Below are 144,179 nucleotides of genomic sequence, written 5' to 3'. Positions count from 1 at the left end.
TACACTTCTCTCCCTTACATATACATATATATCTATATATATCTGCGGGAGGTCCGAGAATTGAAAATCCACCTCCAGCACGCGTATGAAGTCATGGTAGTCCTTGTTGCGACAGCGTTTATTCGACAGAAGACCTCGATAAACTAACGAGAAGAGCCAGTCCACAGACGATGACGATGATGATGGCACAGAGGGGCAATGAAGAAGAGGCAAGCAGTTGATGGTGATTATAAACATGCAGGGATGAGAACGCTGTAACAAACGCCCACAATATATATATATATATATATATATATATATATATATATATATATATATATATATATATATATATATATATATATATATATATATATATATATATATATATATATATTTATTTATATATATAGGGCGTTTATTGCTTACATCGTTCTCCTCCCTACATCATCATAATCACCATCATCTGCTTGCCTCTTCCTCATGGCCACTCTGTGCCATCATCATCGTCATCGTTTGTGGACTGGCTCTGCTCGTTAGTTTTTCGAAGTCTTCTCTCGAAAAAACGCTGTCGCAACAAGGACTACCCAGACTTCATACGTGGTGGAGGGAGATTTTCAGTCCTCTGACCTCCCGCAGCCCGCTATACCCCCTGTAGCTTCGTTCAGGCCGCCGATTGTGCCCACTGTAAGGCAGCATGTCCCAGACCGAGCCTGCTGGTGCTGATGTCATCAACTACGCACCGCCGTGAGCCTCTCCTCTTATTTACAGACACGGACATCAGCGGGAACCCCCACTCTTCGCTGGTCTTCGTGTAGAAGACGTAGAAGACTGGCTCGATGACTACGACCGTGTAAGTGTCGCTAATCGATCGGATGAGGCCGCCAAACTGCGTTACGTTCATTTTTATCCGACGAGAGTCGCAAAGACATGGTATTTTAACCATATCATTGACTTACCCGACTGGGCTACCTACCAGCAGCAGCTGCGACACGTTTTTGGGACACCTGACATTCGATCCGCTGTCGCGAAGAGGATCCTCGATACTCGCGGACAACAGCCCGGTGAATCGTACACTTCATACATCGAGGATGTCCTCACACTATGCCGGCGTATCAACCGATCCATGACGGAATCGGACAAACTGCGCCACATATTGAAAGGCATTGGGCCTGTTGTCTTTAATGCCCTCGCTGTGCAAAACCCAGCTACCATCACTGACGTCGTGACGACATGCCAGCCCCTTGATGCGCTGGACTCCGTTTCTCTGAAACCGGACATCGAGACCACCACTCCATGTCTCATGGCCACTTGCGTGCCCTCATCAGGGACACTATACGCGAATTGCTGTATATGGGCTTCACACCTCCTAAACCACGTCCTACACAGTCTTCGGGAGTGGCCTTGCGTGACATCGCCAGGGACGAAATTACATCCCTCACCAGCTCTGCGCCTGTACAGCCAACCTGCTTCATGTCCCATATCCATCTATCCTCAAGTTGCTGCCGTGTCTCCCAGTGATGTACACGCGACATTGCCGCTGCCAACCTACGCGTTGGTTGCTTGCGCTCCCCCGGTGAACTACCGTTCGATGCCCTTTGACCCTTCTTCGACCCACTTGACCGCGCTATCTCCAGGGGCCCTGAACGCCTTCTACTTCCCACCCTGGCGCTCGTCCCGCCCTGTCTGCTACTACTGCGGTTATCACGGCCACATATCTCATTTCTGCCAAAAGCGCCAGCAAGATGAGCGTCCGAACGACATCCGTGATCAGAATTTGTACACTGGGGCCTCTTATCAAGGTCGGCGTTATTCGTCTCCCCCGCACCGGTCTCCACCTTCTCCGGCATCGACTGCACCACGTAACAGCCGAAACACGAGACGCCGCTCGCCTTCACCCTTCCGCCGCTCCACTCCTCTACTTCGGCCCGCCTCATTCTCCTCTGATATTCATTCGAAAAACTGAATGATGCAGTTTGTGGAGGAAAAACTGCATTCAAAATTAGAACTAAAATTTCTTTATCAGGCCCGTGCAACATGGTTTCTGTGGAAGTAGAAGGAGTGCGAGTCGATGCTTTGGTGCACACAGGTGCCACAATGTCTGCTATGCGTGCTGATTTGTGAGAACTTTTAAAGAAAGTAATTACGCCTTACGATGTTCCCACGTTAGTTGCTGCCCAGGGGAACGCCATTCGTCCTTCCGCGTTTCGTATTGTGCGTGTTTTTATTGACGGCATCCGCCATCATGTCCACTTTGCTGTCCTGTTCCGCTGCTCTCACTGACTAAATTTGGGGTGGGATTTTTTTATCATCTGCTTCCGCGGCTATTGTGGACAACACGTCGTTCACCTTACAGACACCGACTACATGCTTGACGACAACAATCAAAAGCCACTTCTTTTGGTCACTGCGAAAGACATCGAAGTGTTGAAAGACTAGAACAAATTGCCAGAATTACGTCCAACGACACGGTGATGTATTGGTCCCCCCGTCAACACTTTGTGTAGGTAAAGGCATAGTTCTTCCATCCGGTCTTGTTTGTTTTTGCAATGGCTCTACACTTGTCACCGCTTTAAACTCTACACCGGAGAAGATCTTACTGCCACAGGGCACTACTATGGCCCGTGTTGCCGACTTCGAGCCTGTATTTGCCATGCCACTTCAGGCCATCGCATCCAAAGACCCTTACCTCAGTGAGCATGTTTCTTCCCCCGCCTTTACCACCGCTATCAGCAGCGACTTGACAAAATCACAGGGGCATCAGCTGCTCACATTGTTACAGAAACATGCAAATTCTTTCGATACTTGCTCGTCTAAGCTAGGCCACACTTATAGTACAACACATCGAATTCAATCCGTTGGGACATCTATCCTGTACCGCCGACCCTACCGCGTGTCTCTAGTTGAATGAAAATTATAGAAGAAAACGTTGCGGACATGCTTAAACGAGAAGTCATTGATCTCTAATCTAGCTCTTGGTCGTCTCCTATTGTTTCGGTTCGTAAAAAGGATGGCACTGTGCGTTTTTGCGTGGACTACCGGGCGCTCAATAAGATCACCCGCAAGGACTTGTAACTTATGCCACGCATTGACGACTCCCTTCATTCCCTATCAGGCGCGGAATTTTCTTCAAGCATCCACTTACGTTCTGCGTACTGGTAGATTCCCATGCATGAAGACAATAAACACTACACGACGTTCGCAACCCCGATTGGCCTATATGAATTCAACGTGATGTCTTTCGGGATCTGCAACACACCCGCGACTTTTGAGCGCATGATAGACACCGTGCTGCACGGCCTGAAATTGAAGAGTTGTATTTGCTACTTGGACGACATTATTATCTTTTCGTCAAAATTTCCTGAGCACGTAGAACGATTGTATCAAGTTCTGACGTGCCTTGCCGGCGCCGGGCTCCAAATAAACACCAAGGAATGATCTTTTGCTAGCCAATCTATCAAGGTCTTAGGACAAGTTGTTAGCAAAGATGGCATTCGACCCGACCCTGACAAGATTTCTGCAGTCCTTCACTTTCCGCGCCCCGAAAGACCAAACGAGCTTAGCAGTTTTCTTGGCCTCGCCTCCTATTTTCGCCGGTTTATCCAGAACTTCGCCTCTATTGCTGCTCTATTACACCAGCTACTTAATTCCAACGTCCCCTTTTGGTGGTCTCAATAATGTGAAACGGCATTCAACCTGTTGAAGCGGGCCCTCACATTTGAACCTCTGCTCTGCCACTTTGACGAAGCCACACCGACTATCCTCCATACCGAAGCTAGCGGCCTTGTTAATGGAGCAGTTCTTCTACAACGCCACAAGTCCCCCCTAGAGAAAGTTGTCGCATATGCCCGTCGCTTACTCACTCCTGCCGCAAACAACTACACGATAACTGAGCAAGAGTTTTTGGTTGTGGTTTGGTCGGTGCAGAAGTTCCGTCCCTATTTCATGGCCGTCACTTTACAAACATTAAGGACCACCATGCCTTAAGCTGGCTTTCTACACTGAAGAACTTGTCCGGACACTTGCGTCGGTGGATACTACGCTTGCAGCAGTACGACTTTTACATAACCTACAAGTCAGGTAGAAAGCATCAAGATCTCGTTGCCCGATTCCAACTACCCAAATCAGCGTTGGTGAGAACTCAACCGCCACATCTACCAAAGTTCATACGCTCACATCGATAGGTAAACCCTTTTCGGACGATGAGCTAACATTTATTTCTCACCAGCGATCCGATCCATACTGCAGACGCATGATAGACAACCTTTCGAGAGTTTCACATCCACCAAACGCGCGACTTCATCGTCAACCCCTGCACTTTAAGCTGGACAATGGGGTTCTATGCCACCACATTTACCACCATGACGGTAAGCGCTGGCTTCCTGTACTGCCACGCTCTCTTCGACTTCAAGTGCTCGAAGCCTTTCACGATGACTTGACTGCTGGTCATCTTGGTTTAAAAAAAAAACTCTTAACCCCATTGGATGTCGCTATTACTGGCCTGGCCTTTCTTCTAGTGTAGCGCGTTACGTCGGTTCCTGCTACCCATGCCAGTGTCGTAAACTCCCGACGTCTGCACCTGCTGGACCTCTACAGCCACTTCCGTGTCTTTCAATGCCGTTAGATGTTGTAGGTTTCAACCTTTACGGGCCTCTTCCCGCAAAATCTGCTGGCAAACGATGGATAGTGACTGCCGTGAACCACCTGACACGATACGCTGAGACGTCCTCTGTTTTTACAGGATCAGCTGTAGAAGTTGCAGACTTTATTCTTCACGCCATAACCCTGCGTCACGGGGCTCCTCGTGTACTGCTTAGTGACCGCGGCAAAGTGTTCCTGTCACAAATGGTAAATGAAGTACTGCGCGCTTCTGGAACTACTCACAAGACCACTTCAAGCTACCACCCCCAGACAAACGGTCTCACAAAAAGATTTCATCACACCCTTGCTGACATGATAGCTGTTTACGTCCAACCCCACCACAAAAACTGGGATACTCTTTTACTATTCCTGACTTTCGCCTACAACAGCGCCGTTCAGCGAACAACTTCCTACTCACCGTTTTACATCGTGTACAGACGCACCCCGACTACCTTTCTCGACGTCTCCTTCTTTAACAGCCATGGCAATTCATGTCAGCCTTCTAGCGAAGAATACATTTGTCGCCTGGCTCAGTCTCGCCATCAGGCTTGCATCAATACTGAAGCGAGACAGCACGAGCGCAAGATCATCTATGACGCATCCCATCGCGTTGTGTCTTTCCAACCTTGTGACGAGGTGCTGCTTTTGACACCCATTAGCACTCCTGGTCTCTATGACAAATTGGAACCGCACTTCATCGGGCCATACATAGTTTTAGAACAGACTTCATCGGTCTCTTATCGTGTGACCCCACTTGTCGCCCCAACAGACCGCCGTTACCGCAGCACCGAGAGTGTCCACGTTTCTTGTTGAAACCTTTCACGCGACGTTCCCTGTCACTTTGACGTACGGCGGTCACTGTCTCCGCTACTAAGGGGGGGGGGGGAATTGTTGTGGGCGTTTGTTACTTACATCGTTATCATCCCTGCATGATCATAATCACCATCATGCACTTGCCTCTTTTTCATGGCCACTCTGTGCCCTCATCATTGTCATCGTCTGTCGACTGGCTCTGCCCATTAGTTTTGCGAGGTCTTCTCTCGAATAAACGCTGTCGCAAGCATGACTACCAAAACCTCATAATATATATATATATATATATATATATATATATATATATATATATATATATATTTATAGTCAAGTAGATGTTATGTTAGCGGTCACAACGTGGTTTATTTCGACGTTTCGGCCTAGAGTCTGGCCTTCATTAGGATATATATATATGTATATATATATATATAGATATATGTATATATATATATATATATATATATATATATATATGTATATATATATATATATATATATATATATATATATAGTCAAGAAAGCGAGATGATCAAACCTGGAAGAAAGAAGAACAAATGATGGCGCATGCGTCAGACCACCTTCTTACAATCTTGAAATGACAACCTAACTGAAAAGACACTTGTAGTCTTCATCCAACTGCTTAACAAACGGGCCACTTACACACTCAGTTCCTGTTTGCGAATCATAAAAGCTTCATATATTTCACGAGCGTAAGTTGCACCGTTAATGCAGCATGCGAAGCCAGGCTTTACGCCTTTTCAGTGAAAAAGTTCTACCTACCACCGGAAATTTCACGCCTTTTTGGTGTACTGGAACTTTCCTGGGGCCACAAGAAAAGGATGTGCAAGATGCTAAAGAGAGAGGCTTGGAGACAGGTAGGATTTTATACACATTATCTTCTTGCCATTAACCTGAAGCCGGGTCCCTTCAAGAAAGTGATTGAAGCGTTCTGGCGAGATCTTCGGAATGCCTCGCAAACTGCGGAGTTCCTTTGGCGTTCCATGGTGATTAGACTACCAAAAAAAATCCGAAAGGACCCGTTGGGATGCAGAAAGTGGTGGCTCATGGCAACAAAAGGATGCTCAATTACGTGGAGTTCCTTCAAGAACTCGTTCCTAAATACTGCGTCTATCCCAAGCTTGATAAGACTGAATTAGTCAGTCTCGTCAGACAAGCTTCGGGAAGAACAAAAGCTGATGAATTTAAAAGATGCATCCAACAGGGAGTAAAATGTGTTCCCAAGAAACCCATTGGAGAAGGAACTTGAAAATTCTGCATATCGTTTCCTCTCTTAAAAAAGCAAACATCAAGATGCTCCCGTCTCACCAGAAAGGAGGATTTATCCTGGTTTTCAAACCACTCTGTGAAGAAAAAGTTGCGGCAGAGTTATCCAGAAACATCGGGGAATCACTGAAAGTCACTCCGGCTAAATTGCTGAAAGCCACTTCAGCAAAAGAAAAGCGAGAAGCTGTGAAGCTGTGCCAAATATCGGGGCTCACTAGATTGGCCCAGTCGGTGAGGAAGTGCAAAGGTGCTACCCTCTCTGTCTTTTTCACGGCCAAGACCCACAAGAAACTGTGTCCGTTTTGGGTCATCGTATCGGAGCGTGATTCCTGGCGAAAACGTGTTGGAAGGTATCTACAAATGCATATTAGAGCCCTGATCATTGGGGATCAGTTCATCGAAGAAAACCACAGGACGTCTAAGACTTCCAACGCGATGGGTGCCCCCAAAAAGCTTGTGCTTCCGTGGACGTCAAGGACTTATTTTATTCCCTACTTCAGGACATTCTGTGCGAGGAGGTGAAACACTGCATTTAGCGCAATAGTGAGAACCGTTCTTGTAAACTTTGTTGCACTGACGTGGATAGCTTTCTTGAACTTCTGAATTTTGATTTGCAGCCGATGTTCAACTCGAGAAACGAACCAATGGTACATTGAAAAACAGGGCATATGTATTGGATTTTCTTTAGCTTCATTTCTCAGTGACATTTTATTAGCTCGTTACGCCAAACGCATACAAGTGAGGCTTGCTGAGACACATACCATTAGGGTATTCTGGTAGGTGGATGATTTTTAAATGCGAAGCATTCTTTTGCGAACTTCGGCGACTCTGAGAGTATCTATCTATCTATCTATCTATCTATCTATTTATATCTATCTATCTATCCATCTATCTATCTATCTATCTATCTATCCGCTTACGTTTGGGAGCTCTCGTGGCCACCCCCTTCAATTGGCGTGAACCGAAATTAGCCTGGGAGAGTACGATGGTTTGACGAATATGGACGCACTGCTCAAGACATGAGTAATGTCACAATCCCGTCAAGTACTATCAGGGTCAAATGAAACCCGAACAGCGGCAAGCCTTCACAATAGTATAGTGCGTGTCGTCTACTCATCACTACGAACAGGCATTCATATATGTGCAAAGCTGTCGAACAGAATGCGCGCGTCTGTCAGTGATGCTAACTGGATGGCACGCACTATACTATCGCAAAGGCCTGCCGCGGTTCGGGTTTTATTCGACACTGATACTACTTCCAGCCGGGCATTGGCACATACGCACGAGTGGGTATGTGCCGCTGGTATGCGGGTATGTGCCACAGATGATTGACACTTAGGTGATTGACACGAGGACAGACATGGGCAATTGTAACGCGTGAGCGTAAAGCAATACCCGACATCAGTAGCGTCGACCTAACGAAGGCGTAGAATAAATGTTAGTGTTAAGAACAACCTGAACTAGGTAGCGTTCACCTCCGACGATTGCAAAATTTAAATCTCAGGGTCCCGGCAGGAATCCAACTCAAGCATTCTGCGTTGCAGTTAAGTATTCAACCACAGAGCTACGACAAATCTCAGAATTACTTTTCAAATTGACGCTAGTCTTTGTGAAACAATAATAGTGGTGGCAGTGCTGCCTACCCAAAGGACTACATCTGTACTTCTTTGACACCGCCGACAAGTCGTGTTAACGTCAAGTGTTTAGGTGCCTTGCACTGAAGTTCATTTGTGTAGCAGAGTCAAGGGCCAGCTTCTTCATAAGCACAAGCGCTTCATATCTGCTTCTGGTGTTGTCAATACGCATGTTCCAGTTGACATCATTGTGCAAGTACAAAAAACTGGTTATATGAACATCTTCATCTCTCAAACATATACCTGTTCGTGCAACATTTGTCCATATATTTAGCGTCGTTTACTGACGTGTCACTCAATAAAAAAACTGCAACATGGTTCTCTTCCCTACGCATGCTTCGCATAACATCGATTCCCAGGTACGTGAAATCTGCCGAAATTTTTATTCCTTTATAATGCAGAACAGTGTGACACAATGCAGCATGCCAAGGCAATTTTCGGCGTTTTTTTTCTGAAAACTTGAGTTATCTGCAGCTGATGATAGAGCTCCCTGGCAGTAACAAACTTAGATGTTTTGACCGAGAGCTTATTTTCCTGTCAAAACACGTGTGCTAGAAATACGCTCCCCGCTCCAAAAAAGCCCTGTTACCCTTTAGTTCAGTGCACCTCAATTTTGTTAGGGGAAAAATTGCCAAAGCATTTACGATGACGTCATTGTCAAGGTCTTGTCATCACCAGGTTCAGAGCAGTTTTGTAAACCCAGTTAACATACTTGAAAAGTCTATAAGGGCAACGGTTTGTGCTTGTTGGTATGGTAACAATATAATATAAGGCAGCGCAGACAAGGAACATGGACAGTGCTGTGTTGCCTTGAATTAGCCTTCTCTTAACAATGTTCTTTGTCTTCGCTACTATGTATTATCATGCTACTATACCAACAAGCCGAATCGCCACTCTCTTGGACTTCGTTTCTCGTTGAACGAGGTCTTTCCTTCGTATACTTCGAGATCCATCGCTTGTGGTAGAACACATCGTCAACGCCGTGTGCAAGGCAGGAACGTTCAGCTTTTGCATAAGAAACAAGGTTCTACCAGGGTATGTTCGAGCGCTCTTCGCAGGTTGTACCCCTTGAGATGGGCATAGAATAAGGATCATGAAAATTCAGCGCTCAGAATGGCTTCGACAGGTATGCTTTTTCAGAGCCTCCCTAGGGGCGCAGTTGCATCAAACTTACGAGAAATGTGCAGCGGAGAGACAGTTTCGAAAGCATCTACGTCTGGCGGACCAGATAACAGAATTCCACTGAAATCTTAACCTATGACTGTTACGTGAAGGGGTGGACAAAGTGCGCGTGAGTGCGACTTCCAACGTACATGTGTGTACGTTGGAAGTCGTTGGAACGTGAGTGCGACTTCCAACGGTAGGCAGATACTTTTTGCCTACCAGACTTAGTATATATATTATTGGGACTTGGGCCAAAGTTTGCCGTGAAACACCAAAACAAAAGCCGGAACTCTTATCAAATGTACGCCAAGTTTCTAAGCGGGCTCCCGAGAATCAAGCCACCAAAATCATCAACTAAGTTGTGGACGCCTTGACATTGTGTAAGCCTCCTTGCCGTAGTTTGCCTATCAAACGCGTGGATGCGTACTTGGCACAGCATGCTCTGAGTGTACTTCCATTTGATAAAGACAGAGGTTATGCAGTTTTTTCGTTTTGTGATTTTAAAGAAAATAATAAAAGTGCTATTACGGAAGTTTTCAGCGAAAAAAATGACATTTCAATTGCAAAAGTGAGAGAAAAAACGATAGAACTGTGTAAGACAAAGGAGCTAGAACGTGTGCTTAGCGATAACATAAAAAGTGAAAATGGCACTCTGAATGCAATCTTTAGTGCTATAACGCACAAGTAAGGTATACTGTTTTAGTGATAGTGTCTGAGAAAGGCACATGGCAGAAAGCTGTAGCTGTGTACCTGCAAAGAACATTACACTTGCTTGACATGAATGACCACTTCTTGAGGAAAGTGAGGAGCAGCAGATAAGTTTTGTCAGGGAAAGAAAAAAAAAACTTAACGTTAAAAGCGTTTTCTGCTGGTTTACTATTCTCTGCCACAATCAGCAATATTAACATGTTTTCGCAAATGTATCGGAGGGTACGGTGTCGTTACACTTGGCACACAAGCGGGTACATCCATCGACAATTTTTTAGAATGGCGGAGGTATTACTTGTCGTCAACGTTTATAGAAAATAACGGTACCCTGTACCTGCGAAAACTGGGAGTATGCATTAGGTCTTGCTTACCACCTGTTTTGAGAGATTTGTTTTTGTCTAATTGCTAAGGTACTCGGCTGCTGACTCGCAGTTCACGGGATCGAATCCCGGCTGTGGTGGCTGCATTTCCAATGAAGGCGATAATATTGTAGGCCCGTGTGCTCAGATTTGGGTGCACGTTAAAGAACTTTAGGTGGTCAAAATCGCCAGAGCCCTCCACTATGGCATCTCTCATATTCATATGGTGGTTTGGAGACATTAAACCCCACATATCAATCAATGATTTATTTTTAGCCAAATTGAACAGTGAAGTATTGGAGCGCCTGAACGAATACGATGTTGTGAACGTATTTAGGTACGTCGATGATTTTTTACTGTTATTGATTACAAAACTGCCGACTGAACCACTCAATGTATTAGCGTGTGTAGCGATCTTTGTGACTGTCTTAACCCACTGGAAGTGACTTTTGAAATGACATGTGACCGAAGAATTAAATTTCTTGACGTTAACGTTCAACTCTCTGCTGAAAACACGTGCTGGCGTTACGAATCTATGAAAAATAAGCTATTGCTACAGTTTTACTCCGCGCATACAAAACTGGTAAAACGAGGCGTTGCGAAGATGGGCTTGAGTGAGGCGCAAAACAAGTCCTGCCAGTACCTCATGGATGAAATCTTCAGACAACAGCTCTCGAGGTTAAGCAATGCCGCGTTCTTCAAGAACCTTAGTGTGTCAGATGCAGAAGAATTGCACAGAAAAGCGCTAGAGAAAGGGTGCGAGGAGACGGATAGGGCAAGCTCAAGAAAGAACATTTACCGTCATTCCGTCCATGCATAAGATCTCTCACAGAATAATAAAGATTGTGGAAAACGTCGCGCAAACGTTGTTTTTTTCAGTACCCAATAATTTGCGGACTCTATGCAGAAGCAAAAGACCAGAAAACATTAAAGCGAATGTATGTCAAAAAAGCACAGAAACCTATTTGTTGAATGTATCATTTGTGTTGTCTACCTGATTTCACTTACTTGGGAAAAGTGCTATATCAAACATACCAGTAAATGCATAAAAGATATTTTGCGAGTGCACAATAACAAAGTAAGTAGTGTTGTTCCTGGCGGTTTTCTTTCGCTTCATTGCCATAGATGTAAGTGAAAGCCTAAGTTTAAGGCAACGGTTATTATGAGTAAAAGTAGGTGCGAGATGACGCGATTGATAATGGAGGCTGTGAGACTTTCAGCGCTTGGTGACGCATGTGTGAGCAGTACATCAGTGACGTTGACAAATAAGGAACTTGATTACATGTATTCGTGATAAACTTTTTGTAGTTACGCAATGAAAAAAAATCGTGATATATATAGTGTTGTAATGTGCTGATGCATGCGCATTGGTTACAATTTATGGTTGTGAGAGGTATGATCATATAACGTATGACGTTGTGAAGTACATATACTAGGAGGTTCTGAGTGTAATAAACTGTTGCTGAAAGTTAGCGCTGTGTTGTGTTCAATGTGCCTTCTCTTCTCTGTGTCCTTTGTCTGCACTACAATACATTATCAGACTTAACAAAGCAGGCTTTCCTGATCACTTGGCCTCGGGCATCGCAATATCACTTCTGAATACATTGAAGCAGGCCAAAAATGCACCGCAGCCACCTCAGGAAGAGCCAAAGTTGATAGTGTCTGCCATTCCTTCTGTGCACAACGTTTCGCACTGCTTAAGAAGAATCGTTAAAAAAACTGGGGTAAAGGTTATCTTCATGTCAAAAAATAAGCTGAGCTCTTTTTGTAAAACAGACATACGAAGAATCTTTAAGTTTCGGGTACAATAAGAAGTACGCAAATATGTTTGTGAAATGTATTATAGGCGTTGTGTATCTCATATTCTTGTCATGTGGTCATGCTACATCGGTCAGACGGGGCGCTGTCTGAACAATCGCCTTAGGGAGCACGCAAATCAGTTGCGCGGATCAGTGGTCAGCCACTTGGCAAGTCACTGTATGAATTGTCGGTGCATCCCGAAGTTCGATAAATACCAAGTACTGCCAAGATATAAGGTAAGAAGGCACGTGAAATATATGAAGCTTTTTTGTATTCGCAAAGCAGAAACAGAGTGTGCAAGTGCCCCGTCCGTCAGCCTGTTGGAAAATGAATACAAGTATCTTTCCAATTAAGTTATCATTTCAAGATTCTAAGAAGGTGGTCTGGCGTATGTGACATCATTTGTACTTTCTTCTGTGTAAAGTCTCCTCGCCATCTTGACTGTATAAAATTCCCGCCATCTCTGCAATATTATTGGTTGTATGTGTCTGCTCTGTCTCATCTCTCTGCTCTATCTTCATTCTGTAACGTTCCCTGCGCACTAAGAGTATATTTTTTTTCATAAGTGATATACCAACCAGCCCAAGTAGCCAGTTTTTTTCAGTATATCTCATTAAAAACGTAAAAGCATAGTACCCTCAAACAGAGCAAACGAAATGGCTCTGGCAGAGCTTTTTATGTTGACTATTAAGTGTAAGATATCAGTTGTATGAAATTATAACATGAAGAGAACTAAGCATGCTCTTAAACACGGACGAAGCATCAAAGCGGTGAAGAGCGAACTTAGGACAAACGAAAACTAGATGTATTCACGAAGAGACAAACAAAGCAATGCATACCAATTTGTATAGGATAGTTAAGGGAGCGGAGGAGCTTTGCCGGGATCTGCCGAGCAGCCGGGACAACTATGACGATAATGTAAGAACTAGCAGTACTCCAGATGACGCCCCCCCCTCCCCCCCGTAATGACAGAAGTGAAGAAAACCTTGAAGTGAATGCAAAGAGGCAAAGCTGTTGGTTAGTATCAGGTAACATTTGATCTGCTGAAAGACGGAGGACAGATTGTGTTAGAAAAACTGGTAACACTGTTTTTGAAGTTTCTCCTCACAGGGGGTATAGCAGGATCTTGGATGAAAGTTAGAACGGCCCTAGTTCACAAGACAGGGTAATGTAATTTTTAAGAATGTAATTCCTAACAGATGTAAGACAACATAACAATTCAATTGACAAATAGATATGCGAGAAACTGATTTCACAACACCAATTAGGTTGTGTTCCTCATTGGAAACTCTTAGCCATCTTCACCACTACTCTTCGATGGAGAAGGGAAGCCAAAAATTCTGGGGAGTGAAGTGGAGAGGCGGATAGTAGGATTGGACAGGACAATTCTTGATTTGCTTTATTCGGCACACCCAGATTCTCAGTATCTCGACGAGGAAAAGTGTGCTAGACTTTGACTACATTACACAGTGAGGGCTACGAGCTGTTTACTACTTCATCATTGCTCACGCCTTCATATATCTTATGTTCCCAATTTTGTGTCCATACATGGCTTCCAAAAAACAAATGCTTCCAGATAACCAGAACCGCCAAAACTTCTTACCTTCCCATAGAAGTTTTTGTTTACCCCAAGTTGAGGAGATGGTTAATCATTATTTTCAGCTCTATGCTCTTAGCGTTTTTGAAGTGTATGGAACTTTCACGTCATAAAACTCAATTGTACTAGAGTGACTCTTAAATAGCGGAGGTAAAGGATCGTGGTATTGATATTGTTAACATTTAGTATGCACGTCTGCGCATTGTCTAGCTTTGCCAGACCAAGGTATACATCTTCATCGTGTACAACGTGGTTTAGATATCATCAGCTCCGAAATGTAGCTTAAGAGACATGCACTTCTGGGCCAGTTGGTGCATTGTCTGAGAAAAAAAAAGGAGAGCGTGCAAGACGGGGCACAAGAGACAAGTAGATGGAACAGGTGCTCACTACCAGCTCAACTTATTGTGAAAGTGATTTTTATTTTCAGGCTGTGAAACAATTTAGTTGTTATGGTAAGTGAACTATAGGCCAAGCTAGGCAAGAAGAATTCATGGGGATTGTTTCCTGCGCAAATAAAAGCACTGCGACAAACCTACACCTGCCATGCACGGGCATCGCTGTCCCATGGACTCAATCGCTTCAGGCTTTCGGCTGCTTCTAGCATATCAAGGCAGGCAGACACTTTCTGTGGAAGCGGGAGTGGGCAACGATGCATTGTTATGTTGACTTTTGACGCCCCCTGTAGACGATCATCTGGTACACTAACATCTCCACATGACTGAGGTCATAACTAGAGAGCAGGTCGAGTTCAAAAAGTGTGTTGGATGAAACTGAAGCATCTTTCACATGGCTGCAGAAAAGAGCTTCCCAAAACATAATCAGTTGTAAGACTTCACTGATGGCCTAAGAAAATGAAGACGTGTCTCGTTCCGTTATGGACTGAGGATAAACGGTTTCTCGATAAAACCATACGAAGCTTCACCGCAATCATGTTTCACTCCGTGGATAGGCTGTAGTTTTTAATAACTATTTTTAATAAATTCACTTTCAAATTCGTACTGCAAAAGACTTTCAAAGTAAGTTCTAATTGATTTGATTTGTGGGGTTTAACGTCCCAAAACCACCATATGATTATGAGAGACGCCATAGTGGAGGGCTCCGGAAATTTTGACCACCTGGGGTTCTTTAACGTGCACCCAAATCTGAGCACACGGGCCTCGACATTTCCGCCTCCATCGGATCAAAGTAAGTTCTATGTTGGGTCTTTTGTTGCTCGCGTTTAACGATGCATAATCGTCTTTAGAGGGCTAAGCGTATCGCGCAGCACGTGCGCGGCTAACGGGGTTGGTGGACAAACGAGTGCAGCAGAGAGGCAGAGCCTAGGCGTAGTGGCACCTTTCTTAAAACAGCCCAAATAGACAAGGCGGTAATATGAAGCCCCCGAGACTTAAGCAACCATGCGTCCCATTTCCTGAATTTGGCTAGCTACAAACTGCTGGCGGGATTTATTGTGCAGCTCAAGCATTTCTGTTTTGATCTAAATGAGGTTATTGAAGAGCGCGTGAATAGTGCAGGTCTCTACATCGATCATACACTTCAGAATATCTGTCTTAGCTCAATGAACGAGTGCGTAACGAGGAAAAATGTATAAGTGGCTCGCGGAACCGTGAGGACGGGTCTGCAAAATTTTTAGGTTCCGCAAAAGCCATTTTGAGAGCCCCTGCAGTTGAGAAAGTAGGCCACATGAACACTGCAGCAATACCCGTCGCTGCTTATATACAACATGAGATATTTTATTGACAGCTAGAACGACAGTATCCCCGAAACATATCTGAGGTATTTATTGCTTTTTTACAGCTTGGCACACTTCGCTAGAATAAACAATGTTTTGCGCACTTCTCAAGCTACATGGCAAGTTAAGCAATACAGTACCAAAAGCGCTCGAAGCTGGATAGGTTGCTGAGCGATTGAAGGACACAGTAGACAGAACACATAGAAAGGACGTCTTTCCCTTCTCACTCTTTTTTTTTGTCCCATCAGTTCTTCAGTTTGCTCAAAAATTATCAGTCCTTGTTCAGTTTGCTGGAAAATTTGTCAGCGGCTGGCACGAACTTGAGGACGGGCCCATGCCCCAGAAACTAAGCGCTAGTTTCGATTTCAATGAACATGCACGCTCCAAGCGGTTGCCGGGCATCCTAAGAACCGGCTGAAAAGAGTGAGGTTTATGTAAATGTTCGCACTTATTGACTTTTTCAAGTTTTTACGAACGAAATTCCATACCCTTGTAAAAACTTCTATTTTCTTTATATGTCTTTTCTTATTCCTTATTTAAATTTCATATCAGGGGAAGCGCAGGAAGTGATTTACTTGCGTTAGCAGCGCTTGCCTCCACTCCTTTTTGCCGCTCTCTCAGCGATAATAGAAGTTGGATCACGCTCAGTGATCTCGCTTGGTTGGCATGTCAACTGTGGGAAAGATTAAGAGAGCAAGTTGTGGCGGGCCGAAAACAGAAACTGCAGTGAGCTATGCCTAACAAGCCAACCATGCATTCGTCGAAGATGGCTTAATCAGGTAACACATGTTTTCCGTGGCTCTGCGGTGGGCTAATCCGGGAATTTTAGGTTCGGCGAAAGCTCCCAGCATTTTTTATAGGCAACGGGTGAGCACAAGAATTTGAACCCTTATTTAGGCAGGATTAGATTTCGCATCAGTACATATGAGCAAATACAGTTCTCTGCAAGCCTGACTGGACTGAGAGAAGTGCAGTGTCGTTTGAGTAATTTGTGAAGGCGGCAGCCAAGCCCCTGTCGGGAAAATGCGTTTATTGAAAGACTTCAATTCGAGTTGCCTCGGCTACATAGTTTTAGTTTATTTTACTTTTGGCAGGTAGTTCTAACGATGTCAAGTAATAAAAGGCTGCTTCCTGCTCAAGAAATTCGTTTAGCCGTGGTTTCAAAATTTGTGAGTCATTACTTGTAATAGTGCCACCAAAATACACGTGATGAAGTAAATGATTCTGAAAACTTATTACAGGGAATGCCGGTGGGGCAGCGTTCTGACAAGTGAACTTTTCTTCTTCAAGGCAACGCTGTTGCCCTGACGGAGACAAGTAAACTTGCTGAAACACTGTTTTCGATGACGTTCTTTGTAGAAAAATTTCTGATCGCTTCAAGCTTCTTCATGCCTTTTAGCTTCAGTCTCGTTTTGTACTCAAGTTGAGTAAAAAAGCTATGAGCACCTTCATAACGAACGTGATTGAGTCAAATATGACTTGTCCTACTGGAGATTGTTTATAACTTTTGCATTGGTTTGTATCTTCAGGATTCAACGTTGGCTCATCATGTCCATATGTGAGTAGTTATTTAAAACTGCCCTTATAGATTGACGCTTTCAAACTGCGTGTTGGTATCCAATACTAGATTCGACGCAGCTCTTTGACTAGCCTGTGTAACTTTGTTCCTTCGCACCGGGGAGGTGCCAATTAGGCCACGCCTTCTCTCGCAGTGTGCGTGCGTGACGTCACTCTCTCCTTAGCCTGTCGCCGCTCGTGCGTGTAATTTCTCTGGCTTCATCCTCTTTACCCTTACAACGCTAGAGCCCACTCCTCACGTCAGCATCATCCCCTGACGCGTGCCGCCTCTCTCCATATATAGGTAAGAGAAGCCTTGGGTAGGCACGCTACGTGCCCTCGCGCGCCGTCTTCTAGCCCGCCTTGGTCCCGCGGGGCCGGCAATGTGGAAAGCGCACCGCTTCTTGCCGCGCGATCACGCCGATGGTCGGGACTCCACCGGGGCATGCTTCTCGCCAGTGTGCGCATACTTTTACCGGCCGTTGCCGGCGTTACGGTTAGCAAAGGCGATCGTGTTTGCAAATGGCGAGGTTGCGCTTGGAACCCCGACGAGGTGCGAGTCAAGAACGCAGATCACGTCCGAAAATAGAGACGGCGCGTGGGTAACGCCGCCGCTAAAACCAAGTTTCGCTTTAAACCATTCTTCCAGCACCCGCGTCGACGCCCGTTTCAACCACGTCGACACCATGCGTACCGCTGCTGCTTTGCCTCAGATTTGGGTGCACGTTAAAGAACCCCAGGTGGTCTAAATTTCCGGAGCCCTCCACTACGGCGTCTCTCATAATCATATAGTGGTTTTGGGACGTTAAACCCCACATATCAATCAGCTGCTGCTTTGCATCCCATCAGGGTTTCCTTCGGGGAGATTGTCCATAGTTTTTTTTATAAATACAAACATGCAAATATCAAGTGTCTTTATTTGGTGTCGAACGAGTTTTGTCTTACCGAGAAATCAGACAGGTTAACTTTCACCTCTTCAGAAAAGAATGAACAAAATCAAATACAAATGATTAACGAAATTTTATGAGAACATTGCCCAAGCGCCCAGCGGACCTGAAAAAATGCATGGTAAAATACATGAGTGCGAAACTTCGAACTAAATGTGTCGGAAACACTGCCCCAGGCATCAACGCCCGCCGATGATTGAAGCGGCTAGGTGAAGCGGCGATGAACAACGAAAAGTGAAAACTCAGTAATTTTTTCTTCAATGATTTGTAATTTTATATATGCCAAAATTAGGTGTAAACTTCGTTACGTTGTATCTCACAAATGGGTAAACGGTTGATTGCCTCAATTTTTTTGTCGTATGCCATAAATACGGGGGGGGGGGGGCGTAACCAGGCAATCTTCTATGAGAGCTTGTGTTTAGTTTTGGTGTCTCGTTCGGTTCGGCGCATCACCAGGTCAACAAGGCATCGCTCACTTTTCCGTGGTGGTTTTGGGCGTACCTTCAACACTTTACTTATTATTTATGCGCTGTTTACTGGTGTGACATTTCAGAGTTCAACTAGCTCACAGAAGGTGCAGATAGCCGCTCCTGTAACTGCCGACTGCTTTCGCTGGCACATGGCCGGCGTGCCCTTACATTTAGTGACAGTGAATGCGACCCGCTAAACAACGACACGTTTTGCTCTACGGCTGATAAAGCTATATCTTCAAAGCTGCTGCCTCACTGCAGTGGTTTTCGATGATTGCGCAACGTGAGTTTTCGAACTATTATGCTATTGTGCTCGTGAAAAGTTATCTTTCAATTGCGTCTGCGAACTTTCTTGTGCATATTGCAGATACTACCAGCGTCAAATGAAACTCAAACAGCGGCAAGTCTTCGTAATGCTATAGATTGCGCCGTTCACTTATCACTACGAACAGGCACGCATATATTCGGAAAGCTGCTGAACAAGATGCGCGCGCCTGCCAATAGTGATAACTGGACGGCACGCACTACACCATCGCAAAGGCTTGCTGCTACTCGGGTTTTTTTTTTGACGCTGATAGTACGTCATTTTGCTGATAAAACAATTTTGCTTCCTCAATTTTTGTTTGTTTTGTTTCTTTTCTCTCCCGCTTGCAATTAGTGAGGTACATTATGCAACAAAATTGTGTAATAATAACTGCACGTAAAAGGTCAGAAAGTAGGAAAAAGTTTAATTTTGAGCCATGTAGAGCAAGTCCACGATGTCTCTACCACTTCTCATTGTGACGCCATATATATATATATATATATATATATATATATATATATATATATATATATATATATATATATATATATATATATATAGGGAGTAATATTTCAATCGGCCAGTTAGTCTTCGTGAAAGTATAGGATATGGCACAACGGGAGCGTTGTCAACAAGGATAAATATATTTATTTCCCAACAGTTTTGGGAGGGGTCCTCCCTTGCCCCGACGCGGTGGTCTAGTGGCTAAGGTACTCGGCTGCTGACCCGCAGGTCACGGGTTCAAATCCCGGCTGCGGCGGCTGCATTTCCGATGGAGGCGGAAATGTCGTAGGCCCGTGTGCTCAGATTTGGGTGCACGTTAAAGAACCCCAGGTGGTCCAAATTTCCGGAGTCCTCCACTACGGCGTCTCTCATAATCATAAGGTGGTTTTGGGACGTTAAACTCCACAAATCAATCAATCAGGGGTCCTCCCTTCATCAGGGGATGAGTTATACTGACATGAGCTTCCAAACTTCGTTGCTGCCGCGTCCTTCTCGCCTTGAAAGACGTTTGCGAGAGTGAGAGGGAACTAGAAAAAGGAAAAAAAACAAAAAAGGGGGAGAAAAAAGAAAAAAAAGAAAGAAAAAAGTAAAAAAGAGGAAGAACCACTGTCAACACTTTACTTTCTTTCTTTTCTTTTTTCACGGAACCCACTTTTAAAACCCCTGCAGCCGATAAACGAGGCCACAGGGCCACTGCATTTTTGACCTATGCTGCCTATATGCAACATGACACATTTTAGTGACAGCTAGAGTAACAGTAATCCCGAAACATATATTCGAGGAGTTTGTTGCATTTTTCACATATTGGTACGCTTCGGTAAAAAAAAATATTTTCCACGCACTTTTTCAAGCTGCGTGGCGAGATAAGCAAAACATTACAAGAAGCATTGAAAGCTTAAACAGCTTTTGTGCAAAAGTGGGATGTGTGCATAGGGTCACGGGTTGCCTCCGTGTTTAGCAGCATATTTTTAAGCAAGGTTGATAGAGACTTGCATGAAGATTTACAGGAAATGACCTTTGGAGTGTTTCGTAATGGCGGAGATTTTGCGGTTTTGACGAGAAGTGCAGATATTGAGTACTTTTTAGATGAAGTATTACAGGAACTTCACTTTTGAGGTGCCATTTGACAAGTCCTCGCAATTCGTGGATATTTTCCTGCATTTTTCATTGCAGCGCGGCAGCTGCATGTTCGCACCCCGGTCGACGAAGCCACTACCGCTCCTTCCACTTTAAGCTGGTGAAAAATGGGACTTCTTAGTCTAGTCTTAAATGGGCTCCGAACAGATCTTGTACGCATTTCACTCGGTGTGGCTTTAAAAAGCACGTAAATTACCTAAAAAACGCAGCCTTATCTCTGTATCCGCATTACAAATCACCCGCCAGCGCCTCATCAAATAGATAAAAGGTATCGATTCACGCCATGAAGAGACATTGTGAGCGTGCTCTTTCAGCCCCTCATTTAAATAACTGCCTGTTTGGCCGATGATAAGTTGGCTTATAGTGCTTAGTGCTACAAAGTTACTCAGGCTATCAGAGGCGCCGTAGTCGAAGTTCTGGATAATTTCGAAGGCAGCCCAGTGGCTTGGCATCAAGATGTGTGTTCTGCAAGTAACAGACTAGGCAGACGTTCTAGGATGGTTGGCAAGAAGCTTGATAATGTCAGGTTTACCCAATGGTACAAAGTTAGGCTCGTGTAGTGCAGTGTCGACGTCGTCTATTGCATTCCTCTGCTGTGTAGTTGTGTGTACGGTAACCAGACTGACCGATGCTTAAACATACGCCTTAGAGAGCATCAGTCGTTTCTGCAGGGCAGACACCTAACGCATTGAACCCCACTGCTCGAGGTTAGTGCCAGTGCAATGTGGGATTCCCCACGACGAAGATCTTGTTTAAACACCGCGATCCCACCACATGAGAACTTGCTGAGGATTTCCATTTTAACAAGAGGGCGTCTATGTGCGTTAGTAGTCTTTCTTTGGGCTCATCGCAATAGGAAGCGATACTACTCAAGGTCTGTTGTCAAGGGGGTCCTGCAGGAGGTGTGTTCTTGTTTTGGTTCCGGCCTTTTGCCCCACCCACGATGCGCATGCGCGGGTTTAGCCGAAGGTAGCTTTTAGATGATATATGAATTCTGCTCAAGGAATAAAGCTTTCAGTTGCTAGCAAGCGCTTTTGGTGTTCACTTTGTTGTCTTCGTCTCGTGCTACTTTTACGCCACACCAAATATATTTTGTAGCACCTTGAGGTGATAGCTATTTGGAAATCCGCGAAAATCTCTCCTTTGACACGTGCCTTACGCGAACACTGGAGTGAACTAGAACTATAGCCAACGCCTTCATAATTAACCCTGAGAACAGCCCTGCCTCGGGCTTCTGCATTGACGCTCGTTCGTGACTTGCAAGGAAGGCCGAGTTGAGCGTTTTCCAAAGTGCTACTTTTTCGGACCGGCTTTCTGAAGTCAAATCGAAGAACGAGCCAAGCAACACACAAACGTATTGACGGAATAAAATTTGGCTTGATTTCAACATCTCTACATTCAGGGTTACTTTGTGGCAGCCACGCGCTTTGCCTATCTCAAGGCAGCGCAGCATTCATGTTGCGTGCTACAAAGGCAGCCTACTCCCCGCTTCTCTTACTTTGACATGTTTGCCAACGCCAGGGTGCGTTGGCCCTTCAAACGACCCACCTGCACTGACGCCCGCATGCCAGCTGTCACCATGGCCAACGTTTGTGGGTATTTTTCGCTAGAGATTGATGCTGTTTTTCGAATAAATTTGCATTTGTTGGTTCTGTTATGTATCTGCCTTCATTGTTTTTAGTAAGTCGATTAAACTTCAAGCGAATACGCAGAGCCAATAGTTTGCACATAAGCAAAAAAAACCATTACGCGATTTTTAGTCTTCAGAGCAACGTCCAAGTGGTATCTGTGCTAGAATGTTGACCCGAGCAACTTGATACCAGTATGAGTCGCGGCCATCTCATATCGATAGAGAAGAAAAGCCAAAAAACCGACTACTTCATGTTACTTCTACGAGTGTTAAACAAACACAATATTGAAAGAAATAATCTGCTCATATTGATTAACTGCTGCATCAAAGATTTAACAACGTTAATTTTACTAACATAAAAATACAAGTAAGAAATCTACGTGAAAAATTCATCTTTAAACCTCGAGCTGAAATCTACACGCGTGAAGTTTCTGTTTTGAAGGTGTATGTTTGGCGTTTTAGCGACAATGGCTCGAGGAATATTTCTTTTAAGAAACTTCCAGCCTTTCTTCATTATTTCTCTCTCTCTCTCTTTCTGAAAATAGGAATGCAAAGTATATCGTCCCTTAAGGGTCTAGCTCACTTTTACCGATTAGCAACTATCTGGGCCAAATAAGATACTAACAAAAGATACGTCCCTTCGGTGTTGTTTGTGAAGATTTAGCGTGGCCTGGCCACCTTCACTTTTCTTGCGCGCTTCCTCGCTTCCCAACGTGCTTTCTTGACAAGTATGGTATATTAGGTAGATTAATTTAGTACATCAAGAAAAATCAGTTTTCAATTACCATTTAACCTCTTCCCCGAATTGTTGAATCAATCCCTATTTTTTAAAGGCAAAAGGGTGTTAAAAGGGCGTGAGCTTCATCCTTTTGGGGACCCATGGGGCTGCCACAACTATTATTCTGTTTAGGGACTAGCGGCACCAGGTCTAACAGTTGGTCCCCACAGACCAGCTCAAGAGACCAACATTTAGTCCTCACATTTACACATTAGCGGGTGACCGTTATTCCCACAAATCACCTCAAAGCTTTATTATGAAAACCTCAAATATACACCTTATCGGGCAACCGTTAATACCCACATTTACACCTTCCCGGGAAACCAGCAGTCCTCACAGTTTCCACTCACCGGCGAATGGTTGGTCCATTCAGATACTCTAATTGGATGAACTTTCTATCCTCACTTCAAATATTGTGTTTATATTTACTCTCCGCCAGGCTTAATACATTTTCGCCTGCTTTTCTGCGCAGTGAGAAACAACTGGCGCGAAAAAGAACACGCGAAATTTTATTAAACCACCTATGTGTAACTGCTTTCGCACTCACTGCAACAGCAAATGACAAAAGTGAGACATTCAAATATTTTAGTTTTCTCTATGCAGACGTATTTTTTTTCATTCTTAAAGAGAATTCGTGGTCAAACGTACAAATCTAGCCTCGTTGTCACATCTTCTTCACTCCTTGTGGAGCTCCTCCGATGGAAGCGATAAATGACAGGCATTGCAGACGCCTGCGCGCACAGCCTTCCGCAAGTTGTGCGCCCAAGGCTGTACAATAAGATAGTAAAAATAGTTAGTCCCACGAGACGGAAGATGAGGATACACGCATATGATAAGTACGTACAAGTTCATATAAAAACATACTTGCAAAAATAAGACGTGCAAATAACTTCACCTTTATATCTCTTACTGTCTTTCTGAAGCTGCTCTGACGAAAGCGATAGATGGCAGGCATTGCAGACGCCAGCTCAAACGGCCACAACCTTCTGTACGGCGTGCGACGTGTGCTCACGGCTGCACAAGAGGATATTCAAAGTAGTTATTCACGCGTGAAAGACTATGAATATGCATGCATATGACAAATACGTGCAAAGTGAGATGAAAACATACGTGTAAAATAGGACAAGCAAATAACTTCACCGTAATGTCACACATCGTCAAATACGCATTTTGATCCCCGTAGCGGAACAGCTTAAGTGCGGTAGCCGCAGTCCTATCTCCGAGGCGCTGCAAACCACCGTGCCGCCAACGAGGCGTCGAGTTCTAAGCGGGTGCCGCCATTCAGTTCGGGCAAGAGAACGTGAGACCAAACACGGCGTTGCACGCAGAGCGTCTGCCGCCAGCGAACTTCCAACAGGAGAGTGAGCGTACGTTCGGCCACCGCCACGAACAGCACTGGGGTGGTTTGGAGCGTGCGCCTACAAAACCGACCGTAATGTGGCCCTTTTCCACAAACTCGAGCGAGTGCAGCGAGCGAAAGCGAGTCCGCCACCGTGCCAGCCGCCAACGACTGGCGCCGAACTGCTCACGACCGATTGACGGCAAAATCAACTGTAATGCCGAGGAATTTTCACGAACTCGGGAGATGCCACTTGGCGGAGAGCGTAGGCGCTCTCCGCCAAGTGGTTTTTTCGCTTCGTTCTTGTTTCATGAATGTCGGCAATTTATTGAGTCGCACTTTCATGAACAAGGATTGACCGGATTTATGAAATCGTGTGGACCACTGAGAACCTGAACTCCAAAGTAGGTGACCATTTTGACTGAATTTAGAAGACTTTTTTTGAGACCGCGAGGAGCGCCCTTCGCTAAGCCTAGCGTCGACTTCGGCTTCGGCCGGAGAAGCGGTAGGCCTAGCCCAAGCCTCGGCGAAGACTCCAGTCACAAGCGAACTTTCAGTGATTACTAGTCGCGTAGCCAGAAATTTTTTTCAGGAGGTGTTCACACCGACCCGACGGGGAGGAGGGGGGTGGGAAAGGCAAGCATCGGCTTTCCGCTGTGACACTACTATCAGCGCTAGTTTGAGCTGATTGCGTATATCTATATCAAATTTATAAGACTGCACCCGTTTTCCCATGCGTATGCTTGTAAAGTAAGTATTGCAATACCGGGCCAACCCGTGGCGGAGGTGAAGCAAGGTACAAGCACTCCGCCGCATCACAAAAATAAGTTTGTAAATAAGCTTGTAAAGAGTTCAGGTAAAAGTAATAGTAGTCGCTGCGAAATACAGTAAGCAACAGGGAGACTGACCGTCTGGAGCAGCAGCTTCTCGTTGCATCATTAAATGGACTTCCCCGCCGCCGTGGTCTAGTGGCTAAGACACTAGGATGCTGACCCGCACGTCGCGGGATCGAATCCCGGATGCAGCGGCTGCATTGCCGATGGAGACGGAAATGCTGTAGGCCCATTTGCTCAGACTTGGGTGCCGATATAGAAACCCTGGTGGCCAAAATTTTTGGAGCGCTCCACTATGGCGTCTCTCATAATCATATGGTGGTTTGGAAAATTAAACCCCACATATCAATCAATCATTGGATGGACAAGTCTTCAAAAACACATCATTGGGATGGCCCGCGCGATCGGAGAAGAAATCGGTAATGGTTAATCTCTCTTAAGCGTATATGTCGTGGTCCTCGTCATGGCGATCCTGTGTTTCACAAGTCAAGGATGGCTCCGCTTACGCAGCTTGTTTTTGTACATTCATAATTACATTCATGTATGGCTTACTTTGCTGAGCGAATGATTTCTTACTTTCGATGTTTGCAAGGTCTAACGCAGTGATAGCTTTTACTCAACATTTTATTGCTTTATTGCGCGCATCCAAGCTTGTTTGCGATACGCAATAAGATTTCTTTTAAAAGTTAGGCTACTTGTAAGAACACAACTTCACACACGTTGTTTTTCTGGAAGACTTTTTCGAAACCTTGGTTGACATTACAATGGCACGGTAACTTTTGATAGCACAGACGTGCTCAAATTGTAGAGGTTTTATCGTGCAATTTCTAAGGGCAAGTTATCACTGTTGAGATTGTTCAGTTGGTCTCAATCGAAAATGCAGCGGTGACCAGACTCTACCTACTCACATAGAAATAGCTTGTTCGCTGCGTATAAGCCCCAGAAAACTTAAATACGCGCAAAAACATGGATTGTCTTCGCTTTTATTTTTTCATTGATTTCATCGCTCCGCAGCCTGAAACGATAGCGCTGCGGCAATACGTTTTCCATTGTTTGCAAGCATGCAGCCGTCATTTCATTTCACGTCAGCAGACTCACAACTGCGTAGAATATTTCACCACGCAGCGTATATTTGCCATGTGTGAACTGTTCTAACTAGTACGTGCATTCTTGTTTGCAGCACTTACGCCGCCGTGAATATGAGCAGCCTCGTACCACGCGAAACCTCGAGTGATCGGTTCACTAGTGATGAAGGAATGAACTCTAGTCTTGTTCGGAGCCTAATGCACCATAATAAATTTCTAAGAACGCGTCAACTCCGAATAGAACTGACAACGCACGAAACACGAGTTTACTTACGCTGTGCTGTGCACCATTCGTGCCTGTCGGTGTCAGTTTCGGTCATTCTGAAGGAAGTCGCTGGAACTTCACTACGGGCATCAACACCTTCGCGTTAATTCAAGTTCGTGGTCTACATCACAACGTAACAGAACCTACCAGCATTATGTAGGGGCGTCTTAAAAACGCAAGTGGTTTCACGCGCAGAGTAATGTGGGCAAGCGCGACCTTGCAGCACCTGAAGGGAAGTGAAGGAAATGTATACCCGCAAACATTTCTGCCAGACGAGAAACGAGTGCTAGCGTTTAAGACGGAACATTATCAGCCGACATGTATTTTATCTGAAGTTCTCGTTTCCCGTTTTCAGTGTCACTGTCCAAACTTTGCTCAGCACATTGCATCTTAGCAATGCGAATTCACCTCCTTGAAATACAGTGCGTACACATGTTGGCGGGTAGTTCACGTTCTGTGTCAATCGACGCCCTTCTATGAGATTCGTTCGCCGTGCGGAAACACCACAAGTAATAATGTTCGATGATTATGTTACTAAAGGTGCACTTGCCCCGATGCACACCCGACAACCTGCAAAAAGGCTACAGCAGCCGAAGAAATGGTTCCCAGCTGTAGTTCTGCACTGCCCGAACACAACACAAGTGCGTCGAAAGAACTCCTGAAAACGAATCAGAGCATGATGCATCCACGGAAACCGCGATTTCTGAAAACGACATTGGTCTTCACGTGTTTACAGGGCCAAGATGTCCGGAACAGTAGGACGACGAGACTATAGTCGACGTTTTCTAATGACGCCATAGAAACCAGGCGATAGTATAAGCTTTCCGTCATTTAGTAAGCGCTAACTGTAGCTCCAACTTCTCTGGCTGGAAACTTTTGCCTGACTGGCATAATTCAAATATCAGGTGAGAGCTCTGTGTAATACATGAGCGCTTTTTGGAAAAGAAAATTGAGGCAAGGGGATTCCACCTTGTGTTTGGTGCCTCGGTCCTCTTTCCGATAACGCATTCAAAGAATGCGCTCGAGACTTTAGGAAGCCACAATGAGTGTGACTATATATATATATATATATATATATATATATATATATATATATATATATATATATATATATATATATATATATATTTATATATATATATATATATATATATATATATATATATATATATATATATATATATATATATATATATATATATATATTTATATATATATATATATATATATATATATATATATATATATATATATATATATATATATATATATATATATATATATATATATATATATATATATATAAGAGAGAGGTGTATATCTGGCCTCGTTTTTCCGTGTTTTGAAACAAAAATAATGAGATGTAACAGACAATGTTGCTAAGGAATGTATGGCGGAAGTTATTATTACCTATGTAATGTAATTAAGAAGAAAGAAAAGTGGGTAAAAATTACTTGCCGTGAGCAGGAATCGAACCTACAACCTTCGAATAATGCGTTCAATGCTCGAACATCGCACGCAGAGCATCGAACGCTTTTTTCGGAGGTCGTAGGGTCGATGCCTGCTCACGGCATGTTATTTTGTCACCCAATTTTCTTTCTTCTTATTCACATTACACTGGTAATAATAACTTCCTTATATATTCCTTGGCATTATTGTCCCTTAGATCTCATTATATATATATATATATATATATATATATATATATATATATATATATATATATATATATACGCGTGTGCGTGTTTTCAACTTTATGTTCCTTATTCTAGCGCTGTTTGCCACTCTACTGAACAATAAACTTGTGGTCACTACAAATGCCCCAACTGGATTTCTTCCTACGCTGCTTTATGTTAAATCCGGGATTAAATCCAAGCTTCGGCGGCAGCATTTTTGGTGCAGCCAAAAATGCTGTAGGTCCGTGTGTTCAAATTTGAGTACAGGTTAAAGAACTCCAGGTGGTCTAAATTACTGGGCATTTCAATACAGTCTCTTTCATAACAATATGGTGATATTATAAGCTAAGTCACACATATAAATAAATCAATCATGTTTATGACGATCATACTTTCATTTGTCTCCTCAAGTTTTATGATGAGTATTTTAGTAGGCCTTTTTAAGATTATGTTTGGCCTACAAGTTTGCCTGTATTGCGCCTTCATCATTAGAGACTTCGGAGTGCCTTTAGCCATTAGGGCAAAGTAATGATCTGTACCAGTGTATTGTACCCTCAATGTTTGGTAGATGACCGAAATAATATATCACGTGCGCAGGCAAGAGTGTGTGTGTGTGTGTGTGTGTGTGTGTGTGTGTGTATGTGTGTGTGTGTTTACAAGTTAGCAGGTTCAATGAAAATGTTATTCTCTGGCTTTAGTATGTCTTAGCACACCTACGATGAGTCACAATGTAATATGCTTGAACGTTGCCTATCAGACCGTGAAACTGTGCCTGGCTTTCGTCAGTAAAATGAATTTCTGCCTAGTGAAAATTATCGTAGTTATTGACTCCTGTGATATTTGTTCCGGTGGATGCACGTATTACCACCGCTACAGTATTATTCCTGTCGCCTAGCTAAATTGAAACGTGCGCGGCCGAGATTCCTACACGAAAATTCGCGGATTACCAAAGCCTCGACAAACACTGTGACACGTTTTCCCGTGTGCCTACATTATTCACTGTAAATAGCCCATGAATGGCATTTTGTTAGCTTGGTTTGTAGATCATGTCAGCGCGAAGCGACGAAAGACAAAGGTGAGTAATTGGCGTGGGTGGGGGAAGGTTTCACGTGAAAAATTTTCGGAAAAGGTTCGAACCCCCCACTCTTCCCCTTAGCTATGCCAATGGTGATTACGCCGGTGAACATTGCCCTAAAATGAATACCGCTATGCGTGTAGAAGTGGACGGTTGCGAAATTTCACCGGACGAGTGCACAGGATCACAAGGATAAAAATTTGCCGGCGAGAGTAAAGCTCAAAAGCGCGAACAAGCGAAGCCTACACCCTGCGCTTAGAGCAAGCCAAGAGGGTGCCGAAGTCACGGTTAATGTCAGCAGCCGGAAAATCCCCCTCGGCAATGGCACCGCAAGCAGCGGTACACGTACCTCACGAGCGAGTTGTATAAACAAAGGCTAATTGTAAGGTAAGCGCATGCCAGATTTGACGCGCGGCGACATAAAGATCGTGTTGCGACCGAGAGGCGGGCTCCATGTGAGCGATGTGACCCGCGTTGAACTAAGTCGTGCGATTGCGGCAGCGGCACAGGTCCCCGGAAATGATGCAAACGGAGACGTCGTATGCCTGAACCTCCAGCATATTCTCGTCGTGGGGAGCACCTTAAAGAGAGAGCAAGCCAGCCACTACGATGCATGCTGTGAAAACAATTCATATACGGAGCACGGCGCACGCAGCTAGTACTTATTACCAGCTCCCCCCCCCCCCTCCCCTCACCGCGCGGTGAACGGCGTCATAAGGGGCATCCCGCTCGAAGACACAGCCCAAGAGATGTAGGAAAACGTTTTGCACATGCGTAACCCAACGGCCTTACAGGAAAACCATAACGGTAAGACACAATCGGTCTTCATTGCTTTCGAAGGGTTCAAAGTACCCAACTATGTGAGATACGGCAACCTGCTTACAGAGTGCACGTTGCACAGAAAAGAAATCGACCTATGCTATGCGTGTGGAATGTAGTGGGGAATTCGCTAGGCACTGACTAGTGGGACTATCTCTGAGTGCGAAGCTCGAGCGTGTGCACGAGCTGTAGACGCTGGACTGCTCGAGTATCGGGGTCCGTACCGGCTGTCTGCCTACTACCTGGCGTCACTAATAAACTCCCTTGCAAAGCTGTATGGCAGAATTGTGTCGAGTGTGCTGCATGGGTCCTAACCACACAAAAGAAAGAATGGGAAAATCCTGTTGTTGATTGAATCACTGTGTTGTGGGCGTACGTCACGAAAGGAAGAACAGCTTCCCAATCGGAGTGGTCGGAATCAATATACATAGCGAGCATGTCTCCCAGGGTTCTATTGAAAAGTTCAGTTAGGCCGTTCGTCTGAGGGTGGCAGACTGTTGATGAGCGGAGTACCGTACGGTGTGAATGTAAGAGCTGCGGCAGAACTTCGGACAAAAATACGCGGTTCCTGTCACTCAGGTGCTTCCGTGTTGCACCATGACGAAGAACAAATCGATGCAAGATGAAGGTTGCAACGCCACAAGCACCAGGCGAAGGTCGCGCTGCCGTTTCGGCGTACTTTGTCAGATGGTCGGTAGCCACAATCACCCATCGATTACCACCAACAGAGCACGGTACCTGGCGGTATAGGTCAAACACAACACAGTCAAATGGGTGTCCAGGACATGGTAAAGGCTGCAGTTGACCGGGTGAATGAGGAAATGTCTTGCGCTGCTGACACAAGGAACATGAGCGAATGTGTTTGCGTACAAGCGTGTATATACCCCACCAGTAGTAACATTGGCGAATCCGCTCATCCGTCTTTAGCGCACCAGCGTGTGCGTGTTGCGGTTCAGCATGAAAATATTCGCAGATATCAGACCGCATATGGCTGGGTATGACTAGCAACCATTTACGACCCGCCACTTGATAGTTGCGACGGTATAACAGGCCATCTCGTGTGGCGATATGCGTTGATTGGCGGCGAAGAGAACGCGGGTAAGCGGTAGTCGACGCGTCAGAAAGCAAATTCAAGAGCGAGAAAATCCAAGTGTTCTTCCGCTGTTCGGATGGCATGTCTGTGATGCTGACGGCAGAGAGGGGAAGTTCAAGGGCTTATATTTACATATCATCAGATTTTACGGGTGATCGTGAAAGCGCATCTGCGTCAGAATGCTTTCGCCCCGATCGGTAGACGACGCGTATGTCGAATTTCTGAAGGCGTAGTGCCCAACGTCTGAGGCGACAAGAAGGATCTTTCATTAAAGCCAACCAACAGAGGGCGTGATGACCAGTTATCACATCAAAAGTTTGGCCGTACAAATAGGGGCGAAACTTGTTTACCGCCTGCATAATCGCCAGGCACTCTTTTCTGTAACCTAATTGTTGGCTTCCGCCTTAGTGAGGGCGCGGCTGGCATTGGCGACCACATGCTCCGTAAAACTTCGTTTGCGTTGCGCGAGTACTGCATCAAGGCCGACGCCACTTGCATCCCTGTGTACTTCAGTCGGCGCAGTAACGTCGTAATGGCGCAGTGTTGCGAAAGATTCGTCACAGGCTTCTGTCGAATTCGAAAAATCTGCAGGGCCAGCAAGGAGTCTGGTGAGCGTAGTAATGATGGAAGCAAAGTTCCGGACAAACCGACGAGAATAGGAGCACAGGCCCACAAAGCTCCGCAAATCTTTAACTGTAGTCGGCTTAGGGAATTCGCCAACAGCACGCAGTTTGTCAAGGTCGGAAAGGATGCCGGCTTTCGAGGCGACATGACCAAGTAAGGTGAGTTTTTAGCCCCGAAGTGACATTTCTTCAGATTAGGCTGAAGCCTGGCGTTTGAAAGGCACTGTAGAATCTTACGAAGACGATTTAGATACAATGTAAAATCGGGTGAAAAGACCACAACGTCATCAAGATAGCACAAGTATATGTCCCATTTGAGACCGCGTAAAATGCTGTATATCATTCGCTGGAATGTCGTGGGCACATTGCAGAGTCCGAATGGCGTTACGGTAAATTCATAGAGACCATCCGGTGTGACGAACGCCGTTTTTAGACGATCAGACTCATCCGTTAAGATCTGCTATTAACCTGAGCGAAGGTCAAGCGAGGAAAAGAATTCTGCACCTTGGAGACAATCGAGAGCGTCGTCTGTGCGGGGAAGGGGGTAAACATATTTCCTCGTAATGTTGTTTAGGCTCCTGTAGTCTACGCAGAACTGAATCAAAGCACCCTTTTTTTTGACGCGTACATCTGGTGAAGACCAAGGACGACAAGAAGGCTTGATGAGTCCACGTTATGGCATGTCGTCTACTTGTTCTGCAATTACCCGACGCTCCGCCGAAGACATACGATAGGGGCGCTGGCGCAAAGGAGTACTCTTCCCTGTGTCAATTGTGGGCACAACGGTGTTCGTTCTTCCTAGTACCGCTTAGGGAAAGTCAAACGAACGCCTGACTTCGTGCAACAGGGTAACAAGCTGCTCTCGTTGAGCCGGGGCGAGATGGCGGTCAATAGAACGGAGAAATGCATCGGACGACACGCTTTTCGAAGCGAAGTGAGCAGCCAATGCGTTCAGCTCTATATTTGGCTTGGTGTCGAAGAAATCGGCAGGCACTATGGTACCTTCATCGGTAAGCTGAATATAGCCGAGCGTCACATTGCGGTGAAAACTGGAAAACTGAGGGGGGACGAAATGTGATAGGAAATAAATATTTCGGTAGTGTCTTGACAAAGCGCAAGAACGGCGAATGGCAGCGATGTGTGGTGGCGGATACCGAAGATGTCAGATGGCAAGGATAGGATGGTAGCCTCAAAAAGTGAAGCGCAGAAGGCAAGGACAAACTGGGTGCTGAAAGGAGGAAGGTCTATGCCCGTCGTGACAAGTTTAGCCACACTAGATACGGCCGCATCAACAGAAGGCGCATCACGAAACGGTAACAGCTCCCCTTTGGCCCGAGTGCAGTCCACGACGTCGTGATGACACGTCATCCCATCCTAGTGTAGCGAAACGTCGGGGTTGTTCAAAGTTAGGCACATCGGACGACCAAGAAGACAAATAAGTGTGGGTGAAACTCCGCGAAGGCAATTGATGAGAAGTCAACACGATGATTTTGGGGAGCACTCATTGGGAGTTTATTTAGCTAACACAACTTCAATTTACAAAATGCACTAGGTCACACAGACAAAACATAGAAAATGGTGGCATACCCCTCGGCCTGCATGGCATGGTCTCCGGTGGTGAGATCCGCTGTTTACCCCGACTCCGCTCACCTCAAAAAGAGCCCCAGTCGCTGCTTAAATAGGGTTTTTTGTAGCATCCCCGATGGCGCGGACCAACCGGGCAAGCCGAGGATAATCTAATCAATATGTGGTTGCTTGCAGCCTGTCTGCGACAACACTGTGGCAGCTTCTGAAACGGGCGCGTTCTCTGAAACGGCCTTGACGCGCTAACGACTGCTCAAATTTAGGTGCTCTTTGTCCCCGTAGCACCGGAGCGGCGGTTCGTTCGTTTGAAGTGTGGGGGCTCAGTGGTTAGAAGAAGGAGAAAGGCACTCAATTTCTGCGGTCTGGTCCAAAGCACGGCGTGGCGCCTGCCTTGGCGCCAAGCGCACAGAGACCGACCAGACGCAGCCCTTTCTGTTCACTCCCTCTTCCTCAAGGCGCGCTCCCCGAGACAAGTTAAACGGCGCCGCTAACAAGGGCGTCCAGCAAGGAACAAGCTCCAGCTGTAGCCGAAAAAGAACAAGGTTTTCCGCGAAACATTGCGCTCGCGACACCTCCCCCCTACGAAAAAGAGTGTCCCACTCGTTTTATCTGCAAAGCACGACAAGAAATAGACTAAATATAAAAAAAGGGTTTGCATTCAGCAAGTGTGTGAGATGCTTATTTAAAGACACTTATGCATGTGTATAAAAGGTGAGAGGCTTTAAAAAAATTACATAAAAAGAACAGATGAAAAAACAAAACAAAATCATTGGGCACAGAAATATATAGGTTCACTCGTCAGTACTGCAATACAACTCAGTCTCCGTTTCGTAAGCACTGACATTCTGTTGTGCAGTGCTATTACTTGAAAATGTCTTCCAGTCAGAGTAAAGTTCAGTGTCCACGTCGTAGCTTTCGCACTGCTGTACTGGAACACTGGTCTGTGTCCCGCGCACACAATGTTGCAAACGCAGTTCTTGACCCACTCGCGAACCGCACTCGCGCACATCACCATTGGAGCTGCACTCGCGCATATCACTTTGATAGAATCCCTGTTCATAACTTGTTGCGCTGTTCCCGCGCACAACACTTCGATGCAATCCGCGGTCGTCTCTCCTTGCACTGCACTCACGCACATCACCACCTAGATTGCGCACCTCATGATTATCATCAAACTCATAGTCCGCGTCGTCGGCATCGGAGCCCAATCGAACGTGGCAGGGCTATAAACGCGCCACATTCACAACGTCACGTTTTTTCCCAGTTTGGTCTACCACCTCTCAGTTGTTCTCGGCTACCCGGCGCACAAGACGGAAAGGTCCGTGATATTTGTGAAGAAGCTTCGTCGTCTTCCCTTTCGCCCGGAAGGGAGTCCACAAGTACACCAAGTCGCCCTGATGATAAACAACACTTCGTCGCCTAGCATCATAGCTGCGCTTGTTCTTCTCCTCCTGACGCTTGTCCCCTTCATTTACTAATTTTCGAGCCTGCCGCAGCCTGCGGGCCACTTTCATTGCATCCTGAGTGTAGTCGAATCCGCGTTGCGCGCCCGACCCTACATCCACCGGTAGTGTCGGTTCATGTCCGTGAAGAAGAAAGAAGGGAGTGAATCCAGTCGTCTCGTGGGTGGAAGAATTGTATGCAAAAAAAACGTACGGTAGAAATTCATCCCAGTCGCAGTGGTGTGAGGAAACATACATGCTGAGCATGTCAGCCAACGTGCGGTTAAAACGCTCGCTCAAGCCGTTGGCCTGTGGGTGGTATGCTGTTGTGGTGGCATGCTTGCTACCCACGAGCCGGAATATTTCTTCGGTCAAGTTGGCGGCAAAGTGCTGCGCACGATCGCGTATTACTTTCTCCGGGGCACCACGACGTAGGACGATTTGTTCGACGAAAGCTCTTGCTGCTTCTGCGGCAGTGGCCGCTGAACACGCGACAGCCTCGACCCATTTCGTATGGTAGTCGGTAATCACGACGATGTAGCGGTTCCCTGCTTTGGATTTAGTGAAAAGCCCTATGAAGTTCATGCCCACCTGCTGAAAAGGTCGACCTGCAGGTGGGAAAGGTTGGAGGAAACCGACCGGCCTCCCCGGTGGTTGCTTTCGTGTCTGGCAGTCGGGGCAGGAGAGAACGTACTTGCTTACGTACGAGAACATCTTCGGCCAGAAATATTGGCAACGAACTTTCTCCCATGTGCGCTTGACACCTAAGTGGCCTGCCGTGGTGTCATCATGGCAGTACCTTCAAATCTCAGATCTCAAGCACTTGGGGACAACGAGCACCACACGATCCTCCTGAAACCCTTTCGCCTTTCGATACAGTACACCGTTGATCAACCGAAAGCTCCGTGCCGTTCTTTTAGTTTTCCTGACAACGGGCGCATCCGGGTGCTCGAGGTGCTGCATGATTTCTTTCATCCATGGGTCTGCCCTCTGCTTTTTTCCAACATCCACCTGATCCAGAACCAGCAACGGTAGGAGGTTTTCTTCGCTTACAGGCAGGGGATCATAAGGAAGGCGGGAAGGCGTGTCGACATTTCCATTCTTGAGGCCAGGGTGGTGTCGCAATGTTTCTGTATCGTTGGCTCGTGTGGAACTGTGAGAAGCTGACCTTCCCACAATGTGCCGATGGGGCGGCCGGGCTGGCCCCCTAGGCCCGGCCGCTCTCGTTTCCCTAAGGATTAGGCTGCACATTCTGATTTCCTTGGAGCTCAGCCTGATCGTTCCTGCCATCTCGGAACCGCTGCCAGCACTGTTGTGCCATGTGACCTATGCGGCGGCAAATCTGGCCTCGGGGACGCCCGTTGTTGGCACGGGAACTTCTCTGAGGCCAAGGCATTGGGGGGCGACGCACCTCGTCTTCGATACTTTTTTAGTCGGTCAGACAGCAAGGCGATCGAGTCTGCAATCGTTTTCAGGTCTCTCTCGTGGTCGGCAGCCTCCCGCGGGCAACGCAATTCAGCCGCGGCGCAAGTGGCGACACACGTAGGAGAGTGCCCTGTCGCTGCGGCGGGTGCAAACCCTACGGGATGCGCGATGTTTTGCATCCACGACTGCAATCCGGTAGAATACTGGATGCCAATCAGTTGTAGCCCCGACACACGGCTCATCAAAGCTACCAGATTTATGCGTTGCAAAATTTGGAGGAATGCAGTGCAGCTCTCCGGGTTAGCGATTATCATCTTCTCCAGAATATCCGGACGCAAACCGAGCATAAGGTTCCGCAACCGATCATTTTCCGTCATGGATGGTTTCACTCTTGCACACAGTTGTACGACATCATAGTAGTACTGCTCGGGGGTTTCGGACGGCAATTGGGTGCGGTTTTGTAGCCGCAAACGGGTGATCTCGACTGAGTGGCGACTCGTAAAGGACGTTTTTAGTAGCGTCGCCCATTCTTCCCATATATTAGGGGCACCGGTTAGAATTTGAGTAGTGTGCCACTTTTTCGCATCTCCGTCTAAAGCCAGATATAGAAATTTCACCTTCGTGGCTTGGTGCCAATTATTAGGCGACGCTACATGTTCGTAGCAAAGTAGTCACTCGGAAATAGATTCCTCCGGCGCGCCTCTGAAGACTGGTGGTCCGACGAATGGTTTAGCTTGGGGGGTAGACATAGCAGAGAAGAAGGTAGGGGGTTCCGTCATAGTAGGCAGTCAGAGGTGGGTTCCTGATATTTGTTGTTGACTCGGGGCATAATTTCAGAGCGGGACTATCGTAACCGAGCAACGTCCACCACTTTGTAGCGAAACGTCGGGGTTGTTCAAAGTTAGGCACATCGGACGACCAGCGAGACGAATAAGTGTGGGTGAAACTCCGCGAAGGCAATCGATGAGAAGTCAACACGATGATTTTGGGGAGCACTCATTGGGGGTTTATTTAGCTAACACAACTTCAATTTACAAAATGCACTAGGTCACACAGACAAAACATAGACAATGGTGGCATACTCCTCGGCCTGCATGGCATGGTCTCCGGGGGTGAGATCCGCTGTTTACCCCGACTCCACTCACCTCAAAAAGAGCCCCAGTCGCTGCTTAAATAGGGTTTTTTGTAGCGTCCCCGATGGCGCGGACCAACCGGGCAAGCCGAGGATAATCCAATCAACTTGTGGTTGCCTGCAGCCTGTCTGCGAAAACACTGTGGCAGCTTCTGAAACGGGCGCGTTCTCTGAAACGGCCTTGATGCGCTAACGACTGCTCAAATTTAGGTGCCCTTTGTCCCCGTAGGACCGAAGCGGCGGCTCTTTCTTTTGAAGCGTGGGGGTTCAGTGGTTAGAACAAGAAGAAAGGCACCCAATTTCTCCGGTCTAGTCCAAAGCACGGCGTGGCGCCTGCCTTGGCACCAAGCGCACAGAGACCAACCCGACGCAGCCCTTTCTGTTCACTCCCTCTTCCTCAAGGCGCGCTCCCCGAGACAAGTTAAACGGCGCCGCTAACAAGGGTGTCCAGCAAGGAACAAGCTCCAGCTGTAGCCGAAAAAGAACAAGGTTTTCCGCGAAACTTTGCTCTCGCGACACTAGGATGACATCGTGGGAACATGAAGCCAGCTCGGGATATTCAATGATGTACAACACGTCTCGAATAACCACTTTTGCTGTACACGACGCAACGGGCTCAATTTGTTGGGAACTCGCAGGGCTAAGAGAAACCATGGGAGAAAGCATTGTCACTTTACGGAGAGTGCGGCAGAATCTTTGACTAATCACAGATATCACGGCACCGGTATCGATGACTGCAAGTGTTCGTACACCTTCGACGATTACATCGATAAGATTTGCGGTAGACAGGCGAGGACCTAAACGATTAGACGATGACGCAGATCGTGCCTCCGGAGCAGCGGCAGTTAGTTTTCCGTCTCAACGGAGATGGTTCGTCGACGCATAGAGGGCACAGAATGGCGACTTGTTGAAGGGGAAGGCAAGCGGGAAATAGAAGGTCGAGAAGCGGATGTTCGGGTGCCAGAAGCAACTTGCGCATCGCGTTCGTGAACTTCAGGTTGCACGTGAGGCACGTGGTATGGTGGCCGGAACGAGTAGTCAGGGTATCTTGGTGCGTTAACTGCGAAGCGCCGACGACATAGACGTGCAACGTGACCTGGAATTCCGCAAAAGTAACATATGGGCCGCTTGTCAGCAGCGCGCTAAGGATTTCTGGCGTGCTGCTGTGTAGCTGGAAACGGCGCAGTGGAAGGTCGCACAGGTTGTGGCATATACAATGGCAGACGAGGAAGATGCATTGCCGCGACGGCCGCATTAGTCAGTGGCGCGGCAACAGGTGTTGGTGGAGAGGCAGACGTAGGTAATGGCAACGCCTCGTAGACCTGCTCCTGAATAGCCTGTCTGATTGTCGGCGTTAGGCGTTTCGTTGGGGCTTCGGTGGTCAGCAGATACGAGAGACACGGAAGATGTCATGCGACCTCTTCGCGTACATATTCTTTTATCTGCTACAGCAGGGTGTTGTCACCACCGACGGCCAGGGCAGCGAGAGAGTCGTCTGCTTTCGTCGATGTCCGAACTGATGCACGTTGCTTGCTAATCTCTTCCAAGCTCTGGCTCAAGGTCACAAGTTCTGATACGGTACTTGGGCCCTTTGCCAGCAACATTTGAAAGCCATCACCGCCTATTCCTTTCAAGGTATGCCTGTTCTTGTCTTGTTCGGCCATCTCAGGGATAATGCGCCGGCATAAATTGATAACATCTTCAATATAGCTAGTGAAGTTTTAGCCCTGCCTTTGTTCTCGTCGGCGTAGACGCTGTTCAGCACGCAGCTTGCGCCCTGTGGGGCGATTGAACACAGCTGCAAGGGTTGTCTTGAAAGTGGCCCGAGTGGTAAATTCAGTACGGTTGTTTGTGAACCACAGGCTGGTGACGTCTTTGATATAAAATGGGACGTACTCAAATTTCGAGGGGTCGTTCCACTTATTTGCGGCGCTCACCTTTTCAAACAGCTGCAACCAGTCTTCCACATCTTGTTCCTCAGTGCCGCTGAAGAAGGGTGGAATCCCGTTGGCGCAGGGTGGTAGGTACGATGACCAGTTGAGATTGGGCCGTGCTTGGCAGGGTGGTGCCTTGCTCGATCGTCTAATCAGGCATTGGTGATGCAGTAGGCAGCTTCCGGCTTCGAAGTTCTAGGTTTGCGTAGCCAGCACACTTCCACCACATTGCAAGCGAGTTTAATAGCGACGCCAGGTAGTAGGCAGGCAGCCGGTACGGACACCAATGCTCGAGTAGTTCAGCGTCTACAGCTCGTATACACGCTCGGGCTTCGCACTCAGAGATGGCCCCACTAGTTAGTGCCTCGCGAATTCCCTACTACAGAAAGAATGGGCCATACTATGAACGTGTGCCCGGATTCTTTGAACAGGCTCGGCCGGAGGTGGGGAATCTCCAACCCCAATGAAGACACCAAATGCATCACGATTGCCTGTGCGGAGGCAATCACCTGGCCGTGGACAGGGCCTGCGAGGCCCGCTTTAAGATGACTTGCATTGTCCGCTGGTAATGCTGGCAGCGGCACCGAGTGGAGGAGCAACACGACGCCGGGAGAACGAACTGAGACAAGGGATATCCTGTAGGTGGACCCCGCAGTTGTGCCTCCAATTAACGAGACTGGTCACAAACGCCGGACTGCAGCAGCAACAACAATGGCGGCGGAAACAGCCGCTGGAACCGCTCCCGATCGAAGCCACAATCTAGGGGCGGCAAAGGCGGTAGCAACCGCCGCTGCAAGACGACGAATAGGACCGCTTTGGTGTCCCAGGCCGGTTCGAAACCCCGAACCGGCTCATGCTGCTGAGCCAGTGCAACCAGCTGGGCCGGTTTGAAGCCCCGGAGCGAGTCAACCGAGCACCGAGGGATCGCCGAAAAAAAAAAAGGTGGGTTAGATCAACAGGTCTCCCGTAGCGTTAACCAGTGATACTGATTCCCCACCGCTCACTCTGTCCCAACCTCGTATTTTACAAAGCGAATAATTAAAGGTACAGTAATGAAGTGACAGACATTAGGAAAATCATTGAGCGCCGAAATGCTCAGATCAAGGAGCAGAACGCCCAAATACGAGCACTTATAGGCAAGATCAAAACGCTAGTGAGTAATGGCAGCTCGGCAAATACAAACCCCAAAACAATACCACAGCAGCAAACAACGCCGGAGGCTTGAGCACCCCCACCCCCACCTTCACATTGCCTAGGGTGAATGACGGAAGAAGCTGAGGCCTCGTAATGGGCATCGAATTACAGAGAGGCGATGGACGCCGAAGAGAGCCGTGCGACCACAAAAACTGCGACCGCGGCAACGACGCAGATCCCGCAAAAAGGATAGCTGGTGGCCATTATAGCGGCAATCACCTAAATTAACGTAAGGCTAGGCAATAGCGATGCCTGACTCGAAGCTGCCGAGAGTCAGCGTCACACGCTCTGGTGAAGCGAAACCACCTAGCGACGAAAATAGCCTCAACGTCAGTGTGGAACCTGTCCGCGTCCCTGAAAAAAAAGAAGCGGGCTGGAAGAATCAAAGATGCGATCGCGAAAAGGCGCGGTCAACTCTAGGAGTCCAAAAGGATTGTTCTGAAGCTGAGCAAAAAGCATTAGAAGGCCAGGGGGGGGGATACCACTGCAATTTACCAATAGAAGTGCCACAGCAATCGCAATAAAGAAGCGGAGCTACTGTTACATATTGACGAGCAAGTAAAGAAGCCCGATATAATAGCACTACAAGAAACCAATGGGAAACCAAGACTCCCGGGTTAGGTCACTTTCACTGACCCCACGGAAAATGGAATAGCGGTGCTCGTACGGAGCATTGTGGCGGCTACTCAGCACGTCACGGCGCAGTGTGGGTGCGAAGATACGCTGGTCAAAATTTATGCAAGAAAAATTGGCAGCTCGGGCTGTCTTCTCGTAATGAGCGTGTACTGCCGGCCGTCACAATGGCACAACAAAATTGACCTCATCGCGAGCCAGGTGAATGAGTTGGCGGGCGGCGACTCCTGATCCTCGGTGATTTTAACACCCCTCACACAACGTGGGGATGTAAGTTCCAGTCCAAGAGGGGAAAGCATTGGTCAAAGTGATGCAGGATCACGATTACGTCCTGAACAAGCCAGACGTAACCACTAGAAGAGGCAACAGTGCCGCGAGGGACACTACGCCAGACCTGACATGGTTGTCGAGCACACTAGACGTCACCTGGAGAAACGAAGACGTGAACTTGGGGTCTGACCACAGGGTGATCGGTATTACGATCAGAGGCTCGCGATTCCGGCTTGTACTGGGAATTGCGCGTATCATAGATTGGGACAAGATGAGAAAGTTTACATAAGAACAATAAAAGGCGTGCGAGGAAGAATCCAAGCCATCTGAAAGAAAACAGACAACTGAATCGACGATGGACCAAAAGAAGGCCTTCCAAAAATTCACTCAAGAATTCGCAACGACGTAGCAGACACCATACGTGTATGAGATACTAACCAACATGTGAATGGCCCGGCACTCTGTTAACGCGGTAGTGGAAGCGTCTGAAACACAACAGAAAATTGGCCAAGAGCAAAGCAGTCTTGAACAAACAAATCGCTGAGCAGGCGGCAAAGCTCTGCAGAGAAAATTGGCTGAAGACCTGCGACGGCCTGCAGGGCAAGCTCTTGGCGCGGCAGACGTGATGCCTCTTGAGGCATCTAGTCGACCCGCTGAGTAGCAAAACTGTGACCGATCGCAACCTTGCCAAAGTATTGAACACGTACAAGGTAGATGACCACAGACTTCTGGAAGAGCTGAAGGCGAAGTACCTAAAGACAGAAAAGGGCCAGTGTCTGGTGCCCTAGAGGTACGAAGGAACCGATAAAGAAAGCTGTATCGGCCATTTACCAAGACGGAATTGTGAACAGCGATAGACGAAAGCAACAAGAGAAGCGCACTCGGCAGGGACGCTATAACTTACAAACTCTAGCGGCCCGCGGCGTCCTCGAGCACATCAACAAAACCAGGCAGAGCTCGCGCTTACCGAAGGAATGAAAGGAAGCCGACGTTTGCTTTATCCGAAAGCCCGGCAAGGCCCTCACGATAGACAACTTGCGGCCCATCTCACTCAGGGCCTGTGTGGGAAAGATGATGGACTTAATGGTCCTTCGCCGGCTGTAGAGGCACCTTGAAGAAACAGATCAGATGCCGGAGACGATGTACCGCTCCAGGCGACATCTCAGCACCTAATACGGGATGATCCAACCCCACGAGCTAATTGCTAGGTTTTGTTTATTTCTTAAGCAGGGTATGTTTTGCTTTTAAAGGTAAGCTCTGTGCAGTTGCATAGCGATACGCCTATAGGAGCATTTGACGAGTCAGAGCAACGTTAGAAACAAATTATGAGTGAGCGAGGAGACGCAAGAATATTTCTTATGAGTTTTTAAGATTCAATGCAAAGTTTCTTGTTGTTATGTTTTGTTTCGTTCAAATGTGTCCGGCGTGGAAGCAAAGAAACTGACTTTGTTGGTTCGGAAGTTATTGTGTAGTTTTTATGAAAATTGTAACCACCAGGCATAATTATTAGTTAATCCATCCAAGAGCACTATGACGTGCGTTTGCAGACGTGTGATGTGAATAGTCCTGATGGATTTGCAGCATGACAGTTATCTCTTTGAGAGCTCAAAGGAAATTGACGAGTAGCTTTGGCGGTACAAAACTTTGGGGACTAAAAAATAACATGAAGCAAAAGGTTTTCTTTCAGTAGTATGACGCCTGGAAGGTTACAACGGATTACTAACGCTTGCACACCAGTATGCTACAGAGAGCGCATTGTTTTGGTGTTTATTTTCATAAAAGCAGTTCAGGGGAAGAATATGCTTGTGTTGGAATTAGAGCTTGAAGAAAATCTCAGAGAAACGGTTCGATTGCTGCTTTGTGTTTGATTATAATACTTAAGGAAGGTTGGTTTTAGAGTATTTTCGAACTCAATGTGTTTCAGGTGCGGACAGGATGCTCTCCCCTGTCTGTGGTTGTGTGTATGTCTTTGTAATCACAGGGAGGAAAGGCCCATGGATGATTGAAGATTGCCGTATTGCATCGTCGGCAGTGGCCTGGATGACGCCAACAAACAACGACGCTTCGAGCAACCTGTACGGCTGGTCACCCTCAGGCCAATTTTCCCGCCGGTGGACGAGCTGTTGCGTTTGTCGGGCCACCTTTTTGACGCAGCTGCCAGAACGAAAGAAAGGCAGCTGCCTCATTTTGTGGAGATAACGAGCAGTGCCTAGTTTTCTGCCGTTTCCATATGCTGGGCGCGGCGTCGCTGAAATTACTCTACGGAGCACTGCTGTCCTTCTGGTCCGTGCAGAGATGCGACACGTGGCGTCTTCGTGCCCCTGTAAAACCACAATGCCGAACTTCTGCCAATTTCGGACGTCGGGCCATTAAGCTTTGTGTCTCTGACTGATGAGCCACCGACTCTCAAATCACCACCAGATGTCAAGGCATGGCTCCTTGGAGCCATGCCTTGACATTTGGTGGTGATTTCTGGTTGCTACAACGGACAGAGGCCAGGAGCTGCTGAATACATACGGGTCCCGCAACTAGGGGACCACCCCGTCTAGTGTGTACGCGCACTACCAACAATGTTGGGCCCAAAAAATGTTGATTCATCTATCACGGACTCGGTTCCGACGTAGCAAAAGCCCCGCAAGCCCGAGCTGGTGCGCTTACAGCGCGCGACATACTACTACCAAGCTCCTTGAGAGTAACCGCTACGTGTTTTGGACGACTCGCAAAGTAGCGACGAGGTTTCGCACAATCTCGTCAACCCGGAGCTGATCACAGTGGCGAAGACAGGTGAGCACGCAATGAGTGAGCGTCCGGGAGGCTGAGGGCAATAGCGGCCTATTTCTGGGCGTCAAAAAGCACAGGCGAGCTACAGACGCCAAACCAACATTCGCGGTGCATGTCATGCGTGCGTTATACAAAATGACCGAGCCCATTGCCGGGAAGCTCGATCTGTAGCGCACACCCGAGAAGTACGGCGGAATAGAGAATGATCACCTACTTGTTAAAGAATCTAGTGCTGCTTTCTGCCATGCGTCAGACTGAAATAAAGTATCCGATAGGCCTGCTGTTTTCTTGGCCGTCATGTTGGCTTTCATTCACAACCAGTGGTGTCGCGAGTTGATGGTGACAATCTTGACTAAGCCAGAGATATACAGCGTGGTGCGGCGACGTGTCGCGACCTGCTCCAGAGTTCATGGGTGTGGCGAAACGTAAAAGCAGCAGCGCACGCTCATCAAAGCGTACACAGCAAACACCACGGCGTAATTCCGAGATTGTCGAAATCTTTGAGTGCGACGCAATGCCAACCATCACCAGCAAAATAAGAAGGAAGACTATGACAGGAGAGAGGAAGAATTCCGGTGCCCCTGACAACCCTTTGCGCGTTGCCCACATCTCCCGGGTGGTTCATCACTTCGGAAACTAAGTGGTTTGCACGCGGCGCACATTCCTCTGTGGTTACTCTGATGAACGGTCTATCCCTTCATCTCGTGCGTCTGTTGAGCTCCATAACTCCTTTTTCGGGTAATTTTGCATTAGAGTGCAGCTCTTCCCTTGACCGTCTCGTACATTCTGGGTCACTGAAGAATGATAAACTGTATAAACCAATCAAATAAATGTTCTCTTTTATCACTTCATTGAAAGCGCCAATTGATTCATAAATATCTGAATTGGGCAGCCCAGATTCCTTTTGAAGTCATTCACTTTCCAACGAGGATAGCTCTTCAACCTGCAGCGCCACCTCCGGGACCAGCAGCTTCATAAATCAGGACAGTTGTAAATAAACAACAAAATAAATGAACTTTGTGTTGACGTTTTATACCTTGTAATTTCAAAACTGCGTTTGTAGCAGAAATTGTGGCAGTGAAATGGCTCTTAGTGAAGTGCAGCGACACGCCTCATTTTCTGTCTCCGATTGTGTGTCCAAACGATAAAAGGATCCACTGGTTTCGACAGTATATCACTAAATTACAATGTAAATATCTGCATAAGCAAACGTAGATCATTGACGCCTGCTTGTTTATAAATCTTGCAGTAAAAAAAATGGCAGCTCCAACGTACAGTGGGATTCGATAATATGCGAAGCACGATTGCGGAAGGGTGATATGTCTCTTTAAAATCACCCCACGTTACGAGGTGAGGGTAAATTATGCCACACACGACTTTTCTGTCATGATTGTCAAGTTTGCATGTGTCGTTTACTTTCGTCATCTATCCGCTACCCGTGATGCCAAATTTAGTATATTTGAAGCTGGCGATACAGCCGCGAGCACGCTTAGTTAACATATTCTTACATGACACGAGTCTCATCATTATCGTGTTTGCACCAGTTTTTAAACCTTCGTCATTCAATGACATCACATAACAACAAATTTGGTATACGTGGAGCTAGCGAAATGGCCGTGAGTGCATCATGAAGGGCCCATTACACTCCAACGTAACGTTGACGTGCGCAGACACGGGGCACAGCGACGCTACACGTTAGCAAAACTTGAAAACTATAGACGGACGCCAGGTGTGACCGGCGTGACCTCCGTCCGTCGACGCGGCCCAACAGCAACTGGCACGAAATGCGACATGCTGCATTTCGCGCCAATACGTACCCAGACAGCCCTGCGTCTGCCTCCTTTCAAGATGGAGGAAAGCCAGGAGCCCTGAAACGCGCGTGCATCAAAGAAACACAGCGTGGCGCGCGCCTGCGAGTATATGGCAGGACCAGTGGCTGGCGTGGCTACGCCTTCGTGACGCGAAGAAATGAGCGCCGGCGCGCACGCGCGCTCTGTCACGTCGAAGTGTATTGGCGTCTTCACTGTGGCATGTAGTCATGTTCTCAAATGACACGCATCTCATGACTATCATGTTTGCTTCAGTCTCTTACCTTCGTCGTTCATCGACGTCACGTAATACCAAATTTGGCATATGTGGAGCCAGCAAAACAACCACGAGCGCGTCATGAGTGTGGCATGTAGTCACGTTGTTACACGACAAGCATGTCGTGATTATCATGTTTGGATGTGTCATTTACAAATCTCGTACGTTCACATCACGTAATGCCGAATTGGGTACATGAGAAGCTAGTGAAACGGCTGCGAGTGCATCGTGAGTATAGCATGTAGTCATGTGGTTACTTGACACGCATCTTATCTTTATCAAGTTTGCACTAGTCTCATACCATTGTCATCCATTTAGGTCTCGTAATACCAAATTTGGCATTCGTGAAGCTAGCAAAACGGCCACCTGTGCGTCCTGAGCGGGGCATGTAGTAACCAAGCGAAGCAACGCCAGTGAAATCAAATCATGCCGGAAGCAAGAAGCATAAACTTCACGTAACGAAAGCTTCTCACCAACATATCATGTTGTATGTACTTTATTCATCTTCGAAATGAGAAAAATTTGAAGTATTTGAGATTTCACAGAAACGCGAACATATCAGTTACCCATAGGTTCATAAGCATGACATCAACTTTTTTGAGTGTCCCCATTATATTGCCACAGGAAATTACCATTGCTCCACGCAACGCGGACGTTGGGAACCAGAGAAACGCTAACGGCACGACTACAAGTAACGAAGCCAGCCGCAATGCACGAGCTGGCCCTGCATGCGCCCGGTACTCCGCCAAACAGCCAACAGGCGTGAGGAAGAAGAGAACGAGGGTGGTCAAGGCAGAAGCTCACGAGGACTACCGCCCTTGGATCTTGATTGCTGTGCGTCGTATCTATTGTTGTTGCTTCCGACCGAATCTCAGCAACAGTGCGCGGCGGATTGCGAAAAATTCCCGCGAACAGCTCTTGTTTTACCCCATGCATGAGATGACGCACCTTCTCGTCTTCAGTCATGTGGCGATCAGCTCGCTTGAACAGGCGGGACATGTCTTCTATGTACATAGCGACAGTCTCATTTGTGTGTTGATTCCGTGCACGAAGAGCTGCTTCTGCCTTTTCCCGGCGATCATTGTCGCCAAACGTACATAGTAGCTGCCGCCGGAACTCTTCCCAGTGCGTCAAAAATGCGTCATGGTTTTCGTACCACACTCGCGCTGCGTCTTCCAAAGAGACGTATACGTTGCGCAACTTGCCTGCTTCGTTCCACTGGTTTATGTTCGCCACCCTCTCGAAATGATCCAGCCAGTCTTAGGCGTCCTCGAACGGGTCACCATGGAACACCTTCGGTATGACGGGCTGGCTGACAATGAGCTGTGATGGTGCAACTTGGCTAGTCATGGTGGTGGCGTTTCTTGTTTCCGTCGCTGATGGCCTTGGCACAGGGGGAAGTGGTCGAAATTCTGGTGAATCCCCTTGAATGCGGCGACTAATCCGTTGGTGCACCGGCGTAAGCTCCACGGCTTGCGGATGGTCAGGGCTTGCACTTCGCTCTCTCGTGGGGGTGGGAATCATCTACCCAGCACCTCCACCAGAAAATGTAACGAATGTAGCAGCCTCACAACAACGATGTTCTATTTACACGGTTTATTAAGGGCGAACTTGTGGCCAAAGTGAACGACGCACAGCAATCAAGATCCAAGGGCGGTAGTCCTCGTGAGACTCTGCCTTAAGCACCCTTGTTCTCTTCTTCTTCACGCGCATTGGCTGTTCGCCGGAGTACCGGGCGCATGCAGGGCCGGCTCGTGCATTGTGGCTGGCTTCGTCACTCGTAGTCGTGCCGTTAGCGTTTCTCTGGTTCCCAACGTCCGCGTTGCGTGAAGCAATGGTAATTTCCTGTGGCATAATGACCATGCCAAGAATTCTATCGCCAAATAAACAAGCCGGTGAGTGGGTGGGTGCAGTTGCTGTCCCAACGTAAAGTGCATGATAAGGGTTTCGTCCTTTAAAGGACACCAGCAATGCCGTAATTTTAAATAGACATCACAAGCTCACCGTGAAAACAAAAAAAAAACATTTGGGCGCGATATTCGCGACTACCTGGTGCGATGCTGACCCACACGAGGGCGTTGACGCCAACCAGACCGTTCATGATGACTTGGCTTGCAATATACATGAAATGCTGATTTCAGTAAAACACCGATGAAGTATGTTCTTGGGAACTTTCATTGGAACACTCAGTTGGTTCAGCTTTTCTTCTCCTAGTGATTGGCATTGGAGAAATGTTGTGGTTATTTCAAGTAAAATTTCATTTTGCTATATTTTGTTCGAGAATTCTGAATTGCGAGGAGCTTTACTGGATGGTGACGAAGATATTTTTGAGCGATACATTTACAAGTGTTTCGGCTTGTGTGCCTAGTACCAGCCTACATTCACAAAATACAGTGTATAGCTGGTGTCACGACTCTTTAGAGCGCTCAAGCAGCCTTGTTTCGCTCTCTGGCGTGTAACCTTGATGCAGTTTCGGTATTTGAAGTGGTCTATCGGAAGCATGAACCGCCTTGTTGTCAGGCTGACCACATCAGAGACCGATGCTGCATGAAGATATCGCCCCGCAGAGAAAAAACTAAAGGCTTCTCGCGTTCTTACAAAGACGTGGTCACGGGTGTAGTCCGCAAACCCATCTACTCAGTTGTGGTATCAATAGTCGCGGTATGATAGATCACGTTCAGTTTGGACTCAGTGCACACTTAAAACAAAAATGAAGATTTTATTTTGAGGAATTAGAACATCATAGGTTTCCAGCAAAAAAGAAGATGAGTTTTCTTATGCGTTTCTCAGGCTTGGTTGACTACGTTCACATGCTCTTTAAATAAATAAAACTCCTACAATATTATTTAGAGTGACTTGACATTGATGCCATGCTTACTCGTTGTGGTTGTGGTACGAAGCAGCTACATATTTGTTATAGATGGCATTTCCCAAAGAACGCATCTGTCAATGTGAACTAAAGTACTGTATCGTGTTTCATGGCGCACAAACAATATTTTTCAAACGAATTGCAATGACAAGTTGAGCACGATAACTGATTATTACCAAGACCTAACACAAGAACTTCACAACATTCATTGGAGAAGCTCTTTTCATAATTACGCTTGCTGTGGTCTGCAAATGTCGAAAACAGTCATCTGAGACCATCTGAGAACGAAGATATGTGCGTGGCAGTGAATTGGGGCTCGACAAAAAGTTCTCAAAAGCTCGTGGCCGAATTCAGTTTGAAATTCAAGCTACGGGTCACCTGTAAAAAATTGTTCACCTGTAAAGCCACCCGTAAAGAAGCAAAAAACGCCAGAGGCAAAATTTCAATCATCGTCATGCAGCAAAGAGCTTCCGGCTCTCTTTTCAAACACCCATGTGAAGGTGCGAGAGCACGTATTCGAGGGGTCGCTAAATAACAAGCAGATGCTCCCCGCTCCTACTAGGTCCAACACCGCGCCCACACGTGTGCCGCAACAGAAGGATGTTCATTACATTTCCGGCCTCACAAGAGAACGGGTATACTATGCCCTGCTGGATACACTTCGATTCCAATGACTAAGATTTCGAGCCATTGCCATTCACCGGATCGCAAGCTGCCCTATACAACGGAGCTTCGTCTCAATGAGGTGACTCGCTGCGAACCGACAGCAATCATTTTGTGCCCAAGACCGCCAGCAATGCTCCAGCTGAGACATCGAGGGTTTCAGCAACCACTCCTTGTTCAAGTCGCAGATCGTCTGTGCCTGACTGTTATTGGGTTGTCCTATAAGAGAAGGAAATGTGGCATGTGTCTTGCCTTCTGTAGCATGCTCGCGCCGCATAGTGAAAACGTCAGACAGCTCAGTCCGCCCTCCCGGTGCGCTGGGCTGTCCACTCACCAGTGCACCCTCCGAGTGCAGATGCACTGGGTGCCTGTACGTAAAGGCTTTTTGTTACCAAAAGGCCGCGTTGACAGTCGCTTCTTCACGCTCCTCGAACTCATGACAGTCTTCATCACTTTGATGAAGCATTCTTGTTGTTTATCACGGGTTGTAACAGTACGGTGTAGCAATAGGGTGAAAAGGCGAAATGAGTGTACTGGTAAGAGGGCGAGACAAAGGAGGAGGAAAAGGGGAAATCAGAAGGTGGCATTTCAGTATGAATAAAGGTTTGCCTTGCTGCCATAAAGGCTAAGCAGGTTGCGAGGTAGAATGCCAGGACGCGCATTCCCGCTAAATAAAACTTTATACATCTACTCCACTTATATTACTTATTAAAATGTGCGGTGTTTTGGGTGTTAACCACCAAGAGTTTACTTGTTTGAGTGCGTGTTTTTTTACTGCTGTCAACCCGTGGTGAAGGTTCACATACACTATACACACAAAATTTCGTACAAGAGCTTATACTTTTTTTCTTGGGGCAGGGATCATCATACGCCATGTTTTGTAATTATCCAGTGGTACAATTCATAACGACATAGGTGTCAAAAAGGCATGATTAAAAAGACTGTAAATTGTTAAGGATGCGTGGTGGGTTCAAAAAAGAATGCCATTGCAGACGCGAATGCAGAGGAGGCTGACGCCAAATGTAGGCAACGTGAGGTCGGGGAGAAAAAATGAAAAATGATGGCTGCTCGGAGTGAACTGCTCATGAGAATTGCCGAGCTGAAGACTGCGTTGGCTACTGAGCAATCATAAACGAGGACCATGGAAAGAATTCTTAACCGAAGAGGCACAGCGAAGGTGAAAAATGGAGTGGCCGATGGAGAGAATGGTAAGGCCCTGGCAACCAGAACGGTGGAAAAGAAAGGGAAGACAGGTTCGAAAAAGACAGATTCAGCCAGTCCTATAGCCAAAAACCCACCTTCAGCTAAGAAGTGGTGGGGGTAGGAGGAGGAAAGCAGTCAGTGCTACAGGTGCAAATAATTTCCAGGTGTGGGACACCAGCGGAAAAGTCACAGCACATGATAATTTCCGGGGGCTTGTATTTAAATCGATGAGCATAAGCAATCAAATAGAGGGTAAGAGGTGACAAGATTCTTTTAGTAGGAATGTTCAGTAAGCTGGAAGCAGTCATGAGGCAAGCGAACCCATAACTCTATGCTAAAGCTGATGGACGAAACCTCGTGATAGTCGCAGGCAGTTGAAACGATGTCCTAAACAAAAATTCTTCAGGACTAGCGACCACACTGGCGAAAGGGTTCGATGCCATGTGCGTCATTTCTCCGCAAATACAGGTGGTAATATACGCGATACCGGAAGCACCAGTTCGTGATGGCAACCTGCAAAGAGCGTTGGTCGACGCTAACAAAAGATGTGGAGATCAGTCTAGCAAAAGGCTTTGAGTTGTGTAAATAAGCAGAGAGGTGCACAGAGTGGGTGATGTTCAACGAGACAGAATTCACTTCGATAGAAGGCTAGGTCATGAGGTGGGTTCGTGACTTGACTTGACTTTTGGAGGGTATGTGGGCTCTTCTGGGTCCAGGATAGCTAGCGCCGAGGAAAAGATAGAGGCGGACTCCATAACAGGAGGTAAAGACAGATACGATTCTAAAGTGGCACAGATATCTACAGGCATGAAGTTCGGGGGAGAAATCGACAAAGGAACGAGGGCCAAGCCAATTCAGACGTAGGGTATATTACCTTGCAGGGTGGCAGGAATATAATGAAGTGGGTAGAGATAAAAGAACAGCTAAGGGAGGAGAAGCTGGTGGTATATGGGTTTGTTAAAACACAACTCAGGTACAACCACCTAGCAGTCCGGACTATGCATGCGAATATTGCAATAGATAGAACAGTAGGCAGCAGAAAGGGGAGTGGTATTGGGGCATTCATTCATAAAAGGACAGACTTGCAAAGGGCCAACAGGAGTGCGGGGAACATTCATGACTAAGAGGAAAAGTGTCAAGGCAGATGACACCCCTGGTTTTTGTATGCTTGTGAACCTAAAAAAAGCCAGAGTGGAAAACAAAAAAAAATGGTGGAAAGGAATCACCTTTACATACTAGAAGAAGACTGCGAAGTAATTAGGTGAGGAGATATGAATGCGCAAAAAGAAGATAAAGATGGATATACTGACCCATAGTTAGAATGCTAAGTGGTAGGTGTGAAAGGCATGATTTATTCATTTTCAATAGCATCGAGAAATGCGAAGGGTGGATAACATGGGAGGTGAGATGGCTGCAGTGGACGATAGATTATTTAATGATATCAAATCGGATGAACATAGATGAATATTTGTACAGAAGCTTACGTAGTGATCACAAACGTATTAAACTGAATTTTCGAAAAGAAATGAAAATGGAAAGGAGGCATTATCAGCGGCTCACGGTAATATTTACTCAGAAATGCAAATAGAAATAGCGACTAAAGAGATTGAGAAAATATTCACCGAAGATACTGAAACAGAAACAACGCACAAACACCTAACTCAATTTTTTGGGTTAGAGCTTGCTGATGTACGAGTCGAATCAACCAGTAAAAGCAAACACAAACCCAAGAGCTGGCGGAAAGAAGTTAAGAGAGCCATTGTATGACGTCAGGAAACCTCCAGTGAACACAGGTATGCTAAATAGAGGGGTATACCACAAGGTGATGTCGAAAATATCGGATAGCTTTTGAAGCTGCACAATGGAAGCTTTCGATCTGATCAGTGAAAATATTAGAGGGGGGCCCAATGAATGGCGCAAGTAAAAAAAAGATAGAAAGGCAGCTGCTAAGTTTTAGAACCATCTCAATTGTCTGAGTAAAATGACAAGCTTGAAACAGAGTTTATAACTACAGTTTAATGGGTTATACTAGAAGAAGATAAGGCAATGGAATATATAGTATTATTGATAACACAAAAAATAGACATTAAAAGTGCTGCATGCACCATACCAGATGAAGATGAACCATTTAGAGCAGTGGCTTCACAGGGACAATGAGAGTGGGAAAGGACATAAAAACGGGTTTCTAATTGCACAACAACAGACCCTGTCGGTTCCAGCTATGATAATAAAGAAACTAGGACAAAACTCTAAGGAAAAAATAAAAGAGGCAGCGAGCAAAACAATACTGGGTGGTGAGGCCCCAAATGGGTGGAAACTGAGCAGGATGAGCATGATCTATAAACGAAAGGGGGACAATGCCGATATAAACAACTACCGTCCTCTAACAGTGACATCAGTAGTATATAGGCTGGTGATTCAGATAGTGAAGAAAAGACTACGTACATGGATAGAGAATGAAGGAGTGCTGAGGAAACTACAAAATAGGTTGCGTAAACGAAACAGGTTCGAGGACAATCTGTTTTCTTTCATGAAGTATATTGCAATAGCAAAAAAAGCACAGGCCCCTATGGCTTGCATTTGTATATATTAAGGAAGCTTACGATAGTGTGATTCAAGAATACTTGAGGGGAATACCGCACACACATGAATTGGAAGATGAAATAACTTGTCTTCTGAAGGATATTTATAAATATAACAAGGTAGTTATCCAATGGGAAGAACAGGTATCTGAACCTATACAGATACAACGCAGGATTCGAAAAGGTGTCCCTTTTCACCTTGGTTAGTTATGCTGTATGTGCAGAGAATAGAAGCCAAATTAGAGTGGAGTCGACTCGGCTTCAGCCTCTATTTTATCAAGCAAGGAGAACGCATGGAACATTCATTAGCAGCATTGATGTATGCAAATGATATTGCATTATAGGCGACAATAAGGAAGATCTGCAGAGAATAATAGACATCTCTGGTAATGTGAAAGGTATGTTAAGTTTGAGGTTCTGCACAAAAATATCGGCAATCATAATTTTTAAGATAGAAGCAGTTAGCATATGGTACAGGAAGTCACGCTAGAAATAGTGGATAAATACCAACAGTTGGGCCTATAGATAAATAACGGGGTTGAGCACCTAAAAGAGCACGCAAGAAAAGTAATGACTAAAGGCAACAAGAATGCAGCTGTAATAAAAAAATAGGGCACTGTAGAACTACAATAGTAAACACGTAGTGAGAGGTGTTTAGAAATGTGCATTGGCTCCGAGTTTGACGTTTGGCAATGTGGTCATGTGCATCAAATCAGTGGTTCAAGGAAGATAGGAAATAAACAACATGGCGTAGCCAGACTTACCCCCGAATGCAGAGATGCTACTTGGCTTGTGCCTTCAAGTTGACTTGAGCAAAACGGCAAGAAGCAAGCAGCGGACTAGAAAAAACTCAAGGCGGCCTCCATGTTTCATACATGCTCATGCTGTCTTGCTTGGTCAAGCCAAGAACGAGCTTCGAAGCAGAAACACGTTGCTCGTGTGGTAACAAGGGTAATAATGAAGTTGTTCGCGTAATGCAAGAATCAAAGCAAAAAAAAAGTTCGTATCTTTCGAAATACATATCTGCTCAAAATGCTAAAAACATACTTTTGTCGTTTTACTGCTACCAAGTGCCACATAACGCCCACGTGGAGCCCGCCGCGCCGCGACGCGCAGTGTTGTTTGTGGAAAGCGTCCTTTTTCAGCCAGTTTGATGGTCGCCAAAAAGGGGCACGTTTCTCCAGTAGTTCACCGTATTTTGCTGTCGAACGCAGCGGCACTTTTCTGGGTCGCAAGTGTTAGGAAAGCATAGGTATTTCTCGTCGTACTTGCTTTTCTATTCACAAATCAACATGCCTGTAGCGGGCTACTTTGTAGATATACATCAATAAAAAAGCAACGCAGTGTACAAAAGAAATGCAATGTACAAAGCTCTGTGCACACTCGTATGGGTGTGCTGACCCCAAAAAAAAAGTAAATGGACTCGGAGGTGCTAAAAGTTTGTCTACATTCATTAATAAGATAAAAAGTGCAGATGAGGATCGCGGTTTTTTACGGTCCTTTTTTTTCTAGGGGGGAGGGGTCATAATAGTAATATTTATGTACTTTTTATTTGGTATACGCATTGTCATTAGAAGGCACTACAGCAGAAAACATATGCGTTATGAATCCAGGGTTTTACGTCCCAAAGACATGATGTTACCATGAGGAACGCCGTATGAGAAAGTCCCAGAAATTTCGACCACCTGGTGTTATTTATCGTGCACAGATATGGGCCAATATAAGGCCATGATATTTTGCCTCCACCAAAATGAAACTAAATTTGTTTTCCATGTTAGTTGAGTGCAGGGAGGAGGGAACGATCGCGGTCAGCCTCAGGATGCCTGCTGGAAGCTTTGTCAAGAACAATGAAAAGGGCACAGGCCTGTGAGGTGAACGAAGAGCTCATTTGCCCTTTAGCAATGCATTACTACGAGGACATCCGAAGAAAACTTTCGTGTTTCTACCCAAATACTCCTTCTATTCAGGGGAGAAACGCCAAGGAAAAGCAGCTTTTTTGTGAAGTTTTTGTAGCATTGTGCTGCAGATGGATGTCTGGCGTTTTTCGCAACCCCACAAGGCTGCACAAAACGAGAAAAAAATTTCTGAAACCAAGGCCCACCGCGTCACTTTTTTGAGCGACATTGACGATTCAAGGAGGAAAAACTACTCACTCCGAGATGCCGCAGCAAAGTATGCTATCGTCCCAAGAGACATCTCAACGCAAGGCGGCACCGCGCTTCACCGAAGACGAAAAGACTGCGGTTATCGCTTTCGTGGGAGAGTTCAGGCACATCATCGAGTGCAAGAAGACTGATGCTGCGTCGACAGCGAAAAAAACGAAACATGAAAAGAGATTGCCAAGTGCTTCAATTCCAACCACTGAATCACCCTGCGCGACCACGTGAAGCTCAAGAAATGCCCGAATAACCTCAAACAAAAATGGAAAGAGGAAACTGCTTGAGAGAAGTGAGAGCGCCACAAAACTGGTAAGCGAAACATAATATGCATGACTGGATCCTTTTTGATCTTCAACATGTTTTGTATCCGGTAGAAATGTAAGCACTGATTGCAAATAGTCATGACCATTACAATTCGCAGTGCCGGAAAAAAAGAAGTACGCAAAATCACATTTTCTTCAAAAAACTGCCTTGAAGCTGGCATATTATATGCATAATCAGTGCAAACAGTTTTCGAGAACTCTATTAGGATGAATTTGTAGACACCTGATGCATTCGGTTTTCTTTAGGGAAATGCGTATAAGCACCCCCATGTTTGTTCTTCGCAATGTTTTGCTATTTTTTTTCTTTGAGTCGAACCAGGCAAACTACATTACACTCAACTTAGGAGAGAGGAACATTGGAACCACAGTGTTTTTTGTACAAGATGTTTATGAAAACTTGCTTCATTCTGCGATAAAACTTTATTTCTCATTAGGAGGGGGATGTTCACCTTCGACCATGGCTCCTGTCTACGAATTGGTTGGATCCATAGCTTCCCACAGGACGACAAGGGTGAAAAACGCCTTTGATTGTGATGCCACAGGGTACCGGCCCCCCGTCGCAAGTCTGCCTGTGGTGAGGCTGCTGCAGCCTATGACTGATGGTCGAAATGAAGCGCACTTTGATTGCCAAGGTATGGTGTGTTGCATTTTAAAGCGTAATAATGATCTCAAAAGTTTAACGATTCGCATTTCTCAGAAATGCCTCTTCGCTGCGTGTTGTGGTGTACGGGTGTTTGCGCTATAAACAATGCTCCACTAGTACCATTATGCCATAGGATCTTTTCTTTATTTCAGACAATCTGTGGCAACGTGTGACCCCTGTAGAGCCATCACGGCTGCCAACAGGCACAGATGCTGACGAGGAGCAGGTGCACTTCTATAGCACGGCCTGATGCAGAAGCAAACATTTCTGTGGAAGGTTGTGCAAACAGTCACCAAGCCACCGGAGCTGCTGCTAGCAGCACTTTTGCAGCAACTGTTGCTGCTGAAACATACAAGACAACTACGGGCCGGATGGCTGGTTTGGAAAAAACACAGGCCGCGAAAAATGCAATGCGTGCAGAACTCAAGAAAGAAGGGCACGCAATGCGTATCCGGCTTTTGCAAGACGACCACGATTACAAGATGCGGGAACGGGAAGACAGAAGAAAGCTCGAAAATCAAGGGCGAGAGCTCGAGCTTTCAAAGCACGAAAATTAGCTTGAAAAGCGAAAGCTTGAAATGGACATAATGGAGATAGAAAAAGAAGAAAAGAAGGAACAGCTCCGCAGGCTGCAATGTAATGTGCCTCATTTTAAAATAAATGTTGGGATATCTCATAAAATGATGAAAGCATGTCAGTGTATATTTAGTTTTATGCATGGTTGATAAACATATGAGCGTGCACAGCAGCCATTAAAAGAGTTTGTATGACCGAATGATAAGATTTATGGAGTTTTTGACTATGTAAAGCTCTTGCGTATGAAGAGGTTCCGCACTTCAATTCCTAAACGGCTGTCGGTGAGGCGATCAACAGGTGGCAGGCGCAATGTTCTGGTTACCACTGTACTGATAGGGGAAGACTGCGGAACCCTTTGAGCGGGTGGCTCTGGTTCCCTTAATAAGCAGGTCAAGTTGTGGAGTGTAGCACAAGCTGTGATTATGTGCACAATGTTTTTGGCCTTGTGCTGCATTTCCATGTCCAGGCGAGGGAAATGCCTCTTCCACACGCCGAACGCCCTCTCAACGACGTTCCGAGCCTTTATTTGGGCTTTTTAGTACCTGTGCGAATAAAATAATATTGTGCATCACTTCACAAGCGACTGGATTCAATGGCACATCAAAAAAAACGGGCTCAGACTTTTTGTGACAATGCACTGACATGTGAAGTAACCTTCTCTTGGGTGTGTCCTTGGGGCCTGGTTCTGAAAATGGTGTAAATAAATATGGCTAGCATGCGTATCCAGCGTTGCTCAACAGCGCTCCGGGCACCCGGTTTTATTTGCACAGCACCCGATAGCGGGAGTTGTCGAAAATTCTGCTGTCATGAACAGGGCCGGGACAGCCGGCAACAATGTCGAAAAACAGGAGTTGTCGTCCAGCCACAGCCTGCAGCAGCATACAAATAATCATAAACAGGGCATTGTACACCGCCTTTCACTTTGCGGGTTCGGTATGAAGTACATGCAGAGCAGAAATGATTGTTGATGCACAGACGCATGGTCCGTCAGAGTGTATTCTGATAACAAGATACAAACAGTAGTGTTCCTTTGAAAATATTCACGAAACCTGCCTTCCGGAACGAAACCACGAGTCCAGCAAAACACAGCACGAAAGTGCGAGTGCCCGGACCTTTGAATAACTGCTGCATTATTTTTTCGCTTTATTTATTTCGCTAATGCATGGAAACAATGACTAAACACAAGCACTTTGTTTACGGTATGGAAAAAAGTTTATGACCAGAGCATTATTTAAAAAAACGAACTAAACTGTTCAGAGACTTTAAAATTTCATTGCTTACCTGCACATTGAAGGAGAAATAGCCTTGCGGTTGCGAAACACTTCGGCATTTTCACCGCCGGGGCTTTTATTCCGCATGTGCGTGCAGTCTATGCATCCCGTCACTCCAGGGATTTAGGCCAGAAGTCCCGCATAACTTGTTCAAATTCTACCGGCTGCGAAAAGCGCCCCAGTATGGAGTACAAGTCCTTTGCTATCTGCATGGTGACGTTTTCGACTGCGCGGCACACTATAGACTGCGGAATGCGGACGAGGTCCCCGGTGACCGTTTCAAACGTCCCAGCGCCGTAAAATTTCAGCTCCATCAACAGCTGCAGCATAGGAGGCAAAGGCTGACCTCGATTGTCCACGCTTTCTTGGAGCGTCAGCATAGACAGCAGCTGCCGCACGGCGTGCTTCGTGAACCGGTAGCGAGCGTGGAATAGTTCCTCAACATAGAGCTCCATAGGATTTCCTCGGTCACGAAGGGCGGGTCGTGGAATCTCTGGCAGGTAATGGGCCTCCGAGAACACAACACCCATGGCGTGGCATGCGAACTCAAAAGCGGCCAACCTCCGCGCGACGTCAATTCGAGAGGTGGCCATGTTGGAATAACGCATGAAGTCGCTTTCAAGCTAGCCCCGCAGCTGACTTGAAACTTGTCCTGCATCGACCGAGCTCAGTTGCCGTCAAGTCATCCGCAAGTTCGAGAACGGTTTATGGTGAGCGGCAAGACTGTCTTCAATTAAGAACAAGTCAAGTACGCGTGAAGTAACATCTCTGCATTCGGGGGTTACTTTGGGAGCACACGGGAACACCCCAAATCAAAGGGTACAGGGTGACATGGAATGGATATCGTTTGAGTGCAGGGAAGCTAGCAGCGAGATAAAATTTGAGAAGCGATTGAGGAAAATGAGAGCGGAGCGTTGGGCTATAAATGTGTTCAGCTACTTATACGTGAAGAATATTGATACTAAATAGAGTAAGCAAACTCGAAAATTGTCAAGGAAGTATTTAGAGAAGAGCCGAATACCAAGCCAAAAGGAAACATCGGCTAAGAACAAGATGAAGAAAACAGAGATGAACTTGTGCAAGGTTGGAATGCTTACGACATCATCACTGGATACCTGCGGAACTTTTCAGCAGAAAATAGCAAAAGAAATGATCTACGATAATTCTCGGGGTATATTCCAGGTGTTCGAGGCCAGAACAGGTGTATTGCGAACAACCATGTACCGACCTAAATACAAAGGCACAGACACTGTATGTAGTGCGTGTGGACAGGAGGAAGAAACGGCTGAACTTTTGATACTGTTCTGTAAAGGGCTCCACTTTATGGTCCAAGGTAATGGTGAGAAAATTTTCAAAGCATTGGGGTTTAAGGGCAGTGAAGGCAAAACAGACTTTAATTGATTGGTAATAACCAGGAGGCGGCTAACTGATTGGTGGCTACAATCAAGGTGCGAGTGAAATTCAATAGTTCAACATATAGTAATAGTACTTGACTTTACGGCTAGGTGGCGTGAGCCACCACCGGATCTGAAGGGCACAGCCGGATACATCTATCCATCCATTCATCCACCCAGAGCGTTGTTGAAGAATCTACGTTCTTTCAGTGACGCTCATAGGCTACGTTTGCTCAACCATATACTCTGGTATCTCGTCTCAACCGCATTTCATGCTGAATTCAGTGGAATAAACTTTATTTGCCAAGGCGTTGTGCCCGAGACCACGCTTCTGGAGATTCACTGTTCAAGGAACATCTTACGAGATACTTTGTGATGGCCCTAGCCCGCTGGCTGACCCACTCTTAGTCTTCAGGAGCCCAGATGAACATGAAAGCTTGTCATGACTCAGGAGACGACTGGCCATCACTCAGTAAGCCGCGCCGTTTGAGAGGATTCTTGGGTGCACTTAATAATCACTTACCAACTATCCCCCAACACATGCTCCTAGAATTCATCACTGAAGGATAGTATAACCACTGGTTCTAACTTAGAGCTTTCACATTGACTGCAAGTGCACACTTATATATTTGTTTATTTGTTTCTTCATTCAACAATACTGTCTACCCTATTGCCGAAATTGGGAGAGAGCTTGGAATAAAATGGAAATGAACAAGACTCACGGAAACAAAATACATCAAGATCAAGTGGCACACTTCTATAGGCACTCTTCAAAAGTTCATTCGAATTGAGAACGCAATCTCTTGCCCAACACACACTGGCAATCCATTGCACACTTCCATTAGGCCTTCACGCGGCTCCGGGTCCCGTATTGTGGTCCCTCCATTTTCGGGCAAACGCAAGCAACCAGGCCAGTCAGCCATGCGGTTTGGCACTCGTATAGTCTTTGCGATTTCGCACGAACGATGAACTTTTCGGTTTCGTACCGCGTACAAACGTTCCAGTCAAGGTCTAAACCTCAATAGATCGCAGTGTGGTGGCTGCTCCACTACTTACGACAACACGACAGGTACCTGTCGTCTTCAGACGATTTGACACTGCAGCGATTCAGGCCAGCCATAGCCCCGGAAAGAGACCAGTGGCCTCGCCAATACTCGGCCTCCGGTGTGGCGCTCTGTGGGTTCATTTGGCGTCAACGAGCCGGGAAGCGCGGTGGCCCGCCGCGCTCGACCCGTTGCTAATTTTACCCGCATTCGCCGCAAGTGCACACGATATCGTTGCAGTGCTTAGAAGGGATTCTGATTTAGAGGCGTTCAGTCGTAATCCCACGGATGGTACCTTTGCACCACTGGACTCTCGACCAAGCAGGTGAACCAAGTGTCCAAATCTGCAGTTCCTCTCGTACTGAGCAGAATTACTATCACAACGACCGGTCATCAGTAGGGTAAAACTAACCTGTCTCACGATGGTCTAAACCCTGCTCACGTTCTCTATTAGTGGGTGAACAATCCAACGCTTGGCGAATTCTACTTCGCAATGATACGAAGAGCCGACATCGAAGGATCAAAAAGCGACGTCGCTATGAACGCTTGGCCGCCACAAGCCAGCTATCCCTGTGGGAACTTTTCAGACACCTCTTGCTCAAAACTCTTAAAGCCAAAAGGATTAAGGGCCCCGCTTTCACGGTCTCGAATCGTACTAGGACGGAGAAAATGAAGTTCCTCGGCAAATTGTAGTGAGAGCTATAAGCTTGGATTTCCCGATCATAGAAAAAAATTGAAGTAATATGTGAAGTAATCTAGTAGAAACAAGTGAGCTAATCAAACGAATTAGGAGGTCCCTAAATATTCCGAAAACTAACGCAAATTAGCCATATTTTGAGTCATGTTCACTGTTATTGCAGTCGTATTGCCAAGTTACAATTAATTACTATATGTATTACGCAGGCTAAAATTGTTTATAGAAGAATGCAGGAACACAAAATGACATGCATTTTGCGAAAGTTATTTTCAGCTGGCCAGTAGCACGCTCTGCGTTTTCGAAGAACAAGAACAACAATACGGGTCAAATGGAAGCGAGATGCACGTTTTTGCTTTTATTGCATTATTCACTTATTAGGGTTATGAAAAAAGTCGCCTTTGTTCTTTCGCACAATATTCGAGATGCAATTGCAGATAAAAAAGCATATGTTCTTGTCGTTACTATACTTGAGAATGTTTGTGGTATTTTTAGGGCGCAACTATATTGTACCTTTTTGAGGTACTACTAAATTTAAATTAAAGAGATAACCCTGCGTCACACCATTTAGCAAGGCTGCATGCCCACTGCGTGAGACATGCCAGCAAGTGAATCAAGGCACACCACTTTCAAAAAGTCATGTTTCTCATTGTAGTTATTTTTGAATCTTCCGAACTCACACTATCGGACAAATCAAAAGCAGTCACTGTAGCCCAGTACAATATATGCGTTCGTGGTTCCATTTTGGTCAATAAAGTTTTATAATACGCAGCCGTCGTACCGGAGTTGGCGTGCACGTAAACGTCTTAACCCGAATGAACTTCTAAGACGAGAGTTTGGGCAAATATGATGCAGGGCACAATTAAGCAGTGGCTCGAGATTTAGAACTCTCGAGTCAAAATTTTACTTACTTTTTTTTCGCGCACAGCATCGTCTCCACTTTCTTTTGCCATCCAGCCTTCCAAATAAACGCTTCTTGTCGTGCAACATTGCGGTAGGTGTGTTTAATAACATGAACCTCAGAAGCTCTTCTGCCATGATTCCGTTGCAGTCACCACTGAGCAGGTTTTCCGCCTTAACAACCGGACATGTTTACTGATGTTGACTCTGCGACAACAACACCTGCTCCTTCTCTGACTTATGTGAATCCACACTCTTTCGAAGAAAAGTATCGGGAAGACGCCAATGAGTGGCTTTTACGCCACAAATTGGGGAGCAAGAGCAGTAAACGGGATTCAAACTATTCACTTACAAAGGTGGTGTGTTCATTGTGGCTGCACGAAGGGCTTCTTGGTATTTATAGTATTCAATGTATAGCGCATCCAGGACGGGACAGGGCATAGTACACTTAACATAGCGCTGTGTTTTTGGCACACCATTTTATTTGCATTACATGTTATCAAAGTTCTTGTTTCAAGCTTAGTAGTCACCGCAGGTTGCTTTGTCGTAGAGAGAAACACCGTTTGCACAGAGGGTGGCATGCTTTTTGAAGCATTTCTTCGACACAGTGTGTTTCATGGTGTTTCGAACCCACAAGGTGCATTCTGTAAGCAGGAAAAAAAATGAAACAGGTTCGTAAACGACGTTGCGTGGTCGACATTTGGAATGACCGAACAACAAGAAACGGCGTTGGAGGGGGACTTTGGGGTTAATAGAAATTCATATTATTGAACAGTGATGACGTGTGTGAGGTAACCAAGTGTATTATTGTTGCTATTGTTTTTCTCTGCACATGGCTCGAACCCTATGGAGGGAATTGGCTGATTATAAGGTTATTTGTAGAAATTGTATCAGGTTTATTATGTTATTATAGGGTGTATTGTATATCAGATGCTTGTGTAGTTTTTTCTTCTTTGTGCGTAGTGCATCGCTGTTTATATTTTCGAATCGAATGCCATTAAACTTCGTTGCTTGTAAGCGCCTGTTCTATTTTCATCCAAAACGTTCTATATCATTTTACATACTGAAAATCATAGATAAAGGGCTATAAAGTTCCACCCATAAGATATATTCAAGAAAGATCTGGTGTCTCCCTTTGTAGTAGCGACCACATGCCGAGAAAGCAGATTGAATAGATGCATAAATTTAATATTCTTGGTATTGAAAGCTTCACTGAATAAATAAATCAGAATTGCATGCCATGTTGACAAATTTGTACATAGAATAAAGGGTGACATTGTATGCGTCTACTTGGGCGGTTCATGCCAAATATATGACTCTGTCACTGCACTTGCAACGATACAGGCATGCGACCAGCCTGTTTTTGTCAAAAGGAAAGCGTAATATATTTTGTGAAACTGAATTGAGAACAGATACTGTATTACCACGTGCGAATGAAACAGAACGTTTCATCACATGAGCACTGAACGTCGAGCCGAACTTATCCCCAGACAGACGAGCTGGTTTGTTTGTTTGTTTCCCTAGACTGATGGCTCATACCGGCTCAGGGGGAGTGGCTAAGAAAGGGTAGTGCAGTTTTTCTGTGATCAATTTATTTATGTGTAATAAATTCGTATTATATTATGAATAATGTAAGAAAAATCACCTAAAAAGAGAGCAACGAGGAAAAAATAAAAAAAATTAAAGTTGAGAAATTTGGAGATTTCAGGTGTTGTGATTACCACTTAGCTGCGTTTTCTTCACTTTGCCATCTAGATTTTTTTTTGGGGGGGGGGAGTAATAAATAATAATTATTTGATTGAAGATCACGAAAATATACGTTTTGATGCCTGAATATAATCGCAAACGGCATTGAAAGCTTCCCTATGGCAATGTCCCAAAACTGAGGCACCAAGGCTTTGTGCAGTTTCCGCCGTCAATTTAACGCCTATTTTCAGAAATGAAATAACTAGTAACCTTTTTCGAAGTATAGCGTATCGGCGACAATAGAGAAAATAATGTTCTAGTGATTCCATTTCTCCGCAGAATGTGCAGAGGGGTAATATTGTCTGATCAGCTTCGTGCAGATACAGGTTTAGGGGGGGGGGACACGACATCAAAATTTAGTAATTAAAACTTCGAGTTTTCTGAACTGGCTTCAGTGCGGTCGCCATGGAAGCTTGAGGTGGTTATATTCTGTCCATGTAGTTACTTTTTTTATCGTATCAGTGGAGATTAGTGATTTTCGATATCTCATTGCTGTAATATATTCACCATCTGGTAGTATGTATAAACTCATCGGGTAGTTTTCTGCTTTGTCCTCTCTTAGGTACTCGTTACAAAAAGCAAGTGTTTCAGAAGTGTACACTGAAATAGCCTTTATAGTATATTTTGCATTTTTATTCGTGAATATTACCTAAAAACTCTTGTCTTAATTTTTGAACTATCAGAAATCACCGCATAATTAGGTGCGATAATAACAACCTAGCGTTAAACACCTTGGTTCACCGAAATGTAGGTGTTGGGTTAGCTGGCGTCGTAGTAGGTGGTGAGTCATAGATCGAAATTGATGCAAATATACGTACAAAAAGATGATCTAGCGCTTCTTTCACAAGCAGGTGTTTTACCACCACATAAATAGGTGCTTTAGCACAAGTTTTGTTGAAAAAAAAAACAAAAAAAACGCGAATGTTATGATTACCAAACAGTTTGATTGATGTAATATTGCAAGCCAAAAGCAAAAAATTTGATTAAGCATGAATTTTTATGAATTTAGCGAAGAATGTGTGATTTAGAGGCCTACATATGACAATGCAATCATGCATTTTAATCAAAAATATTGGTAACATAATCGGCAAAATGAGCAAATGCCCAGTTGGGTATGCTGCCTGACAGTTGCGTAGTGGCTATATTGCGAATGAGTAAAAACTGGAAAAAATGTTGCCATGCTAGTAAACTCTCAACATTTTTTTACACATTGTACTGCCACATGTTTCCTGACTGATGCCCGTGGTGGGTTGCGGCATTTCTCTGAGAATCATCTTAATCATGATCATCAACTGTACTTCAGTAAGCATTGCAGTACAGTTTGAAAAGGCCTGTGCTACCCGCAGGCATTCCTGTTTTTCGGCCTGGCTGAGGTGTCCATTTTGTAGGCAGTGTGAAGCTAATGATTCACAAGGCGATGCGAACTAGGCTTGAATACACTATCTGTTTCCACTCTCGAAGGTGAAGCTAGAGTCTCTCATATTTAGAGCGTTAACAGATAAATGTATGTTAAAAAAAACGAAACAAATTATCGTAATGACCGGCACTTTTGAACGAGCTGCTGAGAAAAAAAAACACAGCAGTTTTGATTAATAAAGAATTGTAAGCTGCAGAGAAAGCAATATAGAAGAGGGGATTGTACATTTTTGACAGATTGAATTCTCGCTACCAATGACGACCTCATGTGTCTGATCATAGTAGGTGCCACTGCGATTGTTAATTTACAGTGCACTACAAAAAGGGCACAACTTGCTTGACCGCGATAGCATGCCTCGATGCATCCCGCAAACAAGCATCAAGGCACCCTAGACGGCAGGAGTAGGGGCGCATGAAGTAAAAAGGCGCTATTCATATTTTTCTGAGAATTGCCGTAAAAATGTCAAGTTCGCTTTCGAAAGCGTATACTCAAAGAAAAAAGCTGCTAAAATTGCTTACTGTTCGACAAACTTCACAGGCATTCAATGGCACATATCATGTGATTTAAGAGCTGGTGTCGCGATCCTGCATAGTGGGAGCCAGGATGCACGTGAATGATTTATTTGGCTAGTGGTAACACCTGCATTATCACTAAATATTTGAACTTCAAGTTACGTTTGTCTGTTCAGGACTGCATGCCTAACACTTTAAGTTCATTTTGTTTTTTTTCCTCGCCAAATTTATTTATAATGTTCTTAATTACATTCTTTTTTGTACATTCAACGCATAATGTTTCTAACATATTTGGTGAACCAATTGCCTTTTTGTGTTTCCAATTACAAGTCATCGCCGATCCTGGGAATGTTCCAACTATGTAAAACTTAGTGTTTCAAAACATTTTCTGAGGTCTATACAAAGACTGAAGGATGCTTTGGCAAGAAAAATTCCACACAAAGATCTTGGCTTCGCGCCTGGAGAAAATTAGAAAACCTAGACATTCATGAAAGCACTGTGCATAAAGATCCAGCTATCCAGCTGTGATTTCATCATTACCGCCACTAGTAACATATGTCTCTGATTCAAGGAGTTGCTCCGAGCTCATTTTCTGATGCCGGGAAAATGTAGCTACCCTTTGTCGAAAAAAAAAGCGCACTTTTTTTCCCCAACTGAACAGATAATCATGTCTGACTTATGTAAGCGCGTCATGATGCTGAATTGTTGCATTTACGAAAGAGAAAATTAAAATGGACCCTTTAAGGCCTGGAAATTGATGTGGATTCGCATTTGGATGTGCAACATGTTTCTCCACCATAACCATCCTGTACATAATGACTGTCGCAGTGCTAATTTGCTTCTTTAAGTGCCCCAAACCCTCGAGCTCTCTATGAAGTCGCCATTGCACTGGCCATACTTCTATTTCTTATTAGCTCACACGTTAAGCTGGCCACCAGAGAAAGTTCAGTCTGGGCACGGTGTAAGAACAAATAGGAACTGACACTCGGTGCTCCACGTAGGGAGAGGGCATAGGCATTTGTGTTCGCCGATGATCTTGATACACGAGTAGTTTTCGTTGCGAGTTGAGATGGCGCTACTGTATGGGGCGCCAGGTATTCGCGCGTTCCGCGTTCATTCTGCGATCGCGCGCAAACGAACTTCTTTCTAAAGGCTTTCATGGTCGTTGGCGGGATTATCTATTAGGGGTGCAAACAAGGGTTGCATCAAGGCTGGGGGAGGGTGAAAGCACTATTATAGCTTGGGTGCGGGCAAGTTCTAGTGAGGATTAAGGGAAAGTGCCCCTTTCGCACCGCCTTGCAGACGCCAGTTGATGTGTGCATGAAATTTTGTGGTTTAACACCGCGTTTACTTGTGCCTGTGATCGCTGCCAGTGCATTTCTTTCGCTGATTCGCCCATTGGGATTCAGTGCACGTATACCTTGACGATGTATATGACTCCCAGTACACATCAGAGGCCTTGTCGCTGGCTGCGTCTCAAAATGGGCTAATGCATTGTGTTTGTCCCGAATTCCCAGCCGAGGTATCGAACTTGTACGGAGCGTGTGGTGCTTTTGAAGGCTGAGCGTGAACTGGAGCACTTGGATAAATGGCGACCGGCAATTCCGAGAGTTGGCAGGGCCTTGCTGTCTACTGACCATGTGTACGCCAAGAATTTCACGGAAGAAGCGATATCTGCCACATATCCCAATAATACAGGGGAATGGCCTGTTGCACGCGTCAAAGAAACTCACGCTCACTTCAAATGATTTGCCTGACATTCATTGGGCTGCATAAAATACCCCACCCTGCAGCAGAAAACCAAATAAGCTCGGCAAAAAACAGTGTCTCTACTGCCGACTTTTCAGAAGCGATGGGGGCGAAAAGGCGCTACAGCATCTGAAGTGTCTGCTACTACCGCTGGAAGTACGCCTAATTGTTTCCGCGTGTAGACAGTGACTCCACGGCATGTATATGACGAACATCGATAGGTACGCATACAAAAGGCAGTGCTTATTCTACTTCAGCAGCGACTGGTCTCGTCTACGTCAAAAGAAGGATGCTTCTCGAAAAGACACTGGTAGCGTAGGCCTATACACTACCGACTCAGTTCCTCATCACGCCGGAAAAGAAGCCTCTTGTTTTAAATTGGGATGCACTTTTTTTAGCTGTCTCAACTACACATACTTGGACCAAGAAAAAATAATTGTTGTAGAATAACCAAGGAAGAGAAATCAGTGCACATATCTGTTTCTGTGATGTCACCGCATTTACTTCTACATTCACCATTTCAACCTGCTTATAAGTAGTTTACCATGCTCGATGACGTCATTCTAGATATTTTTGTTCTTTCATGTCTCTACCACTTCTTTGTAACCGTCTTGCAACATTAAAGGTGCACTTCCGATTACAGTATTTACGGCATACCATATGGTTCATTAGGGCGAAGGCCTTCAATAGCTTCATATGCTGCCGTAAACGCAAAATGGGTTGTATGATTGTCGGTGGCTTAAGGGACGAGCTGCACAAAATATACTTTCACTTATAGCGCTCACTTTCACTGTTTGATAAGCCCTTTACTAAATTGAAGTTTGCGCAGCCTAGGAAACACTACCAAGTATTACTGATCGCACTGGCCCGACAGTCTCGACATGTGTGTGTTACGGGTTAACCCGTAACACACACATGTCGAGAGCTGACCTTCGGGACCCAATGCAATTCTGACTGCTAACACTGCCAGACGCAGATGTGGAGTCATATGCGCGACGTTAACAGCAAGACTGGCAAGGTAGCGTGTTGATTTAAGTGATTTATAGAGCGCCTAAATTTTGTGGTGCATTTGTTTAAAGTTTTCTGACGACGTTTTTGTTCATTTTGCTGCAACTAGAACGCCACAGCGATATGCGCGCGCACGCGATCGAACACGCTCACACACGCAGGCACACATCACATATACGCACAAACCCACGCACGCACGCAGACTATCGCCTTCTTTATAGATAGCGTGAGTTTGCCCTCGGACTGCTATCTTTAATGCAAACCCCTTAGATTTTCTCACAGACAACGCTGCTTCTTTGTTCAGAACCAAAGATATTGACGCCAATACCGCCGACACCGAAATTTCACCGAAACGAGCTTCGTCAAAATGCGACTTCTCTCTAGAGCAACGTTTGCTGCTGTTGGAGTATTTATATGACCAAAGAACTGTTAGTAATTAGGCTGCATATATGCATAAAACTACGAAATCTGTTTCGTTAGAGCAGAAACACATTGGCATCCATGTAGTGTATATTGAGCATAATAAACAAGCAAGGCTTCACAGCAATAACCTTCATGCGGATTGGAGTGAGACCCTACTGAGCGCCTTGGCCCACCTTCCGTGAGCACCAGCTGTCGCATCATACGGAGACAGCGCAAGTGGCGAACATAATGTGAATGTGGCACCGGGCGCAGTGTCATCTCCTAACCTATTCTTACACCATGGTCTGGGGCAAAGTTAGATCACTTTAGAAAGGCGAATTTCCAAGCTATAGAACATTCTATTCTGATAGTTTTTTTTTTCTTTTCTACGGAGGTCTGTGCTACAAGCGAGTGGATGGAAGTGGAAGGAAATACGACAGAAGTAATATATTGAAAGAATTGTGAGGCGTCCTTGAGGCCTCGTGTCAAAAAACAGAAGCCAGCCTGGCGCCCAGTTGGTCACGACCTTTGTTACCGGTCCTTCAGACAGGCTTTGCTGGGGTGGTTCGCAGATTTTAGAGGGGAATTCTACGCCTTTTATGTATAAACTTATGTTTTCTGTAACCCTATATATTGTGGACTGACTGACTCCACTCTTTATATCATAAATACTGCTAGCTGGTAATATATAGAATATAACTGGAAGAGCGGGAGAGGTTCGTAATAGTTACTGTTAAAAACCTGCAGATTGCCGTAGCTGAACTTTACTAAGCGAACGGTTGAGTTGAAAAATAGTGGAAGCATGAACATGTTCGTTTTAATACCCCATGCGCCGCTTTGCTTCTTTCGACCACAACTGCTTTGCCAAATTCTACCATTTACATCAGTTGAGCATGTCGAACTTCCAACAATCCTAAAGCTAGCATTGTCTGTGTAGCACCTAGTGGTGAGAACAAGTGACCGTGAAGCGTCGTATGTATAGACTTGTCGGTTCTGTGGTACGTATAGTACAGATTCCGTTCTATCTAGCTTTCTCACAACATAGATCATGTTGATCACATATCTGACTCCACCATGATCAAACGTAATTTGCCTACTTCAATAAAATAGGCAAATGTGACAAAACATAGGCAGTTGTCAGATATATTGCTTGCAAGTACAGTGTATATATTGGACGTTTGTGCTTATGGTATGTTTAGTCTGAGCGCTACAATCACGGTTACGCGATGTCACTAATATCATACTATGTGAGAGTTTTTTTTTTTGTTTTCAGCCTTGAGGACAAGGTAGCATTATAAACCGGGGCATAGATGGTTCTTGTGGCGTTGTCTATTTGATCGTGATTTTTAAATTTGTATGTCACTCACGATAGATTTAGACAATGCTTCTTTGAAAAAGAAAGTTATCTTCATATTTGGCAACCTGCGTGAATATTTCACTAGTATAGCAGGTTTGCTCTTACGATAGCCAAAATAGCGTAGTTCCATGACAGCACATGTCAGGGGATTATCAGCATACAGAAAACAACCAACATCCGGATGAGCGGTGTCTGAAAAAAAGATGATAATGCTTTATGAGAATTCTCAGTATTCAATTATTGTAGTATGGTTAGATAAAATAAAGTATGAGCAAATAAGATAGGCCAATTGTTGCCTCAATTCGGTATGTAGAAAATTATAGTTGATGCGTTCAAGAATGGGGAATAAGTTATACCTTTATACACGTGTACTTTATATTGTATGAAAGCTCTCAATACGCATTGCTTATTGATATCTTTAACTCTCAATCTTCACTAAGGCATGGCTTTGAGGAACCCTTATGCATATTATACCCATTCAATAAAAAGTTTTGTTGCCGTATAGCTCCTAGGCAAAAACTTCAATATCTTTTTCGGTGGAGCGGTTGTTATGAATCAATCAGGCACGAACACGACCAGCGCTCTGTGCGATCCGTCCTTCATGGTCCGTGCTCAATAGTAGTGAAATTTTCACTTTATAGAGCACCCATTGGGTGTGCTGCAACTGTACAAGCACATGAAATAAGGTTAGAGGTTTTCTTTACAGCGACTTTTAAAATACGAGTGCCATTCTGGTGTTCTCAACAACCGATTGGCTTCTTCTACAAGCGTAAGCGTTTCGATGTTAGAAGTGACTGCATATTTACGCTTTCTTTGCCGCAGTGCTATACCATCATTAGCCTGATTAGTCCAGTTGCCGAAAAGGGCCTATTTTACGTTAAGTCCAAAAATAGAGAGAGAAGAGAGGAACGCAGAGGATATGCACACGAGCTCCTATTCACCACCGATTTTATTTCCAGCAGTAGATGAAATACTTAAATGTACACACACACATATATGGCCCTGTATCTTCATGTTACAATGCAAATGTCGTCGAAAGACACTAGTCTTTCGTCTAGAGAGAGTGGACAAAACGTTTATCTGATGTTCTGCGCAAGGAAATTGGTGGATGGTATTCTGGAGGCACTGCGTTAGAGTGCCTCGAACGTGCAGCGGAGGCGAACGAGCACATCGAGTCAAGTCACACGTGAGACATGTCGCTATCTGGCAGTTATTTTGGAAAACGAAGTGCCCATGCCCTACGCACCAGTCTCGGAGGTGATAAGGTGTAGAACACAAGGCGAAGGCTAGGTGCTGCTACCTTGTCGTCTTAGCGAAGCGTTGGAAACACTTGCCTTTTCGTGCAAACGTTACATGGTCAGTGCAACGTGATAAACGCTACGTTCCTTAGAATTACTTATGTATGCCTTTTATAGTAAGAGACACACATACGGAATATTTACGTGTTTTTATGGTGTCTTATTTTTTGCGCAATAATTGATTTTAATTGACAATCGCACAAGTATGAACACTGAACCTTGAGCAATGTTGATGTGCGTTGCGGATGTGATTGGCCGCTTGCAGTACAGTTTGGCCACTTTGGTGCCATTTACGGTACTCTCAAAGACGGAAAAACAGACAAATTTACGGACAGACAGACAGACAGACAGACCAAAATTTTTGCGTCGAAGGTCCGCAAGAAAGATAGCCTTTATAAATAAATAAATGTGCGAAACCTACAGCACCTTGTCCTGCGCTTGTTGCCGCTGCTAGCTCATCTCTCCCTTTCCTGAACAATCAAGTGTAGGATAGCCAGCAGGAAGTCGTTCTTGTTAAGCTCCCTGCCTTCTCCGTTTCGGTCTGCCTTCATATTCATAGTAATAAGGGCTGCAGCGCGAGCACGAATGTGCTAGAAGAAACAGACAAAGTCGAGGTACGGAAGGCAAAAGAGGACAACACGAGTGCCTTCATATCATGAACAATTCTTTTTCTGGGTCAGTGCTAGTGATACCATGCTAACACATGCGTCATACTGATGTTTGCAGCTTAAATTATTTCTCGGGTAGACTTCTCTGATGAGTGCTATAAATACTGTAATAACTCAAAATTGTGCAATGCCACATATACCCATTTTTCACATGAGTAAAAACACATTCTGCAACACAAGTAGAACAATATGTATTGAAATTTACTAATTGAAACTGTCATGCATGCTAAGTTGCTAGTGACTTATTATTCGGCATTTTTTACTTGCATATCTGTGAATACCCACAAACAGCTTGGAGTTGTCTTCACATATTCAGGCACTACCTTCCGTCTTGAAAGCATGCAACGTTATTTACCATGCTGCGGTTGTCTGGTCATTCAAAAATCAACTGTAAGCGCCTGACACATCGTGACGTTTAAAGCCATGTGCTCGTGGTGCTGCTTGATGGTCTTTTTTTGTATTTTTGTGTGCTATTTAAACTTTTTTTTCGATCCTCCTATATGACTCTTAAGTGCGAAGAATATTTTAAGGTTCAGGCTTACAAAAATGACGACAGAAACAGTGAAGCGGAAGAGCTTTTAAGGAAATTTTAAGGCGGAGAATCAAAACAAAGACTAAATCGACGTTTTGCGGAGCCAAAAGATCCCATTGCCAATGGTCGGCATGCTAGTAGAAACTAGCGGAATGCTAGTGGAATCAGGCGTACCCCAGGAATCAGTGCTTGGACCTCTCCTGTTTGTTTTCTTTATCAATGAGACTTAGAGAGATATAGTCCTTAACATAAAGATATATGCTTATGACAGCGTTAATAATTCTTGGGTAGAAAACCGTAGCGACCGAAAAACGTTAAACGCCACCTTTCGAAAAATCATAGTTCGGTACGACTCTTGGAAGATGCCCGTAAACTAAGGAAAACCAGTATTTATGCACATTTCACATGAAAAACGAGCCCCATTTCTTCAATTATCATTGCAACAACCTCGTCTTTGCTGACGTACATTGCTATAAGTTTTTGGGGGTTCACATAACCAACATTCCATCCTGGAATAAGCATATCGATTATGTTGTAGCGTGTGCTAACTGACGACTATATTTCCTTCAGAAAGGCCTCAAGAAATTCATTCCTTTTGTTGTTTGCTGGCCAACAAATCCACAGTTCTGCCAGTACTGGATTTTACAGTTTTTAGATTGGAACCTTTTACTTCGACGAACATCAGCATGATTGAAAACATATAAAAAGGCAGCCTGCTTTATATACAAACGTTATGGTCTTACATCTGTAAGTACATTTCTGAACAAAACTAAACTGCCTCCAAGAACTGACAAAAACACTGAATCTTTTGTGTAAAATATGTTTATTAGTTAATAAAAAAGAATTATAAGGTAGACAATGTCCAACTATTGCATCTTTTCCTACCGAGTATTTGACAATGCAGCACCATAAACTCTTTATCACACCATTTCTGTCTCAAAATAACTGCTTCAAGTATTTATTTTTTTCGAAGACTGCCAGTGATTGGAACAACCTAACCATCGAAGTTGTTCTACAGCCATCCTTTAAAAAGTTTGCATTATGTTCAATTTTGTAATATATATATATATATATATATGTATATATATATATTCTTGTGTGTTGTAGTCATGGCTGTTACTGTTGTTTTTACTTACATTGTATGAAAGCTTTCTTCCGTGATGTTTCTTCTACTGAAGTATTCTCTGTGAACTGTATCATAATTTCGTATTTATGTTCAGGTTTGGAATAATGTTTGCCTTGCTATACTTATGATTGTATATATATATATATATATATATATATATATATATATATATATATATATATATATATGTAACGTAAGAAGGTAGGCATGGTTAGGAGTTAGTTAGTAGTAGAGGCAGAGAAGGAAGAAGTGCAGAGAATGGAATAAACACGGCGTATGAGCCAGGCCACGTCGCCCATTCATCATAGCGTTATACGAGTCGACAGGATGAAGACCTCCCAGCCACTTCATCAGTGTCTCATCATCGACGCATTTCTACACGAAACACCCTGACCATACATTGACTACGGATTCATCTCCTAGCCGCACACAGCGACCAGAACCATGACAGAACCATCGACCGACCTTCCCATCCCCAAGTACACCGGAGCAGCGGACGATGGACCTGTACAGGACTGGTTCGACCTGTTCGAGTTCCACGACACCGCTGCATCTTGGTCGGAACGGGAGATGGTTGCGAACTTAAGCGACTACGTCACCGGTGAGGCATTTAAATTTTACCTTACCCACATATTCGACAACGATGAGTCTTGGCAAAAGATAAAACAAGAAATGATCGTTTGGTTTAAAAAATACTATGATGACTACGACGAAGACTTGCTTGTAACCCACTATCCACAGACAACTGCACTCAGTCGTCAATTTTACAGGCAGTCTTCAACCATTCGAACGCACAACAAGATTCGACCTCTGACAAAAGTCGAAGTGGCACACGAGTTCAGTGGCAGACGACAACGCGTATTTTGGGAGAAACACAGTCATCCAGCGCGCCTCCCTTCTGCAGGAAAGTCGGCATTTCCGAAGTCATCGCTTCAACATACGGCACGAGACGTCGCTCACCCTACTGATGCCTTTCATGCTTCGTCTCGCATACATGGTCCACCACCTGGTTTTCTACGACGCAGCTCTTCAAAGGCTCCTAACGGTCACTATTCGTGTCATAAGGACACCTTGTTCATGGTAGACCAGCTGACACATGAGGAAAATGCCGAACAACGCCATGACGACTCAAAGAGTGAAAATCAGTCTCCACACATTGGATCGGCTTATTTTCCATTTAGCACAATTGGGCTACCTCCTGGTTTTCCGTCACTTGGCTCTTTCGTCGCTCACAACGCCCACCTCACATCTAGCACGCTCACAATGGTCGGGATAGAGCTGCGGAGCTCGGAGAATACTCAGCCGAGCCCTGGACCTACCATCCAGATTCAGGCGCAAGAACCACTCGCAGCGAACAGCGAAGAAGAAGCCCCTGATGATGTATCTATCAACTCTGAAGCAGTACCTTCATTACCCGAAATGCAGCACAACAGCCTAGAGACTACTACCTGCCCACTCGACACCACATTCAATTGCCCAGAAAGTCAGGGTCATGGTGAAAAAGGGCTGCCACCTCAGGTCGTTTCGCAGCAACATCATCAAGTCCAGCAACTGCCAGCAAGTCCAAGAACAACAGAGATTCCAAGGACTATACGAACAAGGGCGACGACGAATGGAATCATCTTCGGAAGAACACACGTGGTTTATGGAAAGCCGTTTACAAACGTGTCATCCAAACCAACGACGTATTCAAGAGTTCTCGCTCGAAACAAAGAAAGCATCGAATCCAGGATATTTTCCCAAAGGACGTCGAGTAAGCTTTCTCCAGTCGAGATCAAGACTCAGGCGACAGGACATACAACGTCGAAAAAGGCGCCAAACCATACCCTGTATTCCGCAAGGACGCAGAAATCACCGCACCAGCCTTGGTCAACAAGCACGCAAACGGGTGGCGACGCATGGGTTCCGATCAAGACAAATAGCACGACACCTGCGCAAATCATCCAGCCAATGCTTCAGGGCCATCACACAACGTTCACTCATCGCAAGAATGCTTCCATATGATTCAACGCTCAAAGCATGCTTATGTTGTCCAGAGCGCAACAGCCAGCCTCGCCCTCCAGAGCTGTACTTGATACCCCGGATTGCTGTCCTCTCCTGTGAAGCTATAGTGTGTTAACGGAAACTTCCTCGGACATGGAATGATCTTCTCTTTTTGACAGTGTTCAGTTCTAAGCCGTGCATGTTCAGTTTTCATTTATGTTCGTCTGACGCGACTTTTTTCGGAGGAAGGGGAATCCTGTAACGTAAGAAGGTAGGGATGGTTAGGAGTTAGTAGTAGAGGCAGAGAAGGAAGAAGTGCAGAGAATGGAATAAACACGGCGTATGAGCCAGGCCACGTCGCCCATTCATCATAGCGTCATATATATATATATATATATATATATATATATATATATATATATATATATATATATATATATATATATATATATAAATATATATATTTATTTATTTATTTATTTATTTATTTATTTATTTATTTATTGAATTGTGTGTTGTAGTCATGGCTGTTACTTTTGTTTTTACTTACATTGTATAAAAGTTTTCTTCCGTGATGTTTCTTCTACTGAAATATTCTCTGTGAACTCTACGTGCTTAGCATCCTGGAATGCCAGCGGCCGAAAGCGGCACCCCCAATGGGTTTGACGATAGTAGGTTGCTGCTCCGGGACGTCCGAGCACACTAGTGTCTCGCTTTAATCCCCCTACCCCTTCCCCTTTTATGCCGGATCGTCAATAAAGTTGTTTCACTCACTCTGTGAACTGTATCATACTTTCGTGTTTATGTTCAGGTTTGGAATATTGTTTGCCTTGCTATACTTATGATTGTATTTCCCACGCGGCTATAATCCTTCGCTTAGCATTTAGGTATATAAAAAAAAGAAAAAATAAGTTACCCGTCTTAGAGACTACCCTTAAAGTCCTTTTGTTGGCATCAATATTAACAATAAAATTACTCAGTTGATGACAATGTAAGCTTCGCTTTAAACAAGATAATGCTTTAACTCAAGTAATTGTATTTGCGTGGAATATAGATAATTTCCTGGCATGTTTTCGTGGACATGGTGTCGCGAACACTAAGCTTTTGTTTGAGTATATGATTCACAATGAAGTGTGATTCATCGCTTCTTGGCTTCCTGTGATTTTTAGTATGTGCAGCAGGATCGAATATAGAATAGCACCTAATTTTAACAATAGAGGTGGGAAAGGATAAAAAATTATGACAGTGAAAATGGCTCAGGTGAGGGCGGAGTGGGCCAAGGAATGGGCCATCAGGTCGCTCTAGGTGGCCGAAAGTCCTTGCGCTTCATCGACGCTCATGGCCCAGCCCACAATCTCACGTTGGTCTTCTGTTCGTGAGCTGCGCAGAGCAGCCTCCCAACACTCCTGTTTCTCCGCCCCCGCAAACAGGGGATTATGCTTGCTTGGCCAATTTTGACATTTACGATTAAAATCGGCTCGAAGACTCGAGGGAAGACAACACTGGGGCAAGGCCTCACCCAGGTGAATTCGAGAATTCATGAATTGAGAGAATAATGCGCTCCTTTGGAATCCGCGCCGAACAATTTGTTCAGCCCGAGCAACTCTTCTTCTATTTTATCAATGCCAGACAAATGCGCGCCACCCAATCGTTCATTACCCTCTCCTCTAGTCTTTTCCTGCACTGGGCCATTGCCTAGCTCACACGTGTGTTTTGTGGTCATGGGGGAGCGAACCCCTCAATCAGTGCCTCACGATGGAAATCACAAGAAGTAGGTTTTGTTAGTTGTGTAGAGATCCGTGAAGCGGCATCTTGCATCCCTCGTAGTAACCGTATAGGTGGTCTTGCTGGCTCTGTAAAAGGTGCGGTGTTTTGAGACAACGTGTCGCCGTTCGTGGTGCTATGCAGGCAGTCACTGAGAAGGCGTCACTGCAACGCTAGGACCTCTGCTCCGCTATGATATGGTGGCGGCGTTGGTTCGAGCTACAAATAAGGAGCACGAAGAAAGAAATATGTACCATGCATAATAATTAGGTGGAAAACACGTCTTTCCAACTGCGGTGGAAAGTGCTCGAAAGTACATGTGGCTCAAGCAGCGCTACTCATCATGTAGCTTCACGACCACGCCCTTACCTAAGAGGGCCAGACGGCTCCTGCTGAGAAGCGCGTGTTTGCACTGGTTTTGAAAGAAATAAAAAGGCGTTATCCTGAGAAAGCGATTATTGTGCAGGGGGACACATCATGCTAAAATTGTGGCTATATAATGTAGTTTCATGGTAGAATAGTAGGCATTCCCGCTCACTTCGATAAGACGGCAGAGCGTCTCCTACCCGATTGACGGTACTCCGGCTTGTTCATGAAGGGCTTTATTCCCGCGATATATTCCCAGGATGCACCAATTTGTCCCACCTACAAGTACAAGCGGCACTTTCAACTAAAGTAGACCGGGCAAACATCCAGGCTCAAGTAACAACATACAGACATGTGCAGTCTTCACACAGCCTTACGCTATCCGGCTATTGAACAATCTCTCTTCCGATAAGTACAATGTCACCGACGGTTCGCTGATACAATTTTAACCTTTTTTAATGTAATATGCTTTCATTAACTCACGCGCAGTTTTATGCCTACTTCTACCTAGAATCTTAACCTCGTCAAAACGTGGTACATACTCGCAGGCGTTAAAATGCATAGGCAAATGCGCCAAGCCCTTTTTCAATGAATTCAATTCATGCTCCCTAACCCGTCGTTGAGTGTTTCTTTACATTGTGTGTGTAATATTTGCGGCAAAATCATGTCAGTAAGCAAGTACCAACTAGGCCAACAATCGGTAACGTCCCACCGTGGAATACAATAATCATGAAGGGCTAGTATGTTACCTGACTCAAAATCACGTAGCATCACGTTAGGCAAATACACACTAGTGGAATTGCTTCGATGAACTGGTCACGTGACTACGATTATTCAACATCACGTAACACCCATATGAAATAACTTAAATCGTGCAAGCTTTTGCAACGTGTAGCCAATTGGCATTGCTTATTAACTGGTACCGTAGCTAAACCCACGTAACATTCGTACCTAGGAACGTGACAAAAATTTACGATACTTCACCTCACATATATTCACGTAAGTGGAAATTCGTGAAAATGAGATAACATCAACTGATGTCGTTAAAAAGACGTATTATCTTGGAACAGCTAATGACGCGACTAGAAATGTCATAACACCTAGTCGCATGAGTAGAACACGTAATATCACGTAACGGCTAGTCACGTGTCATACTCCTGACATAACCACATAAATTCCACAACTAAAACCACGTCACAGCTACTGGCGAGAGTAAAATCACGTAGTATCATACAACTAGTCCCGTGACTAAACTCACGTCACCCTACTTAACATAGTATGTTCCCGCAAAAAAAAAACGTAACAAGTAGTTACGTTTTACGTAACAAGTAGTCACGTGGCACAAAGTAATGTGAGGGGAAGCAAGAGCTTTTGTTTTGCCGTGTTACCGGCAGAACCACGTAACATCTAGTGTCTTGACATGTCCCGCTAAAACCACGTAAAATAGTGAGGTGAAAAAAACAGCAATACATCACGTAACGTATAGTAACGTAAATACTATGACTTGACATCTAGCCACATGACATGTTCTCGCCAATACCCATGCAAGAGCTGGCCATGTGAATAAAATCACAACACTCAACAACCCGTTTACGTGGCATGTTCCCGACCAAGTTACGTGACCTGGTCGTATACATGGGGAATCGAACGAAAAATTACTTTAAGAATTTCTCAAAAAGTATGTGCAACAATTTTGTATTGATTGGGCAAATAATATTTTAGAAAAATATTCGTGTATAAAACTGCCAATACAGTTAGTGTAATATACCGAGAGCCAGAAAGCTTTATGAAATTCTTTGAATATTTATCTCAAAACAGTAATAATAGGTTCAGTTTTTTAGCACTGGGAACTTCAATTTGCCTGCTGTTAATTTGGACGCATGCACTGTAGGTATTTTCGTTAAACATGGTGCTAAATATAGGCCGGAACTAAACACTAAGTATGACTTTATTGCAGCATTGAAGAAACCGACGCGAGCACAAGGCCAGCCCCGAGTGCTAGGAGAGTTGATGTGCCTATACATACTTTTCTGGAAAAATTGATGTAACACAGAAATTCAGATCGAAGGCTAGTCGTAGCTGCACTAAGTATTAGTGCGTTTTGTTTGCATACAAACGAGAGTTTTTCAAGTTCACGATTTTATTATTACATACGACGATAGTTCTATCCTTCATCGCTTGAGACAGTCGGTCGGTCAACAAACTTTATTTGAGCCCTTAGGAACTACAGAGTTCATTATGTGAGCCACGCTTACAACGGGGCCAGAAGAACATAGTCGTCAGATAAAACTGCTGCTTAGGTGAGTTGGTTCACGATTATTTCGACTGGCTTATCTGCTCAAAAAAGACATGATTTTAGAAAATTGCGATGTGTGTATGCGTCTTCTCTAAAAGTTCGGTCTTTTTTGCACAAATTAACCGATCCTCAGATATCCTAAAATATGCTATTTCACTGCTGTCATAAAAGAACGCTGATTCTTTCTTGTGACAGTGAAGTCAAGAGTAAACAGTAATGAAATGAGATACAAAAATGACAATGACAATGAAATGACAATGGCATAAAAAGCGCAAAATCAAGGAAAATCTTCAGTTGAATGCTAATCATCGTACAAGTGGTCTAGTGGCATCAAAGACATCCAAAAACAATTGGTATCGCAAGCATTGCCAGAGCGCATGAACTGCTCACCCCAGAAAATCTGGATATGTTTGTCATGTTTCAAAGCAATTACGAGCGGGGTTACTAATCTAAGTGTAGCCACATGTGTTGATTTCACCTTGGGTTCTGAATAAGTTTATAGTTATTGAAGCCTATTATATCTGCAAATAGTAATTATTTGTTATTTTTCTATTGTGGTGAAACAGAATAATGAAGAGGGTATAATTATCTTTAAAGGAAGGTAGTAAGTCTGGGGATGACAAAACTAAGCTCTAGAAAGTTACCAGGTTCCCAGACGTCGCCAATTCAGTTCCTAAGACAATGCTGTGAATGAAGTTTGCGGTTTTACTCCAATGGTCTAGTGTTTTGCTGCCAGAAGGAATGAGCAGTCGTGTAAAAGCCTAGTTATATCAGAAGGAGAAATTCTTAGAACCATCTGAAGCTTGGTCCTACACATTGTACGTTACATCCGGTGAAGCACAGGGTCTCTTCTAGTGTTTCATTTTACCAGCGGTATATAACAACAGTCATAACAAAAGCTATTACTTGTTCCACTGATATGAGAGTGTTCATGGATGATTTTTGTTTTGACTCGTGTAGAACGGGCTGCTGACCAACTTTTTCTAAATGATGTTTGTGTGATGCTGATGAGTAGTATGGAAAAGTAGGACATGAAAAAATGAATATTAGGAGTGTATTCCATAATTTATCATAGATAGCTAAATAAACAGCTAAATCGACGGCGGCCATCTTATGTCCCATTTGAATTAAGCGTAACTAGCGAAATAGACAGTTTCGAGAAGATGGCATCTTGTACAAATACAATGCAGGCTACTTTGCTCTCTAAACAAGATGGCGGTTCAGCGAATCGGCCAGATAGATCGGATCTTGCCGGAATGTTCGTCTGCAAACAAACAGACGCTTCTCTAAACGCTCAACGTAAGTAAATTATTTTTTTTCAGATTTCAACACGAAATAGGCCAGAAAAACAACATTTAGGGCAATTAATCTTAGCTTTCTCTCCTCAACATGAAGTGGTGCTTCGTCACGTCGACGCTTCTCGTAGAATCATCTGGAGTATATGAGTTTGTAGAAATACATCTTAGGGACACGGAACAACACTTAACAATCCGGACTACACATGGTAATATTGTAATAGAACAGAAGGCAGCGGAAAGGGGGGTGGTGTTGGGGCATTCATTCACTTAAGTACAGACTGGAAAAAGGTCAAGCAGGAGTGCTGGAACATTTACGGCTAAAAGGGAAAGTGGCAGTGCAAATGACGCTCCTGCGTTTTTTATACCTGTGGACAGAGGCAAAAGGCAGTGAGGAAAACCCACAAATGGTGCAGTGCATAGAAAAGGAGATCGACAAACTAAGATTAGAGTGTGACATAGTTATAATACAAAATATGAATGCACACATAGAAGATATGAAAAGATATGCTGACCCAACAGACAGAATGCCATTGTGTATGTGCAAAACGCATGATTCATCATTTGCAACAGCCCTGATATTCGCAAAGGGCAGATAACATGGGAGGTGGGAAGGCCGCAGTCGACGATATATAACGCAATACTGTCACATGGGATGTATAATCGGCTAAGTGTGATAACCATTGATGAATATGGGTCCAGAAGCATATTTAGTCATCACAAACGTATCAAGCAGAGTTTTGTAAAAAGTTGAAAAAGGAAAAAAAGGCATTTTGAGCAGCTCACGGTAATATGTATTCAGAAAGGTAAACAGAAATAGGTGCTATAATGTAAATTGAAGGACAAAAGCGGTATCAGCGTCGGTACAGAAGCAGAAAGAGCTGGCCGGTTATACGGGCAGCGTCGCAGCAGCAACCAGGCAGTCTTAGCTCGGGCCTCGCGCCAACGTGTCGATGTCGCTGTGATAGCGGGCATTCATTTTCACTACAATACTAAAGAGATTGGGAAAATAATCACCGAGGATACTCAAACAGAGTGGACGTACACAGATTTAACTCGAGTGTTTGAGTTAGAGCTTGCTAAGGTACGAGTCAAATGAACCGGAAAAAGCAGATACAAATTCAAAAGCTGGTGGGATGAGGAAGGGAATAGAGTCATAGTAAGACGTCAGCGATCCACCAGGGAAAACGGGTATGTAAAACACAGGCGTGAACCTGAATATGAAGTCAAATCAAAATGGAATCACTTTTTGAGCTGCTGAAGGAAAGCGTTCATTTTGATAAGTGAAAAAAAGTTGAAGAAAAGTGACCCAATAAATGGCGGAAGTAAAAAAAAAGATATAAAGGCAGCTGCGAAAGTTTGGAACATTCTAGATTCTCTGAGTAATAAGACAAGCATGAAACAGGGGTTTATAACCACAGTTCAAGGGGTCAGACTAGAATGGAGTGATGCAATGGAATACTTTGAAACCATGATGGCAGAAAAATTTTACAACCAAGAAAGCGCTGCATGCACCGTACCAGATGAGGATAGACCAATTAGCTCAGTGGCTCCACCGGGACAACGAGAGTTGGACAGGGTAGAAAAAAGTATTCCTAGTGTACATCAACAGGCCTTGACGGCATCTCAATCTTGATAATAAACCAACTAGGACCAAACTGCAAGCAAACATTAAGAGAGGCAGTGAGCACAGCAATAATTGATGGTGAAGCTCCCAATGGCTGAAAATTAAGCAGAATGAGCATGATCTCTGAAAAAAAGGTGGACGAAACCGATATACACAACTACCGTTCTGTACCAGTGACCTCAACAGTTTATAGGCTGGTGACGCAGATAGTAAACGAAAGGCTGCAGACATGGGTGGAGAATGAGGGGGTTCTGGGAGAACTACAAAATGGGTTCCGTACCGAAGGAGGTTAGAGGACAACCTGTTTTCACTGATGCATTGTATTGAACTAGAGAAAAAAACACAGACCCTTGTGGCTGGCATTTCCAGATATAAAGGGAGCTTACGGTAGTGTGATTCAAGAAGACTTGTGAAGAATTTTGAATACATTATATGCGAAACGCGGAATAACTAATGTTCTTAAGGATAACTATAAAAGTAAGAAGGTAATTTATAAATGGGAAGAACTGGTATCTGAACCTATCGAGATACAACGCGGGCTTCGACAGGGACGTCCCTTGTCACACTTGTTATTGATGCTGTATATGCTGCTTCTACAGAGCCTAGAAGCCAATTTATAGGGGAGTCGACTCGGCTTCAGTCTTTTTTTGCCAAGCGAGAAAAACGCATTGAACAGTCAGTACCAGCAATGATGTATGGAGATAATACAGTAATAATAGCCGACAACAAGGAAAATCTTCAGGGAATGGTAAACATCTCTGGCAATTAGGGGGATAGATTAAACTTGAAGTTCAATAGAGAAAAATCGGCAATCGTGATTTTTATTGATAACAAAGGCAGTGAGCTTGAGATACAGAAATTCACGCTAGAAATAGTGTATAAATACAAATATTTAAGTGCAAAGGTAAATAACGAGGTGGAGTACCTATGTGAAAACGGAAGAGACGTAATGACTAAGGGCACCAGGAATGCAGCTGTATGAAAAAGAGGACAACGTTGAACTACAATAGGTAAGAACTTGTGAGAGAAATTTGCAAAGGTATCATGGTCCTGGGTTTGATATTCAGCAATGCAGTCTTGTGATCAGAGGCAAGGTATATATAGACTGGTAGCGAAGGCTCCTTAGAAGACCATACATTTTGGAAATGGTGGCTGATCAGCTGCTCATGGGGCTGAGCGCCATCTCTGTGAAGAGGGAACAATTTCGACGGAACAAAATCGAAGCACAAGTGGCGCAACAGCTGCTAAACAAGTGACGTCACTTTGTGTGCACTAGCGTGAAATATGATCTCAAATTACTTTTTTTGGGCGTCTGGTCGCTAATACCTCGCACTAAGGCGATCGCTGGTGAGTCATTCACGAGTGCGCTTCAAGTCAACGCCAGCTAATCAAATACAGACTCATAACTTAATAACGATGCTTAAGGTTACTACCGTTCACCTTACCTCGGTTTTACAAAAAAAGGTATTCGTTTTTTCACTCACCATTCCTGGCATTTTCTGCCCATGGATTAAGGCAGCCAACAGCGTATCAGCGTGTACATGTGGTTTTTGCAGCGTGGCTGAATTCTTGCTGACATACGCAGGTTATTTAGCATGCACACGCCTTGTAATCTTCTGCTTTAACCGAAAAAAAAACAATGCCTAGTCACGCCAAAATTATCACCTTTTTTATTCAATGGTCACATTTCCGCTCCGTATGGGAATGAAGACATACGAATTGCTTTTTGACCACTAACTTGTCAATATGCTCAACGATAACGTGAACAGTAGGCACTGTATGCTCATCGAGGAAACCGGGCTACAGGAATACTTATAAATGATTGTCCAGCAAGCAGTGCATTTGAAACCATGTTTCTTATTTAGAAGACATGGGTCACCAGGCATATATTCATTGCTATTGCTTCATTGCACTGCACATTGTTTTCGAAGCTATCGACGAAAGCACTCGGAGTGAAACGTAAGTCGCATTGTTCCACTGCCCGTTGGACACCGCATTGAAGATGTTCATTAACGATAAAACGCACCTGACAAAGTTGCGCACAAGAGTGAATGCAAGCAATTGTAGAACACTAAAACACGGGAGGGAGGGGGTGTCTTTGCCGACTAATTTAGCGAGCGGGCTGTGCCATGTATAGTCATGTAATGCAAGGGCTGCACTGAGTAAGAATAAACTGAGCACAGGATGGTAAAAATGTTTTCGTAACATTCAAAACCCTCATAAATTGTTTGTTCATTGCACCAATGTAATATGGTTGCAGAAAAATATGTCGTTCATAAAATTTACCGATTGCTTCGACTTTAAATCAAACTTGACTTTTCACTCTTAGTGTTTGTTCCCTCCACACATAGTTGCGCTTCAACCACAGATCCCATAACTGCCTAGGCTGATTTTACTGGCAAGAGCTTCTGAACCACTTTTCGCCTGAGCCTTCGCGACCTATTTGAATAGACCTTGTCAGAGTGTTAAGCGTGAAAAAGTAGATATGCTTTGAGAGCACGCGAGAACACTTGAAACCAGGGGTACAGGGTTACATCAGATGAACATCTTACGACTGCGGAGAAGCTAGCAGCAATCGCGATAGATTTTGATGAACTATTGAGAAAACTGTGAAAGGAGCTTTGGGCTAAAAATATTCAGCTACTTGTACCTGAATAATGTTGATAATAATGAAGAAATCGAACTCGAAAATTGTCCAACAAGTATTTCGATAACAGCAGAATACCAAACCTCAAGAAAACATCGGTTAAGAACAAGGTGAAGGAAACAGACGAATATGTGGAAGATTTGAACGCTTACAAAATCATCACTGAAGACCCACCAAACTTTCAAGCAAGAAATAGCAAACCGAAAGGTCTACAACTATTTTCGGTGTAGTTCTTTGCCATTCAAGGCAAGAATGAGAGGATTGTGGACTATGAAGTACCAAACCGAATACGAAGCAAAGACACGCCATGTAGTGTGTGTGAAGTGGAGGAGGACACGGCTGAACATTTGCTAACGTTCCATCAAATCCATTCATCCATTCATCCATCCATCCATCCATCCATCCATCCATCCATCCATCCATCCATCCATCCATCCATCCATCCATCCATCCATCCATCCATCTGGTCGATGATGCTGTCTAAAAATTGTCCAACAGCCAAGGTCTACATTCATGTTGTCACCAATAAAAGAGCCATTGGATTTTTCGTATACAGTAAAAATACGGATGTTCAACAACTCTATCATATTAAAAATCTTCATTTTACAATTACTTTAAATCCAACCTGGAACAATCATAATGAAAGCGTAGTTCAGCGGCACGAAAGCTCTTTGTCCTGAGGTGAAAGTTCAGTAATTTCAGGGTTTGTGCAAAGGTGGCGGCTTCGCCCTTTCGGCCCAGGCGTCTTATAAAAAGAAGAAGAAAGAATGTTGCTGCCAGATGTTACATGATGAAGTCAGAAATAAAAAAATTGGCGAATCCCACGTACACTGGGAATCGATGATATGCAAATCACGAATGAGAAAGGTTGATATGTGATTGTAAATTCAGAACTACGTTACGAGGTGGAGATAAATGTTGCCGTACATGACTTTCATATCATGATTACATCATGTTTAGATGTGTCGTTTACCTTCGTCATGTAATCATGTCACGCGATACCAAATTTAGCATGTGGAGTAGCAAAACGCCCGCGGGCACGCTATGAGCGTGGTATGTTGTCATGTTCTTACATGACACGCGTGTCATTATTTTCATGTTTGTACCAGTCACATATATCATTACCCATGCACGTCACGTAACACCAAATTTGGTTTATGTGGAGCTCGCAAAACGGCCGCGAGCCTTTATACTTCATTGTATGGCCCAATATACTCCATTGTAGCGCTGACGCGCCCGAACGCTGAGCATAGCGACGCTTTAGTTTACGTTAGTGAAACGCAAGCACTCTACATATACATCTTTTCACAGGAAGGAAAAAACCACCGCCATGATGGGCTGTGCACGGGAGTACAAAGGCTACGGGTGCAGCGTTGCCAGTACATTTCCGTGGGGACGCGCCAATTTGCACAGCCCAAGGAGGGCTGTGGCGTCGCCCAGGGAGGCGTTTATGAAAAGGTGAATAGTCTTACGCTAGGTGCGACCAGCGCGACCCGCGTCTCTCGGCGCGGCCCGACGGCAACTGGCATGAAATAAGACATGCTGCATTACCTGCCAATCCGTTACACAAATAACACGGCGTCTGCTTCTTTTCGTGTTGGAGGGACGTTGGACGCGCTGCAAAGTGCCTGCGTCAAAGCAACGCAGCGCGGAGCGCGCCTGCGAGTATATCGCAGGACCGGCGCTTGGCGTGGCAACGCCGGCATGACGCAACAAAATGAGCGCCAGCGAGCACGCGCATCCCATCACGTCGAAATGTATTGACGCCTTCACTGTGGCATGTAGTCACGTTCTCACATGACACGCATCTCATCGTTATCATGTTTGTACCAGTTACATATATTTGTCATTCATTGACATCGCGTAATGCCAAACTTCGCATATGTCAATTTGGCATATGAAATTTTGGCATATAACGACCGTTTATGCCAAATTTGGCCAAATCTGGCATAAATGGCCGTTATCGCATTGTGAATGTGGCATGTAGTCATGTTGTTACATGATACGCATCTCACGTTTATCATGTTTGCATCAGTCAAATACTTTCATCATCCATTCACGTCTTGTAATACCAAATTCGGTATAATTAAAGCTAGTGAAGCGGCCGCGAGCGCATCATGAGCGCCGCATGTAGTCATGTTTTTACATGACATGAATTTCTAGTTTATTATGTTTGCACAAGTACTATACCTTCGTCATCTATTCACGTCCCGTAATACCGAATTTGGTATAAGTGAAGCTAGCGAAACGATTACCAGGGAATCATGAGCGTGGCACGTAGTCATGTTGTTACATGACACACATCTCATGATTATCATGTTTCCACCAATCACATACCTTCGTCATCCATTCACGTAATGCAATACCAAACTTGGTATACGAGACGCTAGCAAAACAGGCCGCGAGCGCATCATGAGCGTGGCATGTAGTCATGTTGTTACAAGACGCGCCTGTCCCAATTTTATTGTTAGGGTCCGTCGCTTGTGTTTGCCATGCAATCATGTCATACCATACGAGTTTTCCAACATGCCATGTGAACGAAATCACCGCAAGAGCTGCAGGATCATGTAATGTAAATCATGAATTCATTACATAAATGTCATGGTTTTCAAGTTATGACTAATCAAAATATGTTCTTCATACAGCCATGTTAGGCTATACCAAGTTTGGCATTGATAGCATCATGCGAATGACCAGGAGAGCTAAAAGTCGTAGGCGGCTAGATAGATAGATAGATAGATAGATAGATAGATAGATAGATAGATACGCTCAAAGTCGACGCAAATCTCTAAAAAATGCTTCGCATATCAAATGAGTCCGAACTATCCTCAATAAACATCTGCAAGTATGAGTAGTAAATATTTTGTCGTCGTCTTCTTTGGAACTCGGCAAAAAGGAAAAGAAAATAGTGGAATGCGAGAAAGTATCGCCAGCAGCTATGGACTTTCTTCATGTCCTAAGTACAGGACACCAGGACTTAGTGGATGCCCGACTTCTGATTGAATTCAGGTTAACCCAGATGTTTGGCTCTTGTAAAAGCTCCCGCTTTATAGTTATTCTAGTCGAGAAGCCTGCTAACATCACTTAGACGTATGCAAGGGGTCTCTAACAGTGAGATTGAAAGTAATGAATTTTAATTCGTTTTATGAAATATTGTTTTTGGGTCAGTGACGTCTGTACAAAATGCTTTTACAGAGGAAAAGCCACAGGCAAGAGTCACAATGGCTGATTGGCACTCTCGCGCTCCTTTCAGCTGATTGTGTCCTTCTCCTTCCTTTACTTCATTTCCGTAACAGGACCTCCAGGCGCTGCAGCACCGTTTCAGCGTGAGTCCGAAGAAGTGCGACAGAAGTAGGGTTTCATGCTTCAAACATGAACAATGCCAACAAGTGACAAACTTTGTAACGTATTGGACTGCATTGGCGCTATCTCGTAGTTGACGTCGTTAACATTGACGTAAGACAAAATATGGTCCTGCGCATCGGGTGAAAAGTTTTTCGGAGAGACCTACACGGCGACACGGTGACCAGAAGCGCATGCGGTCACCTGGAGCAAACGTTATATTACAATGCCAGTGGTCGTAGCGGGCTTTTCGCATATCCTGTGACCTGGTGGGACGAGACTGAGCAACTTTACCAGCCACGTGAGCCCAATCAATGGCTTCGCGAGCGTACTCGGAAGCAGATGGCTTGACAGGAAAGGTGGTTTCAAATGGCAATATGGGGTCATGACCATACAAAAGATAAAAAGGTGAGAATCCCGTGGTGTCATGTCGAAGGGAATTATATGAGAAAGTAACATAGGCCAGCGTGGTGACCCAGTCACGATGACCTTCGGAGACGTGCATCGAAAGCATCTCTGTAGGCGTGCGTTAGGCCATTATTTTGTGGATTTTAGGTTGTAGATAGCTTATGCGATGTATCACACGATCGAGTGAGGTCGTCAACAACTTTGGACAAGAGAGAGTGGCCACGGTCCGTAAACAGCTGTCGGGGTGCACCATGGTGTAAGATGACGTCATGAAGAAGTTTGTTGTTTGTATGAGGGGCTTAACATCCCGAAACCACCATATGATTATGAGAAAAGTCGTAGTGGAGGGCTCCGAAAATTTCGACCACCTGGGGTTCTTTAACGTGCGCCCAAATCTGAGCTTACGGGCCTACAACATTTCCGCCTCCATCGGAAATGCAGCCGCCACAGCCGGGATTCGATCCCACGACCTGCGACTCAGCAGCCGAGTACCTTAGCCACTAGATCACCACAGTGGGGCTGACGTCATGAAGAAGAAAATCCGGGTCGTCAGTGGCAGAACTGGTTGGCATGACCTATGTTATCTCGTACGGGTTGCATAATCTGTGGCGACGGCAATCTATTTATTTTAAAGTGTCCTCGTCGAAAAAGGGCCAAGAAGGTCGAGTCTCACGTGATGAAATGGTTCAGAGGGGACATAAATTGGGTGAAGATATCCAGCTGGCAGCAAAGATCGCCTTTCCCAGTGCTGGCAGAGGTCGCAAGTGGCGATATATCGACGTAGGCTGTGGTACAGTCCTGGCCAGGAAAACCGACGCCGTACGCAGTCATATGTGTGGGAAACTCTGAGGTGTCCCACTTTTAGTGCGTTTGAAGTTGTTCAAATATGGCCGGCCGTAGATGGCGAGGAACGGCAAGCAGAAGCTGAGGGCCTTCAGCGCTGACGTAACAGTGGTAGAGGATGCTGTCATGCAGCACGAACATACGGGGTTCAGCATCATGGCTGCCAGACTGGATGGTGTCGATGGTAGTGCGCACTGAGTCATCCCTTCATTGTTCAATGCGCATATCACCGATGTCAGTAAACGCTTTTACGCTGCTCTCCTGGTCAGTTGCAACGCGATCAGTAGGATCCACCGGATGATGAGAAAGACAGTCTGCGTCTTTGTGCAAGCGGCCATACTTGTAGCTGACGCTAAACAAAACTTTCTTAAGCCTGAGAGCCCAGCGACGCAGTCGTCCAGTCGGGTCCTTCAGAAAAATCAGGCAACAGAGGGCGTGGTGGTCCGTAACGACTGAGAATATGCGACCATATAAATATGGCTTGAATTTGGCGAATTCCTTTTTGGCAGCAATCTTACGACTGGCGGTTTTTTTAAACAACTCTCGCATCTTTTCTTTGCACTGGTCCCAGCTTGCGAGTTCTTCGTTGTTTTCTTACCATACCTTGGCCGTGCCTCTCAAGTAAAACAGCACATTATCCAACTGAAGTGTGGGATCGCATATGTTCGGCACACTCATTCGTTGGAACACGGCCAACCAATCGTCAACGTCGACGCCATCGGTCCCGCAGAATGCACCTGGATCTTTAAGTGGCGTGAAAACGTATCGTTGCGACGCCGTGTTTGTCGGAGACGCTGATGTTGACGCGAAGGGCTCATCATTAGTCATGGCTGGAAAATCGATGTGAAGTCCGCTGCAGAGCTCCGTCGTCTGATGGTTACACAGCACCTCTCACCTATACGTTACGAGCCGGTGAATTCTGTAAAAAAATGCTTTTACAGAGAAAAACCCGCAGGCAAGAGTTACAATGGCTGATTGGCAGGCTCGCGCGCCTCTCAGCTGATTGTGTCCTTCATTTTCCTTTACTTCATTTCCGTGACAATATAATCTTGGTGCGCTATAAAGCTAGAAGACGACGACAAAGAAGTGCAGTGACATCAGTTTGCCCTTGCAAAGATAGATAGATAGATAGTTAACTTTATTTGGGTTCGGAAGTATCTTCACCCCATTATTATAGAAGCGAGAACGCGGGCCGCTCCCACGTTGCGACAGAGAGGCCAAGCCTCACCGCCGCATCCTGGGCCTTCTTGACATCCCGGAGTTGTTCAAACCAGTTGTGGCTCGTGAGGAAAGAAGAAAAGACTTCCTCCGTCAAGCCGTGGATTGTGTGGTGCTGCAAAGAGGCGCATCCCCAGAGCATGTGCTTAAAGTCTTTAACCGCCCCACAGTCGGAACACAGAGGGGAGACCTCTTTGTACCCACTGAAGACGGAGAGTGTGGGATACGACTTTGTCTGCAGAAGCCTCAGATTCACGGCCTCGGGCCTCGTGAGATTTCAATGTGGCAAGGGGAAAGCCCTGCGGCTTATCTGGTAGTGGCGAGTGATCTCGTTAAAGGTGGAGAGAATATCCCTGCAGCGGGGTGGGTCAGCTTCCAAAAGGGTCGGACCAAGCCCGCAGCCGGTCCCACCCGGCACACCGGCTTCCCAGTGCCCGGCGCGGCCAGCAAGACCTCGCACGTGGGCATGGGCCAACTCATTGACGTTGGCCAATCCCCCTACCTCGGCGACTTCCTGCGCCGGGAACCTTGTGATGACGTGATGAGTCAGCACTTTACCCTTAAGTGCCTTAGCAACTTCCTCACATAGAGCCCCAGCTGAGAAAGCTCGAAGGGCTGATCTCGAGTCTGTAAATATCTCTTCTTTGTCCGACCTGAGGATTGCCAGTGCGATGGCCAGTTGCTCTGCCTTACAAGCCTACGACGTGCTGATTGACGCGGCTGATAATACCGGTCCCTTTAGGTCAACAACGTTAGCATTAAAGTGATTCGAGTCACCTTCGTACTGGGCAGCATCTAGAAAACACGACTCTGCCTCATGCGTATGCGCGTACCGCAGAAGCGCGGAGGCGCGAGCCGTCCTCCTGCCAGCGTTGAAAGTTCGATGCGCGTACCTTGGAAGAGGGCAGACTGTGATAGCCTGTCGCACACTATCCGAAAGCTGAATGGTCCTATCCTTTAAATTCGTCGGACTGAGCTCGACCTTACTCACGATTCCCCTTCCAGCCATCATAGACGAGAGTCTGGAAACATATGCGGTCTGCTGAGCTTCAATGACTTCTTTCAATGTTTTGTGTATGCCAAGTCTTGCTAGGTTTTCTGGGCGTGTGTGCATTAGGAGTCCAAGGACTCTCTTAATACGCTTCCTGACTAGCGTGTTCAGCTTGTTATTCTCGTGTTTCTGCCTTCTGTGCATGGGAGTGACATAATTCACATGGCTCACGAGAAACGCGTGAAATAGCCTGAGTAGATTATCTTCGCTAAGCCACCCTTTTTTATTAGAAACCCTTGCAATGAGTCTGAGGACTCTTTCAGCATGTCCTGTAAGCTTATCTATATTATGCCAGTGCTGACCGTAAGCTTCAATATTCATGCCTAGCACCCGGAGAGAACGAACCCTGGAGATCTCGCACCTGGATGAAATTTGTACCCTAATATCTGTCTCCTTGGGAGGCCTCTACTCTCTAGGCTTCGGTCCCCTTCTAGTAGGACGATATAGGAGGAACTATGATTTAGAAGGTGAGAGATGGAGGCCCATCTGACAAACGTATTTCTCGACGCAATGCACTGCCGCTTGCAGTGCTTCTTCAACGCTGCCGTCCGACTCGCCTGAGCACCAGAGGGCAATGTCATCCGCATAGACTGCGAAGCCAATACTCTCCGTTTGCTCAAGCTCGACAGCCAAGCCCTGCATCGCTACGTTAAACCAGAGCGGCGAAGTAACCGACCCATGTGGCGTACCTCGTTGCCCGAGATCGTAAGCCTTAGATGTTAGGTCACCCAATTTGATGGTGGCCTTCCTACCTCCGAGAAAAGACTGCACAAATCTGTAAAACTTTTCTCCCATGTCAAGGCGGGAGATCGAGTCTAGAATATGCCCATGTGACACTTTGTCGAAGGCCTTTTCCAGATTGAGACCGAGATTGGCCCTCGTGTCTCGGGTGTCTCTATTTAATATATCATGCTTGATGAGCAGCATGGCATCCTGCGCAGAGAGGTGATGCCTGAAGCCCATCGTGTTGTTTGGAAAAAAGATCCTCGTCCTCAATGTGCTTAGAGAACCAATCATTAATCACGTGCTCTGCCACCTTGCCCAAGAAAGACGTGAGGGAGATTGGCCGGAGGTCTCAGCCCCGGGGCTACTCCCAGGCTTGGGAATAAGAATCACGGACGTGACCTTCCACTCATATGGAAAGACACCCGATTTCTATATACGGTTGATCTCTGCCGTTATGACCTTTATCGACCTGTGGGCTAAATTGGGCAGCAGTTTGTTAGTTACGCCATCGGGTCCCGCGGCTGACCGGCCATTGAGCTTTTGTAGTGCTTCGCGAAAGTCCCCCTCTTGGAACGGCCTATCAAGGCGGACGGCTGGTTCGCCCTCATATCTTAACCACGCCGGCTCCGGAGATCCAGCATCACCCGCCTGAGGAAGATACCTCCGTGCTAAGCGCGTGGCGATTTCGTCATCCCCATGGTGATGCCCTTCCGCCTGTAGAATTCTATCCAGCCCCTGAATCTGGCTGGTTTTGGTCGTATTTCCATGGAGCAGAGGCTTGAGTAGGTTCCATTTCCCACCTATTCGCATCTGTCCATCTACCATGTTACACAACTCCCGGCATTGCTGCCTCTCAAGTATTTGGCAATGTGTCATATTTTCCTTGCTTAACACGGTTAGCCTCTTTCTAAGCCTGCGATTGAGCTTCTGCGTTTTCAACCGAGACAGCAGATAATCCTTGGCCCCTAGTAAGTGTGCTGGTCTGCTATTCATCTGCTTAACCTCGATCTTGGTGTGTATCAACTTGGTTGCTTCTTCTACGTCCCCTCTGACACTAGCCATTCCATCTTGAAAGTTCTCCGAAGATTCAACCCCTCTTTCCTCCCTTATCATTCGGAAGTGATCCCCGTCTATGTATTTGAATGTCCTGGGAGGCTTCCTGCCTGCCTGCAACTCTGTGCTGACAATATAGTGATCACTCTCTAATTCTACTCCCAAGTTAGCCCAGGAAAATTCCCCTGCCGACCCCACGAATGTGAGATAGGGAGGCGAATCCTGTGACACAGAGTTGCCGATCCAAGTGGGAAATTCGGAATCGTTTTTTAATGTGAGTCCAAGGTCCGCCGCTGCTTGCCAGAGATTCGTGCCTTTGCGTGTGGTGTGTGGGTAACCCCAAGCCTGATGGTGGGCAGTAAAGTCCCCGGCCACACCAATAGGGGCCCTGACCCTGCCTGCTACAGAAACTGCCTTGGCCAACAACGAAGTGAAGCGATGCTGCCCTCCTCTAGGAAAACTATACACCTTGAGGATGAATATGCTATTTTTGACCTCTCCACTCGAGATAACCTCGCCAAAAAGGTATTAAATTTTGCACCTACCCATCTTTAAGTCATGCTCGATAAAAGTGTGTTTGTTAGAGACCATGGTGTAGACCCCCTACCTTCCGGCCCTTTGTTTACGTATGATAATTAGCCCCACAAAGAAACTCTATTCGTTAATACCTCTTGTAATAAGATAATCTGCGGTTGCGATGCTCTCGATCTGAGGAACTGTTGTGAGGCCGCCTTTTTCAGGGAAGCCTCAACAGTTCCATTGCCAGATCGTGAAGTTCAATATGCTGTTACTCGCAGCCATCATTAGTGATGTCGGCTAATCCAGTCTGGGTGCTACCATAGGTCGCCCCCAAGGAAATAGCCCTACTCTTAACCAGCTACTTCACGCTCTTCTTGGCTCTCAGTTTGCTCAGCTCTTCTCCAAGCTTGGAAGTCCTAGCACCAAGAGATGGCATCGCCTCGGTCATTTGCTTAAGTCTCCTTAATCTCCACCAAAGAATCTGTGGTGTGCACCTGAAAATTGAGCTCCTCGTTCCTCATATGCTCAGTAGTGGCCTTTGTCTTTGCCGGCGTAATCTCAGAATGGGTGTCCATTGGAACCTCAGCTATTGGCAACTCCCCAATATTCTTGATGGATCTGTTTGGCCGCGATGGAGGAGTGGCATTCACCACCTTGGCTCCCTTGATTTCTGCTATTTCTGCCTTGAGCTGTCCGACAATGCTTCTGAGAGTAGCATTCTGCTTTTAGATACTACTGACTAGCTCGAAGCTAATATGCTCTGAGTCAGCACTCCTCTTTACCTGCGGCTGTGACGTCTTCTTGGCCTTTGTGGCCCACGGTGCCTTGTCAGCCCCTGGTGTGGTGATGCGAACCGAAGAAGTCTCAGATAGGGATCTTGCCATGAAGGCTGATCGCCCTCTGGATCGTGATCGGTTGCCCTTGGTTCGGGAGCGTCCGTGCTGTGTCGCACTGGCATCCCTTTGCTTGTCCGTGTGCAGTGGTGGGAAGTCTTCTTCCGCGGCGTAGCCTCGCTGAAAACCCAAGTTGGAGTCTTGCCTCTGTCTTTCCTTTCTCCTGCGACGCACAACGTACGAGATCTGGAAGCGCTGCTTGCATTTTCTGTCTGCTGTTACGTGTGCGCCTCCGCAAAGTTTGCCCATCGGCTTGCACTCGTGTTCCTCCGATGGGGATTTCTTGCCGCATCCACTGCATATGACTTCATCTGACGTAGGACTTACGTCAGCGCGATGTCCGACCTTGCCACATGCGTAGCAAACATCGATCTACCTTCTGAACAATTTGTAGCGAAACATGCTCGCACCGCAAGTACCATTATTGGGAACCCTGAGTCCGTCGAACAGAATCACCACCGCTTTTGAATTTTTGATTCGCTTTGCTTCAAGAGTCTTTTGGTTCCTGTCATGAACAATTAGCGCCTGAAGATTCACCGGGTCAATGTCGAGGCCTACCCCTCGTATGAACCCTTTGCAAGTGTCGTCCGGGGCAGCCATGTATGCATCGACTTCATACACCACACTGCACAACGCATTACTGGATATGCTGACATACGCCCTGGCATTTTTCTCCATCGGAGTGCTTAACACCGCAACGTTTTGCAAGACATTGGGACAAACACGTCCTCAGCGATTTCTTCCTCTCCCAGATTCGCCGCCTGGGCAAGGGCGAATGCAAACTTGAATTCGCTAACATGCCTCATGTCGAGGCCATTGCGCGGATGGACAATCACCCACAAATAATCTTTCGGAAGCTGTGGCAATCTTGACGCGGCTATGACTTGCTTTTTGACGTTCGTGGGTAACCGACAAGGCTGCGACACCGTCGCCGCGCCGGGCTTCACTCTCGGCGCCTTGCTCGTAGCCTCGGGTGTGGTTTTGACTTTTTGTCGATTAACAGCCGTGGTCCAATCAGGAGATTGAAGTTCCTCAAAAGAAACATCCTCTCAGTCTCCCGCAACTTGCCTAGAGATGGCGCAAGTGGTTACACGACGGCGAATTGCGGGAACGCACCGTGCGTCCCACAGCTGTCGCGAATACCTGCGCTCAGTTGGCGCGAACGCCCAGGCTTAGCTCGGTGCCTGCTCGACGCTGGCAGTCAAGTCGTCCCAAAATGATGAAAAAGGGCACCTACATCAAAAACTGGTTGCCACGGGCTCTTGGTGCTCAGGCGGATACGGTGATAGTGAAAGGTCAATGGTTGGTGTCCAAAAACGCTGCAGAACACTGAAAACGACGGAGCCGATAGGAACGCGTCCGCACACCTCGGCGACCGCAGCCCCTCTTTCTTGCAAAGATAGGCGAAAATAATTCTGTCGCTGCAAAGCGCGAGTCAAAATTTTTCATGACGCTGGATTTACCAAGGAGGAGGAGAAAGCAACAAAAGGGAAAAGGCAGGGAGGTTAAGCAGAAAGACATCCGGTTGGCTACCCTACACTGGGGGATTAGGGAAGGGGACGAGAAAGACGAGAAAGAGGGAAGAGAGGGAAAAGAAAAAAAGGCGGGAGATACTGACAGTAATTTCACTGCAGCGTGTAGAACTCTACCACATGTCAGAGGCGTTCACACAAGCCTGTCTTTCTCAGGAAACACAGCAGGGTTTTCACTGCCTTGTGGGCTGTCGAGGCATGTTGACGTTGCTGCAATAGCACCTGCCCAGAAAGAGGCTGATCATCCAGTCGCCGCATTGCGTTGGCAAGTACTTGTCTCTCTCAGGCAAATCGAGGACAATAGCACAGCAAGTGTTCGATATTTTCGTTGGTGCCGCAAACATCGCACGCCACACTGTCAGTAATTCTGATTAACGTAGTATAAGGTTTCGTGAAAGCAACTCCCAGCCAAAGGCAATAGAGAAGCGAAGCTGCACGTCGATGTAGGCCGGGTGGAGGCCGGAGTTGTAGTGAAGGGTCGAGCTCGTGCAGTCTTGTACGTCGTGTGCTCGGTGTGTTCCACTCAGTCAGTGTGAGACTGCGGGTCAGTTGACGAATCTGCCTCGCCGCATCCACTCTTGAAAACGAAATCGGAATGCTGTTCGCTTCTTTATGTGACCTGCGAGCAGCATGATCCGCAGAATCATTGCCGCCTATACCACAATGCCCAGGTAACCACTGAAAGACGATGTCATAGCCGTTTTGTATTCAAAGGTGGTGAAGTTTCACGGTTTGGTAGGTCAACTGGTCGTGGCATCCGCGTCGGAGAACTGATATCAGGCACTGTAACGCTGGTTTTGAGTCAGAAAACACAGCCCATTTACCTGGTCTTTCTTTTGAATTGATAAGTTCCAGTGCATTGCGCAGAGCCTCGAGTTTTACAGTCCCAAATTGTTTAATAAGTGGATGGTGGTCATTCAAGTGCAGTAAGGAACTATGAATCACGAGCGCGAAGACCGGCTATTGGACAGTTTAGGCGATTCAACTCATACGTGGTTGCGGTATGTTACTTTAACGATGGTAACCTGCACTAAGAAGAATTAAAAATAGATGTAAATAAATTCACCATATTCCACTTTACAGCCACTGAGTTCTGGTGAGCCATATTTTGTGCATACTGATGGGATGCCAAGAAAAAATATTTTGTAGTATTGCGGTTATAGTATCTACAAATAAACAAGAAAGAAAAACATCTGCCGGCAAGAAAAATTCAGGGATAAAAGAGTTAATAAGTTGTAGCACGCCAAAACCCACAGTATGCTTATATAATATGGCATTCACTTAGTCAAACGCTAGTTCATGAGCTAGATTAGATACACTGAGTGACAGCCAGACTTTTTGTGGACGCGCCTGAAATTCTTTACCCTAGGCTAAAGGATTTCTGTATTCTTGTTTCTTTTCTCTCTAATTCGTCCAAATAATGGCAGGACCAAGTTAAATATTGGTACATTTGGCGATTGTGAATCAGCTGAAGTTCTAGTGGCATTTTTATTTGATTATACAGCGTATTGTGTAGCTTGCTTTCTCAGGCCCAAGCAAGCCCATTAGTGCTCACAGTATTTTAATTCAATCAATAAATAAAAAATAACCAAGAAAGAAGATACCCAAACCTAAACATACTGAGAACTAACTACTCGCAATAGCTTAGGATCTGGAGCAATAACTGTGCATCAATGAAAAAGCATGGCAGGCCTGTGCGGAAGGTGCACCACAGTCACAGTGAAAGCTAAAAAAGCGGTATTTGCTTGCTTGCTTGCTTGCTTACTTGCTTGGTCCTTTCTTTTGTCGCTCTCAGCCACTAAGGGGTATTGGCCAAGAAGCCGGTGGGTAATGCAAGTCAATACATTTAGGTTATCCAGGCTAGGAAAATAGGATTACTTTGTTTTGACTTTGTGGGATTTATTTGGCACAATGTCAAAAAAGGAAAAGGAAGACAAATAATATATTTTGTTGAGTACATGAGGTGTAATCGTTATATGAAAGTCTTCTGAAGTTTAAATCATTACAGAGTAGTAGCTAAATAATAAATGTTAGATTGGCTAGTAAAAACCAAGAGCTGATCAAGAGTTCAGCAAGGACATAGGAATTTGCAGGGGGCCCCGCAGATGTTCCCGTCGCTGTGTCTTAATAAAGCAGCCCCAACAGACAATATATTAGGAGTAGTAGGTGATATTCCTAGTTTTTTAAAGAAAGTCTCGAAACAACTTTTTTTTATTTTTAAAACAGTGAAATGTGAGAAGAAAGTGGTCGATATATTTCGGTTAATTACAGCTTGAGCACAGAGGGGGTGGCACCAGACCAGACCTGTTTAGGTAGAAATCAAAAGTTGGTACACGGCTACCTAATTTTGTTATATAGCCTTCCAATTTTCGCGTGGGAAACCATTTATTATTCCATGCGAAATACAGGGCGAGAAATCTGGATTTGGTATTGTAATTTTTATGAGTCTTCAAGACGGAAAAGTTTTCTGCTGTTACAGAAGCTGTAAGAGGCATGATTGGCCCAATCGGAAGATCAAGGGATGCTCGCGCGAGTGAGTCAGCCATCTCACTTCTAAGTATACTACGATGGACTGGCACCCATATCATTCACACTAGACAAATGCTTGCTGGAATTATTTATTTTAAAATTTCTAGTACTGCTGAGGCTGACGACGATGATAAAAATGAACGCACGGATTGCGAGTCGGTCACTATCACAACTGTCGAATGAGTCGCAGGAAGTTTACAAAGAGCTTGTATAACGACAGACCAGCCTTTGAAAACCTTTTCAAAACACTCATTGGTTAACTGGTGCAAGCATATATGCTTGATAGCCAGTACGCATCAATAATAAACGTTTTAGCTTAGTACGCCGGCTATCGCTATCCTATTTTTCGCCATTTTTCTGAGAAGCGTGGTATCCGCTAAACACTTGCAAGGAGTTTTGTGCCAACTGTTCATGCAGTGGCTGACGATGATGAGGAATCATGCTCTAAGTGGGTATGCGCCACAGGTAATTGGTGAACAAGAACAAGATTTTAATGTGTTGGAGCATTGGACGACCTAATCGTTACACTATTCGCATCGTGCGAAGACTGGTTGTTCTTTCGCTTTTTTTAAATGCTTTATAGCTCGTATTAGCGCAATTGGTTTCCCGACATCAACTCTGCCTGAGGTAAGTCTTCCAACAAGTCCCAATCACCGGCACGGCTTAGTTGTCGAAAACAGATGGTGAAGAAGAATCCATCCTATTTTGTAGGACTGATGCTGTAATGAAAATCCGAAAAATCGCTAATGTGTAAATAAAATCCCAATGGAACGCTGAGTGCAAATGTGACTGCATAAGCTGGACCTGTCTCGTCGACTTCGGCCTCCGTCCAGACTTTCTCCACTTGAGACAACAGTGCTTTGCCAACTGTGGCTTGGTGTCGCTTTCACCAAAGCTTTCGACTTCCGAAGCAGCATGGAGGACAGTGCTGCTTGCGACCATTGTGGCAGCGATCAAATGATAGAGCATGTTCTCTGTCACTGCCCTCGTTACAGCTTGCCAAGACGGCAGCTAGCTACTGCGTTAGCTGGTCTTGACGAGAGACCCTTGTCAGAACAGTCAGTGCTTGAAAAGCGACATAATCTGTCTTCGCACAAAAAATCAGTGAACACCTTAATGAATTTTTTGCGTGGTAGTGGCTATCAAATAGCCTATAGTCTCCTAGCTGACTTTTTTTTTCTCTTCCGCGCGTCTTTTTCACCCATTGCTTTCTTTTCTATCTTTATTCCGCATTCTCCCTTCCCTCAGTGCCGGGTAGCAAATCGGAAGCTTGACCTCCTGGTTAAAGTCCCTTCTTTTCCCTCATTTTAATCTCTCTCTCTACTGGGCTGGCAGCCAGCAGACCCAGATTTGAGCCCCATTGTGTCATTAGTACTATTTTTTTTATTTTGTGTGACAGTGGTTGCAGACACCGGTGGTGGTGGTGGCGGCGGACGATTACGGCGCTGCGCGAGACCTGATTTGTGATTCTATAACAGCTTTCGCTGTGAAAACTAGGAGCAACCTAGGTCGAACACCAGCTCCACTGTTGGTTGCAGCATTGTTTCACTACTGCAAGCTGCGCTTTTTTCTACGTTCGTTTAGATATGTTGTGACTTGAAAAGTAGTTTATGTTTTTATTTGGCCTTTTTTCCAACCCCTCTGAAATTGTGCAAAGCCTTGGAGGTACATTCACGTTCGTTTGTTTTTTTTAAACCTCTGCCCTTCATTTTTTTCATAAGGAAAACTTACAAACAAGATATTTTGTGAACACGCTACTTCCAAAACTCAATAGGAGAATGTCACCGTCGATTAAAAAACTAAGACGGCAATCTCACCATTGTCCACTAAGAGCTTTGTAGTGTCGATAGATGTTCCCTTGGTGAAACGCAGCGTGGCATTTTTCCTGAAAGCACAAGCAAACGCACACAATGTATATTGGTGATTTGCAACTTTCATCAGCTATATAATGTCACCATTATTAGGGTTTAATATATGTTGTAGCGGTTCAGTAAACAACCTGGCTGACACTGCACCGCTCATAGTGTTTCTCTGTTGTTACATAAATTTAGAGAGTGCGATTAGAGTCCTGAAATACCTTTACAGGTAATGAAGCTCCACTGTAACTTTAATTGAGAGCATTGTGCGCTGCAAGCGGGGGCCGCCGGGCAACGCTGCCTTGTTGCTGCGGGTCGCAGTGAGCCTCATGCACACGGCAGCAGACGCCCGTCGCTCACTGCCAAATATCCTGGCATGTCGCCGAGCACTTGTAAATGTATATCTGGTATTGTGGCTAGTGTGCTGCACTTGTAGATCAGAAAACACGCCGCGTTTGTTATTTCTAACTTTGTGTCGATCAGGCTGCAAGGATAATGACAAAACGTGTCTACGTTCTGATTGCCTGAAGACCATGAACAGCGGGAAAAGTGGAAGACCATTATAGCACCCATAGGCGTATCAGCCGGGAGTGGGGGGCTCCCTCCACTAAGAAATGTTGGGGGGCCTAGGCCCCCCTTCATTATTGACTGTGGTCACTGTCGGCTGCACGCTGGTAAAACAAAAACCACGGCAAAGTTTTTTTTCACCACAGTAATTACTCCTTGGTAAAGATAGTAACTAGTTTTCTAAATTTCTGCTGCGACGATTGCCCTTTAATGTTCCTTGCAGTGTGGGTAGCCCATGCGACTTTTTCGCGCCTCAAACCGCATCATTGCAAAGCAGGTTACAGTACAAGGCGCGAAAGCGCTTTGTACTGGCTTTGTTATGGGTGGAAACTAACAATCGTTTTATAGATCAGTCAGAGCATTCAGAAAAATTGTTTGCATTCATCAGAAATGAATAGCGTCATCGCTGCTTTATCGGAGCTGCTGTGAGCCTATGATTGTGAGCAATATCTTTAAATGCTTAATATCCGCCACACTAGAAGCGTCGCAAAAGGTTTGTGCTATAGTCTCTGATAAATCTAATCAGCCTTGCTTACGGCGACTAGGAGCGATGGCAGGAGTTTTCAAAGTGGTGACAAATAAAGCATTGCCCTCGAGTACTGTGGAATTCTCAGTTTGCTAGCTTACCGCGCAGTTTGGCCCACCAGACGTGGAGAATATAAAAGACTACTTTTTTTCGCGTTGAAGTCTTATTTGTGAGTAGGACTGGTTAGTTTGTATTCAACTAATTCGTTAGCCCGTTGGCACGTGTACAAATCTGTCCTTTCCGAATACAGAGCAGCTATCAAGGAAGCCAAGCGTGTTTTTCTTATAATACCCTTCCCTCAATTTTTGTAACAACCCCTTCTAAGTTTTGGGAAACTGTTAAACCTAGGGAAAAGAAAAACATTTCGCTTACGAACTCAGACGGGCAGCCAGTTCGCTGTGAAGAGTGTTGCATTGCATTAAATGATTTTTTGTTACTTCTTTTTCAAGTTGTTCTGCTTCTGCGTTGCCGCAAATGCCTAGTCGTAATTTTTTACCCATGTATCCTGTTACCGTTGATGCCGTTGGAGTGCAAAATTTAATTCACAAGCTTAAGTTATAAAAAACACTGCATTGTATTCATCAATTTACTTGTCCTTAATCTTTTCGCAATCTATTCAGACCTCCACTTTGCCGCTTGACTGGAAGGTGGGGAAGGTGGTCCCTCTGCACAAATCTGGTAACACACAGTCTCCTCTCAATTACAGACCAATTTCCCTAACCAGTGTTCCTTGTAAAATGTTAGAACATATAATTTACTCCAACCTTGTCTCATTCCTAGAATCAAATTCTTTTTTTACTCCCTACCAGCACGGATTCCGAAAAAGTTACTCATGTGAAACCCAACTTCTTTATTTTACTAATGACATAGCATCGGCTTTAGATCGCGGCTCACTTGTGCATTGCATTTTTCTTGACTTTCAAAAAGCTTTCGATGAAGTACCTCACCAATTACTCCTCCTGAAAATTAGTGCCTTAAACATTGATCCGAACATTCTTAAATGGATTGAATGCTTTCTGACTAATCGCACTCAGTTTGTAACAACTAATGGCTATAACTCACCTCTTTCTAAAGTAACATCCGGCGTACCCCAAGGTTCCGTATTAGGCCCTTTACTCTTTCTTATATATATCAATGGTCTCCCAGACAGCATTAACTCCGCTATAAGGTTATTTGCAGATGATTGTGTAATTTACCGCGAAATAAACAATGAATATGATAACCAATTTCTACAGTCAGACCTTGACACTGTCTCAACCTGGTGCAATAAATGGCTTATGACTCTCAACACTAACAAATCCAAATGCATGTCAATAACCCGGCGATCTATTTCTCCCCCCTGTACCTACAGAATTACCGCCGTTCCCCTCCAGCATGTCTCTTCATATAAGTACCTCGGCGTTTACATTACCAACAATCTATCTTGGCACACGCATGTTACCTACATCTGTAATAACGCTAACCGAACGCTAGGATACTTACGCCGCAACTTTTCTCGCGCTCCGCTGTCCCTCAAAATTCTATTATACCGATCACTAATTCGCCCAAAGCTTGAGTACGCGTCCGCTATATGGGATCCCGTGCAGCAAAATTTAATTAACGCGTTAGAATCTGTTCAGAACCGCTCAGTTTGGTTCATTTGTTCTAATTATTCCCGTACTGCTAGCATATCAGAAATGAAATCTAACCTTGACCTACCCAATTTAACTGTCCGGAGGAAACTGGCGCGACTGCATTTTTTTCATAAGATATTTTTTCACAATCCATCAATGAAGCGAGACCTCATTTCACAACCGTCATACCACTCATCGCGCATTGATCATCAGCATAAGGTTGCCATTCTGTTTTGCCGCACCAAATTCTTTTCAGCAGCCTTCTTACCGAAAACAGCCGCCGATTGGAACCACCTTCCCTCTTCCGTTGTATCAATAACAGACCCTTTGTTATTCAAGACTGCAATTTCTCAGCAATGCTTGTAACTATACGCAGTTTCCATTATCTATCTTTGTCTTGTATGTGCTTGAATTCTTATACATTTTTAGTTGACTTCTGTTGCCTTCCTTATTTGCGCATCTGATACTTGTTTCTTTATTTTGTCTTTTTTTCTTGTGTGTTATATATGTTGTACCCACCCCCTCTGTAATGCCCTACGGGCCCTGAGGGTATTCTAATAAATAAATAAATAACTAAACTAGAACTGCCTTTTACAGCTATAAATACAACTACTACAAAAAAGCAGCACACCCGCGCAGTGCTGTTTAATTTTCTTTCTCTCAGCAAGCATGAGCTGACAGAGATGTGAACGCGCATACGAACTCTAAAACGTTTTCCAGCGTAGCTGCTCAGTTACCACGAAAAGAGGTCTTTGCTCCTCCAAAAGATGAAATTTGCGCAAAAGTATGCACACGGCGCCGCAAGGAGGGACAGTTTTTTCCTTGTCGAGTAAAGCACCTGTTCTCTGAGGTAACTGCAGGGATGTTCGCCTCATGTGAAAATGACTCATCGGTGCCTATACAAGCCTGTTTCATTCCAGACGGTTTGGTAGCGTAGTGTGGTGTGGTGGTTAGTTTTTTAATGATATTTCGGGTTCAACATCTTAAAACCACCATATAAATATGAGAGACGCGGTAGTAGAAGGCTCCAGAAAGTTCAACCACCTGCGGTTCTTTTTAAACGTTACCCGAATCTCATCACCTGAGCCTACAGGATTGTCAGGTCCGTTGAAAAGCTCCATGAAAAAGCACACACACACGCACACACAAACACAAACACAGACACACACACACACACACACACACACATACACACACACACACATATATATATATATATATATATATACCTCACCCCCCAATAATTCATGCCGATCTTGTTTAGAATCACGATGTCTTGTATGTAAGAAACCCGAGAAACACACAAAGCAACCAGCACATAATCCAAGTTTCGATTAACATACGAGGAAACCTAACATGCGATTCCTCTAATGTGGTATACCTACTCAAATGCAACATGTGTAGTATGCAGTACATCGGACAAACAGTAACACTATTTCGGATTTGCTTCAATAATCACAGAGCCCATGCGAAATGAGCCCAAAGTCTACCACTTTCAAAACATCTTCATCTTCCCGACCATGCATTCGACAAACTATCAGTAATGCTCTTAGAGACGGGATTTAAATTAAACCGAGAACGTGAACAACGAAAGTCATACGTTATCCACCGATTTAACACCTGCGATAGAGGAATAAATGAGAATCCTGGTACATTTGCAGCAATTAAAGCATTAGAAAACAATAACGGCAAGACGAGAACAAGAAGAACGGCGGCTGTTTGAGAATTTATCCGTGCACCAACAAGCCAAGCTGGTGCGCCTTATCGAAATTTTCATCACGTCATTGGGGCTGGCGCCACATGAAAGCACGATATTTCGTTACCTTGAGTACTGCGCGAATAAGCCTGTTTTAGATGCGGAGCATCTAATACTCGAGGCTTGTAGTGCGGCGCCGTCCGCAAGCTTCCTCCTCCTTCTTCCACCATCTGTGCATCCCTTCCTCCTCTACACACCGCGCGCGCTTCACTCCTCCACCATCTGTGCACCCTTCCTCCTCTACACACCGCGTGCGCTTCTCCTCTTCACGAACATTCGCTAGCTGTATAATGTAGCGCGCATGCGCCGTCACGCTTCGAGAACATCGGCAGCTGACGCGCGCGCATGCGCCGTCGCGCTTCGAGAACATCGGCAGCTGACGCGCGCGCATGCGCCGTTGCGCTTCTCCCCCTTCTCGAACATTCGACAGCTGACAGTGCATGCGCCGTCGCGCTGTATATATACTCAAGGTCGGTGCTCGCTCGCTCAGTTGCCGCTCGTCGGTTGGTTTGTACGGCGCGTCGACGTCCGAGGTCGCAATGATCGACGTCCCTTCGACCAGCGCCGGCCAAAGTGTTGGCGGAACCGCAACCAAGTCGTCGTCCGAAGACAAGGCAGCGCGGAGAAGAGCTCGCGACGCCGAACGTAAACGTCGGCGTCGAGCGGAAGATTCTCAACTTAGAGAACGTGAAGCCGCTGAGAGACTTCGGCGTCGAGCAGCAGCAGCGGATTCGGCCACTTTGAAACGTAAGCGTCGACAAGAGGACCCGGACTTTCGAAAACGGGAAGCCGAGTGCAAGCGTCGGCGACGAGAGGCCGATCCCGATGCGGCCCGCGAGCGCAAGCGCGCCGAGGTAGCGGCGTGGCGCGCCAAGCAGTATGCCACGCCCAACGCTCGCTTCAAGAGCGACTTCCTCGACCGAAGCTTCGGCCACACCTGCAAGGTGTGTGATCGTCTTTGGTTTTAACACCCCGTTAACCAATTATACGCTCCGCATCCTCCTCAGTGTTCCCCCGAGGGAAGCTGCGGGCAATTTTTTTCTTTCTCTAGTTGTTTTTAAATGCGAAGCATTTTTAAGCGAACTTCAGCAACTTTGAGCGTACCTATCTATCTATCTATCTATCTATCTATCTATCTATCTATCTATCTATCTATCTATCTATCTATCTATCTATCTATCTATCTAGCCACTTATGACTTTTAGATCTTTTAGATGCATAACAACGACACAGGGAAGTGACGCGCACGATCAATACACTTCATCATGACCAGCCACGCATGCGTGCCAATGTTTGTTTCTTCACGTAACGCCGGCGATTCTACGCCAGACGCCGCTAGGCCTGCTTAATACTAGCAGGCGCGCGCCGCACTGCATTGCTTTCACGCATGCGCGTTCGACCGCGCACGGCGTCTGTCAGTCACAAAGAGAGGCAGACGCAGTGCTGTCTGGGTAACGTCATCGGCGCGAAATTCAGCATGTCGCATTTCGCGCCGGTTGCCGCCGGGCCGCGCTGACGGATGCAGGTCGCGCGGGTAGCACCTGCCGTAAAACTATAGAGTGCTCGCCTTTTACAAGCGTAGCGTCACTGCATGCGCCTAGCGTGCGTGCGCGTCAACGTTACGTCGGAGTATAATGGACCCTTCATGATGCGCTCAAGGCCGTTTCGCTAGCTCCACATATAACAAATTTAGTGTTACGTGAGGTCAATGGATGACAAAGGTATATGACTGGTTCAAAATTGACAATCATGAGTTCATGAGACGCGTGTCAGGAAAGAGCACGCCACAATACTACGCTCATGATGCAATTTGGGCCTTTCGCTAGCTCTATATCCACCAAATTTATAGTCAGGTGACGTGAATAGACGCCAAAGATAAATGACACGTCCAAGCATAATAATGACATAGAAGTTATGTAGAGCATAATTTACCTTTGCCTCATAATGCCGTGCTGATTTTAAAGTGACAAGTCACCGTTCCTCAGCCGTGTTTCGCGCGTCATTGATTCCTACTGTACGTGGGAACTGCCAATTTTTTTCGTTGTTTTCCTAATGACCTTAAGCAAAGAAAAATAACTCGGATTCACGAACAGCCGCATGCTTGGCATGAGTTGAAACGCTACAGTTTATTTTACAACGCCGGCAAACAAGTGTGGCAGGTAGGGGCCGCAGTTTCCGCTCAACTACGGTGGTTTTAAAGTTCACTAAACAAAACCGGTAACAACGCCGTAACAGCCTTTCGATGGACAGTTTGCGAGCTCTAAATGGCCATTACGGTAAATATTTTAATACAAAGCAAATCCTAGTTAAGCCTGCGACAAGTGCATGCGAATTCAGTTTTCAACTTTGGTCGGCCATGCGATTGTTATTGTGTATGGTGGCAGTGCTGCAAGCTAACCTTCTTAATTTTATAATAGCTCTTAATGGTAAACTTTTCTTAGAACTTTTATTTACTAGCTCTTCATTGAAACTGATGAGAAGTTGAACACTTGAAATGGTATGCTTTCTACTGTTCCTCAAAACCTAATGCGCGCTCTACAGTCTCTTTCAGGATAATGTACTTGCTAGAGTAAAAACGTTACAAAATTACATAGCAAAGTGTGGGGCTCAATGTTGTGCACATAAAAATACACCTCTTTACTATGAAATTATTGCTAAATGTAAAGACAAGCGAGCGAAACAAAGAAATGCCAGAATGATTACCAACATTTGTGTAAACAAATAAATAAACGCCAGGCCGGCGCGGAAGGCGCAGCACAGTCACAGTGAAAGCTAGAAGAGCAGCCGTTACAGATAGATCTTTTCTAAAAACTCATTAGGTAACTGCTGCAAACACAGTGTCTTGATGCCCACTATGGCACTATCAATAGAAATTTTAGGGTTGTAGGCCGGCATTCGCTATGCTATCTTCGTCATTTTTCTGAGAAGCATGGTATCTCCTAAGCACTTGCAAAGAACTTCGTGGCAATTGCTTATGCAGTGACTGACGATGAGGAATTATGCCTGAAGTGGGTATTCGTTACAGTTATTAGTAAAACTAGAACAAGCTTTTCTAATGGCATGGATCAGTGGACGACCCACTCGTTACGCTGTTCGCATTGTGCGACGGCTGCTTGTTCTTTGGCTTTTTAAAACGCTTTATAAGTAGTATTAACGCGATTTCTTTCCCGACATCAAGCCTGCCAAAGGCAAGTTGGTCAACAAGCGCCAAGCACCAGCGTAGCGCAGTGGTAGAATATTAGGTTTGCACCCAGTTCACCCGGTTTCTAGCCCCACTGGGTCATTGGTATTATTTTTTAAAACTTCGTGGTTCAGTATTTATGAACACTAATGGCTACGGCGGCGGCGGACAACTACGGCACTGTGCGGCACCCACATTGTGGTCTTACAGCTTTCACTGTAAGAAAGATTGAGATAGCATGGTTGTCTTGTGAACTTATTGCGACCATTTTATTCATCCACAACACGAAAACATTCACCTCGCAGAAGACACAGAATATCAATTACAATAGCACGCAAGTATGTTTCTAACAGCTTTTGACCTGCCTTATTATACTGTCTGCATGTCAAAGAGAGCTGATATTGATGCATTCTTTCTAGTTCACTATACGTGTCACAAAATGTAGAAAGAACTGCGCTGAACCTCTGTTTTGCTACATGAGAGCACTTTCTTTCTAGTGAATCTTTCCAGTTTTATGGATTTAAGAAAAAAAGTACGCCAGGAATACACATACCTGCAACCCAAGCAGCATGAAAGTTTGAAAGAACACGCTAGGGTGGGGGATATGAGGTATTTATTTTTTGAATATCGGGAATCACTAAAACACACTTCGGACGCTCTGCCATTGCACTTCTGTGCAGTGCGATTGCTGAATCTCGGTGTTACCGACCATTACATTACAAACCATAGGGTTTTGGCATCGGTAGTCACTTCCCTGACAATAACAGTTCTCGCACGAAATTTATTATTGGCATTCGTCGGGGGGTCAACGCTTCCTATGGCAGGTTTTCTTTAACACTGGCACTTATTCTTTGCAATACTCTGGTCGAAGATACAAATGACAAATGTTAAAGGCGAAGCATTTCTTAGGGAACTTAGGTGACTTGGAGCGTATCTATCAGACAGCGGCTAGATTCATCTAAGCGGCTAGATTCATCTATCTAGCCGCTTAAGTTTGGACACTCTCAAGGTCACTCCCATCACTTGCAGTGAACCAGAATCAGCATGGGAGGGTAAGATGGTTTGACGAATATGACACGCTGGTCAAAACATGAATATTTTTACAATTCCGTCGCATACATCGTCAAACACTTCCCGCCAGACAGTGGCACATATCCGCGGGCGAGTATGCGCCGCTGGTATGCGGGTAGTGCAAGAGGTGATTGACACTCAGTATCTACCCAGGAACGACGAGAACACAGATGGGCAATTTTAACGCGTGAGCGTTAAGCAATACCCAACATCGCAACTGTCGACCCAAAGAAGACATGAAATAAAAGTCAGTGTTAAGGAAAAACCTGCAATAGGCAGCGTTTGCCCCTGACGAATGGAAATATTAAATTTGAGGGTCCCAGCAGGAATCGAACTCAAGCATTCTGCGTGGTAGTCAAGCATTCTACCACAGAGCTATGCCAGGTCTCGGAACTACTTTTGAAATAGACGCTAATCTTCGTGAAACGTCAATAGTGGTTGCCGTGCTACCTACCCAATATTATAAATATTACATATCTACTCCTTTCATACAGTCGTCCCGTCGGGTTAACGTGAAATGTGATGAGGTGCCACGCGCTGAAATCCATTTATGTAGCAGTGTCAAGGGCCAGCATCTTCGCGAGCATCAGTGCTTCGTATCAGCTTCTGGTGTTGCTAAAACACATTGCCAGCTGACATCGTTGTGAAAATAGAAAACTGGTTATATAAACATCTGCGACTCTTCACCACACATGTTCTCTTCAAAATATGTCTCTGCGTGCAATATTTGTACATATGTTTAGCGTCTTTTCATGACGTGCCGCTCAATAAAAAATGTAACACGGTCACCTTCCCTCTTCGTACTTCGCGCAAAGTTGATTTCCAGGCACGTGGGATCTGCTGATTGTTTTTCTTAACGCTCGAGTGCTAAAGTTGTTCATGTGTGCTCTCGTCGTTCCTGGGTACATACCCGCATACCAGTGGCACATACCCGTCCGTTGGTATGTGCCACTGTCTGACGGGAAGTGTTTGACGACGTACGTAACGGGTTTTTGACAATATTCATGCCATGGCTAGCGCGTCATATTTCTCAAACCATATTACCCTCCCATACTAATTTTGGTTCACATCAAATTAAGGGGGTGACCACGAGAGCACCCAAACGTAAGCGGCTAGATAGATAGATAGATAGATAGATAGATAGATAGATAGATAGATAGATAGATAGATAAATAGATAGATAGATAGATAGATAGATAGATAGATAGATAGACAGATAGACAGATAGATAGATAGATAGATAGATAGATAGATACGCTCAACGTCGTTGAAGTTCAATTCAATTTCAATTTCAAAATTTGTTTTACCCTACTGAAACGTTCCGTATGTCAGTCCAATAATTCCATATGTTTCCATAAATAATGCATATGTTTCCCATATATTTTCCATATATTTTCGTAAGATTCTTACGGAAACTTACGAAATTATTGGACATCACATACGGAACGTTTCAGTCGGGTATTGTTTTCTTGTACAAGACACAAGAAACAAAAGGATGTTGGGGATAACGGTATAGAGTCTGACACAGGACCCAACACCCTAGGAGAGTTTGCTAAGAAATGCTTCGCATTTGATATTTACATGCATTTACATTCTTTAACAGAATGAAAAGCAGGCAAGGATGATAACATACCAGCCTATCTAATTCCGGCACTCTACACACCGTGCTTTAAAAAAGCAATCATCCGAGTGAGTTGAAAAAATGAGAATTTTAAGCAATAAACAGGAAAGAGGACATATAAACCTCACCAAAGAACTCGGCTGAAACGTCTGGGCAACTAGACGTAGAACAAACAGAAATCAAGGATTATGACTGGCTCAATAACGTATGATTCGGAAAAGACATTGCATTGCTGTAATAAAGTAAGTTTAGTGATCTGGGTAAGCAACGTAAACATGAAAAAATAAAACCGTATATGGCAGTATATACAGAAATAAATAGGTGTTCTCAATTATCATGAGCCGCATAAAGAAGGATGTCTAATATTAGGACTTCTAACAACTACTAACCGGAGATTGTATTCACAAAGAAATGCTAGAATAAACAGGAATGAGCATGAGCGCATGACGCAGGCACTGCCACATAATGCCAGGAAAACTAACGCAGTCGTCATACGCAAAGTGTACAATCACTGAACACTGCTAGGCATAAAATAAGGGGCTGAAAAATAAAAGATAACAAGACAAGCAGAGAAAAAAAATAAGGACAAGGAAACGTGCAAATCAACATAAAAAATAGGAATCATAAAAAGTGATCAGCTGACGGAAGAATGAGTTAGGAAACAAACAGGCGTTGCACAGGTACTAGTTCAGATGAAGCAAAATATTTGCACCTGGGCTGACCACGGAAAGCATACGACAGACATCCGGTGCACAAAAAGGGCCGCGAAATAGCTACCAAGAGATAAGAAGCACTGTTTGGAAAGCAGTGCCCAAGTTAAAAGTCCGCAGGGATAAAAGTAAATAAGCTCGCACAGGTAGGGATAAGCTGGAGACGAATTGAGAGATGCCTTCTTCTTGCGGTCGACTGAAACAGAATCATAATGATGATGGTGTTGATATTTGAATCACTCACGCTTGATAAAATTTCAATTTCAATATCGAAATTTGTTTTATTGTTTTCTTGTACAAGACACAAGAAACAAAAGAATGTTGGGGCTAAAGGCATATCGCCTGACAGAGGACCCAACACCCTTGTACACAGTTCGTACATCAAAAAATAAAAATAAAAAACAGCTTTTGCGGCATCAGACCTTCATGAACAAAAGAAGCAACAAAGAAAATATAGCTGCCAAAAATATCATGTTGCATTGAATCTGGCGTTATGATGCTATGTGTTACCTTGGAGTGTTTTGGTCTCCACTGAACGACCATTGGAAGGTTGCTGACGGGACTTTAGGGTCCAAATCAATGCGGGTTGCTGTGAGGCACTTCAACTTTGGATCCTGGTTGACGTCCCTCAGAGCCACCCAAAAAGGGCCCATGCCTAATATCTATAAGTGAAAAAAAATGCTTACAAAGCATTTGCCGAAAATATGTGGTCGCGTCATTGTGGCCTTATAAACGTAGGTGTACATTTCGTAAAATATTTGTTTTTTAGTTATATTTTTATTTTGTTTGTACATGCCAAACGCTGTGAGTGTCTTTCCGTTGTATTCTCCTAAGTACCTTGGCAAGCGCACACCCATAAAGGGCCATGATGGGTCAAAATTCTGGAGTGCTTTAAGATGTTCACTTCGAAAGCACGCTCACAAAGAACGTATGGCTAGTCGCAAAAAAAAACAAAAAAACATCTTGATCATCCATGCATTACACTAAATGACCTCTAAAGCCTTTCTGAGAACAACAGAAAAAACATGCTGTTGTCTTATCCACCAATTAGACTTCACCTCAGTAGCATTCATGACTACAGCAGCAGCGTATTTACCAATTCCGAAACAACACTAGGGTATTTATACCAGCCCATTTTAGATGTGAATCTTTAAAGACGATAGTCTTTCTTGAAGACCCTCGACACAAAAACTTTGGTCTGTCTGTAATTTTGTCTGTTTGTTCATCGTTACCGCGAACCGCGTACTCTCAAACAATACCAGACGATACCCTGAACGGCCGACCCTATTTACACCGTCCACCAATGTTGCTCAAGAATCAGCGGTCGTACATGTGCGATTGTCAATGATAAAGCAATTATTGCGCATATCTGAGGCACCATAACAACACGTATACATTCTGCATATTCGTCTTTTACTAGAAAAGACATACACAAGTAAATCTAAGGACCGTAGCGCTTATAACGCTGCGCTGACCATGCAACACTTGTACGAAGAAGCGAGTGTTTCGAACGCTTTGCTAAAATGACAGTTGTGGCACCTACCCGTCGCCTTGCGTTCTACACATCATCACCTCTGAGACGGGCGCGCATGCTCGTCTTCGGGCCAGGCGCCTTGTTTTCCAAATAAAACTGCCAGATGGCGCTCATGTCTCACGCGTGATGTGATATGAAGCACTCGTCTGCCTCCACTGCACGCTCGAGGCCCTAACGAGTGCCACCGGAATACTAAGACCAATGTTCTTGCGCAGAGCATCAAATAAATGTTTTATTCACTCACTTCACACACAAGACCATCGTCTTTCGACGAGTTTTGCAGATTACAAGCAGATACGGGGCCAATGATTTTATTGGGGAACCGATGGCACATTTCTCGATTTCGTCTGTCTGTCTGTCTGTCTGTCTGTCTGTCTGGTCACCCAAGTTTCGGACATGAGGCTGTCGTACTTTAACCAGGTATGCCAAAAACTGGCATATGGGGCCACCAGTGTACGACAAACGCAAATAACCTGTTAATCGCCACGTGCCTGCGGCTTTTGTGTTGGAATCCGTACTACTGAGAAAGGTACCTTATACCTGTCTGCAGGGCCAGTGCGCGCATTTGATGCACGTGATTGACTGCCTACGTCCAATTCGGTCTGAAACTTACACACTGGAAAACGTAAAGAGCATAAAGAGTAATTATGCCCAGATTTCAAGCCGTATCGACCACCCTGCGTGAAGCACAATCTGTCGCCTTAGACTATGCTTGCACCCGCCCAGCATGTCCTGCACCCGCCCAGCATGTCCTGCTAGTGTTTTGATACGACTAGCTCTACCACTTTCAACCTAGGTTTGTATTTAAAAGCATTTTAAGGGGGCTAGGTGAGACATTCATTTACGGTTTGATCAAAATGAAAATTCACTGTAGCACAGAAATACTGATAGAGGTCCAGCAAAGGTCCCTAACCTACCCCGACGTTTTCCTAATTGCGAATAATTGTTCTTTATTCTTTCTAAATATCAATCTTTATGTTAGTGCTTGTATGATACCAGTGGTCATTTCAGTATTGACTATGCGCTGTGTAATCTTGTCTTTACCGAATAACGTCTACTCCAATGACACAGCTACACATAGATTTGATGATTTCCGCAAGGATACGCTTAGGAGCGCACATTAAATTCTTTGCCATTAAAACTGACGTCTACGCTGCAGAGGGTGCGCCGTCCCGACGTTTGTTTGGACCGGAAGCAAGGTCCGCGTGCGCGATAAATATGCAATATGCGCACAACTTCTGCGCTCTTGCAAACGCGTCGACTCAACCTATTTAAGTATAGCTATGTGCTCACTTCTTCAAATGCCTTTAGCAGACTCGGGTAAAATGTATAGTATGCGTGAGTGGTTCACGTGAAAGTTTCATGCCATTTTTTAGTGTTTGTGAGTAAATTTTGGTATGTCAGGCCTTAGCTCACATCTACACATTTTTGATACCACAGTGATGAATTTTATTGATCAAGTTTGTTGATCAAGTGATATCAACATGTACATTTACTGCTATAGTTGCATAAGTTAAAAATGGATTTGAAGCTAAGCCTGCAATTCAGAGGAATTTCAAGGTGGCTACTACAATGTTGCCTTTAACTGGATAATTTACTGAAATATTACCCTCAACTGATTACCAGTTGGGAATAATTGTATACCACTATCTGCTACTCTCGCAGTATTTTCTTATACCTCTGGGTAATTAACTGAAAACTCAACCCTATAACACACAGCAAAAAGTGCTCTTATGCGAAGTTCTATATTTATTTAAACTAAACCATACAGCTTGTAGCTGGTGGTGGTGACTAAAACAGCTGTCACGAAGAACAACTTACAATATGTCATATGCAGCCAACTTAAAGGTGCTACGGTTCTTAGCATGTCTGTTGGCATTGTAATCGCTGGCCTAGTGAAATGCGGAAACGACAACGGGAAAAAAGGAAAACAATCACAGGCGAAGATGCTTGCCTAGATAAACGTAATATTAAGGCATGTTATAGGTAGTAGTGCATTTCGGTCATACAAGTACGCTCACGTATTCTTAGATGTACATTGGCCTAAGCCGTGCTGCCCGCAACAATGTAGACCACCAACACAGCAAAATTGTAATTATTACAATACGCCCGAAAAAAATGACATTCGCTGGCGTTAACGGTATTTATTTTGCCACTCACTGGCGTTCATTGCGTAGCACATATAAAAATGGTGCAGAGTGCTGCGAAAATCAAGGGTCTGCAACAGAACTTGTAGCGCAACGATAAAGACTGCCATGACTGCTGCACTGCCCTCAATAATTTTTCATCGCACGCAAATGATTCAATTAACTCTTTCGTTACCACAAGACAATAGTCATTTGCTTATGTCTAGGGAAGAAATGTTTTGCAGCACGAAACATACTCCAGCACGCATTGCTGCATTACAAATTACGCATAGTGAAATGCTGTTTTCAAAAATTATAGGTCGTTGATCAACAAAATATTTTGGGCTGTACAATACCTGTAAAATCAGAAATGTTTTGTAGCCACCAGATAAAACGAGCAACAGAAAATACCGTACGCGCAAATACATTCAGAGACGCACACAGACACAGAATTTAATTGAGGTCCCGAGGAACGCTACCTCAAGGAGATAGAGCAGCGGGCCGCTCCTACGTCGGAACGGGTAGGCCGAGCCTCACTGCCGCGTCGTGGGCCCTCCGGACAGCCCATAGTTAATGTGCCAGCTCTGAGCATGAAAAACTTAGAGCGAACAATTTAAAGATCAATGACCTAAAAATAACATAAAAATTATAAATGCGCTACCCAGTGTTCCAGTTAACACAGACAAAAAAATGCACCCGAGGCACTGCATTGTTTATTGTGAATTGCGGTGAGCTTTTTGCTGGTTTTCATGAGACAGATTCCCACGCGCACTTTTCGAATAAACTTTTTATCACGCGAATAGCCTCTTAGTGTTCTAATATATACGAGTGTCCGTGATATCAAGAATGGCCTAATGAATACAAGTCCGATAAACTTTATGAGCTCGAAAAGTGTAACGTCTTTCTATGAGCCATCTCTTTCAGGAAAGGTTAGCGTTGCAAAATACGCATTCAATCATTTTACAATGGAAACTGTTATGAGATCACAACGCGGGTCACGCGCGCCGCTTTAGTTGTCCGCTGCCGCCACTGTCCGTAACCCATATCGCATGAAATGAAAAAAAAAGTCGGTAAATAAAAACCACCAAGTACACTGTGCAGATTGACTCCAGGTCCGCTGCAAGCCAGCGCAGTATTCTATCACTCAGCCATGCTGCTTTTTTTTTTAATTCAGCTCGTCGCGATGCGCCAACGCGCACCTATCTTTCACTAGTACTGTGCCCCACGCATGAAGGTGGGGGGTCTGGTGCCTGTGCGCTCGCGCTTATCCTTCCTGGGGGCGAATTATGTGCCTTGGTCTTCCACCGGAATGATTGCGTTAGTTGCCAGGGCCACAAAGGTCAACTTAACTCGCTGGGCAGGCCCCGTTAGCGAGAACAACGCGCTTTTCAAACACAGCGAAGTAAAAAGGACACTCGTTAGCTCGCACTCATGTTTGTTGTTGTATCTAATCTTATAGTGCGTCGTTTTTGTTAAACATCGCGTCAGGCATCGAGTTGTAAATGTTGCTAGTTAGGTCGTGTCATAAGTGTGTTGGTTTCATGCGTCATTCGTGCATGAGTATCGTGCTGCACATTTCAATTTGCTAGCCGTTCTCAGCAGTACATTCAAGCTATTGCTATCTCATTAACTATGAAACTATGACTTTTTTTGGCAGTTCCGAAAACGAAGGTAAAGTCCCTCGAAAGTAATCAATACCTTGTCGACCATCGACATCAGTATGACGTATAGCCACGCGCGACCTCCAGATACTATGCAGAGCCAATAGTACGACCTTATATGCCGAAATTTATCCTCATTATCAATGGCAAGGTATTTTATTCTACGTGTGTCTTGCGGGAAATCTTTCTTTAATGTTTTTGTTAGGACATCGCAGAAGAACACCGCGTCCCAACAGTCGAGACAAATGTGCTCTATTGTTTCAGGCTTCCGACATAAAAAGCAGCAATCACCCCACGACATCGAATTGCGGCATCGACGTCAAGAATTCACTCATGAAGTGATCCCCATCTACAGCGCATATAGAAAAAGGCTTGCTATAGTTGTATCATTATCACGATTGAGCAAGGCATGACGAAGGGGTGCGATGGGAAGAAAAGCCACTATCTTTATTGTAACATTGCTTATACACCGAGCGAGACAAGAAAGGGTGCGTACCCTCACCGCACTATCGTATCAAAGGGGGCGGGTTTGACACGAGGCACATGCTGCGCAAGATATGATACATCCTCCTTGGTGTATAAAACAATTGACAGGTGAAGACAACTGGAACGCTCACAAAATGTTAAGCACTTATTCACGGCACTTGAACAAAGTTCTCGTTGTAAGCCAGCCGTCTGGGCACTTTGCGTTGTCGCTGTGATCTTCTTGGAGCTTGTGTAGCTGTTGTGCCCGGGATTGGGGCCGCGGGCATGTACCCGGCAACGCGACTGCAACCTCATGCGCCGTAGCAGATGGCGCTACGTCCTCACCGCTGGCGGGAAGGTCTGGGCGGAAGTCCTCGCTGGTTAACAGCAAATGTCGACGATTCCGTCGCAGCTGCCGCCCTCCTTCTGTCGTGACGTCGTAGGACCTTGGATGCCCGGAAAGCGTTAGGACTTTAGCTCTCTTCGCCCATGCTCCTTTGGAACGCAGACGAACCGTGGCCCCTGTTTCGAGCGGCGCCAGCAGTCTTCCAGGGCGGTTTGTGTGGGAGCGCTTCACGATGGAGTGTTCAGGTCCGGTCTCCATGTCTGGCAGGATGTTGCGCAGTCTTCTGCATTGCAATATCTCCGCTGGGGCCATGCCGCACTCAAGTGGCGTTGTCCTGTAAGCAAAAAGACCCAGCCAGAAATCTCGCTTTACTTCATGCGTTTTTTTTCACGATTCTCTTGATGACCTGGACGCCTTTCTCAGCCAAACCATTCGATTGTGGATATCCTGGACTGGATGTGATGTGTCTAAAGTCGTATGTTCTCGAAAAGGACCTGAACTCGTGACACGAAAATTGCGGGCCATTATCTGTCAGAACTTCCAGTGGAATGCCGTACCTAGAAAATATGGCGCTAGTTGCCTGAATGACAGAGCTCGCCGATGTGTCACGCAACTGCTCCACTTCCGGAAAATTTGACAGCGCGTCGTATACGCTGAGGTACGACCGCCCATCGTACTCAAAGATATCAATGCCAACTTTCTGCCACGGCATCTCGGGCACCGGGCGCATCATTAAAGGTTCTTGTGGCTGAGTAAACGCGTACTTATTGCACACTGCACATTTCTGCACGAATGCACCGATGTCGGCGTTAATGCCGGGCCAAAATACAAGTCGCCTTGCCCTTTCCTTGCATTTGTTTATGCCCATGTGTCCTTGGTGAATTCTTTCTAAAGTGTCTTTCCTCAAACTGTTCGGAATCACCCCTTTACATCCTTTCAAGAGGACACCTTTCATCTGCGTCAGCTCTGTAGAGAATGGCTTCAGCTGTCCCTCTATGCGTGACCCGTGTTCTCAACTGTGCAGCACAGCTTTAAGATACGAGTCCCGACTCATTTCTGCTGCTAGTTGTTTCCACGTGTCATCACTGACAAGAGATGAGACGACACTTACGGCGTGCACTTCCACGTCATCGCTCCCGACATCACTGGCATAACTTGAGGTGGGCGCCCGCGACAGCATGTCGGCCAGTAGAAGCTGCTTTCCTGGAACGAATCGCATTTCTGTGTCATAGCGCATCAATCGCAGGAAGAATCGTTGCAGGCGGGACGGCATATAACCAATGGGGTTTTGGGCGATAGCGAGCAAAGGGTGATGGTCGGTCTCTAAGATAACGTTTCGGCCATACACGAAGTGGTGAAAGCGTTCGCAGCCGTCAACACAAGCCATCGCTTCCTTCTCAATTTGCGAATAACGCTGCTCTGCTTGAGTTAGCACGCGGGAGGCATAGGCGACCGGCTTCCATACGTCATTGTTGCACTGAAGTAGCGCCGCTCCGATACCGTTCTGCGATGCATCGCATGATACTTTCGTGGCTTTCGTGGCGTCGTACACTGAAAGCACGGGCTGCCTGCTGAGGTCAGCGCAAAGTTGCTCCCACTCGAGCGCGTGGTTGGCACTCCATTCAAACATTGTATCTCGCTTCAGCAGGCTTCGCAAGAGGCTAGTCCTTTCGGCTAGCGATGGGAGGTATTTGCCGAAATAATTGGCGACTCCTAGCATTCTTTGAACGGCCGATTTGTCCTCCGGCGCAGGCGTCTGGAGCATACATTTTATCAAGGAGGGGCTCGGCCTGATGCCATCCTTGCTGATGACGTCACCGAGATAATCTATCTCCTGTAGGCCGATGGTGCATTTGGCCGGGTTAAACGGTAAGCCAGCTTGTTGGGCTGCTTGTAGTGGCGACCTCAGGTGCGCGTCATGCTCTTGCCGAGTTGTGCCCCAGATAAGGACATCGTCAACGTACACCCTGACACCAGGAAGGCCATCCAAAATTTCTGTTGAGGTTTTCTGAAAAACCTCAGATGCCGATGATATACCAAACGGTAATCGCAAAACACGGTACCGGCCGAAGGGCGTGGAGAACGTGCAAATTTTTGAAGTTTCTTCATCGAGCGGTATTTGATGGAACCCTGAATTTGTATCCAGTTGAGAGAACAGCGTCGCGCCAGACAACTCGGCTTCTATATCCTCTCGTCTAGGCGTCTCGTGGTGTTCTCGTTTCAGGCATAGATTTATTTTTCTAGGATCTATGTAAATACGCAGATTCCCGCCTTTTTTTTCGGGAAATTACAAGTGGACTAACCCAGTCCGTTGGTTCGTCGACTTTTGTGATGATGTTGCCCCGTTCCATGCGCTTGAGTTCTTCTTTGAGGGGCTTCGTGAGAGTCAGGGGTACGCGCCGAGTTGGTTGGACCACCGGCACCATTCTCTTGTTGAGGACCATCTTGTAGACGCGTTTGACACAGTCCGTACCGGTGAGCAAGTGGCGAAATTCATCGACGATTTCTTCAGAGCTTGTACGAGACACGGCGTGTACGTGCGGGATCAATCCAAGTTGCTCGCTCGCCCTCAAGCCTAACATGGCCTGACCCTTGTGTACCACGAAGAAGTCGAGTGCAGCGGTGTGGTCATCCAGCGTCACTTCCAGTCGCGTCATCCCTGCATGCTTGATTACACCGCCGCCGTAAGTGCGAAGCACGCCACAGCTGGGCTTCAGTGCTGGCCTCGGATGCATCCTGTGGAATACTACGAAGGGCAGTAAATTCACCTGTGATCCTGTGTCAATCTTCAGTGTGACTTTGATGCTTTGAACTTGCGCCTGAACGACCCAATCACATTGACTTGTCACTCTTCTTACAGACACATCGAGCACTTCAAAAGCGTCTTCATGCCTTCCCACCTCGTCAACTTGCGATGCGTTTCTGCAACATACGGCGAAGTGGTTTTTTCGTTGGCATCTTCGGCATGTTCGTCCGTATGCAGGGCAGTTTCCTACAGCATGCGTGCGTGCGCACTTCGGGCATTTGCGGTTGCCTTGTCGATTTTCACCTTGGCTCTGCTTCGAATTGCGCACAGCATTTACTTGCTTTTGCTGGCTGTCCCACACGACTCGGTGAGCCGCTTATCCTCGGATGCCTTGCAAACTTGCTCTGCCTTATCTAAGGTCAAATTGTTGTCAGTGCATGAGCAGCTTTTCTCGGGTTTTATCATCGCATATTCCAAAAACGAGCTGATCCCGGATCATGGAATTTGTTAGTGCGCCAAAGTTGCACTCACGAGCCTGTTTTTTCAAGTCTCGCAGGAAGTGTTCCAGGTGCTCACCTGGGCTTGACTCATGTTCCGAAAGACGTAGCTCTCGTGTACTTCGCTGTACTCGGTGGCGCAGTATTGCTCGAACTTCGCCACCACCGTTGCGTAGTCTTCTCTGCTCTCGCTGTCGGCGAACGTGAAGGTGTTGAAAACTTCGAGCGCTTCTTCACCGCCGATACTCAGGAGAAAAGCTGCCTTCGTCTGCGCCGATCGAGGTTTTTCCGGGGGGTCTGATGCGGTGACGAAAAGTTCAAACCTTTGGATGAACAGCTTCCAGTTCTTGCCTGCGTCTCCTGACATGCGCAGCGGGTCCGGTGGCTTGAGAAAGTCCATGGCTGTTCCCGTCGTCGCTGTTCTCCAGTGAAGTCGTGAGTTTGACTAGCACCCCTTCGTCATGCCTTGCTCAATCGTTAGCGCGATTGAGCAAGGCATGACGAAGGGGTGCAATGGGAAGAAAAGCCACTCTTTTTATTGTAGCAGTGCTTATATACCGAGCGAGACAAGAAAGGGTGCGTACCCTCACCGCACTATCGTATCAAAGGGGGCGGGTTTGACACGAGGCACATGCTGCGCAAGATATGATACAATAGTGCTCGTGAAAAGCGAGCGCGATGTCCTCCTTAGCATTTGCTACCACACCGTTGCACGCAGTTTTTGTTATTGAATTACGCTGTGCGTAAGTCTTTTGTATATCTAGGTAGCGTTTTGTGGGGTTCTCAGCAACTACCATTTTTTTCGCTCTTGCCCCAATTATTGCCCCATGAATGTTTTCCTCATTTAAAAGCTCCAACTTTTTTTTTTCACCACACGGGTATCTTGCTTGAACTTGCCCGGCCTTTCGCTCTCATCTTTGAGTAGAGTCAACAAGTCCGAACACAAAAGCTGCTAATTATTGCGTTTTTCATGCTTAGAATTACTGCACCTCTTAGTTGCTTTCATTTTCATTTTTTGTTTGACATTTTCCACATTTGTATAGCTTAAGAGATGTCCTCATTTATTTTTTAGCCTCTAATACGTTAGTTTAGAAAACATCATCGTAAAGAAGTTTGATGTTCAGCTTCCAGAAATCCCAGTTAAACTCTTTTTTTCTTCATTTTCTGCAGCCTAACGAAAATAATACATTACGATGGTTGGTGAATGATACAGAATTCACACAATAAGGAATGCACAGTGGTACAATATCAAGCGACACGCCGGCGCAATCTTAGCGAGCATGACTAAACCACTGAAAACGCGTGAGTTTCACACCGTAGCCACTGGAAATACGTATGCCAACATCTTCAAGAACGTAATCGTTTATGACGTCTGTTAGCCTAATTGTACTAGCCTCTCGATAAGGCGTACTACCTGTTTGTCTCAAGCCAAACTAAGACAAATAAAATCTGCGAGGAAGGTGAGAAGGCGGTCATACTGCGCAGTATTGCAATAATAACCTACGCGACCAAAACAAATGTAGGCGTTGCACTCCGTCCGTTGGGGCATACACACAGACTACTCGCCATTCGCTGCCACTTGGTCGCAGATCATGAGGCAGCCCGAATCGCAGCTTATAATCGACCGTATAACGATTCCCAGAGAGTTACTAATGAAAAGCAGGCACCACCCAGAAAAACCGACAGCATCACTAACACATACAAGATACCGCGCCGAGGAAGGGCGTGCCATGTCATCGGTCATCGGCCATGTCATCGAACTTTTGTTTCCTAAACTGCTAGTATATCAGATTCATTTTCTGTCGCAATACGATACAACTAGTCTTGCCTGTTTTTTTAGATTCCAATCCATGAGCATTTGCAGTTCTAACGCGCAGAAACCTTTCTAATGACATAGTTCTGCCACCGTCCGAGAGCAACGGCGAGAAGCTCTCGTCATACATTATGGCGGCTAGAAGTTTGCCTCTGCATCGCTTCTTGATAAGGACGAAGCACACACGAGAGCTCCATAGGGCGCTCCTTTCTTTGCACCAACGCCAACAGATGCTTCGATTGGCCCAGACGCTGCACCTGCAATAGAGCGTATACCCACATCGTCATGGCGACGCTTTGCAGGCGCTGTATAGCTGTCCATCTTCTTTGCAGCAACCTCAATGATCACCCCTTAGGCACCCGCTACCTCTGAAACATGACAGGCGCTACCCGCGCCCCTCTGCTCTTCAGCGGATTTCTCTCCCGAATGCTCCACTTAAAAACCATCCGTGTTCGCTGTCCTTAGTTCGTGGAGTTCGTCGTCACCCAGGCCTACCGCTGTTGCCGCTTGATGCCCCGAGACACTGCCGTCCTTCGAACCATCTTGAGGGTTTTTGCTATTAAAAGATGCCACAGTAGCCGCCGCCGGTTCAGCCTCTTCCTCATTCATGATGAGTTTACTTCTGTCTGAGGCTGTAGGAAATCACACCGCTCTGCGTAACTCCGAGCGCGTGCCTCCTGAGCGTGAAAGGAAGAAAGACAGTCAGTGCATCTTGGAACCCTGCAGTCGCGTCGGATATGGACCGTGTGTTTGCAGCTAATGCACAGTGGTGCTTGACCTGGCGCGACAATAAGCGCTGTACGACTACCAATACGTATCTGATGCGGTATGTCGTCCAACAGAACGCCTTCAGAAACAACTCACATACTTTGTCAGGCAATCGGCACCCTGAACGCCTTTCACTCTGCACCTACCATTAGTCCCTTCTTTCACTTCACCATATTCACTAAATGTTCAGCGAGTGCTCCCATTAGCAACGTCCAAACCCTCCCAGTGTAAGTTCAGATGCACGTCTTGTCTGTCAGGGTCAATAACGACGCGAAGCCGGTCCTTGACAACTAAGCGTCCAGCTTCCACAACCTTCTTTTTTGCGTCATTTGTCCGCAGGTTGAGAAGCCAGACGTGTGAAATCTGGTAGTCACCGACAAAAGCCACATTCTTGATGATGCCAGTGTCTTGCAAAGGCTTTCGAAAATCCTAGATGAGATAGGGTCTTCAAAAAATGTGGTAGTGCAGCACAATAGCGCACTTCATAGCCTTACCTGATATAGTGAGCAGAACAATGCTGTAGTCTTTAGGCACAGTAACAAACGGGATACCACGGCCGCGGGCGACCGCTATTGGAGCCACGCCGCTTGTTGGAACTTGTTCGTAAACGTGCCTTAGGCAGGCTTGATGTCACAACGGAATCGCATAATTATGAGTAATAAAGCGTTTCAAATCTGTAGGGGAACAACCAGGCGTCACACAATGCGAATAGCGTAACTAGTGGGTCAAATAAAGTCAATATCTTTGAAGATGTGACGAAAACCCACGATAGAGAATCGGCCAAAAACCGGATAGTTTTCATGAATTATTGTTCATAACAGGTTAGGATTGATCAATTTACGAGAAAGAAAAAAGAAAAGAAGATGCAACAGGACGAACTTGAAAGCAGAATTGTAAATAGCTTGTAGTGTGTTGCATTGAAGCTGCGCATTTTTTTGAAGGTGAACTTGGAAAAGTAATGAAGTCTACCGAATACTTATTTCAACGCCTAGACCTCTTGGAACCTTTGACGAAGTCCTGCAATGCATCAACAATCTTCCGGTCACTGTGGCCAAAAGACAAGGCTTCGAAAGAAAGTACATTTAGCAAATTCAAATCTATTCCATGACTCTGGCAAATGGCATCTTAAGTGTTTTTGCGTAAGGCAGAGAATCTATTAGACAAAACGAGGAAATGTTCAGCTGACTCATTTAATCCACAAACAGCACAATGAGGGGAGGCTGCCAGACCAGCTCTGTTTAAATATAAATTCAGCTGAGGAAAGGGAGATCGCAGTCTAGTGATTGCGACTTCCATTCCTCGCGCTTGACATATTTTACTATTTCAATTAAACAATAAGTGTTCAAATTCTGATGTGGCTGTTAGTGAAGGTACTTTAAATTCCCATTTATTAGCAGTTTGATTCTTAATCTAGCGCCTATTAAGAATTTAGATGCCAGGAATACCTCAATAACCGGTTCATTTAACGATTACTTTGCAAGCGCATCTGCCATTTCATTCATATATATTCCCTTATATCCTGGCACGCAAACCAATTTGATCAGATTGAGATGCGAGTGAACTAATACTTTGAAAGCACTCTGAGCATGTAAGTTCTCATCTGCAGAAAGGGAGGCACATAATGATAGTGCATTCGTTAAAATTACTGCGGAACTTACTGCAGCCGTGATTTACCGGAGAGCTAGAATTATCGCAAGAAATTCTGCTTCAAAGATGGACACATAATCTTCAAGGGGAAGCGAGAAGGACCAATCTAGGGCGATAGACAAAATAACAATTCTACATGTTTCTTCACTTTGTGACGCATCATTCGATACGACTGCTTCTGTTGACGTATGTGTCTGGTAATCTCTTAATATTCCTTCTAAAAATGTGAGCCGCCTCAATTTTGAATTTTGCGGAAAGTCTTCCCACACTGTGGTCTTCCCACAGTCAACACCACGACGACTCTACGCAGTGGGCGTTCCCTGGCTGCCTGTGCGATGCCTGATCAAGACGAATACGAGGATTCTTCGGAGACTACCCCACACCTCCACCAAAATGTTACGGGGAGAAGGCGTCTGAAAAATACCTTTACTTTTGTTAAACAGGCTGGCATACAATATGGAACCTGGTCTGCACGAGCTCACCCTAAACATCGTCCTGATTTCTGCAATGTTCATTTGTGGCATCCCGTAGCAGTATTATCAAACTGTAATTTAACAGCGTTTTGATAGTACAGATGAAAGGAATAGCGTTATTTCAAACGCCAGAATCTTCTAAAAAGCGCTGTATAATTAGAATTGCAAAAGGGTGATCCTGGTCACCTACTCACTGGCGTATAAGCACTTCACGCATAATTCCACATCGTGGTCAGCCACTACATTGTTTATTGGCATGAAATTCTTTGCAAGTGTTTAGGGCATACCACGCTTCTAATGACGAAGGATAGCGTAGTGAATCGCTGCCTACTACTTAGAAATTATGACCATTATTATTGTAGTAGGTATCCAGCAAGTTTGCTTGTCACAGAGACCTGAGGAGTGTATAGAAGAGGCTCTGAAAGGCCGCTTTTCTAGCTTTTGCTGTGACTACGCTTCACCTTCCGCGTAGACCTGGCGTTTATTATATGCAGTTTTGAAGGTAATAGTGAAAAAAAATCTGGCATTTTCCAAATCACTCATGTTTCGCACCACTCCGTAGGGCGAGGCCGAGTTGTGCTTCAGGTGATCTTGTTGTGAGGAGAAGCTTTGCAGCAAGCGCGAGCGAATCGTGCTCCATTGACCTATGAAGCTTGCAGGTAACTAGAGTAGCTTTAAGATGGTGCGCGAATGCCAGCAGCTACGCACCCGTTGCGAATATGAGATTATTTGTATCAGTAAATAAAACCAACCCACGAACGTCTGTCGATGTCCTAGACTGAGGTAAAACATCGTGGCTCTCAGGCCTTCAAGCAGAGGTTCTATCATGTCAAAGCATGTCGTCACTCGCTTCAGGTGCAGTTCCGCAAGAGTTTCGAGTGGCGCGTGTTTCGAGCGGTGCAGGTGCGCACTCCCGCACACATGACAACGACGACATCGGAATGACTAGCAACACTGGACGTTTCATTGCGTCTAATATAGGAATAGAAGTAAAAACAAAGCACCTGAAAACGGGATTAAAAGGCCACCTGCACACGTTATGCATTTGTTGAGCCTTAAGAAATAATTTTTGGTAGAAGCATTCTTCCCCAATTTGACGCCACAGCACTCTGCTGAATAACCCAGCACACATATGATCCACTTATTACAGCTCAACAATGTGAGAATGCGAAGCTGACACCACAATTATATATATGAAAGTGATGGACCCTTTTATATGAAGAACGTTGACGTTACGGCAGCGTAGCCATGAGCCGCATGCAATTCTCTGAATTCGATGAGCCAAGCGTATTTTCCCAGCAACCTACCCACAATGGTTCGCGCAATAGTATGTCAAAAATATCTATTTCGCCAAAACATATAATATCCAACTTATTGTAAATGTTCAGGTGTTGAAGCAACTGCTAAGAGGTGCTAGATGCACGAGAACCAATTTCAACATGCCAAGATTGATGTTTCAGGGCATCGATCACCAGTATTCAATTCGAGTAGGCGTGGTAATAAAACAGTTAGAGGGAAAATATCTTTTGACTGCTCGTATAATATTACAATCAACCTTTATTAAACGTTCGAATGATTTGGAAAAGAATTTAGAGGCGTGTGCAGGTGGTGGCGCAACTATTTACGCGAAGACTACTGCGTCCCCTTGTAGGCGCGGTTATGTCTCTCCTCCTTATATGTATCTCCGCGTCCAGGTGAAGTGCATGTAGCTGTGGCCAAATTTTTTACGCTGGTCACCCACTGTCTCACAATACGCGGGTTCGAGCCCACCACAGCGGTCGCATTTATACGGAGGTGAAATACTTAGAGCCCTATGCTTTGCACAATATAAGCGCACGTTGAAGCACCAGAGGTGGAATAAACAATGCGGAGCCTTTCTCTTCGGTGGCTCTCATAGCCTCAGTCACTTAGGAAATTATGCTCCGCCAACGGAAACATTGTACCTTTCGGTTGATTTTTTTAGATGAATGCCACAATTTCATTCAAACTTGCACCGCAATGTCTAGCTCACTCTTGGTGCGACATCATCATTCTTACGACGTTCTTTTGCTCACGATTTGCCCTCCAATGAGTTGTATGCTAGTCTAATGTACAGAATTGAAAAATAGAAGGCTCACGCAGCCTACATTGCTTCGGGCAGGCACACAGATGTTCATTTTAATGCGGCGAGTTCTGCAGAATGCGTCTGACAGCAGCTGTCAGGAATTGTCAAGTGTGATGCGCTGGAATTCGACAAATGTAGTGGACACCTTGCTTTCACAGCGAAAGCTCTTATGAGAGCCACGACAAGCCCTCTTTTTTGGAGTCGTGCGAGCTCTTTGGCATCGCCGGTTTCCGTAACTCAGACAAAAAAGAAAAAAAAATAAGTAACCGATGTTTTTTTTCTAGAAATCACTGTAACAGGGAAGTGAAACGTGTCTGCACGGAGAAAGCTGAGAGCTCCTTATGCATGGTTTCGCCACAAGAGCGAAGGATTGACCTCAAGCACAAAAAACGCGCAAAAAGAACATACACCTCATCACCTCAGACGGACATTTATAACGGCTTTGCTGAAAGGCGCACGAAACGAGCGCACATGTTTGCATAGTATGAGCAAAACCTGATTGAATTCTTTCGTGTTTTAGCAGCGTGCTCATTTTGTCAATGCGGCCGCGGTAGCGAGGAAATGACCTTCGTGCTTTCTTTAACTAATGTAACTTCAAAGAAAGCTTCAGGGGAAAGCACAAGGGGTACGAAGCGCCCGAACCACAAAATGAGCTTCAACCGTGAAGAACGCTCTGTAGAGGCGCGCGTAGTACGCGCGTAGCGACGACCTTGAGAGCGCATGTCGCGCAATGGCGCTACTGAAGACAAAAGCGTGCTGAAGTTGCTGGGCTCTGAGGACCATCAACGAAGTGTGGCGTATAAAAGTTTCTTGTCGTTAGCGCGCTGTCAAAGCTTTTGCGGCAATGTTTTGCGGCAAAGCTTTTTTGTCAATGTTTTTGCGGCACATGTTACAGAGAGAGAGGTTGCAGGTTCGACGCCTGGCAATATCTTTTCTCGATTTTTTCTTTTCAATAAATTAGTATGTATTTTACTACGTCAGCTGTTTTTCTGTCAGGGGACAGAAATACATCAGCATAGCTGCGGTGATTGCCAGCATAAACACTTTCGTGTAATAAAAAACGAAATAATTAACTTGTACAGGATGCAAGTGTGTTGGAACCCGGTTCGTCTTCATAGCAGCTTAGTGTTGTACCACAGAGCGATGTAGGTGCTCGACGGCTATGTGTAAAGAAGCTCTATACAGGCGCCATATCGAGTGCGAACCACGTGGACATATCTAATATAACGTTTTCGAGAATTAAAATAACAGCTAGGCGTCTTAAAATGCCAATTTCGCAACCATGTTTCACAATATATGAATTTCGCGACGAGCGTTTCGTGAATGCTTCCAACGCATTACAAAGGCCTCAGCCATAATTATGGTTCATCAGACAGAGCATCAAAAATACGCATAATGCCTTGCAGATCCACTGTGGGTTGCTCGCTTCCCCATAGAATGGTGAGTAACGAAATATTGGTGCTTACCAACTTTACAAACTTAATAATTCATTGCGTAGTGGATACTTTGCAAGCGTACTTGTGTTAGCAGCTTCGAGAAAGTTAACCACGGGTTCTCACAATGACTCACTCACTGTGACTGCATTGCGTTTTCTGAGCAGGCGTGGCATATTTTAACTACTGTTTTATTACTCTAAGGAGTGATAACACTGAGACATCTGTGAGTGATATTGCGGTTCTGTGGCGATTGATATCTGTCAGACGTTCGGTTGATATATGCATGAGTATAGCAATGTTGACCGAACACAAAAGTCAATACTAATGGCGGAAATGCTTCTGTAAGATTGCATTGACTACACTTTTTTTTGGGCCTTGGTCTAGGCAATATTTTAAAATTTCTCTGCGGAAGACGACATACACACTTAGTGTTATTTTGGTCCTTATCATGTGAATTCGAGCTCTTGAGGTGCTAATATATTCTCTCTTTCATCGATAGGCTGCGTGATAAGTAGTTGTGGTTACACTCAAAGAACGAAAGAGTCACTGCCTAAATTAGCAGGTAATTCCATGACAGATTTTTAGAGCGTGGTGTAAGAAGGACTATTTTCAAACTAATCGCTCAAGGTTGTAGTATGGAGCAACGTTTGTAATTTCGGGCTTTGAGTTAAGGTATTTGGCATTGTAATATTGTTACCTTCTTCTTTTCTAGAACTCACACACCTATCTTTTTTCTCTTGTTGCTTTCCTTTCATGTCATTCTGTGGCGTACTGTTGTGCGAGCTGGCAGTGAAACTTGCTACGACCATTGCCCTTAGCTTTCTCAACTTTTTTTCTGAAGCGCCTTTCCACCTAGCAAATCTATTTAGGGAATACTACCAAATAGTTTTCTCATTTTGAAGCCTCAACCACATTAAACCACAGCGCTGATTTTTCAAAATAAAATGTTCTCAGCAAAGTTTTCTTACCTTAAAAGCATCAGGAGCCTCATGACGATGTTTGTGAAACGTCCAAAATGAACGAGCTGATGCAGAGAACAAGGAAAGGTGGAATGATGACAGTGTCAGCAGTAACACAGGGACCGAAGGAGACATAGTTATCCGAGACAGAATAACAGTCTGAAAAGAGGGCAAAAAAGTTTGCCGTTCCAGTTGCTAGCTGTTTCTCGTTTGCGAATTGGGGCAGTGCTGGTTCGTGCAGGAGAACCACCGTCTGTTTCGTGATCAGCGCCTCCGCATTAATAATATAGCTACCGACTGCGAAAGCGACACGTACGCTGCATGTGCCATACGTGGACTCTAACTGCTCTCGCGTTGCCTCTTTATATTGCCGTTACAAGTGGCCAGCTGTCACGTTCCTAACCAGCTGTTCCTGTGTGGGAGCACACTGTTTATTTGAAACTACTGACTTTTTTGGGTGACGGGGGGTAATATTTAATGCACTGCAAAATTTAGAAAATGGACATGTGATTACATCAGGTCAACTAGAATATCTCGTTTGCTGCTGTGTCGGGGAGGACAAAAATGAGACAGAAAGCTATCAACATCAAGGTTTCAAGACACTTAAAATAAAAATAACCACAACTAAAAATCACCATAAAAGCAAGATGCCACGGCTCTCACACTGCAGCGTTGTTCGCGAATGTGTTTATAATAACAGCATGCATATCTCTTTCTGTCTCTCCCTCTCCACAATTATACATGTGACGTATTAGGCGATGGTTGGTAGAAGCAAATGAGGAAGTGAGAATAGATTAAACATGGCGTATGAGCAAGGCCACGTCCCCCATTCATCTTAGCATCACACGAGTCGACAGAATGGGGACCTGCCTGCCCCTTCATCAGTCGCTCATCAACTACGCAGTTCTCCGCATGACACCATGAGCATACATGGACTTTCGTGCAAGCGCCTAGCATTACGCATCGACCAGCATCATGTCAGAAGCATCTACTGACCTTCCCATTCCCAAGTACACTGGAGCAGCGGACGATGGACCTGTACAGGACTGGTTCAACCTGTTCGAGCTCCACGCTACCGCTACATCTTGATCGGAACGGGAGATGGTTACGAACTTCGGCGACTACGTCACCGGTGAGGCATTTACGTTTTACCTGACCCACATATTAGACAACGCCTAGTCTTGGCAAAAGATAAAAGAAGAAATGATCGTCTGGTTTCAAGACTATAATGAAGATTCTATTAGAACACGCACTCTCAGTGCATTCGAACTCAGTCATCGCTGTCATAAGCAGCCTTCACACATTCGAACACAGAGCATGAATTTACAATTCCCGTCCGGTGAAGTTAACCACATGCTCATGGAAAGACCACGCTGTTGTTTTCCCAACCTTTCACCTGGTTCTTTATCCACGCAAATATCGCCAATGCTTAACTATCCGCTGCATATAAGAATTGAATCCACTATTGATGACTCCGATGCATTGAATACTTCGTGCCGCATGCGTACTTTTCAAACTTACTTGCTATTCAGCTCAGCAGTTCCACAAAGACAAAAGCATTCACAATCAGCATCTTGTGAAGAGAAGTCTTTTGCAGAAGCATCTAGTGTTCAATAATCCCAAGATCGAAGCGACGTCAATCCAGTGCACAACCTCACTGCCAACACTGAAACCAAAAGCGTAGGTTCGACTTCTGATGACACAAGTACCTTTCAGGCAAAGACCAACAATGGGCGGTGTATGAATACAGAATGTTCAATTGCGCGAACCACCCCCCATTGTCTTGCGCTGAAACAGCTGCGTTGGTTGGCATCGTAGAAGCCGGTGGAGGGCTTGCTAAGAATCCGGGCACACCACGATCAATGTCACACCACAAGCAAGTCGACGAAACCAAGAAACTACAACGTCACCGTATTCTTCGTCATTATCAACGACGAAAGAAAACTTCATCGAAACCACTCTTAAGCCTCTCAAAACCTTGCCAAAAGGCCCATCGTCGTGGATACATATTCCACCAGAGATCGAAAATGCGCCTTTGATCAAACTATTGTCGACATTGCTACAGAAAATCTCCAAAATCCACAAAAGCACCCCTTGTACTCGGCAGGAACACAGACAGCACCCAATCAACCTCGATCAGCGCGCACGCAAGCTGCCTGCACGGCCTGTGTATCACCGACGACGACGAATTCGATGCCTACAATATCGGAATCGTCGATTTTGCAAGACGTTCGAGCCTCGTTCGTTCTTCACAAGAATGCCAGCTGTGATTACCCTTATCTCCATGTCCGAAGCATTTTTGTGTTATCCACGACGCAACCACCAGCCTCGCCCACCAGAACTTCTGCGTTAACCGGACTGCTGTACTCTCCCCTGAAGTCTTTGAAAGTTACCGAACTCCCCTGTAGCATAGAACCAATTGTGATATTTGACATTTGTGACTTTTTAACCTCTCCTTGTTTACTTTTTCTTGTTCGTTATCCATGCCTGCTTCCGGGGTGAGGGGGAATCGTGTGACGTATGAAGCGATGGTTGGTAGAAGCCGATGAAGAAGTGAGAATAGAATAAACAAGGCGTATGAGCCATGCCACGTCTCCCATTCACATTCATCATAGCGTCATATATATATATATATATATATATATATATATATATATATATATATATATATATACATAAGGGAAAGAAGTGTATACCTAAGGGCTCGTTTTTCCGTGTTTTAACACAATATTAATGATATCTCACAGACAGTAATGCCAAGGAATGTACAGAGGAAGTTGTTAAAACCAATGGAATGTAAAGAGGAAGAAAGAAAAGTGGATGAAAAAATGACTAACTGTGAGCTGGAATCGAACCTACGACCTTCGAAAAACGCGTTCGATGCCCGAACCACTGAGCTACCACCGCGGCCTTCCCTTCATCCACTTTTTTGGGTTTATATGAGAATTTCGAAGTAGGAGTGACAGTCAGCGCCATCTATGAGCCAAACGACGAGTGTGAAAACACTCTTATGTGCATGTTTGGCGTCACGTAGCACGTGAACTTATTATGAGTGGGCAACTGATTAATTGTCCCTCTTATACAACCTAAACACACCAAGTCTGCCAGTACGAGACCCTCGTTCAATGAAATAAGGGAAAGAAGTGTATACCTAAGGGCTCGTTTTTCCGTGTTTTAACACATTAATAATGAGATCTAACAGACAGTAATCCCAAGGAATGTACAGGAGAAGTTATTAAAACCAATGCAATTTAAATAAGAAGAAAGAAAAGTGGATGAAAAAATGACCAACTTAAAGCAGGAATCGAACCTACGACCTCCGAATAAAGCGGTCTGTGCTCTAACCACTGAGCTACCACAGTGGCCTTCGCCCCATCCAATTTTTTGGGTTTATATTTTGATTAGGATGATCTAAATTCACATATAAAACCAAAAAAGTGGGTGGAGGGAAGGCCGCTGTGGTAGTTCAGTGGTTAGAGCATCGAACGCGTTATTCGAAGGTCGTAGGTTTGATTCCTGCTCAGAGTTGGCCATTTTTTCATTCACTTTTCTTTCTTCCCATTTACATTCCATTGGTTTTAATAACTTCCCCTGTACATTCTTTGGCATTACTGTCTGTTAGATCTCACTAATATATATATATATATATATATATATATATATATATAATGAGATATAACAGACAGTAATGCCAAGGAATGTACAGGGGAAGTTATTAACATTAATGAAATGTAAATAAGAAGAAAGAAAAGTGGATGGAAAAAATTACCAACTGTAAGCAGGAAACAAACCTACGCCCTTCGAATTACGCGTTCGATGCTCTAACCACTGAGCTATTACAGCGGCCCTCTCTCCATCCACTTTTTTGGGTTTTATCTGTGAATTTAGAAGTAGGAGCGACAGTCAGCGCCATCTATAAGCCAAACAACGAGTGTGAAAACACTCTTATGCGCATGTTTGGCGTCACGTAGCACGTGAACTTATTATGAGCGGGCAGCTGATTAATTGTCCCTCTTATACAACCTAAACACACCAAGTCTGCCAGTACGAGACCTTCGTTCAATGAAATAAGGGAAAGAAGTGTATACCTAAGGGCTCGTTTTTCCGTGTTTTTAACACAATAATAATGAGATATAACAGACAGTAATGCCAAGGAATGTACAGGGGAAGTTATTAACATTAATGGAATGTAAATAAGAAGAAAGAAAAGTGGATGAAAAAAATTACCAACTGTAAGCTTGGCATTACTGTCTGTTATATCTCATTATTATTGTGTTAAAAACACGGAAAAACGAGCCCTTAGGTATACACTTCTTTCCCTTATATATATATATATATATATATATATATATATATATATATATATATATATATATATATATATATATATATATATATATATATATATATATATATAAGGGTTTATAGGAAGTATCACGCAGGCTCTGATAGTATAGAAAAAGGAGTAATTCACACACAACGAACGTTTCAGCACAGTTTAGTCCGACGTTTCGACCGTGGGACCGGCCTTCGTCTGGGAATGAGTGACCGGCCTTCGTCCCATTCCCAGACGAAGGCCGGTCCCACGGTCGAAACGTCGGACTAAACTGTGCTGAAACGTTCGTTGTGTGTGAATTACTCCTTTTTCTATATATATATATATATATATATACATATATATATATATATGTATATGTGACCGGGAATGAGGACCGGCCTTCGTCCCATTCCCAGACGAAGGCCGGTCCCACGGTCGAAACGTCGGACTAAACTGTGCTGAAACGTTCGTTGTGTGTGAATTACTCCTTTTTCTATATATATATATATATATATACATATATATATATAAAGACACAACTTAGTGGTTCTCTTAGTTTTAGTTCCAACTGTTCCGACAGGTGGACCGGTCTTCGTCAGGATTTGTGAATAAGTTACTCACTAACTGCACTTATTCACAAACCCTGATGAATACCGCTCCACCTCTCGAAACAATTGGTAATAAACTAAGACAACCGCTAAGTTGTGTCTGTTTTCTTCCCAAGTTTGGCCCAATAGAAAAACTACTTCAAACGTGTGTAAATATATATATATATATATTCCAGTAGATCTTCCGTGAGTGGTCACAACGTGGTTTATTTCGACGCTTCGGCCTAGATTCTGGCCTTCATCAGTCTGACGAAGGCCAGACTAGGCCGAAACGTTGAAATAAACCACGTTGTGACCGCTCACGGAGAGGATCTACTGGGATACATGCAACACTACGGCCACTCAACCACCATGCCTGCCTATATATATATATATATATATATATATATATATATATATATATATATATATATATATATATATATATATATATATATATATATATATATATATATATATATATATTTATTTATTTATATATATATGTATATATATATATATATTTGTGTGTGTGTGTGTGTGTGTGTAAGAAACAAAGAAGACAGGGACAGCACCCACGCTTCAGGCCCCCTGTTTTATTTTACGCTTCCTCTTTCTCTGCCTCTCCCAGCTAGCTCCTCGAGTGCTAGAGCCCCGATACCACTGCCGTTAGCCATCCCACTCAGCCATGACTGTGAGCGCGCGCGGCTGACTGCAATGTTTCTGGAAGGTGGGCTTGGCTGCATCGTCGCGGTCAGTTGCAACCGCTGGGCAACGTAGACGGCTGATCTAAGTTAAGCGTCTCCAGTGCGCGGCACTGACTGTTGCAGAGTGGCCTGACTCGCCATGCTGGAATTTCACATGCAAGTTTGTCTAAGTTAGTTCAGGAGGCTTACACTGGCTATCTGGCCTGGGTCGTTCACGATGTTGTTGTAGAAAGTGAGCCTTGGTTGATCCCTTTGTTATTGACCCCTCTGGGGGACGACATTGACTGTGTCATGCTGGTATACGACCTCGGCCTGGCTGCGACATTTCAGAGGAAGCAGTTCCATTTTCGTTAGGTGGACGGAACAGGCTTTCTCGGGGTAGTTGAATTTCGCTCACGTGAGGTGGCTTCGCAAGGAATGTTCTCAGACACGGCTCCGTAGTCTGGCTGTGACTGTTATGGCATCGTTACCTGTTTTTCTCCAAGCGGTGGTCTTTCTTAACCCACTGTGTTGATGGCAGCGGACGAAATGGTAGATCAGCCAGCAATACATGATGCACCTTATGTGGTGCTCTGTGAGTCTAGCAGAGGGTGTTGCGTTGTTCAGCTTTCCTAGGGGGTGACCACGTCAACGGGTCAAGTTCCCTTGCTTATCGTTGACGTGGCTGCTGCTTCTGCAGCGTTGCAATCTTAAGGATCCGTGATGTTCTCGAGACCACGCTCAGGAAAACCGCGCTTCGTGAAACTGGGTCATGGGAAGCCGTTGCAAGAGTACGAGACTCGCACTGTGCAGACAGGTCTTCGCTGAAAATGACAGGAGACATGTCAGAGATTTAGTTGCCTTCTCGAGAGGCGTCTTTTCACGAGGCGGAAATGATCTCACGTTCAATTAGTGAATCATTTAAAACGCACAGGCGCGCTTCCACTTGGTCACGGATGGGCATGGTTAAATCCATAAGCACGCGCGTTTGATGACGTGAAGAACGTCCACTCAGATGAAAGCTGGCGCCTCAGTCTCTACCGGATGGCCTCACGACTGTGAGTCAAACGAATGGCGTCTGTTGGGGCCTGTCGCAGGGCTTTTCGTAAAGCTTGCCGTGAGGGACCCACTAGACGCAGATACACCATCGGGTCACTGCTCCTCGACAGTGGTTATGTCTGTGGAAGGCACAGCTACCCTGTCGTGGGAGCTCTCGATCTGGGTCATGGAAGAATGGTAGGATGGTAGTTGCTCGAGTTGAATCCTTCGAATCAGGAGTAATACAAAAAAACGGGCTGAGCGGTTTCAGATTGGGATTCTCCTGGGCTATATGCTCACGGGAGGTAGAGTTGCACGGGCAAGACGCACGGGAAATTCGACAGAAAGCAGCTATGAGTTAGGACCTCCACTTTGCCCATGACTGCTGCTTCAAGCCTTCATACCGGTGCCACGCCGCTGCACCTGGGGCTCCACTCTGCCCATGTCTGCTGCTTCAAACCTTCTACTGGTGCCACACCGCTGCACCTTCCCGAAGAGAGGCTCCAGCTATGGACTACTTCCGGGGCTTCATTCTTGCATCGCTAATTGCTATCAAGTTGAAGGCGAAGCCGCTCAGCTGGTTTGGGAGCTGTATGAGGACATACGAACGCTCTCTGCATTGCTCAGTTGGGCTGGTCTCCAGTTCATATGAGGATGCTGTATCGACCATGGCTTCGGGGGTGCTCAATGCCGCCAGGATGGCAGGAAACAGCACAGAGAGTGACGCTTTTAAGGCGTTGACCACACCTTGGAGTTGCGTGATGATACTCCGCAGGTCCATGACGCTGTTGGGAGTAAAGCCTGCAGAGTCAGGCATCACGTTCACCAAGTCTGAAGCGGTTCCCGCACGCACAATGTTGAGATCAACGAGCAGGGAAGCCTGGACAACGCTCCGTGGTGGCCTTTTATGTTAGAAGAGTACTGGCAACGGAATGAACAGCATTCTCAAAGAATTGTAACGCGTGCGTTTTCCTTCAGCGAATTGGTAGAATGGTGTCTGCTGATTCCGCAGAGAAGGCATGGATGCCGCCCAATGATGTTTCAAAGCGTAGCCGAAGTGGCGGCCGGGTTGTACATACGTTTTTCGTATGTACGAAACGCCTGTGCCGCCACGTTTTTCGACGCACCCGCCTCGTATGCACGAAACCTGGACCTCTCACCCGACCAACCACCGTCCCCGACAGCAATGGCCTAATGAATTTCGCAGCGAGTCCCCCGCCCTCGAGCAAAGCCTGACTCCATCTCTCACGAAGCGTGAACGGTGATCCTGGATGGCGAAGCCCGTGTTGCCGATGCCCCCCGAAGCCACAGATAGATGGCTGAGCCGCAAGGTTCAATTGTGGAGTGGCGCTATTGTAAAGAAATTCTTCTGCCTCTCCCAGCTAGCTCCTCGATCGCTAAAGTCCCAATGCCACTCAAGTTAGCCATCACATTATATATATAAATATATATTGTAACGCGGACTGAAAGAGCGAGGAAGAAGGGGAGATCGGACGCTCTCGGGCGATGGTGATTCCGCAGTGACGGTAGAGCGCTGACATTTTTCAGTTTAAATAAACCCATTACATCCGTAACAGATTTGATGGAGCGGGGCTGGTATGACTTGCCATCCTGGACCCTGCAGCAGAAGTTCTTCGAAGAAGCAGACGCTTAGCTGGCCTACCCGCGGACAACAACATCAGCATGAACGACGACACAGAAATCCCATTGACGTATTACGCTGCTGCATCCACCAGTGCCACCGACACGGCACAAGGTTGCCTTCGACCTCGACAACTAGACTACTGGGCACCTGAGCCACGAATATTCTCAGGTAAAGCTGACGAAGACCTGGACGCTTGGCTAAAACACTTCAACAGAGTGAGCCACTACTACGAAGGGGGTGCACCGGCAAAGCTCGTGAACGTAGTATTCTTCCTTGCCGGGACAGCCTTGCTTTGGTTTGAGAAACATGAACATGTCCTCCCCACTTGGGATATATTTGTTAAGGAACTGAAGGCCTGCTATGGGGACACGAGTTCCATGAAAAAGAGAGCTGAGCAAACGCTGTCACGTAAGGCTCAGTTGCCCGGCGAGACGTGCACAACCTACATTGAAGAAGTATTGAAGGTTTGCAGGATTGTCAACGCAAATATGTCTGACGAAGACAAAGTCAGTCATTTGTTAAAAGGCATCACCGAGGACGTGTACAATTTTTTGATAACAAAAGAAAACTTGAACACTCCTTCGATTTTCAGGCAGCAGTGTCGCGCACTCGAGGCGTTGAAGACCCGGAGAATTTTACCCAAGTTCGGGCGCTTGGGCAATGTTCCCACTGTCGCAAGCATGGACGCCGCCACCTGCCAAGACATTCCCTTCCTCGTACGTCGGGTAGTTCGAGAAGAGCTCGTACGACTTCAAGCAGGTGACGTTAACCACCAATGCTCGTTCGCTGCGTGCCCTGAACCACCTCCCTACTAGATGCGAGAGCACCACGTCGAAAACTGACCACGCAAAGAAACTGCAAATTTTACCCCGCGGCTTCCATTTTCCCCGACGGGTCGCGGCCACCACCGGATGTCATCATCTCGACGTACCACTGCGGACCTCCGACCGTCGTCAACCAGGCCTCTACCAGAAGATTACTACGCGTCATCACAAAATGTTCCTGCTGAGTACGACCTGTCTCCGCGTACTTCTGCCACCTCTGCTTCTGCTAATTTAAGCCGAAAAGTCCCCGTTTGCTACCCATGTGATCTCCCAGGGCATATTTCGCGCTTCTGTCCCAGACGGCCGCCTGCACCGCCACGTTTTTCGTATGTACGAAACGCCTGTGCCGCCACGTTTTTCGACGCACCCGCCTCGTATGCACGAAACCTGGACCTCTCACCCGACCAACCACCGTCCCCGACAGCAATGGCCTAATGAATTTCGCAGCGAGTCCCCCGCCCTCGAGCAAAGCCTGACGCCGCCTCCGACACGGTCCCGCCGGTAGCCGTCTCTGCGTCGTCGGTCACCTTCCCCGCATTATCTGGGAAACTAACTGGTGCGACCAATGGAGGTGCGGTCGCGGGACGGTCAGTTTCGCCATATCCTCCTTCCGCTGTGATGTTGATGAACAAAGTGCCTGTGTGTATAGACGGTGTAGATACTCTTGCTCTTGTAGACACTGGTGCTGCTGTTTCGGTTAAGAGCCTTCGTTTCAAACATCGTTTCTTGAGTCACAAAGTTATGTTCGCGTGGAATCGTAAAGAAACTTTTCGTGGAGTTGGAGGCGAAGCGTTATGCCCTGTTTGTATTTGCTCAGTTGTACTCACGATTGGTGGACAAAATTTCCGAGTCGAATTAACTGTACTGGCTCGCGCAACTCATGACGTCATTTTAGAGATAGACATTCTTCACGAATGCGGCGCTACGCTTGACTGTGGAACTGGAGAGATTTTCCTACAAAGTACGTTGCCCGCTGCAATAGTTGACGATTTTCCGACTCTGCCCATCGATGCGCTTTCGTTGTCTGTAGATGTGACGATCCCTGGTCGGACAGCAGTGTTTGTACCCGTATGCACTTCTCATGTCCGCTCCGGACCTTGCACTGGAATTGTGGAGCCCATCATGGAAACACCATCAAGAAGAATGTGCTGGTCCCACGGTCTCTCCTTACAGCCATCGACGGACATGCTTGCTTGTGGGCGCTCAACGCAGCCTCAGAGCCTGTTGTTCTACCAGACGGATTCAAACTGGGAACGTTTGAGGAGAAGGCCACAATTGACGTCAGGATGGTCTCAGAGTCTCCAGCCATCAGTCAGACTGCGCCCAACTACTCAGCCGAGATTAAACGTATGATCAGTAAGTCGTTGCCTTCTTCCGAGCAGAATGTCCTTGAGGAGGTCCTTACACGCTACGCGGGAGTCTTTGATTTCGCTCGAAACAAGCGTTGTTTCATGTTGCCCGAATCCCGTATGCACCACCGCATCAACACGGGAGATGCTACACTGATACGCCAGAAACCCTATCGCGCATCCCCGTCAGAGAGGCAAGTGATCGCCGATCAGGTCAACGACATGCTGCAGAAAGGCGTTATTCAAGAGCCAAGCAGTCCCTGGGCAGCCCCTGTTATATTGGTAAAAAATAAAGACAACTCTTGGCCATTTTGTGTAGACTACCACCGTCTCAACGCCGTCCCAAAGAAAGACGTGTACCCACTACCACGCATCGACGATGCTGTTGATTCTCTGCACTCGACCGCCTATTTTTCGTCCGTCGACCTAAGGTCTAGATACTGACACATACCAATGCATCCGTCTGACAAAGAGAAGAGTGCTTTTGTCACGCCCGATGGGTTATTTGAATTCAACGTTATGCCGTTTGGCTTATGCGATGCCCCAGCTACCTTCGAGCAATTCACGGACTCCATTCTTCGCGGTCTCAAATGAAAGATATTTATGTGTTATCTCGATGATGTAATCATTTTTTGAAAGACATTTCACGAGCACAACCATCGGCTTAGCGTTGTTCTAGATTGCGTCGAATAAGCTGGTTTCGTTTTAAACGCAAAAAAGTGTCATTTTGGTGAGCGTCAAGCCCTTGTGCTTGGATATTTTTTCGACAGGATGGTATACGACCAGACCCGCACAAAATCAGTGCTGTCCGAGACTTCAAGCAACCGACGTCTGTGAAGGATCTCCATAGGTTCGTGGGCCTGTGTTCCTATTTTCGTCGGTTTATCAAAGACTTCGCCCAGCTTGCTCATCCCCTGGCAGAGTGGCTCCGCAAAAACGCCCCATTCCGATGGACCGTTGAGTGTGAGGCTGCTTTCGAGAAGCTGAAATATTTGCTTACTTCCGGGCTCCTCTTGCACCATTTTGATCCGGAGGCACTCACGGAACTGCATACAGATGCTAGTGGTATCGGTGTTGGTGCCGTGCTAGTTCAATATCAAGACAGCCGTCAGCACGCCGTGGCGTATGCAAGTCGTACTTTGACTAAGGCGGAGAGGAATTATACGGTCACCGAACTGGAATGTCTTACAGTTGTTTTCACCGTCCAAAAGTTCAGACCTTATTTGTACGGCCGGCAGTTCAAGATCGTCCCAAATCGTTACTCGCTTTGTTGGCTTGTCGGATTACGTGACCCAGCTGGTCGGTTAGCTCGCTGGGCCTTACGGCTTCAAGAATATAATTATTCTGTGACCTGCAAGAGCGGTCAATGTCACGCAGATGCAGACAGCTTATCTCGTCTTCCATCTCCGACTGTGGATGCTGATGATGATGATTCAACAACTACCAGGCCGCAATCTTATCCAACTTCCCAAATTTGGACGTCTTCCATCACAAGCAACAGCGTGACCCTTCGCTGAAACCAATGATTGATGTGGCTCGTAGCTCTAAACACGCCACGCCATTCGTGATTCATGACGCCCTACTATATCGCAAGAATTACTTCAGCCATGGCTCCACACTACTCCTCGTCGTGCCAGAATGCCCGTTTCTTGCGGTATTCAAGCCATCCACGATGACATCACGTCTGGGCACCTTGGATTTGC

The 144,179-nt window shown here is 45.4% G+C and overlaps 1 protein-coding gene across 3 annotated transcripts; it reads right to left on the bottom strand.

Annotated features, from left to right (window-relative positions):
• Positions 1-63,106: 63,106 nt before the first annotated feature.
• On the bottom strand, positions 63,107-132,356 carry LOC119174131 (uncharacterized). 3 transcript variants are annotated; one of them, XM_037424942.2, is made up of 5 exons: positions 132,039-132,356; positions 113,965-114,116; positions 102,371-102,438; positions 70,943-71,029; positions 63,107-63,290 (listed from the first exon to the last, which is right to left on the bottom strand). In XM_037424942.2, the coding sequence occupies exons 1-5, from the start codon at positions 132,162-132,164 to the stop codon at positions 63,166-63,168; spliced, it is 558 nt and encodes a 185-aa protein (XP_037280839.2). In that variant the 5' UTR covers positions 132,165-132,356; the 3' UTR covers positions 63,107-63,165. The 3 variants fall into 3 exon arrangements, with proteins under 3 accessions (XP_037280839.2, XP_037280840.2, XP_037280841.2); XM_037424943.2 differs by lacking the exon at positions 70,943-71,029; XM_037424944.2 differs by lacking the exon at positions 113,965-114,116 and having other exon boundaries at positions 132,039-132,149.
• Between the last annotated feature and the right edge of the window lie 11,823 nt (positions 132,357-144,179).

The sequence above is a fragment of the Rhipicephalus microplus genome, chromosome 5, assembly GCF_043290135.1.
Source record: "Rhipicephalus microplus isolate Deutch F79 chromosome 5, USDA_Rmic, whole genome shotgun sequence".
Classification (NCBI taxonomy): Eukaryota; Metazoa; Arthropoda; class Arachnida; order Ixodida; family Ixodidae; genus Rhipicephalus; species Rhipicephalus microplus.
The sequence above is the reverse complement of the archived record's forward strand: the minus strand, read 5'-3'. Positions and strand labels throughout refer to the sequence as shown.

What these genes read in the sequence shown, in the direction of transcription:
- LOC119174131 (XM_037424942.2), bottom strand. Translation starts at nt 132,164, where the DNA reads ATGTCTCCTTCGGTCCCTGTGTTACTGCTGACACTGTCATCATTCCAC. An exon ending in GGAGACCAAAACACTCCAAG is followed by an intron (nt 102,439 to 113,964) that starts GTAACACATAGC and finishes TTGTGCTTTCAG; the next exon opens with GAAAAATGCCACGCTGCGTT. An exon ending in ACTACGCTATTTTGGCTATC is followed by an intron (nt 63,291 to 70,942) that starts GTAAGAGCAAAC and finishes TCCTGCTTACAG; the next exon opens with AATGCACCTTGTGGGTTCGA.